At 44.5% G+C, this 121,896-nt stretch overlaps 1 protein-coding gene across 1 annotated transcript; it reads right to left on the bottom strand.

The window, feature by feature from the left end:
- Positions 1–8,121: 8,121 nt before the first annotated feature.
- On the bottom strand, positions 8,122–113,549 carry LOC147684427 (NACHT, LRR and PYD domains-containing protein 3-like). Its single transcript, XM_086940358.1, has 11 exons — positions 113,368–113,549; positions 97,387–97,676; positions 83,160–83,201; positions 61,547–63,287; positions 57,578–57,742; positions 55,737–55,907; positions 54,518–54,688; positions 43,067–43,237; positions 27,659–27,826; positions 22,232–22,279; positions 8,122–10,771 (listed from the first exon to the last, which is right to left on the bottom strand). The coding sequence occupies exons 2-11, from the start codon at positions 97,667–97,669 to the stop codon at positions 10,720–10,722; spliced, it is 3,012 nt and encodes a 1,003-aa protein (XP_086796484.1). The 5' UTR covers positions 97,670–97,676; positions 113,368–113,549; the 3' UTR covers positions 8,122–10,719.
- Positions 113,550–121,896: the final 8,347 nt, after the last annotated feature.

Here is a 121,896-nt window from a genome sequence, read left to right as displayed (position 1 = left end):
CAAAATGCAATGCATGAAGAAATCAATAAAAAAGAGCGATTTCTTAAAATTCCGTAATTGCGAGTCGCAAATTGCGAGTCGCAATTAAGGAATACCTGCCCATTCATTCCTATGGGCCTAGAGGCCCATAGGAATGAATGGGAAGACATTATCAATTTGCGAATCGCAATTAGCGAATCGCAAATTAAGAATGCGATTTCAATTGTGCAGGGGTGTCCAAAGGACACCCTGTTGCACCCCTGAAATTTATCTGTGCACATATGTTGCACACACACATGGCCTTAGGGCATGTGTGTGCGCAACATGACATTTTGAAAAATGCACTTTAATGCATTTTTCAAAGTTTTTGCAAATTACCATGAAGTTCAACTTCATGGTAATTTGTGAGCCCTAATAGCGAAATCGCTATTTTTTAAACTTTAATGCATTGCATTTAAGGAATCTCAATTTGAGATTCCTTAAATGCAAGTAATCACAATTTTGCGATTTCTTAATTTGAGATTTTTGCATTTGGGATGATGCATCCCATATGCAAAAATACCGGTCACAAAGGGGCAGATTCTGAGAATCTGCCCCTTTGCGAGTGGATTTTACCTTGATGAATCTATGCCTATATCCCTCAATGTACTTTGATGCCCTCTACTCAACTCCTGATCCCTGTTCCTAAAGTTTCACTTGCTCGGGTCAGAGGTCGTTCTTTCCAGGTGGTCACCTCCCATCTATGGAACGGCCTTCCCTGGCCCTCAGACAGGTCCAGAACCTGACCACCTTTAGGAAAAAGCTCAAGATATGGCTTTTCAAACTCTAATCCTTTATGTTGGTCTCTGCTTTTGACGCTCTCTTGTTCTGCGGCTGATATGTGTTTTTTGATTAGCGCTGGGGCTCTCCTGGGAGCAGCTGCGGGCTTTATAAATACCTAATTAATATAACATAACATAAATATATATATATATATATATATTTATGTCTTCTTCTATTCATAGTAATTAGATATTTATATTTATTGCTGTAGTCTGTTTTAGTATTTATACCATTTTGCGTATTTTGCACAATTATGACGTTTACATTTACATATTATCTGCTCAATTTTTTATGTTATTTAATTTTGATAATTATTCTATACTATTTATTGATTTTTAACCAAATCGATATAATTTTATCAAATGCATATATGTGCACAGTCAATATGTTTACATTTGCGATATATATTGCACGTTTGTTATATGTTTACATCTGCATTTTTTGCACAAATACAATTCAGACTACCTCGTTAATATCCTGCATTCATGCAGATATATTTTTCTTATGAAATTGTCAGTAGGGATGATTGTCTCTCAATCTGAATTTATTCAGTATATGAATTATTTGATGGGTTAGCGATATTACTCATTACCCTTCCATTACGAATCGGATAACCATAGACATGTTAAGTAGTATGTTTTCAATGTCTATGATCACATGGTGTTCACTATTGCATTTAAAAAAAATGGCACACATTAGCTAGACTATCTGTGAGCAAGGGCATCCCCCCGAAACGAGTCAGACCGGGGTGCTGTGATGAAATAAAACAACTTTTGCCTGAAAACTTGGGACTCGCCGTGGTTTCTGTTTGCCAGGTACGAGCTGGAGGTGCAGGGCCAGTATTCTTGTATATATATATATATATATCCTGGCTCCTTTTGCACTTGATTCACGCACTCGTACACAGGTGCTGTACTTACGGCAAGTGCTACCGTAAAATATCACGCTCCTCGTCCCCTCTCCCTTTTCAAAGAGACACAGCACTCGCGGGGGGAAAGTCGTAGATTTTATTCCGACTTTCAAACGCACCAGATGCGTTTCGGCATACGCCTTCCTCTGTGGTACAGGGGTATGGCGGACGCGGCCACATTAAATACAAACATGTGATCACTTTTTCAAATTCTTAACATAAACACTAACAAAGGACAAATACCATAGTGTTACACTCCATCATTTGAGCGCCATCTTGTCATGGTGTAGTACTGCAATTCATTCATGCACTTCATTACTAACGAAAGAAACATTTCTTCGATATAGTAAAGAACTCATGATTACGCCCTGTATGGGCACACCAGTGTCTTGCTATCTTGCCCTGTATGGGCTAGAGTGTATTGTATTTGCCCACATTTTCTTTTTTCAAAAACGTGCATCCCCAAATCATAATAATAAAAAATATAAAATATATATATACATACATAAATTTCAAGATCTCAATGAAAGTTTTTCAAAAATCACAGTAATAATTTCATATTTCCTTACAACCTACTAGTTTGCTAATGATCCTATATCCGTTACAGTAACACTTCCAGAATGTATCTTCTAGGATAAAGAGCCCTTTATTCTAAATGTACCGCTAATTCCTCATGACTATTGTGGCCATTCGGCTCTTGGTACAGAGATCTATTATATACCTCGATTCTAATCTGCGTAATTTCATTAATCTATCCCCTCCTCTTACGCTCATGGGAACTTGGTCTAGTGCAAAATAAGATATTAAATCAGTATTGCTCTCATGATACTTCTGAAAGTGTCTCGCCAATGGGTAATTCACATCCCCCTTGTTGATGGCCCTGAGATGTTCTAGTATGCGGATTTTGGTTTGGTGGATGGTGCTGCCTATATACCGCAGCCCGCATGGGCAGATTAAACAATAAACTGTATATGGTGTAGTACATGTTAGGAAATTTCTTATTTTCATGACCTTTTCCCCGATTTTGTATGTCAGCGTCTTTTTACTGTTCTTGCACGCCTTACACCTCCCACATGGGAAAAATCCAGCTGGTGGATCTCCAAAAGGTTTAACTACCGGTTTCACTGTATGGCTCTTGGTGAGGGTATCTTTTAACGCTCTCGCCCTCCTGTAAGTTATCATAGGGCGTGATGGTAGATCTGTTCCAATCACTGGATCAGTTTTCAATAGATTCCAATTTTTTCTCATAATTGCCCGGAGTCTATCCGCCCCCCTAGAATAAGTTGTTATCATTCTAAGAGCATTTATGTTGCTACCCTTCTCTTTGGTTTTCTCCTTTAGTAGGTCCTTTCTGGGTATGTTCCGCACTTTATGTAGGGCCATGTTCAAGATATTATCACCATAGCCCCTTGCCTTGAATCTGGCTACGCTGGCATATGGACTACTTTCAAAGTCTTCATTACTAGTACAGTTTCTTTTAATCCTTAGTAATTCCCTGTAGGGTATACTATGGATTAATCTCGGGGGATGACTGCTCGAGAAATGTAAAATCGAGTTCCCTGCTGTTATTTTTTGGTATAATCTTGTAATCAATTTCCCATCTCTCACCATCACTTCCAAATCCAAATAGTTCACTTTGGTGCAACTTATTTCCGCTGTAAATTTTAAGTTGTACTCATTAGCGTTTAACTTCTCCACATATTTGGTTGCTGTGTCTATTGATCCCCTCCAAATTAGGAAGAGATCATCAATATACCTATACCAGGCTACGATGTTCTGTGTCCATGCTCCATTGTCCTGTGCCCACGCCACATGCTCCTCCCACCATCCTACAAAGAGATTTGCAAAACTCGGAGAGTAACATGTGCCCATGGCCGCCCCAGTTAATTGCTGGTAATGCTGGTCCTCATACAGAAAGATGTTATTTCTTAGACTAAAAGATAACAGTTCTAGCAGCATTTCATTTTGTTCTGTAAATTTCGCTGATCTATTTCCCAAGAAACATTTTATGGCTGCCGTGGTTTCTGTTTGCCAGATACGAGCTGGAGGTGCAGGGCCAGTATTCTTATATATATATAAGGATATATTGGCAGCGTGACCAAGGGCTTTCCGCCCGAAACGCGTCGCTGGTTCTGTTTTTTATTCAATAAAATTCCATCTTGCTGACTTGGATGGTCCGGTCCTCGTTCTTTGCTGGCGTGGAGGCGGTGTCTGCGAGCGCAGAGCAAGCGGAGGAGGAACTGTGTTCATATATATATACATATATATATATATATATATATATATATATATATATATATATATATATAATATATATATATATATATATATATATATATATATATATATATATATATATATATATATATATATATATATATATATATATATATATATATATATATATTCATGCAATAATCAGAGTAAGTGCGCTCTCAGGATCAATAGACACACAATCCAAATACTGATGCAAAACCAAGTTTATTCCACTATGTTTTTCGACTGCATACACAGCCTTGCTCATTTGTACTGAGTGCCCAATAAAAGGAGTGTATATAACATCGGGTTGAAATTAAACAAAACAGAGACAAGGGATTGTAAGTGGCCTACATTGGCGGCCATACTTGAATTGTAAATCCAAATCCAACTTTTCTTTCTCCTGCTCTATTTTAATAACCTACAATGACAAGCAAATAGAATATGTTTATTTTGATCACTCCTTAGCTGAAGAAAAGCTAGAATCTTTCTGCAAGTTTATACACAAGCTGAGCTATTGCAGTTTTTTTTAAAACTGACTTGTATTGAATTGTTTCCAATATCTGTTTGCAACAAATATCTAACAGGTTTTTGATGTTTTTAATTTTGCACAAAAGATTTTATTTATATTTTTTATGTTTACAAACATGCTCGCTCTGTCATATGAAAGTGCTACACACCAAGGTTTTAAGTGGTTTGTGGGAAAGGTGAAAGTCTTATCATGTATTATATGGGATAGAGTACCCCCTGGCATACGTATTAAGGATATTGCAAGTCACCTCAGAGTTGCACAACCTTATAAAAGAACCCAGTCTTCTGCCTCTTTCTTCTATAGGGTTATGGAACTCCTTGGTGACATGCAGTATCCTTATAAAGTATTGCAGGTGGTACTTTATCTCTTATATTATTGTACAGAACTAAAATTCAAAGCAGGACGATGCGTCACATATATTTAAGCATTGATACATTACACCTTCTAGGAGACCAATATAATACATCATTTGCTCAATCACAACACTTTAGTTTAACAAAGTGGGCATGGCATGATGAGGCATTCTCCGGCGTGCGTGTGGAACAGGGGGAAGAGACTGATTCAGCTGTTTGGAGTCGTTAAAAAAGAAGATAGCGAATGTCGGAGATTGGACAATATGGGTCAGTACACAATTTGACTTAGGTGATTATTAATGGAGACTGCTGAACAGGCTGAGTCTCTTTCACTTGCAGAGTAGCTTTCTGGACAACCCTTCTCTTGTCCTGGTTTGATCACAAGGGGTATTGTTCAGAATGAGCTCTTGAGGGTTAGCAAAGACCTCTGTTCACTTTCATATGCTTCCCTCAGTTCCGTTGGCATGCTGGAGTTTTGTGCGAGAAACACATCATCAGCGCGGCCGCCAACATACCCGCACACAGCTCCTCTGCCTAGACCTAGTCCTGAGAGACGGGCAGCTCGCAGCTTCAACATTCAGGTTGAACCTTAGGGGCGCCACGCAGGCCTGATGGTTATGTAGCTCTTGCAAGTTTAGAATAAGGTCTCAAGAGATAATCTCAGTCCTAGGAAGTTCAGCATCCGCAATCCAGTCAACTAAACTGGAGGTGATCTGACCACTTCTTGCATCGAGAGCATGTGGCTGGGAAGTGCACGCTCGCCCTCCTCCCGGTGTGGCTTGTCGAGTCTGGTGGCAATGTGCCACCACAGAAGAAAGCGCTCCTGGAGGGCTACTCTGGTGGCAAACAATGTGTATCACCTTCTACCCATCTTAGCAGATCCTAGTGAAGATAAGCTTGAGGACAAGATTGATTTCCTGACACTATAGATTTCAATGGTCAGAATCCATCTTTTTTCACTTTTGTTTTATAACAGAAAGCGATTGCTGTGATTATCTAGGGGTGCTCATAATGCAGATGCCACACAGGTGATTACGATCACCCCGCTGGCATCCTCTGCAGTGGTCACTAGCAGCATTGAGCATAAATCATTGCACTGTTTGCAAACTATTTCCGCACAAAAAAAATAAACATAAAGGGGGTCGATTAGTGCATTCATTGGAATTGACAGTTAGGGTAAGTAGGTCTCCCGCCCTGCGTGCCCGCTCCTTCCCACGAACTACAAGCAGCCTGGCACTGCCAGGAGCTGGCATAATGAGGTTCTGTGGAGCCCCCACTGAGGCATATCTCATGGAAGACCCTCAAGATTTCCCTTGAGACCACTAGAGATTCTCTGTGGGGTCCCTTATATCATGCTCAAAACTCTAAAAAAAAATGCAGGAGACAAAAATTTAAAAATACTAGGATAGGACAGCATTTGTAATAGTTGCTGGCTTTCTTCCTTCAATCTTATTTATAAATGCCCCTATTTAAACAAGGTATGATAAATGCCCCTATTTAAACGAGGTATGATAAAAGCACTGCCTAGGGACCGTATATGTTAAAACTTAGCAGTGTTTCAGGGAAAAAAACTAAAAGTGGTAATAACAGCAACACTCTATGTAAAAAAGGCTGGATTTCAAAAACACTATGTAGGGCCGATTAAGGGGTTATGCTGGAGAAAGAGGTACAGCTGCAGAAAAGGCATGTGAAGGTTCAATGTGCCATTCAGATGCAAATATATTGGCTCTAAGAGCAGGGACAGATCTAAGTAGACAGACATACTGCCTGTGCACCAGGATAACCTAAACATTAACATTACAAGTGTAGTAGCAATAAATAAGTGTGGTTCAGTAAATAACTCAGTTTACAACTGCAAATGGTAATGGTGAATTATTTAAGTTACCTATCTCAAGTGCTCTTACATTATTAGACTTAAACACTTACCTTCTATAGCTAAGAACATCTATGGGAAAAGCCTCTCGACACAGAGTTTGCCAAGGCAGATGAGCAAGAGAAGAATAAAATATGACATTCCACTCTGTATTTCTGCATCTTATTTTTTCTCATTTTATCAGTATTCATTCACATTTCCTTTTAATTCACAGTATCTACTACTTTTACTATGTTCATGTATGTACATGGAAAAATAGTGACTAGCGCATGGATACCCGCCAGATTTTGTGCTTTATTCAATAGATTTATAATATACAAAATTATATTTGAATTACAGTTAAACAGACAATTGTGTTTTTTTACATTTCTTCAGCACTTTGTTGTACTCAATATCAGGTAGCTGAAGTGTCGTTTTTGATGAATTTATTTGTTTTAGTTGCAGATTAGAATATTCACAGTAGGCTCTTAGTTCAGTCCATAGTGCAACCCCACCAGGAGCAGCCTCCCTGCCGCCCATACTCCAGCCGACACGCCTCACCTCACTGGCACCCAAATGTTCCATTCACTATCACCACACCAACATTCCACGCAGCACGCTCACACTGGCTGAGCAGCTAGGGAGAAAGCAACCGGGAAGATACATAGATAAATATATAATATATAACACACTTGAACCCAAATGTCATCGGCGGTCATGCGCATCCGCGCTCACGCCCACCGTGACTCATGATGGCCGGGGGCCATCATTAGCACGGAAGAGGTTAATTTGTAAAAAAAAAGAAAAAGAAGACAACTGCTGATTGCACCACGCATTGCCCCTGCCACGCTGTCAATGATAGTAGCAACGCAAATAATAACCATCAATCTCCAACAAGTGTGACAATTCGGAATTTTCCAGGCAACGAAAGCTGTAAGAATGGCTTAGGCTGCAGGAAAAGTTAATTTTAATGCATAATCAATTAAGGATTAACTTTTGTTGTGTTCATCTCTAAATTAGCCAGACAGCACCACCTTGTGGCAGACTGTCACAAGTGTCGGTGTTGACAATTAAGTGCTGGTGCCGAGCACCAGACACCACCAGCTCAAATTAAGCACTGAGAGTGACGTCATTCATCGGACACTCCTTTCAGCTAGATCAGTTCCTCATGGAAATACATTTTTGTTAACCAAAAAGCTCTCAACTGACCCTCAAACAAAGTCTGTTTTCTGGACAACAGCAATGTGTTGTTGAGGTTCCTTAATAGGACGGTGTGTGGGGATCAGACGCGAGGAATCACTGTAGCGCCAGCACTTACACTCTCAATCTGTACATCTATTCCATGTGCAGTTTTCAAAATTGGCATTTACTAATTTTTGCATTTTTATAAATGAGTAAAAACACTAAAACAGATTGCTCCATTGGTTTCCATTCGTATTTATAGATTAAAATCAGTAAAGAAAGTGTGCATAATACAGAAAATGAAGATGCCATCAACTTGCAATACTTTGGGAAATCTGCTATTCCCAAAACATTTCTAGTTTATCACACCCAATAGTCATTCATAGTCTGTTCAATGTATCAACAAACCTTATGGAACTGAAGTATAGAAGATTTAAAGTGCTTCTAAAAGCGAGCGAAAGGATGTCACTTAGGGAAGACGGCCGCGTGGAAGACTGCACATTTGCTGCTAATCTGTCCGGGTCAAGTCTACAAATGCACAGTTTCATCCTGATTCTTGCAATTACACTTCCAATGTTGCAAAAATCATCAGCCTCTTCATTTGTGTGAATCATGTTTTTTAGAAAGTTTCCAAAAGCTCATGGAATACCATTTCAAACTAACTCAGATGGAGCTAAATAGATTCATTAGCAAGATGGTAGCAGCAGTGTCAAGGGGTGTCTTCTTGGGCACTAAGCATTTGACTTCAGGTTTCCCATTTTTTTTAGTCCTGGGAGGAGTTTGCAGAGTTTTGCTACGCGGAACTCCGCAAAGTTACAAAAAAATGCTGCGAAGTTCCGCGAGTGGCGGAGTGCAGTGCGAGCTGAAGTTTGTGCTGGTATTCCTACCGCTCTGGTAAAAATTCTACCCAAGCAGCAGCTCGCGCTCTCGAACTTACCATTCGCGATCGCGAACTTACCGTTCACGATCGCGAGCTGGGAAAAACCTCCGCTACTCAACGCGAAGCAAAGTTTTCTGCACTCCTCAAGCTCCGGAGTGCAGAAAACTTTGCAAACTCTGTGAATGGAGCGAAGTTCACCGCCCAGGCCTATTTTTGACTCCACTTCCTTCACTCTATGGAAGGATGACACTTACTCAGATCTCTAGTGCTTCAAACCCTTGCTGATTACTAACCCTGCCAGATGTAATCCCACTTTCCCAGGTGCCAAATAATACTGGCTCCATCAGCCGTTTCCTCCACTGACTCCTGACTCCACTCTGCCCACTCCACTTGAAGATTTGGGGGATATGACTGGCTGTTGAAATCATTCCTATCTTGTGTGTTATTCAACGATACATACAAGCAAGGTGATTGGCTTTTAAAGACTCATGATCAGCCGGGACACTCTTTTTGAGTAGCCGAGCGCTATATAAATAAATAAATAACATAACATAACATAACAGCCGCGGTCCATGCAGGTAACAGCGGTGTGGCAGTGTATGGGGGGATTCCGCGGGACGATACCGAAAGAAAACTAATTATTTATTTAATTTCCCCTCTGCATCGTCCCTTGGAATCCACCCTTCCACGGCCCCGCCGTTGTTTCCTGCACGGACCGCAGCTGCTCATGATTCAACGTGGTTTCCGAGGAAGAGATTTGCAAATCTCCACAGACTTTTAGCAAGATATTTGCTAAGCTTCCCTGTTCCAAAAGCAGGAGGCACTCACTTTACTTCTGGTACTCAGCCATTTGAATCAGAGCCATTCCAACATCAGACAAGATTTACTTTTTTGAAAAATATGTAATAACAACCAGGCCATGAATACCAATGTAGATGCTCAGCCTTGAGAAACAATGTCTTGTGGGATGCTATCAGTTTCACTGCATGTTTTGAATTTTATTGAATTGACTTACAGTGGTTCTAGCTTTTATTGCAGAAGGTCTGAGTAACATAGACATTTGTAGATGTGTGCCACTGAAGCCATTGACTTCTGTGGGTCAGCACCACTCCTTATATTTTTAGTTTAGGAAAAATAGCCCTTAGCTGCCTGGGGGTTAGCTGCCCAGTTGGTGGCAGCAATATGTACTTTTATGAGAACTAGATAAGGTACTCTAGGGAGATGCCTACTCACTGACCAATAACAAAAACATAGCGAACAAAAGTAATCAAGCCTGGTTCCAACAAGGCGTGCATAGGATGGGTTGTGCGTGAGGGAACGCCTCAAAGTCCACATTTTGGTGAGTATGTTACCTCAAAGAGTTCGCATCTTCTGAACCAGATTAGGGCAGGTTTTGGGATTCTTCGGAGGCAGGAGGTTGATATTTTACCACAGGCTTTTTCTCCAGGTGGAGCAACTCAATTGTATGAAATTGGACTGCTGATAAAAGATGTGTTATTTGTCCCTCTCAGCCAACTGTTCCTTCCTCCATTAAATCCTGGCATTGATGTCAAGCATAAGGGATCTCATTAGCAGAAGAGTACTTTGAAAGTGAAGATTGCAAGTTGAGAATTGGAACTTGGAAGACAACCCCCAGCCCCTTGTATGGACCACTTCCTGCGGTAAGCGAATTTACTGCTTTCATGTCATGCAGCAATCTAGTGACTGTCTACTGAGCTCCATGGGTCAGTGAAGCTCCACCGAAGGACAGAAGTAATCTTTAGGGATTACCTGCGGATGAATTTCAAATCTTTGAGGAGACAGTGTGGAGGTATTTTCCTGCTTTGAAAGTCCTTGATGATGCATCAGATACCTTTCCACCCCGGGGTCTATCGCATTTTACGATGAGAGTATTGTGACAGAAACCGCAAAGCAGTTGAGACGTCAGACATCCGGAACCCGGCATATGCCGCGCTATGAGGTCTCTTTCTGCTCCAAAGACCTCTTCCCTTTTGGATTGTAAAACCTGGATGGACAGAAAGAGAGAGATGGAATTTACACAGGTAGGACTTCTTTAGATTTTCCCAGGAAGGCTGCAAAATCATCAGCTCTTCTGCACAGTGAGGCTGTGGGAACTGCTGAGGATCTCAGGGGTGAGCAGTACAGTGTTCCCTTCTTAAACACTTCCAGGGTGTGTGTGTGGGTTGTGAGTACAAAACAATGTAGGGACATCTGGTCCCTGCCCACTATTTATCCCTGAGAACAGCCATGGTTAACACTTCCCTAGTAACATAAGAGACATACACTTTTGATGTAGTGCATTAGACACCTAATTGGTGGAACCAGTAGATGAGGTCTCCCTGTGACAAAAGTCGCCTGGTAAGTACGTATAATCATAAACCTATATGACCCATGGTAAACAATGGTATTATGATATTCCATATGTAAAGATCTGCGTTCTCTCAGTGTTTCCGCTTCACCTTTGCTTGGGTCAGCAGCGACTTCCACACTGGAACAACACTTTGTGTAAATACCACCGCCTACCTTATGAAAGTAGGAACCACGCGAGCACTTAAATGCTTTATGCACGAATGTGTATTAAGTGCTCACGTTTATGGGATCAGGGTAAAAAGAATTTGAATTAAATAAAGAAATTAATTTCAAAACTGTATATTTTCAGGTGAACTTACAACTAAAACAGATGTACATTAATATTTACAAAAGGCAAGTGGGGCGCCTATACTATGAGATCAAAGCTTATGTAAAAGTATAGACTCCAATAAATAAATGCTGCTTCAGGAAACCAGTCAAACTAATTGCTACAATCAATATATAATCAAAAGCATTCAGAGAGCCCATTAACTACATAGGGATAAATATGTACAATTCTACGCTATAAGTCATTTTTAAAAATAGAAAGATTTAGGGGCAGATGTATCAAGATACCTATTTGCGATTCTCAAATAGCGATTTTTTGAGAATCGCTATTTGAGAATTGCAAAATGGTATGTATGTAAAAATTCGCTCTTTTTTAGCGATTTCTTAAAATTCCTTAATTGCGATTAGCAATTTGCTAATCTCAATTAAGGAATAATTTCTCATTCATTTCTATGGGCCAGGAGGCCAATTGGAAGGAATGGAAAGTTATTCTCAATTTGCGATTCGCAATTTGCTAATCGCAAATTGAGAATAATTTCAAGGGTGCAGGGGTATCCAAAGGACACCCTGTTGCACCCCAGAAATTAGCATGGGTGCACATGTGGTGCATATACATGCCCTAAGGGCATGTATGAGCGCCACATGGCACCTTTACAAATGCCAAAAAGTGCTTTTGTAAAAGAATTCACAAATTACCACCAACTACAAGTTTGTGGTAGTTTGCGATTTCTTAAGAACAAATTGCTAATTTGAAATGCTTGATGCATAGCATTTAAGGAATCGCAATGTGCGATTCGTTAAATGCTTACGCAAAATTAAGGAATCACAAATTTTACGATTCCTTAATTTTGCTATGCATTTTGCTTCATACATTCCAAATTGCGAGTCTTTAGTCGCAAACGCTGCTTTTTTGCGAATCGCAGCGTTTGCTACTAAAAATTACCTTGTGTGTGTGTGTGTGTGTGTGTGTGTGTGTGTTACATGAAACTAAGAAACACAAGTTATCGCTTCCCTTTCCTTCTATATTTTAAGTTTAACTTCTGTTACTCTGTTTGCTTTAGAAAATGCAAGGCATTCTCCCCCTAAAGACTCAACGTATCATTTTTTTTTTGTAAATATTTGCAGTCACTTGTTAACAAACTGGTGTGGCCCTGAATGTCAAAGACAGAATATCGTGGTCTGTAAATATCGATAAGAAAATATTGAAACCAAAATATCGAAAGGTAAGGGGAGAGGAGTTGACCTAACAGCTAGGGTGGTCGACCTCAAATCTGGGGAACTGGGGTTCGAGTCTCGGCAATGACGCTGAACATCCTGTGATTCTAGGCAAATCACTTAATCTCCCCGTGCCTAACAAAATGAATGTGTCCTCATGTAATGCAACTGCTGCTATGTAAAGCACTCTAATACCCGGTTCGGGTCAAGTTTGCGCTATATAAAACTCTGTAAAAAAATTATAATAAAAAAAAGCAAAAAATAAAATACATAAAAAAGTATAGATTTTCTACACCTCACTATATATATATATATATAGATATATACACACAAACCCCTTGCTCCAGCAGGAAAAAATAAATTATATATATATATATATATATATATATATATATATATATATATATATATATATATATATATAAAACACTATCCGACTTGTTTCCAAAGTGCTTCGCTGCACTGACAGGTATGCAGACTGCAAAAATACGCCAGGGTCAGTCTTTAGGTTCCAATATTATTTATTTAATTGTGGTGCAAGCCATCAGACGCGTTTCGGACTTGACGTCCTTGCTCACTGATGGGGAGTGACTGAGCAACCGCTGTAATATATATATATATATATATATATATGTCCCTGAACGACAAATCTATAACTTCAAGGTATGTTGATGTGGAATTAGGAACCACAAATCTCTACTTCCCTATATGCACACACCTTTCGATGCTCTGTCCACCATATTCTTGAAGCATGATATTTCTATGTTCAACATTCAGTTGTACACTCGACAACCTGAATGCTACATACCTGGGTGTATGAGAATTTAATTGGTTTTAAATCATCTTTGTGAGGAGACACGTCTTTGAGAGAGTTTTCTTTTGCAACTGGTACCAACCTGCCTGATACCTCCTCAAATGCCTTCCCTCATCAGCAATTGTGCAAGATTAGTGCCAGCATCTTTCTAAATCTGATCTTCACAAAGGGTCTTCTTTTTCACCCAGACTTGTATCTCCAGTCCCACTCCAATAATGGGCAAAGCAGAAGGGGCCTGGATTCTGTCTGCTGAATACATATTTCAAATAATAACTTCTCACATTCAAAAGAAATGCTTTTATGTAAAAGGCGTCACTGTGCATAGTTCATAAAAATGCACAGTTACATGTAAATTTAGATATGTGTGAATTATATTTATAAAAATACATGTTTAAAGACATGTTAGATTTCAGCTGGTTGAGAGCAGGTGATTGCTGACTTTCAAACTAGCTGATTCTCTTCTTGAGAACCTAGTTTCCTTGTAAGAAAATGTCTCCATTTACAACCTTACCCTTGGCAAAAAATGTGAATTCCTTGCACACATGACCATTGAGTGTAGACGCAAGGCCAGCTTTGCATGGCTTAAGGAGTCATTTGCAGAAATTCATAAGAGGTATCTACAACAGCAACTGTCCCATGTGGAAGTCAGTAACATAGTCAGGAAATTTAAATGCAAGTGAAGTGAACATCCAAACAGTCAACGTTTGTGAGTGTGAATAAACACTCAGAGCACCATTCGCCCTTCGTCTGCCCTTCCAAACGTACAGCTGAATGACCCAAATGCACGTTGTGAAGGAAGTTGGCGAAAGCACCTCAGAAGTCTATCTTTTTACCAAAATGGTTTTATGGAAATAAATTCCCATGGAACAGCAAAAAAAGAACAAAGATGTTTTTAAATGTTTCTAATTTCCTAATACTAAACATGTATGTTCTCACCAAATCACAGACTTCTTAAGCATCAGTTTAGTGAATGCTGGTATATGCCTTTAATGTATGCAAGAAGCATACAGTTAATGTATTAGTTATGCAACTCTGAATGTGTGCATTTGATGGATAGGTCTGTGAGACAGTTGTAAATCTCCACAATGCATAAACATACACCAGGAGTGTACCTTCTAAAGGAGGGCCTCCCTGAGTATCTGCAGATGAATTCAGCCACCTGATTGGATGGCTGTATTCCACTGTGCCTGGCTATATGCAAGCTGACTTTAAAAAGAAAAACAAACAGCCATAGTGAAAGGAAGAAAAAATATGTAGGATCTGTCTGTGGTTGGCAAGATCTACTCTAGACCTTGCAAGGCTGGTTCACAGGCCAGAAACTAACACCGCACCTCCACTGCAAGAGCAGCCGCTTCTGGACCTTGAGGGGTACGCAAGGTTTCAGGGTCTGATCCACAAAAGACAGCCAGAAGTTTACTTTTGCGGGGTAAGACTTATATTTGGAATACACTTTCAATAATCTTGCAATTCTGTAGGATTTTAGGACTTCTCAGACTGTGCAAGTGTTATAGTTTCCCAGGAGTAGTTGGGGGATCCTCTGTAAACTCCATATTACTTGGGTGTGGAGCTGGCTGTCTCGACTCATTTTGGAGTATTCTTTTCCCCATTACCAACCTGGGTATGAATTGACGTGTCTAGAATAATACTCCAACTGAATCGAATGCTGATGTGCCTGGCACATGTTTGTGAATATATGTATATATATATATATTTTACGCTCCGTTTGCACCTCCTCACGGCGCACTTCAAGAACGGGTGCCTCAAACGCGGCGGTGCAGCCGCGAACATATCCCGCTCATTTGTCGCTGTCTGGAAACAAGAAAGGCACTCGCAGGACTTACTGCAAAATAGGGTTTTATTTTTAAAAGTTCATGGACGCAAGCATGAAAGACGCGTTTCGCCTATGGCTTAGTCTGATTTCATAAAAACCGCCATTGAAACTTACACTTTTAAACCATTGGTGCTTACAAGGTCACATGATGTAAATATGTCAACACAATCAAGGAGGGACTACGGCGTGTATTGTTGGCCGCCATCTTTACACTGTAAAAAACCCGCATGAACACAATTAATAGTTCTTCAGGTATACATTACTGAGGTTGTTCCTAATAATTACTAGATCACATAATCAAGTAACAATTATGATGCTGTGTATCGGCAAAATTACGAACTATAATTCAGCCGTGTATCGGCATGGCCCTCAGAATTGCGACAACAATGTTGCTACTATTCATATGACCCCAATAGTTCAAAAAACATGCAGCTTAAATGTTCTGCTTATTAATCCCCCAAGTGGACCAACATCTCCTCACACATGTTGAGTCCATTCGGAGTTTTCGTTCCCATATCAATTATGTACCTAGATTCCAGTCTTCTGAGCTTCCTGACTCTGTCTCCACCCCTGACTTGTGCTGGTACACAATCTAGACCAAAATAACGCAACAGGTCCCTGTTGCTATTATGCTTCTCAGCAAAATGTCTTGCTACTGAGTAATTTACATCACCTTTGGCAATTGCCCTCATATGCTCTAATATTCTCAATTTTACAGAATTAATTGTACTGCCTATATAGTATAGGCCACACGGGCATTGTAGACAGTACACAACATAATTCATCTGTGAGATATTTAGAGATAAGTCTTGGTCTAGAAGGACCAGCTACCTGATAAGTCAGTGTTCTTCTGCTGTTTATGCACGCTTTGCATTTGCTGCAGGGATAAAAACCCCTATGCTCCCTTAGGGTTCCAGATTTCTTACTTTCTGCATGCAAATGACTTTGTACCAGTACATCTTTTATCGAACGTGCCCTTCTAAAAGTAATGAGAGGAGCAGGTGGAATATCACCTCCAATTACACTGTCGGTCTTGAGGATGTGCCAATTGCGCTTCAATATGATTCTTAGATCTTTTGCATTATCAGAATAAGTAGTAATCATTCTGAAACTGTTATCACTCTCTTTTGACTTTTGTTGTCTTTTTTGACTTGTTAGAATGTTTTTCCTTTCTATTTTTCTCACTCTATTGAGAGTATCTAACAGAAATTTCTCATTATAACCTCTTTTGAGGAATCTGTTGGTACTAGCATTTGCGGCCCTTTCAAAATTCTCTACTGTTGTACTGTTACGTTTCATTCTGAGCAATTCCCCATAGGGGATGCTTCTCACCAGTCCTGGTGGATGATTGCTCGAGGCATGAAGGGTTGAATTACCTGCTGTAGGTTTACGAAAAAGTGACACATTTATGGAATTGTTTACTACTCTGATCTGGAGATCTAAGTAATTAACCGTATCTTTGCTGATGTCACCACTGAATTCCAAATTGATAACGTTCTTATTCATGCATCTGATAAAGTTGGATGCCTTCTCACTCGAACCATCCCAAACAATGCACAAATCGTCGATATACCTATACCAGGCAATGACTTTATCCATTTGCATCTCGCCTGGCGACCTGGACACCTGCTCCTCCCACCAGCCTACGAACAAGTTCGCATAGCTGGGGGCAAAGCAGGTGCCCATCGCCGTGCCAGATACCTGGTGGTAATAATCGTTATCAAACAAAAAAATGTTGTTTTTTAAACAAAATTCTGTAAACTGTAACAACATTTGATTATGTTCAGCACATTTCATCGGTTTCTTTTTCAAAAAGTGTGATACTGCCTCCAAACCATGTTCATGTTGTATCACTGTATATAGGCTGGTGATGTCTAATACTATCAGCCTATATTGAGGTTGCCACACAAGTTTCTCAATCCGCATCATAAAGTCTCTTACATATGCAGGTAAATTTTTCACCAAAGGAGACAGAAATGAGTCTATAAAAGTAGAGAGATTTTCAGTGAGACTCCTTTTAGGGGAAACAATTGGCCTGCCTGGTGGGGCTTCCCTGCTTTTGTGTATCTTAGGGATATGATAAAAAGTCGGTACTACTGGATTTAAACATCTGAGGAATAAGTACTCATTCATGTCCAGCATCAATTTGTCCAGCCACGTTTTAATCATCACATGGTACCTTTCAATGCTGTCCAAATAAATCTCCTTCGAAACTTTTTGATAGCAGTTGGGGTCTGACAGCTGCCTCAATGCCTCCATTCTGTAATTGGTTCTAGTTTGTAACACAATATTACCGACTTTATCTGACGGTTTGCAGATTAGAGTTTCATCACTACTCAAAGTTTTAAGTGCCTCACTCTGATCTTTAGTGAGGTTAGATGTAGTTTTTTTGAGTTGTGTCCTTAACTTCAATAAGTCTTTATTGACAGCCTCTGTGAAAACATCAATAGCATCATGCGGCATTTGGGGTAGGAATTGCGACTTAGGTTTAAAATTACTTTCATCCTTATCTTGACTTAAACCCAATCTTCGCGTTCTTTCTACTACATCTCCTGAGATAATGCCTAATGTATGGATGTCTTGATCTGTTTGTAATGCATGCATTAATTCTAAAGCTGCCAGATCCTTGCCAACTAAAGCATCAGTGCCATGCCTTGTTGATGATTGTTTCTTCAATTTCTGTGGAGATGGTTTCATTTTGAAGAACTTGTAAAGTTTAAACTTCCTTGTTAGTTTAAACAGGTCAATTTTCGTTTGTGTGTATTCCAGCATATTTGAGGGACAAAAAGTTAACCCTAATTTTAATATCTCCTCCTCAGCTTGTGTTAGGGTTCTTGTTGTTAGGTTGATAATCGTTAGACTATCTAATTCCACTTTTTGCCACGATTGTTGTGTTTAGTTCTGCTTGGAGCTTTTGTTCTTCTGCTTGAACCAGCCCCTCCTTGTTTTTCTTTTTCCTCGGGTGGCCGACTTTTGCCCCCCCGCAGCCATGTCTGCCTCATAATTTGAAATTCCTCTTGAAAAGGAGTTTTCTTTGTTCTTCGTGGGGCACCTTCATCTGCTGAGGAATTGTCTGGAGTAACTTCAGATTCGGAGGTTTCCACTCGTACTTGCGCGGGCTCTGCAGCTTGGGTACGAAATGCTTTACGTGTTCCTTCGAATTTCTTGGCAAATGTAAGCACTCTGCCCTGAGCATAGTCACGTTCATCGCGTTCAAATTTTTCTTGTTTCCTCGCTCTTATTTTTGCTTCATATTTTACAAGTCTTTTTTTCATTTGTTCTTTCAGTTCATCATTCCTCTTTTTGTCTGATTCCAGATCAATTTCAGCTTCCAATTTTTCAATTTCTTGTAGAGCTTTCTCTCGATCGCTCCACGCGAATTTGACCAGAATAAACAGCATTCCTTTGCTCGATTCAGCGGTATGTGCAGCCCACTCATCGAGTAATTGCGGGTCCGGATTTTCATAGGCTGGAATCGTGTAGATCCGTAGACCTCTTGGTACACGATCTACATCAATATAATTTTGCAGGGAAGTGACTTCCCACCATTTCCTCAATTCACGTTCGTACAGTCTTTCAAGAGCTGTGAATTTAACTGTGAGGTTACTTGTGGTGGGTGGCGTTCTTGTCCCCTCCTGCGTATTAACTGATGAAGATTTATTTTTAAACATTCCCAGCGCTGCTTCTTGGCGTTCGTTTACATTCAACATGTTGAGCGTCCTTATTTAATCCCTCTGCAGTGCCCCTCGTTCTGTCGTTTTTAAAGGACAGTGCGAGTTGAGTTACGATGAAAGAAAACACTCCCTTACCGGCTGTGCTTGCTACAGCTGAGGTCTCCCCGACTCCAATGCTGAGCTGTCGCGTAGCCGTCACTGCTCCTTCTCTCGACCGTGCCGCCATGCTTTTAATTTACGCTCCGTTTGCACCTCCTCACGGTGCACTTCAAGAACGGGTGCCTCAAACACGACGGTGCAGCCGCGAACATATCCCGCTCATTTGTCGCCGTCTGGAAACAAGAAAGGCACTCGCAGGGCTTACTGCAAAATAGGGTTTTATTTTTCAAAGTTCATGGACGCAAGCATGAAAAAAGTGTTTTGCCTTTGGCTTAGTCTGATTTCATAAAAACCGCCATTGAAACTTACACTTTTAAACCATTGGTGCTTACAAGGTCACATGATGTAAATATGTCAACACAATCAAGGAGGGACTACGGCGTGTATTGTTGGCCGCCATCTTTACACTGTAAAAAACCTGCATGAATTATAGTTCGTAATTTTGCCGATACACGGCATCATAATTGTTACTTGATTATGTGATCCAGTAATTATTAGGAACAACCTCAGTAATGTATACCTGAAGAACTATTAATTGTGTCTGCCATGACGCGTTTCGGCCGTCCCAGCGGCCTTGGTCACATGGCGTTACAATATGCTCAGCCCTATTTAAAGTGCAAAATGCAGTCACATGTCATTTTATGGATATAGAAGAAATACTATCAGTATAAATACATATGCTTTGTAATTATAGTTACATTACTAGCTGTATAAATACAAAAATACCTTTATATTCATTTTAGACATTTTTTATATATTATAACTAAAAATGTCTATAGAGTGTTTTGGAATAAAAATAGCATGTTGCAATCCCATAGCGCTATTACATAATACCTGCATGAATGCTGGTTCCAATCTCCAAAACATATCAAAGTTATTTTATCCTCATCCATCTGACACTACATATCTTAGAATCCAAACTAAAACACGTGCTCACCAATACGCGCTCAAAATCATAATTAAGTAAAAAACTAGTATATTCTATTGTTACATTAAAATAAATGAAATCATAAAGTGATCAACTAATATCATAGAACTATACAGAAGATATGTTCAATTATGAATTGTTATCCAGTCACTAGGTATACTTGACAATGCGTATTCTAAACGATCATCATTATCTCAACATCATATAACCGTATTTTGCTCATATACCTATTTTGCATATCATGCATTACCACGAGGATAGCATACATTGAGTAGCTTATAAAGTGACCTCGTGCTATAGTGCAATTTATTCAAAGTGACTGGTGCATAGAGATTTCAGAAACTTGACAGCGAGGGAAAATGAGGAGATGAACAAATAGGGGAGAAGGGAAAAAACATTTTCATAAGTGTCATTAGAATCTATTTCAAGACACATTTTATAAACTAAATTCATACAGTACTTAATGTGATAAACAGTATATTAAAATTCATTAGACCGGCATCCAATTAATCATGCCGTTAAAACGAATTACAACAACACTGCAAAATCGACCTAATATGAAAAGGATATCGGTGACATAACTAAAACCAGCAATCATAAAAGACACTTGGATAAAACTACCCTAATATTTAAAAGACGGCTAAAATCAATTATGTCTATTGTATACATCGCAATTGTAAATATGTTTTCAATAAAAACAATATGATTTACGCAATATAAATATGTATAAATACAAAGTGTGCAAATTGTGCAATGTATTAGTCCAATTCCTCTTTCCGGTCTGACTAAAGTGCTGTTAATATATATCTATTTACCATGTATCTCACTACAATGTGCCTGGCCTAATTCATAAGTAAGTATGGAGGTCCTCTGTGGTATTAAGGGCTCCAGGCCATTTGGAGTTGAACTCTAGAATGTATTTAGTCTCCAACCATGCATGCAAGCCTCTCTGTCACCCCCTCTTTTTGTGGCCGGGACAGATTCGATTGCATAATATTTTAAGCACTGAGGTCTACTATTATGACATGCCTCAAAGTGCCTTGCAACCGGATAGCTTTGATCTTTGTTCGTTATGGCGCGTAGGTGCTGCAAAATCCTCTTATGGATCTGCAGCTTACTTACTTCAGTTGACAATCACATTCCAAGATGTAAACACAATACTCAGTCCTACAGGTAAGATGTTAAATTTCCCTTGTGGTCTTTGGAATTACAGTAGTGTATTTCTTAGTGTTCACACTGTGTTGGCACGCCTTGCATGCCAGGCACTTGTAGAAACCCTACTAATTGGCCGCCATGGTTCTTTACCCAGATGTTCCTGGCTCTTTTTGGAAAGAATAGTGCCCATACTCAAGCCTTTACGATAGGTTATCAATGGGTTAGTGGGCATCAATTCTCCAATTAGTGGGTCATCTTGAACAAAATGCCAATTTCTCCTGACAATACTCCTGAGTTCATTTTCCTGCTTTGAGTACGTCATTATCAATCTTACTGGATTGGCATCTCCATTCTGTGTTATACTGGGTTTAGGGTTATATTTTAACAATTCTCCTCTTGCTTTCAGCCGTGATTTCCTTATGGCAGTTTGTATTATCTTTGTACTATAACCCCTGTCCACAAATCTCATTAGACTTTCTACTTGCTTAATGACCATATCTTCATTGTTGCTACAGATACGGCGGATGCGAAGCATCTCACCATATGGTATAGAGTTGATCAAATGCTGTGGATGGGCACTCGTTGCATGTAAAAGAGTGTTCCCCGCTGTTGGTTTTCTAAAAAGGGTAGTACTAAGAACATTATTTAATAAAAAAAACCTGCACATCTAAGAATGTCAATATATATATATATACACACACAAGTCCACAAGACTGTAGAGATTCACCACCTGGGGCCCTGGAACGCTCACAACCCACCCCGCGAGTAGATTTGCTCACAAATAAAACAGATGCTGGTGTGATTTTAAATGTAAGTAAATACATGTTTTGTCAACATCAAACTTGATTTAACGCTCCTAAACAGGGCCGGACTGGGAACCAAAACCGGCCCTGGCAAAGTGCTCAGCTGGCCCCCCCTGTCGGTTTTAGGCATTTAAACTTCTCAATGCTGCCTCCTGACGATTTGAGATCATAATAACAGCCATCAGGCCAGGGCACACCTCAGAAGTCAGGAAAGAATGGTACGCAGAGGTCTACGCAGATGCTACTTACATGTAGTATCGCTTATGGTCCAACTTGGAGAGGTTGTTATTAGTCACACTGAAAAAAGAGAAATGTCAGAATTAGTGGCAAACATCTGTAACATTTTAAACCATTCTGAGCCCCATTCATGTTTTGGAACACAGACCTGGAGGCATCTGGCGTTTGTGTGCTAAGTCATTTATTTGATATATTTTAAACTTTTTTATTTGATACAAAGTGAAATTAGCTACAAGAAGCACCTGTAGCACTACATACAGTACTTTTAGCATTTAAAGAAGTATCTAAAACCCGAGGTGATAATCATATGAGTGATATGCAAAAAACGTGGGGACCCATGATATACTGTGGGGGAACAGGCCTGTCCTTATGAGTGTGGTAGCAGCAGCACACTGGTTTTAGATACCCCAGGCCTAAGTCACCAAAATGTTTCCATGTGTAAATTCAACTTACACATCCGAATGGTCATTTTACGAATCTAAACCCACTTTTGACATACGCATAATTTGGTCTTCTACCTGAAAGACATTTACTCATACGTATATTTTCTTAGGAGTAAATCTATAATTGGCTAGGAGTGATTATTTCAGGGTGGGAATGCACAAGTACAAATGCGCTTGTTTGTCTACTCAAAAACTGATTCCGGACAACTCCCAATTAACTGCATCCAAGGGGGAAGCCACAGGAGAAGTACCATCAGTGGAGACGGTCTGTGAAACCACCAGGCACGTGTTCTCCACCCTATCTGTTGAACCCGAACATGCTGGACATGAAGATATATCCCCTAGGAGGGTCAAAAGAATCGCAAAACATATCAGGAAGGATGGGAGACCTGGCCCTACTGGTTTGCTAGCATCTCTGTTTAAAGAGACTCCAGACATCTGGGCAAGGACTATGACCACACTTTTCAGCAGTGGGTTCCAGATGTGGGTCAGTCCCAGACATGTGGTGAGGCTCAAGCCGCTGCTCCATATCTAAAAAGGCGGATCTGTCAATATTTGCTAACTACAGCTTAATCGCACTGCTTGACATGGAGGCCAAAATATATGCTTGCACTATGCTGGAACACCTGGAGGCTTGGGTAAGTGAACAACAACTCCTTCTGTTCTTTCAATCGGGCTTTATAGCCGAGGCATCAAAAGTGGACAACATCATAGCACTATCTTTCTGAAGGCACCAAGCCGCCAAACATAGCAGCTTACCCCTACTCAGTTGCTTTCTCGATTATATTGCGACATTGGACAGGTTGGATAGGGGAATCCTATGGAGAAAGCTGGATGCCTCAGCCATACCCGCAAAGCTGCCTAGTGCCATAATTTTGCTGCACTCAGAAACTTGGGTCTGTGTGACCACTAGCCCAGGCTCGGCCACCCGAAAAATCAAGACAAATAGAGGCCTAATTAGTGGTGCGTTCGGGCTCCCTTACTCTTTAATTTGTACACAGCTGACTTGGGGAAGAATTTGGAGACTAGTGGCCTGGCCCGGGGAACCTAGGTCCAACCAAGCTCCAAATAATACAATACGCTGACGACATGGTGATCATGGATCGCACAAAGGCCGGCTTACAGCGGGCGATGAATGCCCGAACACTTTTAACAAGGCTAACCAGCTCGTAGTTAACCAGGAAAAAACAAAGGTCCTGATATTTGGTCACTGCTGGAAAAAAAAGAATATCTCCTGGGATCTTAGCAGCCAGAGCATTAGCACAGCTAGGAATTATAACTACCTTGGTGTTTGGTTTACTGAAGGTAGCACAGCAATTGCACAAATAAATACAATTAAAAAATGGCACTGCAGTCACATATGGGGTCGGCCAGCCGATTCGACAATTAAGGAGTGCATTGGCAGCCCCAAGACTAAGGGTAGTGAAAAAGTTATTTCTGCCTGCCATACAATACGGCCACTGTGTGTATCCTGGAACTTTAGTCGGAGACCTAGAACAAGCCCACTGTAGAGCATTAGGCCTGGGCAGTGAACGTTGCTCCGTTCGTGGAGCTTGCGGAGTTTTCTGCACTCCACACTCCGCGGAGTGCAGAAAACTCCATCTTGCGATGTGCAGCGGAGTTTTTTCCCCGCTCGCGATCGCGAACGGTAAGTTTGCGATTGCGAACGGTAAGTTCACAAGCGCGAGCTGCCGCTCGGGAGAATTTCTACCCGAGCTGCAGGAAAACCAGCACAAATTTCAGTTCACACTGCACTCGCCATTCACGGAACTTCTCAGAGATTTTTAGTAACTTTGCGGAGGTCTGCGTAGCAAAACTCCACGAACTACACCTAGGCCTAAGAGAATACAAAAAAATCTACCAACAACCTCGCTTTTTTCACCACGCCAGGCTAAGGTTAAGACTTGGTCTGGTATCACAGGATTTAGACTGTCAAGCAGCCATGTAGGACTACAACAGGGTCAGGTTGGTAGACACCCAATCACTGACAAGCCATCTAAAATACAAGTTTGATACCCCAGGCAATCCTTGACATGACCACTGTGCTCACTCCACATGACAGACTCCACCAGGTGGGTGATGCCCCACTCACCACCTGGAAAAATGCAATCAACCGGCAATTATGGGTGACCCCGATGGACCAAGATCTGCTGCTCCTCAGGACCTCGGAAGCGGCTCCGGCTTAACGGCTCCTACCTAGCCGTGACTCTGCAACGACATCTACGCGAAGCCATAAATGCAGAAGCTCGCAGACAGATCTTCCAGATGAGGTCTTTAGCTCTGCCAATTAAAGATTTGAACCCCTCCTGGGTGTGCTTCAGAGGGAAGAGAGCTTGCAGGCTTTGTTCCTTTCAAAACGAGTCATGGTTACATCTGCTAAGTTGTTGTCCCTCCCTGGAGCTCCAGAGAAGGTAATTAATTAAACCAGTATGCCGGGACCCGAACATGCCAGGAGGCTTTCAACATCTGTTTTTCAAATTCTTCCCCATGGGCCTTGGCAAGATGTGCAAAATGTGTGGCCATGCTCAGGCGGTGTCAATCATCAAGCCCAGACACAGCCGACAAACAGATGCAAATGTAAACAAAATAGGCTGACCTTGCTCCACAGCCTGAGTGCTGGTGGAAGAACTCTGGAATGGACTGTCTGCCTTGGTAAGACTTGAGTCTATATGTTTTAAGCAGTAGAACTAAGGACCTATTTGCCCAACATGACCCTATTGATAACTGTGATAGATATCAGCTAATTTAAGCCACATCACATTGATCAACTGGTCACAATCACCTCATTTGCAGATATTTTATACACAGAAGTTTTAAGAATTTCATCTGATAATTGTTTGAATTCAATGTAAATCTTATTTATATATAAAGGTTTTAATTGACTACAGAATAAAGCTTAAAATTACATTTATACTGCCCCCAGAGCCCTTTACAGAGCAAGGATTGCCTCTAAAACTGCTGGGGGGTTTAAGGTGAAAGAGCTTGTCTATGCAGAAAAAAGTTATCAGGTACATGGCCTTATCACCTACAGGCCTTTCCCATCTTTGCACCGATGATCTATAAAAACATCCTTGTATCCATCAGGACCGCCCCAACCCTGCTCCACGCTAGGAAAGCGTTGGAGACACACCTCTGCAAAACCATTAATGAACACACCATCCCAATGCAGCAACAATCACACAAGCAGGTACCTGTCTCACCACTCATTGACTTAACACGTGTTTTTGATCCAGTAGAGAGCTCCTCTGCCTTTATAGCTAGATTTGTGCAACAAATACCATATACAATCATATATAATTGTACCTAACCTGGAATGTCAGCGAAGCAGCCCTACCTCGCACGAGGGTACGTGACTCTCACATGGGATGCTACTGAGCCGGATAGAAAGCTGGGCTTAACCAAACAAGGTGGGCCCGATTCACAAAAGTAATCTGAGACAAAATCCTAACTTTACGACTTTCAGTATTCACAGAAGGCATTTAGGAGTACTAACGTTAGGATTTTGTCTCAGATTACTTTTGTGAATCGGGCCCGGTATGATTATTTGCAGAATTTCCTCCCATCTTAGCAAAACTATTTTACCCCTAGGTTGAAAGGGAACTCATGACCCCCCTCTCCAATCTTTCCTAAAAGATGCAGAGTTCCACACTGGGGATGTTAATTTGCGATGAGCATAGTTTTTATTTCGCACGCAGATCTCAGTGTAGATTATTGGACTTCATGTAGATCTCGACTCCTTACGCCCAAAAGTATTTTTTTCTTTTGCGTGTGAGGCTGAAACGAGCTAACTTGTAAGCGTTTTGTAAGAAAGTCCATAGCTTTTCCTCCCGGGTGACTCAACATTCACAAGGGAATGGAACATGAAATTACACTTAAATACATAATGTTAAAATGGAGAGTATGCAATATTAAAGCACTGGGAAAGATGTGGCATCCACGCAAAAGCCCAAACCACCAGAAATGATGCATATTTCCCATACGTTCAGTGAGAAATGTACTAAATTCCTGAGAAAGAAACTACACAACTTTGTAGACCCTTTTTGTTATTTCACTTAAAGGGTACCATCCTGGCCCACATCTTTGCCACAAATCCTGAATGCTCTGCACTGGATAACAAGAGCAGTTAGTATAGAAACCCTCTGTTGAACCACTTGGCTGGCATTTTATCAGTCCACACAGATTATAATTCAAGAATATATGGACCTACGTCAGACTCCCTGGACCTGGGAGTCAGCAGAAGTCAGCTGCAGTACAGGCTTACACAACGCAGTGTCACAGAGGACCGACAACCTGCCACTTTTGAATTTTAGACTATGAGACTTTGCAATATTAGAATATTCCACTATGTGAGGTGAACCCTGCTTCCTGGTGAAAAGTGCAATATCGCTCACCACAGTACCAGATTTCACCTCTCCAGCCTAAAATATGGCACCCATGCAGAAGCGATAAAACAAAAAGTCCACGCAGAAGAACAGCGCACCTGATGCCAGACCAAAGGCTTGCTCACGCGAAAATAGACGCATGGCATAATTTAAATGCCATTACCTTTAATTATTCACAAAGGATCCCCTTAGTCATCATTAGCTGAATCTGGAGCAACAGGCAGCTGTTTGTAATTGTAATTGTTAATGTAAAATAATTACTTACAATTCGACACCTGGCACAAGGCATTATAATAATCCTAAACCCGAATGTTCATACTCCTAAACGTCAACATAGACAGAATATGTTCAGTATACTAATACGGCCTGCACTCAGTTACAGAAATATACTATTTTTGTAAATGTGATGCATGCACAGAAACAGGTAGACATGAAATGAGATTTCAGTCAAAAGGGGCGGTGCTAGGGCGGGGCTTCAGCCAGTAAGTGGGCGTGATGACCTGTCAGGTTTGACGAGTAACGTACCCCTTCTCTACTAACACATGCATTTGTGCCTAGACCTGAGAAGCCTGGCTGTAACATGGTAATTTTTCAAAATGTGTTGTCAGACTTGCTTGATCACTTTGATGGAGTTGCACTCTCTCCAGATGGTGTCCAAGTGCGGCAGGGACTGCGACGTCAGGGCGTTGCACGTCAGCAGGAGCAGTTCCAGGGTCTGGTTTGGCAGAAGCGACCGTGCCAGAGACGCAGTGCAGGCATCTGTGAGATGGTTGGCATCCATTCTGCGAAAGGGCACAGAGAGAGGGGGAGGGGGAGGGGGGAGAGAGAGAGAGAGGAGAAGAGGAGAGCGAGAACTTGTTACTATCGATCCTTCTGTCTGCACATATCCCCTGAGTTTCCTAGTTGGATCTGGCTAGACAGAGCAATAGCTCCCTCGGGCAGTGTGTTTGAAAGGTACAACAATAAAAAAATAAGGAGGCTGGCAGAAAGGGTATTATATCATCTGACAGGAAGCCCTAAAGGAAACATTCCAAACAACAGGAGAGTCTCAGAGGTAACACTCCTTTCAGCATTGTGGAGTGGTAAACAAGTGATACAGAGTGTAGTATTGATAGCCGCTGTGTCGGCCAGTGCTATACACAAGATGCACATCATTCAGGGTACGGTGCCTGCACGTTTGCTCGCTGTAAAGACACGATGAAGTCTGCGTTGACATTCAATTTAGCACTGAAAAGAGCTGGAAATGGGAATATACTAGTCCCACTGTCTCTGAATAACTGTTTGCTACTCAGAAACCCCAGTGCTCTCCCATTAAACGTACCGCACCCCTGCTGAGAAATACAGGCCCTCTCCCTTTCAAATGAAATAAGTTCAGGCACTCAGTATCCAACAGTGCCTGTCCACTTTTAAGCACCGGCGCCATGTCTTTATACTGTGCCGTTGCACTTAAGTTGTACATATAAACATTTAGCACTGGCATGCTGTCAGGTTACTGCTTCAGAGTGCTTCGAATAGCACAAAAATATAAAAAATATAAAGAAGGTATTAGAAACATACAAAGAGTATTAGTAAACAGATAGAGCACCAAAAACTAAAGGGTCTGAATGGGCAGTGGTGACAAGCCCTCCAAATTACAAAGATACAGAGAAGTGAGAGCAGCAGAGAGAGGGACAGGACCCAGCAGACAGGTGTGGCCCCTGGCCTCCTCACACTTTCTGACTTCTTTCCAGTACTGACACTCCTCTACCGCCTGGTCTGGAAGGCAGCAGTATAAACGATGGCCTCATTTCGATCTCGGCGGACGGGTCACTTTATCACAACGGTGACGGATATCCAATCTGCTGAAATATAAATCCCATAGGATATAATCGTATTTTTAATTTGGCGGAGGGGATACCCGTTACCGTTGAGATGCAGTAACCCAACCACCGAGATCTCAATCAGGACCTAAGACTAGATCGCTCTGGTGACCTGTCATGCTGTGCGCACCAGTCTGAAGTCAACCAGCCTTTGCAAACTAAGAGATCCTGAGATTCTCTAACTGCCTCCAAGTCCAGCAACTTTAGACTCCCAGAAGGCCTTGCAGCTGTTATGGGGACATGGGGTGAAATTAGTTTCTTTTCAAATGCTATCTCCTGCCATAAAGAAGGGACTGAGTGCATGATGTGAACTCACTGGTGACAACCTTTATGCGTGCATGTGCTTTGCACTCACTTGTGGCCACCTTGATGCGTACGTGTGCTTTGCACTCACTTGTGGCCACCTTGACACGTACGTGTGAAGGAAATGGCCCAATTTGGGCCACCCGGATCACTTGCGACCACCTCTCAGCCTTCCATACAAATGAAGAGTCAGTCAGACAGTAGACAAATCAAACTAAGTATATGTTTATTTCAGATACACTCAAGCGCAGTCCCGTCTGCCCAGTCGCTTGGAATGCTGCAGGGAGGACTGACATCCGAACACATGGTGATACATTATGTACAATTCAGGACCCACAAAACACGCCCAGAATGGGCTGCTGGGAGCAGGCTTCTACCTTGTCAGTAAGGTATCTACTAACAGGAAGAGTGTATTCATTAGTACAGCGAGGCCCAACCTTGAGAGAGGGAGAAAAAACACATCACGGCTGCTTCTAGCAAAGTCATAGAAAAGTTAGTTTCAATCATGGCACAACATGGCGGCTAAACGTAAAATGGTGCCATGAATGCTAACTTAAGCAAAGCAACTTGTACCAACACAACAAAGGCATTTTTTTATATTCCAAAAACTGTGCTGTTCTTCTGGACAGTGCAGCACAATGGGCCGGTGCAGGAGTGGAGACGAGGAGGCGGCTGGTCAGACCATGAGTATGTGCTGGGAGGGTGTTCCAGTGCAAAGCATCTTGAATCTGAAGAAAGCCTTTGTCAGACCCTCTGTATCTTACTGGGGTGATGGGGACTACAGGTGACACTTTTGCGTATGAGGTTACGAACTTATCAGGGTTTTGCCTCGCGTTTTCGTCAGGAGGTTGCTGTGCTTTAATTCAATGTTACACTTGGATTACACTAATAGTACCCTACCGTTCTGAAGCACTGCGGACGGTACTTTCGCAGCACAGGTCGTCCTATTTTGACATTTTGGAACGCATCATTGATTCGTGTTGCATATCACAGCTGTTGCTTTTGGACCATCGGGTCCCTTCTATAAATATTTTGGGCTTCGGAATACACTACCGGATGCACCATCTTGACAGCGCTTCATCGAATTACCTTGCTTCATTATTCCCATAATGCCTTGAAAAAGTCTGAGTACAGACGAAACACGTGTCGCCTAAAATAGTGTGCTGGGAATCTCTAAGAAATCAATAAAAAGAAAAGGATTTATCAACTGTTGACGCTTCTGGACTAATTCAAATGCTCCACACATTACTTGCCGAATTTGATTGTTAATATGTGCTCAGGAATATATTGATTTCCGAACTGTGTTTAGTATTTGTCCAATATTGTTCTTGGATTGGTATACATAGTAATGGGTGTGCTGTATCAGCTTCTTCTTTTTGTGTGGTGACTGCAATGATGGTGGCTGACTTTGGCTACCTGTGCGGATGGTTGGCCTGGGTAAGGTTTCCTGGAGCAGGGCCCGGGAGCACAGCGATGACCTGTTTCTGAAGCAGTCACAAGGGGTCCACATGTGATTTCTTGATGATCACCAGACAGGGTACGGGCTTCAAGGTACGGTTATTGTACTTGTGACACCTGTGTGAGATTGGTGCACGGCCTCTGGACCGGGGCGTCCCTGGATGTGGACAGACCATTTCTCAGCATCTGATATATTCTGCATGTCTGCACGACTGAGGGTAGGAGGTTCTTGCCCCTCACACAGGACATGTTGCATGTGAGCAGCGGACTGCGATCCTCCACCAAGATGCACACAGGTTTGCCTGAATGTGTGCACGAATAGATTGTACATGGACTGCATACAGTGCACTGAGGCAACACTAGAAGCTGCCCTGGGGCAGCACTGCAAACTGCACTGGGGCAGGAGTACAAACTACACTGGGGCAGGAGTACAAAATACACTGGGGCTGGAGTACAAACTACACGGGGGCAGGAGTACAAAATACACTGGGGCAAAACTACAAACTGCACTGGGGTAGGACTGAAAACTGCACTTGGGCAGGACTACAAACTGCACTGGAGAGGAACTATAATCTGTACACTGCAGCTACACTAAAACCTGCACTGGGTAGGACTGCAAACGGCACTGGGGCAGGAGTACAAACTGCACTGGAGAGGGACTATAATGTGTACACTGCAGCTACACTATAAACTGCACTGGGGTAGGACTAACAAACTCCCTGGGGCAGGAGTACAAACTACACTGGGGCAAGACTACAAACAGCACCGGGGCAGGACTGCAAACTCCCTGGGGCAGGACTATAAACTGCACTGAGGCAGGAGTACAAACTACACTGGGGCAAGACTACAAACAGGTCACTGGGACTGTGCAACAAACAGTGCACTGGGGCAGGACTACAACGTGTGCTCCGCAGCTACACTACAAACTGCTCTGGGCAGGATACAAACTGTGGGTGCTGGGACAGGGCAACAACGTGTGCATGGTGGCAGAAGTACACACAGCACTGGGGCAGGACCATCAACAGTGCACTGGGGCAGGACCATCAACAGGGCACTGGGGCAGGACCATCAACAGGGCACTGGGGCAGGACCATCAACAGTGCACTGGGGCACACCATCAACAGTGCACTGGGGCAGGACCATCAACAGGGCACTGGGGCAGGTGTCTGTGACACTGAAACGGCCACTATTGTCCTTCCCTGTCGCCCGAGCCCTCGGTTTGTGACCCTCATATTTATATAGCGCGAACTCGACCCGTAGGCATTGGACCGCTTTACATTAGCACCGTATTAACATTACACATTCAGGCACGGGGAGAAGTGATTTGCCCAGAATCACAGGATGTGGACGCGACCCCGGGGCTCGAACCCTGGTCTCCAGCACCACAGTCGGCAGTCTAACCACGGACCACATCTTCTCTCCCCCCACTCCCATTCCTCATTCCCGGCGCCTCGCCCTCTCGCCTGATCCTCGGCACTTGGGGCTGCCCCAGTCCTCACTGCCGCCCTCGGTTTGTGACCCTCATTCCCGGCTCCTCGCCCTCTCGCCCTGATCCTCGGCACCTCGGGCTGCCGCAGCCCCCCAGGAGCCGCCGTGAGGGGCTTCCAGTGTGAGGAGGAATTGCGGGGCAGCCTCTCCACAGCTGTAATGAAATAATTGCTTGTTTATTGTCTCCACGTGGCATCAACAGACAGGCTAATTACTTAAATAAAGTGCTCGGGGCCGCCCCCGCAGCGCCTGTTCGGCACGCGCAGCTGTATGCAGACTCGGACCAGAATCCTCTGCGGCAGCGCCCTGATGGGGGGACCTGTCCCCCCCACTGACAATGGCATGGAGTGTCCAGGCAGAGGGGAGACAGCCCCAGAGGGAAGAAACAACCAGCTGACGACACCCTGTGAGCAGTGTGGAAAGATAATTGACATTGTGCAAAGTTATTAAAAACATTTTCAACTTGAGGTTAACAGCACAAGCTTTGCAGGTCAATCTTAGAGGAATGTGTGTTGAAAACACACAATATGATTCTACAATTTGCAGCTTGAAAAGGGAGGGTATTTGCTGTATTGCTGCAGTGTCATCATTCAAACATGTATTCATGTGTATGTTATTCTTCATAGAAAACCTAGCAAAGAAAACATCTGCATACATTTTCCAACTAAGGGGCCTATTAGGATGGCGGGCGGACTTAGTCCGCCCGCCATCCTATCGGTGATGGGGACTGCCCGCCATAAGGGCGGGGTCCCGTGGGGGGTATTAGGATGCGCCCGCCACTGTGGCGGGCGCATCCTGCATTTTTAGCATTGTGGCGGGCATGTGACGCATTTGCATAAACATTTGCGCGGTGCCTGCCTCTTTGTTTATGCAAATGCTGGGGGGTACCACAGGTACCCCCCCCCCCGTGTGCACCCCCACCTCTCCTTCACTCTGGGGGCCAGCAGGGGGCCCCCAAAGTGAAGACCGCATGCCTTCCCGCCACGGAAAGGCATCTAAAACAGCCCATCCTAATATGGCTGGCGGTGTCTATTAGACACCGCCACCATATTAAACCTTTTCCACCCCGGTCGCAAGACGACTGGGGCGGAAAAGCGGCGGACAGTCTTTCCATCCGCCGTGGTCCCCCCCACCATACTAATATGTCGGGGGGTCATTTAGGTGCGGATGGCGGGCAGATTGCCCCCGCCATGCCGGCGGTGGCTACCGCCAGCCTGGCGGGGGAAATCCGCCCGCCATCCTAATGGGCCCCTAAGTGTGTTCGACAAGGCACAAGTCCTAAAAAAATAAGTGGGGGGAATGACCAAGTCGGGCAGTGTGCAAGTGACATCATGACGCGTGCTATCAAAGCACATGACGTCACGACGTGTGACATTCCACGAGGTATCACAGGAAGTGATGCTCTGCTATGTGTATGTTATAATATATGGCAACTAAAAATGCAAAAATATGTTTTTTTTTAAATGTCTCCTGCAAATCATATCAAGTAACATGCAGATCAGATATATTTATTTTATGTAGATAGGTAAGTGGATTACTGCTATGAACACGGAGATCCTTGTGTTACTTGCAGCTAGTAAATAGTAATACTTCTAGGAGGCCACAGTGAGCTATGAAGTGTATTTGACTCCTACACCTTGTAACCCTTACTGTCTGATGTAACACATCTTGTACATTAATTTACACACTTACATGATTTAATTGGAATGGATGAAGTGTTCTGTTATGTAAAGTGTTCTAACACTCCTCATTTCAATGAGTAGCACTAATAAAGAAATAAAATAGTGCTATTTAAATTGTTATTTGTGTAAATACTGGGAAAGACCAGCACACCTGACATCCTTACAGTGCAGGCACTTATATACAACAAAGTAAAAAGCTTGCATCTCGTAAGTACCTGTGAAGAGATAACAAGCTATGTGCTTTTGTTTTCTCGTCAGTGCATTTCCATTTGTGAGGTTCCAGGAGGGCTCCAGTCCCATACTCGATCAAGAGGAGGCCTGATGGCTCCTTGACTTTGGCCCAGCTGGAGGTAAAAAAAAAGCCCCCTCGCTGCCTGCATGTTGCTGCTGGGAATCGAAAGCAGACAACATGCAGGAGCTGATGAACGTGTCCTGGTGTTTCAAAATGACACTAGGACTAGTTCAACATATTTCTGTGGGCCCAACTTCTTAGCAGGGGGGGTAGTGTCCAGCCTGTGAAAAGAGTGGGTGGACGCTGTGTACCCGCGTGTACCCCCGACTCGTGCTCTGGTGCTCCATTACCATGAAAATGACCTCACCCGGCACTGAAATGTGTCTCTCAAAGAAGAAAAATCTTAGTTCAGGCAGAGACAACAGTAAACTAAACTTCACAGAGTGTGAGAAGAGGAGGATATCATCAAAGTTTGCAAGCACAAAAATATTTTGAACTTGCCTGTCTGCAACCACTAATTTGAAATCATTTCAAATGCTTTGCCACTAGGGGGCAGCCTGTGCATAAGTGGACCTGCATAAACTGAGCTGAGCTTCTGCATTGAAACAGTCTCCAGAGAGTAGATACTCACAGATAGCGTGCAGAGGAGTTAAAAATCCAGCCCACAGTTCTGCTACTCTGTGTGGGGTTATGTGGTACATTTTAGGGCTGGCTTTATGGCAACTCACCTTAACTTTGGGGACTGTGTGTTCTTTTGGCTTAGTTACTTGAAATCACATCTACTGCAAACCTTCAAACCTGGAAGCAGTACTATTTCTTCACAAAAATTAACAAGCATTTGCAATGCAATAGGTCTCGCATTTCATTGACGCGTGTTTAAGCCATTGACATTGTAAATTACAACGCCTTTTATTTATGTTTTAAAAACCAAAACATAAATAAAAGGCATTGTCATTTTAATGCCAATAGCTCAAACTCTCGTATATGCAAGAGCTATTGTATTGCAAATGCTTGTTTTACTTAGCCATGTTGCAGGGTTCAGTACCATATGTGCCCAAAGAGGTCCCATGGGCCCTCTTTTCGTCACATATAGTACTGCACCCTGCAAAGTTGGAGTTAATGGCATTATAAATTCCAATTATTTATGAAGGCCTTGCGCTGCCGATGCGTCACTTTTAACATGGGAAAAAGTGACGCACCGGTGGCGCAAGGCCTTCATAAGTGAGGCCCAATGTTTTTTTACCCAGCTGAGTTACATTGTGCAGTACCATATGTGGCCAAAAGGGGTCACATGGGCCCTCTTTTGGCCACATATAGTACTGCACCCTGCAAAGTTGGAGTTAATGGCATTATAAATTCCAGTGTTTTTTACCTCGCCATGTTGCAGTGTGCAGTACCATATGTGGCCAAAGGGGGTCCCAAGGGTCCTCTGTTGGCCACATATGGTACTGCACCATGCAGAAGATATGGTAAATACACCCTACCCATAATGCATTGCATGCAAGGCAGTACCACAAGTACATTCAACTAGCTATGTCCATATATAAAATTAGTAGCTTTGAAATGTGATAATAGAATTATTATATTAATTCCGGATTAGGTTCTACTCTGTGTGGAGCTGATGAAGGGAAATAAATAGAAGGTCTCATATAAATGTGAGATGTTCTTGTGAGTGATGTATGCACTGCTAGCCTAACTTAGTGCCAGGTGTGTGTGCTTCCTGAAGCCTTTTGAGAAAATAGTCCCTTGAGGTTGTAATTAAAACCTAGGGAGTAACAGCACATGCAAGAGGTGCACATGCAAGAGGTGGGGGGGCCTCATGGGAGGTTACAAGAAGAGACAGGGCGGTTACTAAGGAGGGACTACTAAGCCTATTGACAAATGAAAAGCCACCATTTACAAAGGACAGGGACAGGAGCCAATTAAAAAGATGGTCAGAAAGTGGGCGGAGCTTTATGCACATATCCTGAATACAGCATGTCTCAAAGAGACAGCTCAAGCGCTGCATAGGCGACACCGAAAAACCAACCAGGTGGTAGACAAATGGAGGCTCAGGTTTAAGACTTTAGGCCTCACCCAATTGTCTTTTTTCCAAGTCTGGAGCACCATAAGTGCCTGCCCAGACCAAATGTACATCCAGACCGTACATCTAAAATGAGCATAAACCTCAGACAATGAAGTCTCTTCGAGACAGGTGTGCTTGTGTCCTCAAACAATGAAGTCCCTTTGAGGCAGGTGTGCTTGTGTCTTCAGACAATGAAGTCCCTTCGAGGCAGGTGTGCTTGTGTCCTCAAACAATGAAGTCTCTTCGAGGCAGCTTCAGACTTCAGACAATGAAGTCTCTTCGAGACAGGCAATCGTGTGTCCTCAGACAACGAAGTCTCATAAAAGCTGGCGTGCTTATGTCCTCAGACAATGAAGCCTCTTCGAGACAGGCGTGCTTGTGTCTTCAGACAATGAAGTCTCTTCGAGACAGGCGTGCTTGTGTCTTCAGACAATGAAGTCTCTACGAGGCAGGCAATCTTGTGTCCTCAGACAATGAAGTCTCATAGAGGCAGGCATGCTCATGTCCTCAGACAATGAAGTCTCTTCAAGACAGGCGTGCTTGTGTCCTCAAACAATGAAGTCTCTTCGAGGCAGGCGTGCTTGTGTCTTCAGACAATGAAGTCTCTTCGAGACTGTCGTGCTTGTGTCCTCAAACAATGAAGTCTCTTCGAGGCAGGCATGCTTGTGTCCTCAGGCAATGAAGTCTCTTACAGACAGGCGTGCTTGTGTCCTCAAACAATGAAGTCTCTTCAAGACAGGCGGGCTTATGTCCTCAGACAATGAAGTCTCTTACAGACAGGCGTGCTTGTGTCTTCAGACAATGAAGTCTCTTCCAGACATGCAACCTTGTGTCTTTAGAAAATGAAGTCTCTTTGAGGCAGGCGTGCTTGTGTCCTCAAACAATGAAGTCTCTTCGAGGCAGGCGTGCTTGTGTCCTCAAACAATGAAGTCTCTTCAAGACAGGCGTGCTTATGTCCTCAGACAATGAAGTCTCTTACATACAGGCGTGCTTGTGTCTTCAGACAATGAAGTCTCTTCCAGACATGCAACCATGTGTCTTTAGACAATGAAGTTTCTTCGAGGCAGGCGTGCTTGTGTCCTCAAACAATGAAGTCACTTCAAGACAGGCGGGCTTATGTCCTCAGACAATGAAGTCTCTTACAGACAGGCGTGCTTGTGTCCTCAAACAATGAAGTCTCTTCGAGGCAGGAGTGCTTGTGTCCTCAAACAATGAAATCTCTTCAAGACAGGCATGCTTATGTCCTCAGACAATGAAGTCTCTTACAGACAGGCGTGCTTGTGTCCTCAAACAATGAAGTCTCTTCGAGGCAGGCGTGCTTGTGTCCTCAAACAATGAAGTCTCTTACAGACAGGCGTGCTTGTGTCTTCAGACAATGAAGTCTCTTCCAGACATGCAACCTTGTGTCTTTAGACAATGAAGTCTCTACGAGGCAGGCGTGCTTGTGTCCTCAAACAATGAAGTCTCTTACAGACAGGCGTGCTTGTGTCTTTAGACAATGAAGTCTCTTCAAGACAGGCGTGCTTATGTCCTCAGACAATGAAGTCTCTTCGAGGCAGGCGTACTTGTGTCCTCAAACAATGAAGTCTCTTACAGACAGGCGTGCTTGTGTCTTTAGACAATGAAGTTTTACAGACAGGCGTGCTTGTGTCCTCAAACAATGAAGTCTCTTCGAGGCAGGCGTGCTTGTGTCCTCAAACAATGAAGTCTCTTCGAGGCAGGCGTGCTTGTGTCCTCAAACAATGAAGTCTCTTCGAGACAGGTGTGCTTGTGTCTTCAGACAATGAAGTCTCTTCGAGGCAGGAATGCTTGTGTCTTCAGACAATGAAGTCTCTTCAAGACAGGCGTGCTTATGTCCTCAGACAATGAAGTCTCTTCGAGGCAGGCGTGCTTGTGTCCTCAAACAATGAAGTCTCTTACAGACAGGCGTGCTTGTGTCTTTAGACAATGAAGTCTTACAGACAGGCGTGCTTGTGTCCTCAAACAATGAAGTCTCTTCGAGGCAGGCGTGCTTGTGTCCTCAAACAATGAAGTCTCTTCGAGGCAGGCGTGCTTGTGTCTTCAGACAATGAAGTCTCTTCGAGACAGGTGTGCTTGTGTCTTCAGACAATGAAGTCTCTTCGAGACAGGTGTGCTTGTGTCTTCAGACAATGAAGTCTCTTCGAGGCAGGTGTGCTTGTGTCTTCAGACAATGAAGTCTCTTCGAGGCAGGCGTGCTTGTGTCCTCAAACAATGAAGTCTCTTCGAGGCAGGCGTGCTTGTGTCTTCAGACAATGAAGTCTCTTCGAGACAGGTGTGCTTGTGTCTTCAGACAATGAAGTCTCTTCGAGACAGGTGTGCTTGTGTCCTCAAACAATGAAGTCTCTTCGAGACAGGTGTGCTTGTGTCTTCAGACAATGAAGTCTCTTCGAGACAGGTGTGCTTGTGTCTTCAGACAATGAAGTCTCTTCGAGACAGGTGTGCTTGTGTCCTCAAACAATGAAGTCTCTTCGAGGCAGGCGTGCTTGTGTCCTCAAACAATGAAGTCTCTTCGAGGCAGGCGTGCTTGTGTCCTCAAACAATGAAGTCTCTTCGAGACAGGTGTGCTTGTGTCTTCAGACAATGAAGTCTCTTCGAGGCAGGAATGCTTGTGTCTTCAGACAATGAAGTCTCTTCGAGGCAGGCGTGCTTGTGTCCTCAAACAATGAAGTCTCTTCGAGACAGGTGTGCTTGTGTCTTCAGACAATGAAGTCTCTTCGAGGCAGGAATGCTTGTGTCTTCAGACAATGAAGTCTCTTCGAGGCAGGCGTGCTTGTGTCTAAGACAGTAAAGGCCCTTCTCTCTATTATAGCATCCTTCGTAAAGATCAACCTACCAGACTCTGCTTGGCCTGTTCCTGTAACGAGATAATGGCAAGGAACGGGCGAACACGTCTTTTGTGGTAGGATTGGGCCTGGTGCAAACACTCTCTAGCAGATTTGTTTAGGGGGCAATGTGTGACTAGGATGTTTGTTCAAATGTGTTGTGTTCCATTTTTTATGGTGGTGATGTGCTGTGGTGTTATTTGTGTTGTAGTGTTTTTTAGTTTAATTTTCGATTTTGTGTTGTGTTGTACTGTGGTTGTGTTGCATTCTACTTTGACCAGTTGTGTTGTTCCTTCACTGTTTTGTTTTTGTTGTGGTGTTATTTTCGTTTTGGGCAGGTCATTGTGCTGTGCTTTGTTTACTTTGGGGATTTCAGCAAATGCTGCTACATTTCAGGTTAAAATCAGAACATTCCTTTAATGTTCCAGTGACAAACAACAATTTACTGCTGTGCACAGTTTAAAACAGCTCTGAACAGAAGAGTAAAAATCAAATCCTTTGAATCTGATCACAGGGCATTTGCTAAAAAAGAACACACCGCCCTGGACCTCATCAGTTATGATAGAAAAGGTCCACAAATATATGCATTTATTTATTTTACAGAAAGAATGTAACTAAAAGTACTACAGTTCCCAGATTGCAAATAGCATAGATGTATCTATTCTGCACATAATGCTTAGATGTTTGAAGGAACCGTTCTCACCATATTATAAAATAAAATTCTTGCATTTCTGGATGGGCTACTTTTAGCACTATATGCACCTTTTGGTACCTTACCTTGTTTTCTTTTTGTAACCATTTGCACTTCTTTGCTCAAATGTTTTATTTAATTATTACTCATTTGCCTTTTTATCCCACTCTGTTTGTAAAGCGCTCTGATATCCGTAAGGATCTTGTGCGCGCTCTATAAAACTTTCAAAATAAATAAAATGAATAAATAAGGAGGCGTTCAAGGACATTATCATCTGCCGTAGCCAACTTATTGAATAAGGCGCAGCTGCAAGCGATCTTCAAACTTATAACATTTCAGGACATTACAGATAAACTGTTACGAAAAAAATCCAGAACCCTAAAAGAAGCAGCGGCCTAGTTGCAAACTTCTTCAGAGCCAACGATAAATTTCCCATAGCTATGAAATATGTGATACAGAGCCTATTTTACTCAAATCACATATATTTATTAATGCAGCACAAACAGAAATAACTAGCTTTTACATGGTCTAATTTTGAAGATTTTATTTTTATTTTAAACCAAATAGCCGTAATCTGAAAAGCGCAATAAAAATATGCAATGTCCGCATTACTAAGTCATAAGCTGCTTATCGATAAGTATTTTAAAATATTCACATTACTTGCATTGATCGAACCTGTCTGATTGTCAATTTGGTCTTTTGATTAATCATCTCCAAAATACTGCAAAAAAATGAGGTATCGATCATTCTTATAACTCTAGTTGGCGCCTTTGCACTTTAATGGACTTAATTGTCTAAATAAAGTATTTTTGAGTTGATTTGATTTTCTGTCTTAAGTGGCAAAATTCCGCTCCACTGCTCAAACTCCTCAGCTATTTAAGACACAATTCTGCCCGAAACGAAAAAAGAAACCAGCCTTTAATTAGCACCCTCGGTGCTCACTTTATATAGTAATTATCGCCCTACACATTTCAAATGCTCAAGCTGCATATGGAAATTGATGAGGTCTTTTTTTCACACAACGGAACTATTTTTGGTGGTTTGGATTTTAACCCATGTTTGATAACTTTTATAGGTTTATTTTTAATTCGATGGCTTCTATTTTTGCTCCTGGACTTTTAGCTGTACCTATCTACTTTATTATTTTAATGTCAGGTTTAGTTTTGGCCTTAAATATTTGTGGTTTAACTGTTTTACATTGTGAGCATTCATTTCTGCACCCCCACCATTCCTTGCAGAGGGAGGCCTTGAGTTTACCCTTCACTACTTACTTTTACCTAAATTTGAGTCTTGGGCATTTCAAGGAGGCTTTTGCTGTGATTGTGCATATCTAAAGTTTGGGTTTTGCAGAGGTTTAGTTGAATACTTTTATTTATATTTATTTGATTCCTCTATAGCATGATCCTGACCCTATCCAAGGGTGGCACTGCACTTACATCATTCTTGGCAACATTATTTCTAAGCATTAGAGGAGAAACCATAAAGCAGATATGGCAGTAAATATTGCATAGGATAAAATAACAGTTAAAGAGTTATACAATAGAAAATAAAGGTACCAAGTGCTAAGTAGGTAGATCTTCAGACTGTCTTAGAAGAATGATCATGAGGTTGCCATAGGGATCTCAGCTGGGAGAGAATTCCATCTCCCAGAAACATTGGTACAGGGTGTGTGTTTCAAGGCACAGCTTATCTTTAATTTAACTAATGTAAGGTGGTCCAGTCTTAAGAAGCCTTTCCTCTTAGGTTTATTTTCCCTCCTTCCACTGACTGTTTACTAGCCTGAAAGATTTGGTGTTCATATGAATTGACTTGCAGGTGATGCTGGAACCTTTGCTTATGCTGGGAGCCTCAAGGAAGACAAGGGTGACATGATCATCTTTCCTGGCTTCTTGAGATGGCTCAGGAAGCAGAACTCAGAACTCTTTTAAAGGGGCCAAATAGGCCTGGGCAACATTTTCGCCACACTGGCATAATCACATAAACATTACCAGCATTTTCCATGAATCTTGTTACTCAAAAATACAGAAATTTGGCCATTTCACCACGTTGTGCAATTCAAGCCCACTTGAGTAAACATCTTTTCATGGGAACAACATGAACAAACGGAACACGAGTGTCTGATGTTTGCAGCGCTTGTGTTTTTTTGCGCCATGTTTTAGCAGAAGTGTCGTCCTATCCAAAATGGACGTGAGTAAGAATTTTGCACTAAAATATAGCTCTAAAAGCCAGATTTGCATTTAAAATAATTTCACATAATTCTTCTGGAATTTTACATGTTTACCCACAAGGAAATTAGGACAATCGTTTACACCTCTAACTTCAAAGAGATCCATGTCTAGAGAGTTACAGTAGTCAGTTTTTCAGACAGCCATGGCTTCCAGCTAGGTTCTTCATGTCTGCTTTTGGTAGGAAGTTGTTTTGCTTTGGGGCAGCAGGTCAGTATGAGAGTCTCCAAACAAACCAATGTTGGAATCCATCTAAACACAGGTTTATCGTGTTCCTAATTGATTCCAGTCACATTATCTTGAGACCACACCACTTCCCCAGGGCTTGAACTCCTGCTCCAAGAAATGTCCTAATATTCTTAAAATGAGTTCAATCAAACAATCAATCAGGGGTTTATATAGCGCTCTACTCACCCCGTGAGGGTCTCAAGGCGCTGGAGTTTCCCATGTAAAGTTACATCATCGAGACCCTGAAACGCCCCGGTCAGGACAACACCTGCCCTTGTCACGGAGCCCAAATCTCCAGGTGAAAGTAACCCGGTCTGCGCTGTTCCTACAGATCCCATCATTCCAAGGGGCCTGGTGATTGCCCCTACTGGCCCATTTGAATCAAGTGGCCACTCATAATGAGAGCCTAATCAATATTTACCAGTAACGGCAGACATATGCCATCATGCTTATAAGTTTTGAGAACATAAATGGTAAAAAGACTGCAATGTTTTCAGATTTTTAAAAACCTTTAATGAAATGATGCATTAACTAGTACATGCCAGAGTAGTGTCACTCATTTGAATCAATGTTGTTGCCAATGTTTAACTTCATGGAATCCAGTGCATGAAAAATGTGCATAGTATCTGGATTGAGATGGTGTACACCCATCACATTAGACCCACAGGGGATTGGTCGCAACAAATGCAATAAGTGTCTTTGGTGGTACCGGTTGTTTTGGGAGTACTTTGATTTGATTTGATTTGATTGGGATTTATAGAGCGCGTAGCTACCCTAGGGCATCCCAGTCCTAGTGACCAAGCTCCAGCAAGGTGGGGAAACAGAGGAGGAGTGCTCAGGGGAAGAGCTTGCATTTTCATGATATTTCTCTTACATTTCTCCTTGCACACATCCACATGTGCTCACCTGTTACTGGTGCCAGAACCCACCAGCTTGCCTTCTACTCACCCTAGTTCCTCAAGCTGGCACAAGGGACTGCTCAGCATAGGCCAGAGAAGCTCTGCGCCCACATCTGTCAGCTCATTGAAGCCCAGTTTCAGGGTTTTCAGTGCTGGAACAGCAGCCACCAGCCCACAGATGGCAGGAACACATGCTTTGGAGAGCAGGTTTTCTTCTAAGCTGGAAAGCGTGAAGGGGACAATACAAGAGAGTGTCGGTGATGGACAGAACTGATCACACTCAGAACACACTTTACTGTGGAGACGAGCAGGGTACGAGAAATGACACTCAGACCAATGTATGTGTTTTATGAACATGGAAGTAACATATCAGAGTGCACGCACTCTCAGGTTGCTAACGCCCCTGAGCCGCTCATCAAAGAACAAGGGGGGTACAAGTGGGGTTCCAGGCATCTTTTAGCATGGTATGGAAATGTTTCATCACATTTACATTGTGGTGTTGCAGTGGTGTGATATCTTGCAGTATGGGAATATTTAATTCCCTCCACAATGTTTTCCTGTAGTGTTGTGATTTCTCAGTGAGTGAATGCTCTGGGTACTTACCGGTAATCTTCATTACTCCGAGTATTGTCTTCCTCGCAACATGATAAACAAAGTGGGCTTCAGCTTCATTCCAGAACCCTCCAAAGCAAAAAGTCAGCATCCCATGCCTCCCACCCCTGCCCAGTATATAAAGGGGTGGTCCCAGTATGTATAACATCAAAAAGTGATGACAGACAAGACAAATTATTGAACAAACATCTAAGAAAAGGAATCAAAACACAGTTTACACGTTCAGTGTTATTTAATCACACTGACACTGATCACTGGTTATTCAAACGGAGTAAACATTGAACATTAAATGCATCACTGGAAAAAATTGCAGTGCCCAGGGGAAGGGGTAGGAGTGGGAAAGGTTGTGATTCAGGTGAGGTAGTGGGATGGAAAAGAGTGCAAATCACACGTAGTACAGCCACATATTAATCGTGTGCCGAACGACACAAATCAAAAAAACTAATTAAAAATTAAAGTACATTAAATCTGAACTAGTCTGCCATGTAACATATAGTAGCTCAGTAATTCAAGTACTGTAGGCAAGACTGGCATTGGGCAGTTGGCAACGTTTTGAAACCCCCTTCGGAACGTAGGCCACCTTGGGAACCTTACAGTGGGGGTCTTCCTCAGGACAGTGTGTAGGAGGGGTCGGGTTTCGGGGCACAGTCAATGGGAAGCAAAAAGGTTCTCACACATCAATGGTGGGAACAGGCATGGGGTCGGCTCATGACATCGGAGGAGTGAGACAAGCACTCAGTATTGGGTTGTGTACGCTCCTATCCAAACGAGTCAAATGGACAGGTAGGTTGGAAAACAAATCCAGGATTCCAAAAACTTCAAACACCCGAATAAATCGGGGAACCTTCTCAGTTGAATTAACCTCCTGGAAATGTGCTTTGTGTAATCCCATCCCTTCCCAACATGGCCGACCCTTATCACCCTGACCTCTATAAGAAGTGATTCGGTCCATTCCACAGCCGGAAGTACTACCAAGCCCAAAGAACAATGAAGCCGATAGCACACCAGGGAGGGAGGGATGGGAACTCATGTGGCGAGGAAGACAATACTCAGATTAATGAAGATTACCGGCAAGTAACCAGGGCATTACCTCCTCGTAAGTCTTCCTCGCCACACGATAAACAAAGTGAGCACATACCCAAGCCAAGAGGCTTCATAGCAAACAAAAAAACCAATGAGAAGGAGTAGATGCAACAGGAACCGGTTTAATCCAAAGTAGTAAAACAAATGGATTAAACCACATAGGCCACATGACAAAACACAACAATCACAAGCTGGAGGATCCAGCCCTGAGAACACAAAACCCCCAGCAGGAGGACCACCCAAAACCACCCGGTAATGCTCCATGAACATGTGCGGGGAGGTTCAGGTCGCTGCCCAACAGATATCCTGAATAGAGACACCCTTGAACGATGCCTAAGACACAGAGAGACCCCTGGTGGAATGACCATGAACCCTGGAGGACAGCTCAGACCCCTGAGACTCGTAGGCAAGCAAGATAGCTTGTTTAATCCAATGGCTTAAATTGGATAGAGAATGCTTGTGACCAGTCCAGACCAACAGTCACAAACAAATTGACAACAACAGAAAGCGGCAGTCCAGTACAAATACACCATGACTGCCTGCCAAACACCCAGCAGAGATAGAGAGGAATCAGAGCCTGACACAGTCACCAGTGGGAAAGATGGCAAAATCACCTGACTGGACACATTGACCACCGAAGGGACCTTAGGAAGAAACCTCGGGTCAGGGCGCAAAACCAGAAGATCCGGGAGAACCCGCAAGAATGGAGGAGACAACAGAAAGGAGCCCAGGTCACCAATCCTACCAGCCGAGATGATTGCCACCAAGAACACCACTTTGAAGGAGAGAAACGTCAACTCCAATGAACCCAAGGGTTCAAAGGGAACACCCTGACGGGTCCTTAAAACCAATGGAAGATCCCAGGACAGAGCAAGGCAAACTGAATGGTGCCTCTGCAAAAAACAACTCCGAAGCAAGCGCGCTACAAGAGGATCGAGCCCGTCCAGTACCGGACTGCAAAACGCCCTCAAAGCCGCCCATTGAGCCTGCAGGGTGGAAGGAGCCAGCCCCAGGGAAAACCCCTCAACTAGAAGTTCGAGGACCCGCTAAGGATCCACAGGGTCAGCCCCCTTCAGCCCACACCAAGGAGAGAAGGAGGACCAATAGCGGTAATAAGAAAGCAGAGTAGAAGACCAGTGGGAACCTTGTAGCAAATCCACCACCTTCACCGAACAACCCAGCCCCAGCAAGTTCATCCTCCCAAGAGCCAGGTCTGAAGATGCAGCTGAAGCAACACCCTAACCGGGAGCAGGGGGCCCGTAAGGGGTAATGAAGATCCGGAATTGCCCAGCACTCCTGAACGGCCAGTTCGCTCAGAAGAGGAAACCAAGGACAGCAAACCCACCCAGAAACCACCAACAGGACAAACACCTTCTCCTTGCGAATCTTGCATAGGACGCCTGGAATCAAGGGAAATGAGGGAAATGTGTACAGGAGGGCGAATGGCCAAAGGAACGACAACGCATCCAACTGCCATGCCCCTGGGGACGGGGGGAGAGCGCAGAAGCGAAGTAGGAGAGCATTGAACTTGTCTGCGAACAAGTCTATCCCTGGATGCCCAAACCGGGCCAGAAGCTGCAGAAACACAGAGACCGTCAGAATGACGGCAGACATTGGCGAAACACCCGGCTCAGGCGATCCGCCATGACATTCTTCCTCCCCGGGAGATGCACCGCTCTGAGGGACAAGACTGAAGACTCCGCCCAGGACAGAAGCTCCCGGGTCAGCAGCCAAAGGGAGCGAACCCTGTAACCCCCCTGATAATTGACGTACCCATCACCACCTGATTGTCGGTCTGGACCAAAACATGTTGACTTCCGAGAGCAGGAGCAAACTCCAGGCCTGCCTGTCAGTAGAGTTTTAATATGAGGTGTTGAATGAAGTTGTGCTGAGTGGTATTATGTATAGTGTGATTATGCTATGTGTTTTTGAATTGTGTGGAGTAGAATAGTGTCTTCTACTTTGAAGCTGGAGCCTTACATATAAAATATGAGCGCCGATATTAATTCAAGCACAGAGTAAGAGCTTAAATAGGTGGCAACGGGTTTTAATAACTGAAATAGCATCTACTTCACAGAGATGACAGCACCTCCGGTCCCCGACTGCCTATATATTGTGAGAAAAGTTACCAACAAAAAGCTGCAGCAAAGGAGCATTGTATGTCACAAATGTCAATGCTGGCTGGACAATAGAGAAAAAGGTAGATTTCCAGGCAAGAGGATTTGTTTTGAATTCTGGTTGAGCTGGTACAGAGTCAGTCGCGTGTGCAGCTGGCTATGTAGACGTTATTGACACAATAGTATTATATAGATGGGTCTTTGAATTGACCCTTCCAGTTTATGTTATGAAGCAAAGATTTATTGAGGTACTGGCTGCAGTGTTTTAACCCTTTGGCTGCAGGGGTTATTCGCCCGCCATCCTGGGGCGGGGCGCGCACAGTGCCCCGGTGCTCATGACGAGCTCAGCTCATCATGAGCCACGGTGCTCGTGTGCTCATGACGAGCTGAGCTCGTCACGGCCACACCCGTTTCCTTAGAAAGCTCAGCACAGCAGGGGAATAAGCCCCACGTGTGAGCGTTCTAACAGCCATGACGAGCTCAGCTCGTCATGAGCACACGACAACCGTGGCTCATGACGAGCTGAGCTTGTCATGAGCATGGGAGGGGTTAAAATGCACTTTGCCACAGCAAAACACGGCGCAGCGCAGCTATCCAAAATGCTGCATTTTGAAGCTTCACTGTAGTGTTTTATTAAATTCATCACGGAGCAAATGAAGCACCGTTTTAATTTGGGAGAAACAAATATATATATTTAAAAAACTATTTCCCGGAACGTTTTTTCTAATTTTGTACGGGTGAACCATTTATCGAAGAAACAGACATAGAAAGAGGGATGGAGGTAGGAGCAATGCCGGTGTGGCGGCTACAAGTGCCGCAGTGTGGATTTTGGGAAGGGGCATTTTGCACGTATACTACTGGATAAGGTGGTTTATTGTGTAAAAGCAAGAACTGGTTTCCCGAGGCTCCACAACTTATTAGTGACAATTATTGGAGAAACACATTTTAATTAGGGACAACAGCATGGCTTTTACAGGGGTAAATCCAGGCTAAATAACCTGTTTTACTCGAGTCTTTTTATCTATATTTTAGGATACATAGCTGTCCAAGACTAAAAGCACTCTGTCCTCCCTAGCACACAAGCTTTCAAAATACATGGCGCTTTGCTGTTGGCATAAATCAATGTATAGCGGGGCACGCGATTAAAGTATGTTTTTTTGTGCTGGGTTGTAGCGTTAAGGGAAATACGGGCTTTCAGTGTATAATGCAAGCTCACTCGCCACGGGGTGAACTTATTGCGTTTGGCACATACATTATGGGGCTCGTCATGGAGTAGATGAAACGCGTTGTGCGTGTGGTGGAGGCGGTTTTTCTGTTTGTTAGAAATAGTCTGCTCGGTTGGCCTTGAACTGGCGGCTGCTGCAAGTTCAATAGAAGCGTTGCCCAAGCCGGAGTGACCCTTTGAGAGGGGTTTACGGAACACGGATGAGAACGGCTGGCTCAAGACTGCAAGATGCGCTTACCTCAGGCGGGTTCATGGTATCATATCGTGCTTGCTGGAGCACGGCTCGGGTAAGGAGCACATGAAGAGGGGAGAGGAGTTGACCTAACGGCTAGGGTGGTCTACCTCGAATCTGGGGAGCCGGTTTCGAGTCTCGGCAATGACGCTGAACATCCTGTGATTCTGGGAAAATCTCTTAACTCCTTAACCGCAGCACGAATTTCGCCACGGTGCCGAAGTTCAAAGAGTGTAAAAACTCAAATGGGGTGGCTCTAATCAGTATGGCTGAGCCAATATCTAGAAAAACAAAATGCGAATGCCAGTACTGATGCAAAAGAGTTAGTTAACAAATGTCAGAACCCTGGACCTGAAAAATTCATTCAAGGCTGGTCGCTCATTTGTAGCTTTGTTTATTTTCTTTGATTTTATCAAAACACATATATTAAAGGCAGTCATAGCCACCTTTGAGTCTGCATGGATGATAAGCTCATATGAATTGTCTTATTGTACATTACTTAGTATATGTTATTATTTTTGTTCAACTAAACCAGAGAATATTTAAAGCTGTTGAAGAAATGTACATGTGCTAAAAATAATTTTTCATGAATATCATCTAAAATATTTTGCAGACCGTGGCTTTTTCCAGAATTTTTGTGTTTGTTTGTCCACTGTAAATATTATCCACTGTAATATATTACACACTGTCTTTTTTGTTCTTGAATGGTTGATTGTTGTATGCCTGAGACATGTTTGTTTGGATGAAAGAACTCCCCCTTTTTCTACAATATTCTTTTTGCACCTAGCATGTAATATTGTTGACTGCCTTTAATATATGTGTTTTGATAAAATCAAAGAAAATAAACAAAGCTACAAATGAGCGACCAGCCTTGAATGAATGTTTCAGGTCCAGGGTTCTGACATTTGTTAACTAACTCTTTTGCATCAGTACTGGCATTCGCATTTTGTTTTTCTAGAAGTTCAAAGAGTGGGCAGGGCTGCGTTGGCCAACGGTCATGCGCAGCTCTGGCCCGGTAGTCGGAACAGGTTAATCTCCCCGTGCCTAAAAAAATGAATGTGTCCTGATGTAATGCAACTGGCGCTATGTAAAGCGCTCTGATACCCGATACTTCAGGTCAATTTTGCACTATATAAAACTCCATAAAATAAAAAAAAAAATAAAAAATGAACACTCTTTCCATGCAAAAGAAATACTGCGTTTTATCGGTTTGCCATATGGGTACATAGCAAAAACAACAAAACACAGACATACAAAATGAAGGCAATGTGGATTGAGGAAATATACAAGCATTTGGCAGAGTTTACAGAGAGTTGAAAAGTGACCCTGTTGCAGGAAAGCATGTCTGTGTGCAGTAGGAGAAAGCCAATTCCGAAAGTAGTGCTCACAGACTGTAAATAAAACATATGAGTAAGAATACACAGTAAAAGGACCAGTCCTCATGGGAAGTTACAAAATAGGAAAAGGCGGTACTAAGGAGGGACTACCAAACCTATTCACAAATCAAAAACAAGCATTTGGAAAGGACAGTAACAGGAGCCTTCAAGTACATACTCTAACACAGCATGCCTTGCAGAGCAGCGCATGCACTGCCCTGTCTCGACCTAAAAAACAGGCTGTGGAATGTACAGACTCGCCTCTTATAGAGGTCAGGGGTGATAAGGGTCGGCCATGTTGGGAAGGGATTGGAGGCATGGGATGCTGACTTTTTGCTTTGGAGGGTTCTGGTGTGGAGCTGAAACTCACTTTCCCCCACATGCATCAATCTAGGATTTTGCATTTCTTAAATCGCGAAAATTAAGGAATCGCTATTTAGGAAATGCAAAATGCTATGCATCAAGAAATCCTAAAAGTTTTTAGGATTTCTTAATTTTCGGAAATTGCGATTCCTTAATTGCGAAGTGCAATTAAGGAATGGCATTACATTGATTCCTATGGGCCTAGAGGCCCATAGGAATCAATGTAGTCAATTGGAAGGCAGTAGCAAATTGCGAGTGGCACTTAGAAAATTTCATGGGTGCAGGGGGGGGTCCAAAGGACCCCCCCCTGCACCCCTGAAATGCAATTGAAAGTGCATGTTTCACACACACATGTCCTAAGGACATGTGTGTCTGTAACTGGACAGTTTAAAAAATGCATTTTCAAGCATTTTTAAACATATTCGCAAATTACCACGAGGTTGAACCTCGTGGTAATTTGCACTTCCAATTTGAATAATCACAATTTTTTTTTTAATGATGCATTGCTTTTAAGGAATCGCAAATTTGCAATTCCTTAAAAGCAATCGCATTTTTGGAATTCGGTAAAAATACCGAATTACTCAAAAATGCTTCATGCATCCCAAAAAGCACTTTTGCATTCGCAAACGGCCGATTTTAAGGAATCGCACCATTTGCGAATGCAAAAGTGCTTGATGCATGTGGGCCTTTGTTTATCATGTGGAGAGGAAGATTTAGGAAGTAATGTGTAGCACACCCACACTGATTTCCAGAAGTGTTGTGAAATCTCAGACTGTACAAAGATAACCTGTAGTGGTGTACCATCTCAGAGTCTTGGAGTTCAAGCTCTGTCATGACATCTCTGAGCGCTGAAATGTTTAATACGTCCACAATGATTTCTTACAGTGTTATGACACATAAGAGTTAAAGAATCTTTAGTACATCCACAATGTACTGCATCATAGGATCTGAATTCTTCTCTTAAGGGCCGATTCCGATCTGGGTCGGAAAGCTCTCCAACCAAGCCGGATCCAAAGTGTTTTTCGACCGACCCGGAGTCCTGCAGTATGACTGAGCGAGTACGATGAGGCCGCATGATGAATGCTTCCGGACTCAGTTCGGTCGGACTCCCATAGAAGTCAATGGGAGCCGGTCGTACAATGCGTACATGGGCTCCCATTGACTGTATTGGTACCTCTCACACAAGGGAACCCCCTACTGTTGGTACGCGTCGGTGCCCCGCACCATACAGGCCTGTGTTGGGGAGACCGTTGGGTCTCCCCCTGTGTCCGACTCGTAAGGCTGCGGGTGACAGGGGGTCCGACGTGGATCCCCAAAGGCAACTTCTTGGACCGGCTGCCCGACGCGTGCATCGTACTGTCTCGGTCGTAAATCACATCCATTGCATGGAACAGTTTACTTACGGATGAGACGTACGGAGCGGTTCAGACATGGAAATGACTCGGTCGGTGAATTTCACGTTGCTTGCATCATACTTGCTCGCTCGTACAACTGTACGAGTCTGGCGGAAAACACGCGTACAGCTTGTACTTTTTCCGAGCTGGATCGTGTTCAATGCCCTTCCGAGCGAAAACGGAATCGGCCCCTAAGAGTCTTGGATGCCATAAAACACATCCACAATGTCTTTTGTTGTGACACCTAAACTTTTCGTAAGTTTATTGACGTTGGTACAACAATGATGTTTGAAAACCCTAACAACTCAAGACAACAAAATTACAACACAATACAATGCGAGTCTGCAATCAAGAATTTTAAATCCAGTTAATCACCACTTTTACAACCGGCACATAGCTGCTTCAAATGTTTAAACAAGTAATTCAGACCAAATCTAAAAGAATTATAGTCAATCTACAGATTTCATTTACTGTGCCTAGCGCCTACCATGCAAAGCTTCCTAGCACCTCCCACTGGGTGAAACTTGTTCAGTCTGTACATTTCTTACATAGGCAACTCTTGCGGCCAGATGTACCACCCACCAATTTGCCACTCGCAAATTGGGATATATAACAGTGCCTCAAACACTGTTTGCGATTCCTAACGGGGTCGCAAATTGCATGCCCCCAGGGATGGTGGCCTGCTGGGGTCAACAGACCATCATGTCTGGGACTGCTTTTAAATAAAGCAGTTTTTTTATTTTAAATGCAGCCCGTTTTCCTTAAAGGAAAACGGTATGCATTTAAAAAGTCAAATGAAACTTTTCAGTTTCAATTTTTTAACAGGCAGGCAGTGGTCCCTGGGACCGCTGCCTGCTCTTAAAAATATTTTCTCACATACTGGCAAAGGGGAAGGTGTTTTACCACCTACTTGAAGTAGGTGGTAAACCTCGAGTGTTTTGCGTCCTCAACTGCGGTCGCAAAACATTTGTACATGGAATGGTGACTCGCTATTAGGAAGGCACGCCCCTTACTAATAGCGGGAGTTGCAAATGCTATTTTGCGAGTCAGTGACTTGCAAAATAGCATTTGTACATGCCATTACCTGTTTTTTCCGTCGCAAACGGGAGGATCGCCCGTTTCTGGCCGCAAAAAAAGGGACGTACATCTGGCCCTCAATCTTTTTCAGTGTGCACAAGACAGAAAAAATATGTATGAATGTTTGTGTGTATGTATGCCTGTGTTATTAATATAGCACAACCCTTACCAAAAGGAAGCAAAGAGCTACACTGGGTCAAAGGCAAATATAAAAATCATAGTATGATTGGAGAGGTAGCTCGGTTCTGAAAGTGAAAGTCAACTATTCCTGCATTGCTTGACCACAAAGACAATGGGGCTCATTAGGATAATGGGCGGATCGCCACCCCCGGTATGGCGGTGGCGATCCGCCTGCCAAGTACCTCCACCCGCTTCAAATTTCCCCCACCACGTTACTATGGCGGGGGGATCCCGGCGGACGGGAAGACCGTCTGACAGTTTTCCGCCGGTATGCAATCCGCCCAATTGCCTACCGGGTGGAAAAGCATTTTACATGGTGGCGGTGTCTGGTAGACACCGCCATCCATATTAGTATGGAGGTGGGGACATGCTGCCACGGAAAAGCAGGCGTTTTTTGACATTAGGGGCCTGTAGTGGGCCCCCAGGGATTCTGGGGGTGGGGGGTGCACTTCCATGCACAACATGGTAGGCACCGCGCAGTGCCTGCCACGTTGTGCATGGAAGTACACGTCATGCCTTCTTGGGAGAGCACTGCCCGCCGTAATGTCAAGTATGCAGGATGCGCCCGCCAGTGTGGCAGGCGCATCCTAATACCACCAACGGGATGCCCGCACCAATGGCGGTCCCATTCCCCAGCAAGTACGACACGTGTAGGGGACGCACCATACAACCCTTTTTCTACGGGAGATGAAAACAGCCGTAAAAGCAGAGTTCGCGACGAAACAGATACGGAACGGCCCCCACCGGGTATGGCGTGTACCCCCCATGATCGCAGGGGTACGGCACGTACCCCTGCGATCATGGGGGGTGCGCACCGTACACCCAGCGTACATGGGGTACATACCGTACCCCATGTATGCTGGGTATACGGCGCGTACCCTATGTATGCTGGGTGTACGGTGCGTACCCCCATGATCGCAGGGGTACGCGCCGTACCTCCGCGATCATGGGGGGTACGCGCCGTACGTTGTGTATGTGATTGTGCGATGTTCCGTACGAATCGCCCTTACCTGACGTGGACCGTACGACTCCCGTCCTGATACCCCTGTCCAGATCGTGCTCGTCGGGTCGTCCGGCGTGTGTACGAGTCATACGAGACAGCCTCGGATGCGATTCGTACGGACGGTAATTTTACCGGATCGGAATCGGCCCCTTAAGAAACTTCAAATAGGCCAAAAAAAGCAGATACCTTCAAATAAAATGGGCAGAGTGCCAGGACGTGTCACTGTCAATATTTAAAAATATATTAAGACTTTTATAATTAGACAACCTTTTCAGATGTAGCAGCAGAAATACGCATCTCATAACCAGGCCAACATCTTCATGAAAAACAGAACTCTTTAAATAATATTCAATGAATTTTCATAAACACTCAGAAAAGTGTATTTGTAACATAAAGTTGTGTAATTCACCAATTTAAAATATCACTCACCAGTTTACCAGAGAGTACAACTAGCATGCAATTGAAAATGGGTGGTTTGCAGTTGAATGGGCATTAAAGTGCCTTAGGTTAATATTGTCTGTAACCCAATCTACAGTCCTGATGGGCAACACCACATCATCACGTCCATCCCAAGAACATGGAATACTTATTTAAGCTTGGGGCTCTCGCCATCATGGACATCGGCTACTTTAGTCACGTGGCTGGTGTGCATTATGGTGAGAAGAACCCCAAGCTTCCTGCAGGGTTCCACTTTCTTGGAACGGTAATGAAAAGCTGAAGGCTGGGTGCAGCTAGAATTTGGAAGGATGCACTGCTGATGTGACTACCCTCTTAGACGCGATTCCCACAATCCCCCCTTCTCCCTCCCCGCACCAATGCTAGGATTATGTTGACTCACTTGAGATACTGGAGTTGTGACGCAACGACCTGCAGCTCAGAACACAGGAGAGTCACAGCTTCGTCCCCCAAGTTGTTGCTGCCGAGGTCCAAGTAGCTCAACAGTGGGTTTCTGGCCACCATGGAGGAGAGGTCTTGGATGCACACTTTGGAGAGGCTGTTGCCGGAAATCCTTGAGGAAGAAAAACAAAGTATTCGCTGGCACTGAAGTCAAGGTGGAGCACCCTGTTGCCACCTTGGCTTTCAGAGAGGGATGTATGGGGCTCTACATGACGTGTGTTGCCGGGGAGTGGTGATAACCACTTCTGGAGAACACCTGATCAACAGGTGCTAATCAACCCATATTCAAGAACATGGTGGCAGTGCTACTAGTTAAGAAACATAATTGAAAGATTGAATCGCTTCATGCTCTGCTCAGTTTCGAATGGTCATTGAGTGAAAACATAACCCGCCACTTACTAAGTAGCGCTCAATATTCGGCATACCTCTTAGATGCTCCTGAGTACTAATTTAGAAAGATTAGAAAAATTCCAGGGGCATAGGAAGTAAACCCTTTGACCCCCTGATGACATCATAGTGTTGCCTTATTATTACACCCTTAGGCTCTCAGCAGAGGAAGTAAACCCTTTGACCCCCTGATAACATCCTAGTGTTACCTCCTATTACACCCTTAGCCTCTCAGCAGAGGAAGTAAACCCTTTGACCCCCTGGTGACATCATAGTGTTGCCTTCTTATAACACCCGTTGCCTCTCAGCAGAGGAAGTAAACCCTTTGACCCCCTGATGATATCATAGTGTTGCCTCTTTATTCCACCCTTAGCCTCATAGCAACCTCCTACTTGCTGCTGAGGAGTTAGGGGAAGAGTTCTGTTTACTTCTGTGTGCTAACGTTGCCTTCACGACCCCCGAGACGAGTGGTATACATGGGCAGTCCCAAGAGTACTACAGGTCGCATACACTTCACCCAATGCCCCCAGTTAACATCCATGTACGAGCTGTACCACAAAGCCAACCATCAATATGTAGGGCATGGCATGAAAGTCTGGTTAATGTCCACTTAATAAAATTGTTGTCGGACCCAGTGACAGCAAAGTGCAGACCTGATCTAGTAGGAGCTATTAGATCCCAGTCTACAGAAGACCCTCTACAAGGAAACCAACACATCATGGTGCTACCTAACGGGTTCAAAACTCATGGTGCCTTCACCTTGAGAAACTCACCTCAAGGTCTGGAGATGATTCTTGGCAGAGCGTAGAGCTGTGCAGATCTGCTGCAGGCCGCCGTCTGAGAGCTGGGTCTTCAACAGAGTAATCGTGGTGGGATGGTGTTGAGGAATCGTCCATGAGCAGAATTGAACAGTCTCATCACTCCGGACATAGCGAATCACCAGGCTAAAAAAATAAGACACAAATGTAAAGGGACTGGGCTCATACATGGTCATGGAAGGTGCCAGGCAAAGCTAGGGTTTATCTAGCAATAATATTTGCAAAATGTGGAGACAGACAACCTCATTTGAAGTTTTATGGTAATGGGACATCTGCACAAATGTGGTGGGGGTCCCTTTAGCCAATCCAGTGTTTCTTCTGCTTCATTTAGAGAAGGAGTCTCCGGAGAACGTACGCTGTCTTGCCTGTTGGAAAACGCTAGCCTGTGGCCCGACTGCTACATGGCCCCCCTTCCATAAAGACCAGGCGGTCCAGGTTCGTCTCACAGGTTGCCGCTCTAGTGGGTTGGGGTACCCTCCACCAGGTCATAAATGAGGCCCTAAATATTTTATCCCTCAATAATATAGATAGTCTAGAGAGAGAATTATCTGTCTTATCCTTACACTAAATTTGATGTAATGGGAGGGAAATTCTTTCTCTAGAAACTATGTTTAATTTATGGAACATTCATTCTTTGTTGCTGATGAACAATTTCCACTCCTTGAAATGCAATGTGCTGCCATGACTGAAGAACGGACACCCCAGAGGGTAGTTATCCAAGCAAGGAACTGCAGTTATTGGCCTAGTTACAATTAAATCATCATTCCTTCTTTTAGCAAAAAGTTTTATTATTAACTGGCCTTTTCCACTTGACATTATGGGGTGGTACCAATCTGCTCACCGCAGGTGCCTGTTGCCTGCATGTTAGTTGTAGTTTGGCTACACTAGATGTCAACATTTTTAACCTCTTCTAACGATAACTGTTCGAGTGCAACTGAACTTTAAAATGGAAGTCTCGGATTGGTCTAAATGGGCTGACGCTCCAGGGCTATGTTCGAAATACTTATAACGCTAATTCTCCGCTGTCTTTCGTAGATGAGGCACCAGCATCTGTTGCTGTCTGCCAGACCAGGAATATCTCAGACTCATCTGTTGCCATCTGCCAGACCAGGAATATCCCAGACTCATCTGTTGCTGTCTGCCAGACCAGGAATATCCCAGACTCATCTGTTGCTATCTGCCAGACCAGGAATATCCCAGACTCATCTGTTGCCGTCTGCCAGACCAGGAATATCCCAGACTCATCTGTTGCCATCTGCCAGACCAGGAATATCCCAGAATCATCTGTTGCCATCTGCCAGCCCAGGAATATCCCAGAATCATCTGTTGCTGTCTCCCTGACCAGGAATATCCCAGGCTCATCTGTTGCCATCTGCCAGTCCAGGAATATCCCAGACTCATCTGTTGCCATCTGCCAGACCAGGAATATCCCAGACTCATCTGTTGCCATCTGCCAGACCAGGAATATCCCAGACTCATCTGTTGCCATCTGCCAGACCAGGAATATCCCAGACTCATCTGTTGCCATCTGCCAGACCAGGAATATCCCAGACTCATCTGTTGCCATCTGCCAGTCCAGGAATATCCCAGACTCATCTGTTGCCATCTGCCAGACCAGGAATATCCCATACTCATCTGTTGCCATCTGCCAGACCAGGAATATCCCAGACTCATCTGTTGCCATCTGCCAGACCAGGAATATCCCAGACACATATGTTGCCATCTGCCAGACCAGGAATATCCCAGACTCATCTGTTGCATCTGTCAATCTTCTGGAGGGAGGGTAGAACACTTACCTGCACTCCCCGGGACCCTCTATCGCTTTGCACCTGAAGATGCTCTCCTTCACACCAGCAGGATTGATGAGGCTCGTAAGGAGGATGCTCGTCATTGTCTGTCGGTCAGAAAGGCTGGAGCTGACGTCTTTCCGGGCAGCGTCAGGGAGGTCACTAAACTCCAGTCTGTGAGAGAGAAGAAGGAAAAGTGAATCACATACAGAAGAGATTGAAAGTGTTACAGTACGGAAATCTTTATTTAATCTTTATTTAATCCTAATCATCCATGGGCTACTGGTTGCATGGCATTGATTGACAGGGGCTACAGACCATTCCCCCATGAAAGTTCTGAGGCACAGTCCTTCTCTTTCAGGGGTGCTTGATGGATCAAAGGACTGACATAGTGTATAGAGACTTTCACTTCAAGTCCTTCAGGAAGGGGTCTGGATTGGATTGTGGAGAGAGAATGTTTACTAAAGTGGACTTTGGTACATATGTTTTCCTTCTAGAGTTTTGCTTTCAGGCCATCTGGGTATATAATCATTGTGGTCCCTTATACATGAGACGATAAAGGCAATGAACAACATTCTTTATTTAACGAAACATATATATGGATATAGATATACGAAGGGTGCAAGAGACAAAAACGTGCTTGCTACTCTATTTAGCACAAGTGTATAAAGTGATCAACATGTGTATCATGGAAATAAGAACACGGCCCGTTTGATTCAAATACAATAATGTAAACGCGATCTGTGTAATAAGTCAACAGCATTTTGATCCCTTAGCGCAATGTGGGATCATCATCAAGCCTCTGAGAATGCTGAGCCGAAGGGGGAAGCACTCAGATCATTGAACCCCAATAAAAAGAGAGAGGAGAAATACTCCCCATGCAACAGAAAGCATCATGAATAATGCCTGTACGTGATGGAGAAATCCACCGTAAAATTGGATAAGGCAGGTGGGTAGCTTAGGAAAAATAAAAATCACACAGATAGCTTAGCAAAGAGATCTTGCCCCATTGGCTCCAATGTGTACGCCATGCGGGCCACTCTTCCTCCGGAACTCCGATTCTCAAGGTCCTGGCAGCAAGACATTCTCTGAGTCCTGATGATGATCCCACATAGCGTTAAGGGACCGAAACACCATTGATTTATAACATCTACCCTATTTACATTGTGCAATTTGAATCAAACAGGCAGTGCTATTGTTTAGTGTGTATCGCACTTAAAAAGAGCATCAAGCACTTTATATCACTGTAACCCAATAAGAGCCTTGTTACTTTTGTCATCTAACGTATTAGGGACCATTGTGTTTATAAATACTTTAATACCCTGGGTCCCTAGTGATACTCTGGTTCCCTATGCTTCTTTTACCTTCAGGGTAGCTGGGGGCAATGAATCAAGAATCAACACAGGAATACAGAGCCTTTCTCTTCTACGATGCAGAGACCTTTCTTTGCAGGGTGTCCTGGATTGGACCTGTTGAGTTTTGGGTGGCATTCAGTAGCATCACAGGAAGAATGCGGTCAGGACATCCCAAGAACATGGTCCTCTGCACCTCAAGTCTGCAGAGATGCATTGTGAGGTAGATCAGTAGTTTTGCTGAGGCATACACTCTAGCACTTCTGGACTGCTTCTTTGGGGCAATGGCAAGCCTGGCTGGCATTGCATCACAGACCATGCTGGACAAAGAGGAGTAGGGCTAAGGCAGAATCTAGATCTGAGTTGGAATCATTTTCAGGTGGGTGCAAAGACTTTCTTTGCAAACTTTCAAAACTTGCAAAGTTATTTGAACAAAGATAATGCTTTCAATATCCGGAGGCAAAGCAGGAGAACCATCCTGCTGCTGGTCAGGCATGTGAGCGGTGTTGGGTGAAGTGCTTTGCATCCTGCACTTGCAGGCCCTTCCACTGTAACCCGGTCTATGGGGTGGGGTTTGCAGTAATGGGGAGTTGCCAGCGCGCGGCTGCCAAAAAAATGGTTGTTTCCTGCCGCTGTTTGGGAATATGGGCAGCCCTAAGTTTCAGCCGGTAGATTGCCTGTGCTCAGTGGTCAACATTGTCCCCATTGAGCATGGCTGGAGCTGTGCACCATGGTTTTAACATATGTCACCAGTCTCTGCATATTTGATTTTTTATTGTATATTAATTTGCATAAAAAACACTGTCAGACTGTAAATTATCAACTATATTGAATTACAAATCATGTAAGTTGAACCAGGGAAGGTTTATGTCCATTGCATTGAATTTATGAAGAACACACGTATTTATAGTCCAAATCATTTGTACTGACTGTTTGGATACAGATGTGCATGTGGTTCTAATTCGTATTATATCATTCTGATTGTATATCTACTTTTCGATTTGTGAGTTCTACATGTGAAATATCATTTTTTTATCGTAAAGCATAAAGAAAATAATATCAAATACAAACATTTTTCTAAAGTACACAATTGCCATGATCTGTATAATGTGAATGTTTGTCTAGAGTTGACATGCCCTTCTGCAGTAAATAGCACTGTGCCCGGCGCGTGTTGCTTTTCCAAATGGAGCTGTGCACCAGGCAATACCTGCAAAGAGTTGCATTTTTTTTGCACAGCTATAGCCATGCCCAAATGGGCTGCAAGGAGGCCAGGCACCCTATCTCCTCAGTTTGCTGTGGTTTAAGTCGGACTTTGACTATGAAGGAAAAGTTCAACATTTTGTCCATCTCTGTTCATAAGATTTGCTCCCAGGAGCTTTTGGAGAAAACATATTTCAATGAAGAGTTTCATTATAAAACAAAATTAGAGAAATAATAAACAGAAACATGAACATCATTGAAACTGAGATAATAAGGTGAAGGACAAAGTCAACATTTTGGTTGGGGATGGGCATAGGTTCAGGTTTAGAATCAAGGCGAATGTCATGTTTAAGTTTGAGGTTAAGGTAAGGAAAGGGTAAGGCTTAGGCACACATGACTAGGGTCAGGGCTTAAGAATGTGCCAAGTTTCAGGAATGAGTTGAGGTCAGGGTAAACAGCAAAGAAATGTCTTTTCAATGAAAATTTACAGTTTTAAGTTTTATTTCTCTGAAGAGATCAAAGAACATGTATTTGTCAGATGAACCCTCACTATACCTGCAACTTGCAGAGGCACATTGTGCTTGAAATGGGCAGTAGACTAGGTGACTTCTGATGCATAGAGTCAAAGGCGGTAATATCACTGACTCTGTTGGCAAAAACGAGACAAAGCCATCGTGTGGGGAGCTGCTAGATCTTCATTTTGAAATTGCGACTTTCCACTTACTCTAGCACTTGGAGACGTTCCACTTACTCTAGCACTTGGCGACGTTCCACTTACTCTAGCACTTGGCGACGTTCCACTTACTCTAGCACTTGGAGACGTTCCACTTACTCTAGCACTTGGCGACGTTCCACTTACTCTAGCACTTGGCGACGTTCCACTTACTCTAGCACTTGGAGACGTTCCACTTACTCTAGCACTTGGCGACGTTCCACTTACTCTAGCACTTGGAGACGTTCCACTTACTCTAGCACTTGGCGACGTTCCACTTACTCTAGCACTTGGCGACGTTCCACTTACTCTAGCACTTGGAGACGTTCCACTTACTCTAGCACTTGGCGACGTTCTACTTACTCTAGCACTTGGCGACATTCCACTTACTCTAGCACTTGGCGACTTTCCACTTACTCTAGCACTTGGCGACGTTCCACTTACTCTAGCACTTGGCGATGTTCCACTTACTCTAGCACTTGGCGACATTCCACTTACTCTAGCACTTGGCGACGTTCCACTTACTCTAGCACTTGGAGACGTTCCACTTACTCTAGCACTTGGAGACGTTCCACTTACTCTAGCACTTGGCGATGTTCCACTTACTCTAGCACTTGGCGATGTTCCACTTACTCTAGCACTTGGCGACGTTCCACTTACTCTAGCACTTGGCGACGTTCCACTTACTCTAGCACTTGGAGACGTTCCACTTACTCTAGCACTTGGCATTTCTTCAACGCAGGTTGCAGCAGCTTCACCTCTTCCGCCCCCAGTCTGCAGCAGAAGAGGTACAGGTTCTGCACGGTGTTGCAGCACTGCATGCAGTAGGCCAAGGCCATGCAGTCATTCCTTTTCAGGGGGAAGACCATGAAGCGGATGTTGTCGAGCTCAGCCATGGCGTGCCGCACTAAGTCCTCCTGGTGAGCCTCATAGAGGCAATGCAGAAGCTCGAGGTGGAAGTTGGGGTCACTGAGTCTCGGGGAGCGGGCCGCCCTTTGAATCCAGCTGAGCAGCGGGGCATGAAGAATGGACGGCACGAACCGCGAGGAGGATGACTTATCTCGGGTGAGCTGGGACAACATTTGCCAGGACTGGTGGTTGCTCAAGCCGAACAGGAAGCGGATGGTGAGAATCAAGTGGCCATTTTCTGCTTTCAGTCCTTCTTCAAGCAAATTGCTGATGTCTTTCTCCCACTGCTCCTTCTGGCTGGCGAAAAAATAAAAAAGGGCTGCGAAAAACTCCTGAAGAGTCACATGCCCAAAGCTGTAGACGGCTTCTACAGTGACGGTCTGCCGAAGCAAAGCATTTAAGAAGGTTGATGGGATCTCAGAGGCCTCCAGGTCATGCGCCACCAGATCTTCAGCCTCGAAAATAACCTGCTGTCTTAGTATGCCACTGAGGGCCAAGGATCCAACCTTTTCCAGAAGATCCTGCATGGATGTCCTCTCTGCACTGCCCCTAGGAAGTCCACTATGGTGGTGCCTCAGCATGATCTGAGTAAAGTGTAGAAAGATGTGCGTTGTGGTCTGGATGTTGACCAGGCCATGACCCATCTCCATCTGCTTTTTCAGAACCGTACAGACAATCCAGCACACCATGGGCACAAAGCACATGGTGGAGATGGTGTCATTCTCTTGGATGGCTTGGTACGCCTCCAAGGCCAAGTGGTTATCTTGAAAGTAGGTATAGAAGAAAGCCCTTCTCTCTTCCTCCAGGAAACCCAGGACCTCAAGGTAACAGTCTGCACTGAGATAGACCTCAAGTTTCTCCAAGGCTGATGGCCTTGTGGTGATCAGAAGACTGCATTCTGGGAGGAGTTGCCTTGTAAGGAGTAGGGCCACAGTGACAGGAGCAGGGTAAGGGGTTTGCGTGTTTGCAGACACGATCTCCTCAGCATGGTCGTAGAGGTGCTTCACCTCATCAAAACCATCCATAAGAAAAAGGATCTTCTCCGGTCTGGAGAGTATTTGTTGAAGGGATGGCTGAAGGCCTTTGAAGTTGGCCAATATTAGGTCCTCCAGGCTGACGGGTCGCTTCTCAATGCTAAGCTCCTTGAGGTTGAGGTGGAAGACATATTCAAACTTTTCCGGATATAGGCGGCCGCATGCCCAGTCCAGCATCATCTTACTCAGAGTGTAGCTTTTGCCGATGCCTGCCGCCCCCTGCAGGATCAGGGTCAGCGGTGCTTGCCCATTCTGGATTTTATCCAGAATTGTTTCCAGGTGCACTCTGGCTGCTCCGCCATCTTGGAACCCTTTGAGTACTTCGAGGTGGGTACTGCCGCGGGATACTATGGCCTGCTCTCTCTGGGTGGTGTTGCAGTGTTTTTTTATGATAAGTAGCCTTATGTAGCGTTGTTCCAGGTCCACCCACTCTCCAGGTAGGGAGTTGTAATCCTTCACTTTTGAAAATTTCTGTCTTATAGCAGCTTTGTACAGCACCTGGCAGTCTGCCCCTAAACAAAAATAGATAATCTTGTTACAGATTCTTAAAGGTTTCATTTACTATAAATACAGAGTTTGGCAATTTAACAATACATTTTTAGTGCAAGTATCCTACAAATACAAACTTCAAGCTGAGTTGCAATGCAAGCTTTCTACACACACAATTCAGATACACACCAGGTGGCAGCAGTGCAGCCTTCACTCATGTTAGATTTGGGGGGTCTCTAGTTGGCAGAGATAGGTACCTTTGACCAAATAGGGACCCTTGCGTCTAGTCAGGATATCCTGGGGGGTACACTCCTAAAATAACCCCTGCTCACCCCCTTGGTAGCTTGGCACGAGCAGACAGGCGTATCTCAGAGGTAGTGTGTAAAGCATTTGTGAACACATACAGTAACCTGTGACAACACTACAGACTGACACCACACAAGTTGTAGTATAAAAATAAGTATTTTTATATAGACTTAACACAAGACCACAAACAACAAAAATCCACAATACTGTACTTTAAAAATGGTAGAAATAGCTTAGTCCTCTTTAGATGTAAAATGCAACATTTTGAGTTCAATGTACCTGTGGATACGTAACGCTATACAATGAAAGTGTTGCGGGGAAGGTGATGCGTTGGTTCCTTACACGCAAGAACGGTGATGCATCAGGTCCCTACTGCTGCGTAGGGGATGCGTTGGTTATTCTCCGCTTGGGGAGGTGACGTGTCGGTTTCATACTGCGCTTCCGTGGTGATGCGACCAGCAGCGCGTGAAGCGATGAAGATCCGGTGTAATGAAACAAAATGGTGTCTTCCTCTTGTTGCGACAATTATGCATGCACGCCCGACAGCCGTGCGGCGACTCAACAATTCTTCTGAGCCACGACAGGCCCTGCAAGATGCTTCTCCAGTGATGCGACGGCGTCTCCTGCGACTGGGACACTCTTCTCCGGTGATGCGAGGCGCTTCGGGTGATGCAATGGCACAGCAGCAGCGGTGGTACGCTTCTCCGGTGATGCGACGGCGTCCGCTGTGACAGCGACACCCTTCTTCAGGGATGCGATGACAACAGCTGTGGTGGCAACACTCTACTTCGTCTTGAAGCGAGCTTCCAGCTTTCAGCGACACACAGTCTCTCAGAAGGCCCATCGCAACAGAAGGCACTTCAATTCCCAGCAAGGGAAGGCAGGGAAGCTGCCTGGTGAAGTCTGTTGTCCCTGAGACTTCAGCAGGAGGCAAGCTCTATCTCAAGCCCTTGGAGATCCTTTACAAGTTGATTTGAAAGTAGCACAAAGTCCTTTGTCCTTTCTTTGGCAGTTAGGCAACCACTGCAGGCCAATCCCCCAAACACTACTCAGCTTAGGGATAGTCTCCTCCTCAATTTCTCTGGTTACTCTCCTCAGCAAAGGTTCTTCTTGTTTCCCAAAAGTGATCTAAAGTTGTTAGGTCTGGGTCCCAATATTTATACTAGCAAATCCTTTGTCCTTTGAAGGCAGAGGGTCCTGTACCCAGTCTAAACCAGTTCTGTGCAGCCCTGGAGCACTTTGTTGGCAAGGCTCCTTCTTTCCTTTGACAGTGTGGGCCTGGGACATCAGAGCACCACAGGAGGTGGAGCCAGCATTGTGGAAGGCAGGCCCAGCCCTTTTCAGGTACCAGGGGCAACTTCTCCCACCCATTTACATGCAGATAGCTCTATTCAGCCCTGCTCTATTCAGCCCTGTGCTGACTCACCCTGTCTCCTGGAATCCCCCAGCCCCTGTCACTCAAACTCCAGACAAGGAATATACAACCTAGCAGAGGCAGGCTTGGATAGTTAGGCAAGAAAATACCCATTTTCTAAAAGTGGTATTTTCAAACACAGAATGTTAAAACCAACTTCACTAAAATATGTATTTTATCAATCTGAGTTCAGGCATACTAAACTCAATTTTCTACCTAGTTCCCTGAGTCAGTTAGGATTATAAGATGATATAATCAAACTACCCATTCTGGCCTATGGGGAACAAGTAGTCTTGCAATAGTAAAAAACGAAAATGACTGTAATTCACTATTAGGACATACCACACACACCAGGGCATGTCCTACCCTTAACCTACAATGCACCCTGCCCTTGGGCCTACCATAGGGGTGACTAATATGCAGAAAAGGAAAGGTTTAGGGGCTGGCAAATGGTGCACTTGCCAATCAACATGGCAGTACCAGAGTGCACATAGGCTCTGCAATGGCAGACCTGAGACACACGTTACAAGCTGCTTCTGTGGGTGCACAACCAGTGCTGCAAGCCCAACAGCAGTATTTGATTTACAAGCCCTGGGCACATGCAGTGCACTGTACTAGGGTCTAACAAGTAAACCAAAAAGCCAATCATGGAGTCACAAATCCATACATCAATTTACAATAGGGAGAGCATATGAATTTTAGCACTGATCAGCAGTGGTAGAGTGCCCAGAGTCCTAAAATCAACAAAAACAGGTCAGAGGATGGCACAAAGTGCAGGGATAAACCTGCAAAAAGGACCAAGTCCAACAACTCACATGAAGAATAGTTGGAGAAAGAGCAGTTGACCTGAAATCTGCATGAACAGGTTGTTCAGAGAGTCACTCAACATGTTTCAGACACAAAACAGCAACAACATGGACTGCATCAGAAGATATAAAGCATTGGAAAATGAGAGAGCAAGCTTCCAAAGCCTGTCTCAATCAGGTTGCCCATTGTATAAAAAATAGTTGCCTGAAACTGAATTCATATAAAACAGATATTTTGGTACCTGGTGGCTCTCATTCAACAAGGTTGTCAATCTGGTGGAAGGAGGAATTAGGAGACACCTCTGGCCCCACTGGTACAGCAAGAAACTTGGGATAAAGTTTAACTCCAACCGAACTTTTGGTTCCCATAGATCTGCAGGCACTAGCTCTTGCTTTTCTCTTCTGCACCCTCTAAAAATATTTATGTCCCACCTGTTTCAGTATGTAAGACAGTGGTACATGATCTCATTTACACTTAGAATGATCTGCTTATCATTCAGTAATGTGTGGTCTCTTACTTATGCAGCCCCCTGTGAGACTGCATAAGTAGGGAACATACCATAAAAGTCAATTAATTAATTCATTCAACGGTTCCTGTGCACAGCTAGAATGGGTATAAGAGGCTGCAGTGATGGGAATGTGTGCAAGCAGTCCAGGTACAAAATATACTATATGAGAGGAAGAACAGAAGATGTATCTTCTCTGCCTGTGCAGAGTGGATGCTGAACAGGCAGGGCAAGCTTCTTTGACACACACAGTGTAGATACCATAGAGGCAGTGGCAGTAAAAGCTTCACTATCCCTCAGCAATGACACATCATGGGTAGCATCAATGCAAGATTCCCTCACACATAGAGTAGGCACATAGCAGGCAGCAGTGCTGGCTATCCTCAAACACAGAGAACAGGCACAGGTCAGGCCACCACACATCTGGCTACGCTCACACATAGAGCAGGCACAGACCAGGCCATAGCGGTGCTTGCTATCCTCAGACACACAAGAGACTCAGACCAGGCAGCAGTGCTGGCTATCTTCAAACACAGAGAACAGGCACAGGTCAGGCCACCACACATCTGGCTACGCTCACACATAGAGCAGGCACAGACCAGGCCATAGCGGTGCTTGCTATCCTCAGACACACAAGAGACTCAGACCAGGCAGCAGTGCTGGCTAGCCTCACACACAGAGAACAGGCACAGGTCAGGCCACCACGGCACTGGCTACGCTCACACATAGAGCAGGCACAGACCAGGCCATAGCGGTGCTTGCTATCCTCAGACACACAAGAGACTCAGACCAGGCAGCAGTGCTGGCTAGCCTCACACACAGAGAACAGGCACAGGTCAGGCCAAAACGGCACTGGCTACGCTCACACATAGAGCAGGCACGGACCAGGCCATTGCGGCACTGGCTATCCTCAGACACACAAGAAACACAGACCAGGCAGCAGTGCATGCTAGCCTCACACATTGAGCAGGCACAGGCCAGGAAGTAGAGGGAGATATCCTCGACTACAACTAAGAAGGAGTCATGCCTAGAAAGGATTACTGTGGTCGGAGAAGAAAAAGTATTACTTTTTTTTAATAAAAGAACCCTCCCCCATCAACCTAGTTGGTGGCCTGCTTCATCATTGGGTTTCCACCCGAGGGGCCGAGTGCCACTCGGGTGTGCTACGACGCCTGAATTACAGAAGAGCGTTTTTTTTTTTACATGAATGAAAAAGTGCAAGTGAATTTTTAAAATTGCCTCTGTGACTCCTCAAAGAAGTTTTAATAATGGGGTCATAGGGCAAAGTTAAAAGTAAAACTAGTGGATGTCAGTTGTGACTTTCTTGGTCACAGACGTCCGTTTATAAGAAAAAGTGAAAAGGTCTACATGTTTCAGCCATGTGATGCATAGTAGCAAGGCTTTCTTCAGGACCGGTGAGAAGAGTGCACTCGCTAGGGTGCACTTAAAGAGTGATTTTGTTGACCACCAAACTTACGATTAGTTCACCAACATTTTGTTCTGAAAGAGAAAACAACATGATATCAAGCATACTAGATTCAGGCTAATCATGCACTCCACAGTAGTAAACATATCGTTAAGTTTATCAGGTGTGGTGAAGAAATCCACATGCTAGGATTTAGCAAAAATACACAGTCAGATGTTGACTGTAGTGCCTATATATAATCATATTCATGGAAATGATTGTGTGATTCCAAACAACTGGAGTGATAGTACCAATTTCTCACTTCTTTGACAGACAAAATTGTAAAAAAGAGAGCTGTGCGTGGCCTTTGATTTATCCCCGCAATCTTATTTAAGGTGAAGCTAACTCTAACACGTATCATTGACAGCGGAACTATCCTCGCACATAGAGCAGACGCAGGCCAGACAGCAGGGGCACTAGCCACCCTCACACAGAGAAGAAGCACAGGCCAGGCAGCAGCGGTGCTAGGTATCCTCACACATAAAACATACTCAGGCCAGGCCACTGGCTATCTCTATTAGGAAGGCACAGGCAGCAGTGGCACTAGTCATCCTCACACACAGAGCAGGCACAGGTCAGGCGGAAGTGGCACTAGTCATCCTCACACACATAGCCGGCACAGGTCAGGTAGCAGTGGCATTAGTCATCCTCACACACAGAGCCGGCACAGGTCAGGCAGCAGTGACATTAATCATCCTCACACACAGAGCAGGCACAGGTCAGGCAGCAGTGACACTAGTCATCCTCAAACACAGAGCAGGCACAGGTCAGGCAGCAGTGGCACTAGTCATCCTCACACACAGAGCAGGCACAGGTCAGACAGCAGTGGCACTAGTCATCCTCACACACAGAGCAGGCACAGGTCAGGCGGAAGTGGCACTAGTCATCCTCACACACATAGCCGGCACAGGTCAGGTAGCAGTGGCATTAGTCATCCTCACACACAGAGCCGGCACAGGTCAGGCAGCAGTGACATTAATCATCCTCACACACAGAGCAGACACAGGTCAGGCAGCAGTGACACTAGTCATCCTCACACACAGAGCAGGCACAGGCCAGGCCATGCAGTGGCATTAGTCATCCTCACACACAGAGCAGGCACAGGTCAGGCAGCAGTGGCATTAGTCATCTTCACACACAGAGCAGGCACAGGTCAGGCAGCAGTGGCACTAGTCATCCTCACACACAGAGCAGGCACAGGTCAGGCAGCAGTGACACTAGTTATCCTCACACACAGAGCAGGCACAGGCCAGGCCAGGAAGTGGCATTAGTCATCCTCACACACAGAGCAGGCACAGGTCAGGCAGCAGTGGCATTAGTCATCCTCACACACAGAGCAGGCACAGGCCAGGCAGCAGTGGCATTAGCCATCCTCACACACAGAACAGGCATAGGTCAGGCAGAAGTGGCATTAGTCATCCTCACACACAGAGCAGGCACAGGTCAGGCAGCAGTGACAATAGTCATCCTCACACACAGAGCAGGCACAGGTCAGGCAGCAGTGGCATTAGTCATCCTCACACACAGAGCAGGCACAGGGCAGGCAGCAGTGGCATTAGTCATCCTCACACACAGAGCAGGCACAGGTCAGGCAGCAGTGACAATTATCATCCTCACACACAGAGCAGGCACAGGGCAGGCAGCAGTGGCATTAGTCATCCTCACACACAGAGCAGGCACAGGTCAGGCCAGGCTGCAGCGGCATTAGTCATCCTCACACACAGAGCAGGCACAGGGCAGGCAGCAGTGGCATTAGTCATCCTCACACACAGAGCAGGCACAGGTCAGGCAGCAGTGGCATTAGCCATCTTCATACACAGAGCAGGCACAGACCAGGCCAGGCAGTTGCATTAGTCATCCTCACACACAGAGCAGGCACAGGTCAGGCCAGGCTGCAGTGGCATTAGTCATCCTCACACACAGAGCAGGCACAGGTCAGGCAGCAGTGACACTAGTCATTCTCACACACAGAGCAGGCACAGGTCAGGCAGCAGTGACACTAGTTATCCTCACACACAGAGCAGGCACAGGCCAGGCCAGGCAGTGGCATTAGTCATCCTCACACACAGCAGGCACAGGTCAGGCAGCAATGGCATTAGTCATCTTCACACACAGAGCAGGCACAGGTCAGGCAGAAGTGACCATAGTCATCCTCACACACAGAGCAGGCACAGGTCAGGCAGCAGTGGCATTAGTCATCCTCACACACAGAGCAGGCACAAGTCAGGCAGCAGTGGCATTAGTCATCCTCACACACAGAGCAGGCACAGGGCAGGCAGCAGTGGCATTAGTCATCCTCACACACAGAGCAGGCACAGGGCAGGCAGCAGTGGCATTAGTCATCCTCACACACAGAGCAGGCACAGGTCAGGCCAGGCTGCAGCGGCATTAGTCATCCTCACACACAGAGCAGGCACAGGGCAGGCAGCAGTGGCATTAGTCATCCTCACACACAGAGCAGGCACAGGTCAGGCAGCAGTGGTATTAGCCATCTTCACACACAGAGCAGGCACAGACCAGGCCAGGCAGTTGCATTAGTCATCCTCACACACAGAGCAGGCACAGGTCAGGCCAGGCTGCAGTGGCATTAGTCATCCTCACCACAGAGCAGGCACAGGTCAGGCAGCAGTGACACTAGTTATCCCCACACACAGAGCAGGCACAGGCCAGGCCAGGCAGTGGCATTAGTCATCCTCACACACAGAACAGGCACAGGTCAGGCAGCAGTGGCATTAGTCATCTTCACACACAGAGCAGGCACAGGTCAGGCAGCAGTGGCCTTAGTCATCCTTACACACAGAGCAGGCACAGGCCAGGCAGCAGTGGCATTAGCCATCCTCACAAACAGAACAGGCATAGGTCAGGCAGAAGTGGCATTAGTCAACCTTACACACAGAGCAGGCACAGGTCAGGCAGCAGTGACAATAGTCATCCTCACACACAGAGCAGGCACAGGTCAGGCAGCAGTGGCATTAGTCATCCTCACACACAGAGCAGGCACAAGTCAGGCAGCAGTGGCATTAGTCATCCTCACACACAGAGCAGGCACAGGGCAGGCAGCAGTGGCATTAGTCATCCTCACACACAGAGCAGGCACAGGTCAGGCAGCAGTGACAATAGTCATCCTCACACACAGAGCAGGCACAGGGCAGGCAGCAGTGGCATTAGTCATCCTCACACACAGAGCAGGCACAGGTCAAGCCAGGCTGCAGCGGCATTAGTCATCCTCACACACAGAGCAGGCACAGGGCAGGCAGCAGTGGCATTAGTCATCCTCACACACAGAGCAGGCACAGGTCAGGCAGCAGTGGCATTAGCCATCTTCACACACAGAGAAGGCACAGACCAGGCCAGGCAGTTGCATTAGTCATCCTCACACACAGAGCAGGCACAGGTCAGGCCAGGCTGCAGTGGCATTAGTCATCTTCACACACAGAGCAGGCACAGACCAGGCCAGGCAGTTGCATTAGTCATCCTCACACACAGAACAGGCACAGGTCAGGCCAGGCTGCAGTGGCCTATCCTCACCGCTAGCATCCACTGATATCCCAGTACTGAGGCATTCAAAGGGCTCTCACATATTGCCCCTATAGCCTGACCTGCAGCATTTACTGATATCCCAGTAATGAGGCTTTGACAATACTCACAAACTGCACCTCCTCTGATCTGCACAATTCACCAATATTCCACTACTGAGAGAGTTGCAGAGCTCTCACAATACCCCTTTCTCATATTATAGTACTCTTTATTATAGCTGAGCTCCAACAATGTGCTATTATTACTAACAGTTCGAAGACATTCACAGAACTTCCACCATCCCCTGTATCCTAGCATAGTACCCTCCATGCACGACAAGTACTGCTAAGGCAGTCACTGAACTTTCACAATACTCACACAGTGCACTGTTGCAAGTTGTGCTAAGACATTCGCAGAGGTCTCACAATATCTCTTTATCATAGTATAGTACTCACTATGCACTATGTTAATAGAGCCAAGACATTCACTGAGCTCTCAGAATACCCTTTAATGTACCATAGCACCCACTATGCACTACTAAAAATAGTTCTGAGACATCCACAGAGCTAACTTCATGATCATCACAGCACTTTTAGGTCCTCCCTGGTATAACGAGACTCATACAGAGCTCCCTTAATGCACCTCTGTCCTGATTGTCATCTTGCACAAGTGGTGCACACTCCAGGCACCACAAAAAGAACTTTCTTCCTTATCTGAAGTTTGCACGGGTACCCAGGAGAGCTCTGAAACTGCAGCCTAACCTGACCTCCACCATCACCAATGTGGTATCTCAGCTCACAACAGCCTGCACATCTAACGCAATGCACTCCTCTCCTGGCCTGGAATGTGCACTGATGTGTCCACACTGATATATCAACCATCCTCTCAGAAAGAACTTCTACCCTGGCCTACACCAAGCGCTGCTTACGCAGTATTCAGACATTGAGACATCAATATAGTTCTCACAATGAACTTCTATCCTAATTTGTAGTGTGCATAAGCATCTCTGCACGGAGGACCAGCTCTCAGGAAGGACTAGATGTTCTGCAATGCAATAAATACTCATCAAAGGAAATCCAGAAGTTGCTGTGTCCTGGAAAAGTAGTCCACCAGCACATAAAGTCACATCACTGGATTTCCCATCATCCATCTGCCCAGGAAGTGACATCTCTGGTTTCCAACCAAAACCACCTTTAAAAGAATACAAGCAAAGGGACTTCATTTCCCATTAAACATCTTGCAGAAGAAGTGACATCACTTGTTTCCCGCCAAAACCATCTTTAAAAGAATACAAGCAAGGGGACTTCATTTCCCATGAAACATCTTGCAGAAGACGTGACATCACTGGTTTCCCGCCCATGCCACCCTGGCTCTTCCCCCCTCCCCAGGACCTATCTAATAACAGCTGCAGCGCGGACATGAAGAGGATGTGTGCAGCAGGCACGCCACTGGTGCTCGGTGTGCCAAAGGAAGGTTTTTCTGCACCTGAACTTTGTCCAGTGCTGCGACCCTTGGCTGTCCTTTTATCTACCTCTAACTTGCCATGCTCCTCCATGCTTTCAACCTCGGTCGCTGCTCACCGCACTGCTGCCCTACTGCAGCATATAATACAGTAGGAGCATTCACATATGCCTCCTGAAAGTTCTCATGCACTTTCCCACACCCTGCACCCACCACGCTCACACCAACAGCACTAAAAACCTCACTCACACATACCAGCCATCCTCTCACACAGTCCAAACACCACCCAGACAACACGCCATGCTTAAATGCATGCTCCTCAACACCCACTCACTCACCAAACAAGCCACGGACCGACTGCTCGACATGTTCGGGACAGGCTCATCCTCATGGCTAACCGAGATGTCTGCACCAGGCATCTCTGTAGCCATCCCCACCAGCTGCAACATTGTCAGGCAAGACTGTCAGCACAAGCCTGGAGGTGGAGTCACCATCATGTTGAGATACCATCAGCTCCACCACCTACACAGACTCCCCCACCAGTTATATAGAACACCTCACATTCAAGATATGTAGCACAGCCAAATTCTCCATGGGCGGAACCCTAATATAGAGTCCACCAGGACCCCACACCAATTTTGCCAGCAGCATCACAGACTTCGTCACATCCTCCTTCATCAATGCCAGCATTTTCATCCTCCCAACGGAGCCGCATTTTTAGCTAGAAGAGAACACCGACCCAAACTCTACGCCTGTTCTAGAAAACCTCGAAACCTTGGCCTTACCCAGCACATTACCGAACCCAGACCCACCGCCACAGATCTACTGAACACAATTTTCACTTTAATCAGCAACATAACATTGCAGTTGACAAGCCATCAACTATGACCTGGACAGACCATTGTGACTTTTTAGCATAACTATCCTGCACCACCACTGACCTACCACAACCAGAACGACCCACTGCCGCTGGAAAAGCATCACAGTGATGTAATGACTATAAGGCCCGACTCACTTTTAAGTACGCAAAGGCTTCATTTTCTGTATTTTTGCAGAATCATCAACATGTCAGCCTTTGACACAGATGTCATCTATCCTTATCAGTCCCAGACCCTGTGAAAGTGTCAAATCACTCATGTATAGACATCAATAAGACTTTAGCATACAAGAACTGGGTATGAGGCAATGGTGACCGCACCTAACTCCTTAGTTGGATCAAATAGTCAATTTGGGTGCCTAGGACCTGAGACGCAAAACCCTTCCGTCTCCTATGGAATAATCCACAAAATAATAATTTAGCATACAGTGATCCGGCACTCCATTCAGTGATTTAGAGCATATAAAAATACATACTTTTTCAAGAAAACAGAAAAAAGCAGGTCATGGTATGACTTCTTTATTCAAAAAAAAGTTTTTCTTTTTTTTCTTTTTGTCTCTTTTTGTATCTTGTGTAACAAACGAAGTAGCCAAACACGAGGTAGCCAACGCGTTTCGTCCTAACAGGACTTCTTCAGGGCAAATTTGATTTTGCTAATGTATTTCCTTTAAATTGTACAGAGCGCAAAAGTCCATACCATTGTGATAAACGTGCACAAATGTTCAGTGATGACCTCAATAAAATACAAAGCAAATTTCGTAAGGGCTGGTAGTAGATACCGAGGTCATAATTCAATACAAGATCACGACGTAGTGATGGTATATTTCAACCTTGAAATGAAGCAACCTTGAAGTCAAGCCGTCCGGGGTCACGATGACATCTTTTTCGCTATAACACCTGATGCGCCATCAGTCTAGAACAAGTGCCTTGTTATCTCAATTTGGAGGTCAAACAAGATCAATAGCCAAAACGGTAGTCTAAATTGTCATATTTGTTTGAAAGAATGCATCTTAGACTAGCATCTTGATGCTATTTGGTTATAACAAGCATTACTAGGAAAATGTTGGAAATTCCATCTTAGATAAGATATAGCATAAAAGGACCGCCACTTGTCAGGAGAGGTCCTTGGCTAAAGATTATCACACAAGATTCTGCGAGAGAAGATCTTGACTGCCTGAGATGCTGCCGTATCGCACTTTCTTCTGAAAGCTGAAATCTAACCCGCGTCCGGGAGAAGCTGATGCTGATGCAACCTGTGTTTGTCTTTCACAGAGAACACAGCAACCACGACTACTGTTAATTACAGAGTGTGACTGTAAACAGGTTTGCAGTGTGCTGATTCTCCCTAAGAAAATCTAGAAGCAAGTTATACTCCCTAGCATAGCGCATAGAAGTAGGTTTTAGGGTGTTAGATTTTCAGATGACATTTTAACCATGGTAGAAATGTTCATTTTATTTTTGCTGTTCCCAACATGCATTTGCGGTGTTTTAATTGTAGTCTGTGTGGTTATTTTAGATGTGCTGGGCAACAGGGTCTAATTGGTGAAATAAACATGCCTTATATTTAAAGTGTCTTTTTCTTAGTGCAGTTTGTGTCTTTGGTGTTGAAGAGAACAAAATAGGTTTGTTTCCATTATCCACTGTGTCTCTGGATCCCTGTTTAGGGACTGTTAGTAACCCAAAAACATTAACGCCCCTTCAACTATGTATTCGGTGGGGCTCTGTGAAGCTACAAAACCTGTCTTTCACATTCAAGTGTTGGTACATTAAATTAACCTTATTCATGTTACCTGTGGGTGTGAAAACAAACCTTGTAGACCTGAGCCAGCGACTCAGTTTACTCAACAACAGAGACAAGTGGCATTCCGCCTTCTCAAAGCACCAGCCCCAGCACACCAGCAACTTGCCCAAAGCCATCAAGAATATGAACAGCTGGTTAACCGCGTGCGCCCAACACTCTGGTTCTGCAAGTCAACGGCAAGAGCCCAACCACAGGCCTGCTGGTACCCAGAGGAGCTCAGACAAAACGCTGCTGCAAGCAAATGGAGCAGAAAGGAATATCTATCAAGACACCACAGATAAAGATCTCTTCAGATCAGTCCTAAGTCACTGCTTCCAGCAGTTAAGGAACACCAAGTGCACAGCTCTTGCAGGTTGCACTGACGCTGGCCCTAACAGCAGCAAAGAAATCTGCACCATCATCAAAGATTTCACTGCACCTCTTGTCGCCTCTAACAGCATCACCCCCTCACAAGACCTTTGCACCAAGCTCACACATTTCTGCAACAAAATCACAAATCCTATCTACCTACTTACCTTCATGATTTTTGTCCTCAATATTCTTGACACCATATTTTGTCCAAACAATATTTCTTTCCTTCTATTTTGTCTAATCACCGATTAGAACTACTTAACCATTTATGAAAGCACTCACTTGCAAGCAAACATAAGCAGGCACACATACAATTACATGCTCTAGTACAATAACACCCACATTCATACACACTAGTACAATCACGTGCACACACCATCATATGCACAGACACTCACAAGCGCAAGCACACTCTCATACATGCACAGAAGCACACCCACAAGCACACATACAGAAACATCCACACGCACAATCTCAAGCACATATAGAATCACATGCACTAGTATAAAAATACCCAAGTGCATGCACACACCATCACATGCACAGACACACACACATGTGCATACACAAACACACATACAAGCACAAACACACAAGCACACATACAGAAACATCCACATGCACAAACTCAAGCTCAAATAGAATCTCATGCAGTAGTACAAAAACAGCAAAATAAATACACACAAGTATATTCACACACCAACACACGCACAAACATGCACACACACATGCATGCACTCACTCATACTTGCACAGACACACACAAGCAAACATACAGAAACATTCACATGCACAATCTCAAGCACATAAAGAATCACATGCACTAGTAGAAAAACACCCAAGTGCCTACACACCAGTACATGCACACACCATCATATGTGCACACATGTGCATGCACACACTCATTCACACAAGCACACATACAGAGAAATCATCCCACACAAACTCAAGCACATATAGAATCACAGGCACAAGTACAAAACCACCCAAGTGTATACACCAAGTGCATGCACACATCACATGCACAGCACAAGCACAGATGCACACACGCAAGCACACATACAGGCACATCCACATGCAGAAACTCAAACACACATAGAATCACATGCACTAGTACAAAAACATCCAAGTACATGCTCACAAGTATATGCATTACACCATCACATGTACAGACATGCACACACATGTTGATGCACACATTCTCATAGACGCACAGATGCACACATAAGCACACATACAAAAACATCCACATGCACAAACTCAAGCACACATAGAATCACATGCACTAATAAAAAACACCCAAGTACATACACACAAGTACATTCACACACCAACACATGCACACACACATGCTTGCACGCACTCTCATACATGCACAGATGCACACACAAGCACACATACAGAAACATCCACACGCAAAAACTCAAGCATACATAGAATCACATGCACTTATAAAAAAACAGATACATACACACAAGTACATTCACACACCATCAGACACACAGACACACACACACACGTGCATGCACACATTCTCATACATGCGCAGACACACACACAAGCACACATACAGAAACATCCGAAAAAACTCAAGCATACATAGAATTACATGCACTAATAAAAAAACACCCAAGTACATACACACAGTACATTCACACACTAACACACATACAAACATGCACACACATGTGCTTGCACACACTCTCATACATGCACAGAAGCACACACAAGCACACATACGGAAAATCCACATGCACAAACTCAAGCACATATAGCATCACATAGGGAATACACCGAAGTACATGTGCATGCACATGCACACAATCACATGCACAGACATGCCTAGCACAATCACAGACACACACACAAGTTAACATACAGAAACATCCACATGCACAAACTCAAACACACATAGACTCACATGCAGTAATAATTAAAAAAACAAGTACATACACACAAGTGCATGCTCACACCATCACAAGCAGAGACACGCACACATGTGTATGCATACATTCTCATACACACATAGACACACACACACAAGCACACATACAGAAACATCTACACGCACATACTCAAGCACACATAAAATCACATGCACTAGTACAAAAACACCCAAGTACAGACACACAAGTGCATGCACACACCATCACACGCACAGACACGAACACACACACATGCATACACAAAGTCTTATACATGCACAGACACACACACACAAGCACACATACAGAAACATCTACATGCATAAACCCAAGCACACATAGAATCACATGTACTAGTACAAAAACACCTGAGTACATACACACAAGTTTATGCACACACCATCAGACACACCGACACACACACATGCATGCACACATTCTCATACATGCACAGACACACACACACACAGAAAAATCCACACGCACAAACTCAAGCACACAGAATCACATGTACTTATACAAAAACAACCAAGTGCATACACACAAGTACATGCACACACCGTCACAAGCACAGACACGCAAACACATGTGCATGCACACATTGTCATACACGCACAGACGGACATATACATGCACACATACAAGCACACACACGACACATTTCTCGATGACTGCAGCAGCATTGATGGCATACATGGCAGGTTTGGACAGATTAATGAAAGACATCTGCTGCTGGTTCCGAAAGTGAAAAGAGTTCTGGGATTATTACCAGACAGAGGGGGCGCGGGGTCACGAGCAGCGACAGGAGAGAGGGAAGATGAAAGACGCGAGGCAATAATGCACTCCCGCCTGCTCTCATCAGAGGACATTTCCTAGAACAGGCCCGCTGCAGTGGCGGCTGGGGGTCACTGCTGTTGTTTAGCACCATCAGGGGTTCACTCTAAGCGCAGCCCGGAGAGGTTCTCTAGCTCCGCAGGCTACTTCAAGGCGCTTCCCGCACCTTCTCTCATTTTGCTTTCATCTTTTATAAATCCTGATCCACATCCCTGTAACGGACCCTTCTGTGCATTCCGAACTCTGGCCATCAAATGATATTTTTCATTCAGCCGTGATGGAATTTTGTTGCGCGTGGTTTTTGTATCTAACATAATCCCTCCTTGCTGCGGATATAATCTTTTACAACTCCAGGAGCAGCGCCGGTTCGCTTCTTCTAACTTCTGCTGCCCTCCAGTGGCTGTTTGTAAACATCACACATGAAATTGTACTGAATGCAGAGGTACTAACATAAGTACTAAGTGGAGGTGGCGAGTAAACAAATAAACAGGAAGGGGCCGATTCACAGAACTAATCTGAGACAAAATCCTAAACTTACTACTTTTGGTATTCTCAGAAGGCATTTAGTAGTTGTAAAGTTAGTATGTTGTCTTAAGTTAGGATTTTGTCTTATGTTAGGATTGAGTCTTAAATTAGTATTTTGTCTTAAGTTAGGATTTTCTCGATCGGCTCTCCTGGGCCGATTCACAGATCTAATCTGAGACAAAATCCTAAACTTACTACTGGCCATATTACCAAGAACGGCGATAACATTATTGCCGCTTTAGCATACAATGGTTTTTGCATGCGCAGACGGGTTTGCAAACCCGTTTGCACATGCAAAAATCAATAGGGGTATGGACCATTCCAAAACAGCGAGTCGTAATTTATTTGCAAACCGCTGTTTTGGAATTGCGAATCGCTATTAGGAAGGGCCTTGTACACATGTTTTGCGACTAAAACACTTGCAAATTATCTCCCAAGGGGGTGGTAATAGGGTCGCAAAAGGGAAGGAGTCCCCAGGGGATCCCTTCATCTTTGCAAATGCAGGGGAAAATATTTTTTAAGGGCAGGCAATGGTTCCAGGGACCACTGCCACTGCCTGCCCTTAAAAAAGTTAACAAAAACAACACATTTTTTCTTTTTTTTAATGCATCCCATTTTCCTTTAAGTAAAACGAGCAGCATTTAAAAAAAAATACTGCTTTATTTAAAAGCAGTCCCAGACATGGTGGTCTACTGAGCCCAGCAGGCCACCATACTTGGGAGGCCCTGTCATTCCCAATGGGGTCGCAAATTGTGAGAGGTTCATTAATATTCATGAGCCTCTTTATTTGCGACCCCATTGGGAATCGCTAACAGTGTGTTACACACTGTTATACATCCAAAATAGTGCCTCGCAAATTGCGAGTTCTAAAAAACTCGCAATTTGCGCGGTGCCATTTTGGGCATTGTACATCTGGCCCCTGGTTTCCAAGTACCAAAGTCAGCAGCTCCGGACGGAACACCACATCCTGGGTAGAGGGAGGGTGGCAGGCAGAAGCCACTTAAAAGCTTGGCTCGTTATGGGCTCGAGGTTCCAACAGGACCCTGAGCTGAGCCAGAGCCTGGCTTGAGTTTTCAGTGCCTCAAACACCTCTTCAAAGATGACCTACATTAGTTTTGAAACCACTTAGATCACTGTATGCATGTAAATTTTGGTATTTGTAGAGCTATGCCCCAGCTCAAGAGCAATAGATTGAATTTTCCTGGGGACATTCCCCAGTACAGCAATCTTTGAACTATAGCTCCTTGAAGAGGTGTGCGACCGTGCTAAATTTGAGCCGGTGCATGCAGGTGGGGCCCACCGGCACTCATTTTTGAGGACGGGCACTTACTATTCCTCATTAGACTTACAAGAGAGGGAAAGCACAAAGAGGAAGAGAGACTAAAAAACCTCGACAAACGTAGAAAGCAGGAATCTGAAAGAGTACCGTGAAGAGGAAGGGAGTACTGTCTTGGGGTGCATTCATCTTGGGGTGCATTAAAGAGGCATGAGGTGGAATCAAGACATGCAGCCATGGTATTCGGCACGCCAATGCTCTGAGCTACACTTGCCACCACAGCACGTATTCTTTTACAAATTAAGGCCTTTCGTCTGCTCTGTAGTAGAGTTGGAATCTACCCGATGGCGATAGGGATCACTTATTCATTGTTACACAGCGGAAGAAAAACAAAAAACAAAAAAACGAAGGGTGGAATGCTTGAATTTATCACAAGACACTAGTGATTACTCTGGGACAAATTCCAGCCCATTATGTTTCTGTTTACTGTGCCCCTGCTGACAGGACCCAACCACATCAATTTGTAACAAATTACATCAAAGTCTTGCTCATGTCATTTTTGACACAGTTGTAGACAACATACCAAAGAGGACATATCACACAAGATGCTCACTTGGGATTACTCGCACTGAAACAAGGTTAACAAGAGCCAAGGACCTACATTACGACTTCTAACACCAGCAGTCTGAAATAAATTAGATAAATGGAGCTGCATCCGCAGCCTTTTATTAAGGATTTCACAATGATTTAAAAGATTATTTGTAACTAGTCGTTAATAGACTTAATACTACAGCTTCCCATATCTATCTAATGCTTCAACTACATCATCATATACGAAACAATGGCTCCTAGTGGGACTGGGAAAAATCAACATGTTATTCATTATTTAAAACAAAGAATTGATCAACAGCACATAACCAAATTAGCCTTAAAAATTATTTATGGACATAAAATGAATACTCATAAAGAGTGCCTGGTGCTTACATGTGAGAGAAAAAGTGCCAAAATAATCAAAAAGTACAATCCATTTGTCAGAATGGCCTCAATGACGTTTCGGCCCTTTATAAATGAAAGGGTCATCATCAGGACAACGTTCACAGCAGTGTTTCTGTAATGAAAGGGGATACATCAAGAGACCCGTTAATTAATCTGTTGGTTGAATGGCCGTGTTAGAAAAGTGTATAGATGTATATGCTCACACGCTGTGCCTATCTATTGCGAAGGAGAGAAATAAGGGATGGTGTATCAATGTAAATATGTAATAAGTGGTGCAACCAAAGGGCCATCACCAAAGGAAAGAAAGCTGTTCTTACGGTTATTGAAAAGACAGACACTTGGCTAATAAAAGGAGAAAAAGTGACCGAATGTTTCTGGTAAAATCGACATGTAGTTAGAAAAATGGGGGTTATTTTTACCAGTAGAAAATTGGAATTTTGGGAGCTCCACTGAAGACAAGGGAAAGCTCTTGAACTCCCTGTTCTATGTACACAAGGGAGCATTTCACTACTGTTGCCCCTGGTATACTTGTTTCATGCAAGGAACCTTGCAGAGGCTACGTGGGCACTCTTTTCTTCAGATCTTGCACCTCTGCCCTCTCATGGAAGCTGAATGTTTGATTGCAAATTGGGAGAGGAGCGAGTTTGGAAGTTGGATAGAATGGAATGCTGTAGGAGAAACTAGCAGTATTGGTTCAGATCATTGAGGTAAAATCCAAAGGTTTCTGTTCTCACTTAACCAATGTCCTTGAGTTGGTTGACTAAGCTTCACTCTCAAAAACTTGATAGAAAAAGCTGAAATCAAGAAGTGAAGATGAAGTCTGATCATGACTGGCTCTAATTGGGAAGGTAGTTGTAAAATCACGCGTAGTCACTGTAAGAGAAAATGTGTTAGTAGCATTTATCTTAGGTTAAGAGCTGGTTGAGGCAGCAGGTGTACTATCTAGTAGCGCAACTAGTATTAGGGCCAGTGGTAGGATTGTTTTGTTTTTAAATATATTTTTATTAGTTTCATTGATAACATAAACTAAAAACTCGGCATATCACTTGTAGAGACACAAAAATTCTGGTTCATATGGCAGTTGGTTTTGGGAACATAGGCGATTTCAAGAATACATCACAGGGGTTGGAAAGCGCATCAGGGGGACACAGATTCGTCTTCAATGGGGGCTGTGGGTGCAACACATACATCTCCCCTGTAGGAGGTCGATTTGGCCCACACAAGGGACTATTTTTTGGGGCAACCTCTTGCTACAATCACCGTTTCTCCCTAATCATACACCAGTCAAGATTTAGTTTCCCTGTATGGCGTGTCAAGGATGACACCCCCCACCCCCCATTGCTGAGCTATGTCTCTCTTGGCCAGTGGTAGGATTGTTGATGTAGTCATGATCACACTAGCTCCTGTGGAGCAGTGTCAGTAGATCTTGGTGCACTACTCTTCTGGTAAGACCTGGAGAAGTTCTACACCTTGTGATGTTAGCAACAGCTATGAAGCAACAGAAAACAGAGTACAGTGTGAACTGTTGATAACACCAACAGTACTGGTGCCGTGTGTATCTTCGATGACAAGGAAGCAGATTCAATTTACTCCATGATTTTACTTGTAGTTGACTTTGGACTCAGTGAACTGACCTGGATCCTAGGGCAGGGGTACTGGTCTGGCTGGTGGTGGAATGGGTTTATTATCTCATGGTTGAACTACCATCAGTAATAACACATCCGTGTCGTCGCCCCCCCCCCTCCTTTACCGCTGGATCCTCTGTAACATTTACTCTTAGAACATTTTCTGAGAATATCGCTTGAAGCAGGAAGCTGCTTTGAAGAGTTGACTTACCACTGTCTTGGCTCCTGGGGATGTAGTCGCGGCGTACAGATGCTGCAAGAGAAAACAGGAGAAATTGTGGAAGAAGCCATAGAGGAGCAGGCAGGTGGTATTTAAGGTCCAATCCCTAATCTCCCTTCCCACTTCTTCACACTGGCCTTTTCCTGAAGGGTTACCTCACCTCTTAACAGCTGGGGGGACAGAAGTTGCATTATCCTACAGATCAGGGGGCACTGCTTTCTCTCATTTTAGGGTGTATATTGCTACCTCAAAGTCAACCACTTCAAGATATACCTGCATGTATGGTTCTACAGCGACAGCCACCACGTTCCTAGAGTATCTTTTTGATGCATTTAACACTGTGTTATTCAGCTACATCTACCCTAAAACAATATTGTTACAAATAAAAAATGAAAGTTCTATTAACTTATATTTAATGAAGCATGTATACCTAACCATAGCACAAACTACATTTCAATAAATGTACTTACTAAACATAGGGGTTGATTTATTTGTCTGCGATCAGCCCGTCCTCCGCCAGGGCGATAGAGTAAACAATTCAGTCGCCCTGACAGGTATCAACGGTTAAATTTAGAAATGTCCCCAGGCCCAGAAGCTCTGGCAGGAACCCGTCATGGCGGTTCCTGTCAATTCATAGGAACTTTGACATGCGGCTCTATAAACATGACAGAGCCATATGACAAACTTACTAAGTTCCTCTTATTTCCAAAAAGAAAATCCCACCGGGTGATTTTCTTTTTGGAATAAAAAAAAAACAATGCCACTGCATCATGGGGATTTTCTCCCATGGTGATGGGGGGCATTGAGCCCTTTTCAATGCCCATTGCTGCAGGAGTTTTCCTGGCAGTGACAGGCATTGAAAAATGGCTTTATGTCCACCCATCTAAATTAGGTAGGTTGACACACAGCCAAACCTCCGACGGTCCTTACTCTATCAGGCCATCAGAAAAGCTTGAAAGCAGTGGAGTAGCTTGTGCCATCCTCAAACTATGGTCTGCACGCATTTAAATTGGACGATCGGATCATAGCCTTGGCAGGGAGGGAACTCTGTTGGTTTGCGAAGGAGTTCCCGCTTTGCCAAGAAATAAATCGGCCCCTTAGAATACAGCTGTTTTTCTAACCATTATTGAAGAAGAATTAAATAAAATAGTTGTCCTTATCCTAACTCTATCACTTACACTACATTTTAATTAGTCTAAAATGTATCAATAAAATAATTACCTTGAATCCTTATTTAATTCAAATTACATGAAATTAATTGAATGCTGATGTTTAACCAAACCATATTACTAATAATAATCTGTTCCATAATATATTTAATTACATTCCGTTAGGATAAATGAATTAAATTAGGTTATAACATACCAAAATAACTTAATCTACCTTAGCTATTAACTTTTTTTTTTGATAATCAATTATTTATTAGCATTCTGGAAGGCAAACAAACAAAATGACAGCACGTAGCATATAGGGTAAAGCAAATTCTGTCCCTAACAGGCAATAAAAAGCTATGAACTTATTTAGAACAAAGTACAAACTATAACCCTTTCCATATTTTCATTAATTGTTTTAAATTAATTTACCATATGTATAACTATTAATTTAAATTCAAATTTGATCTACAAAATAACATTATGTACTTGGACAATTTGTTTATTTTCAGTAAAGCATTTTAATTTACATTAAACAAAGTTTCTAACCATTGTCCTTTTAATCATTTATATTAAATTAGCCTTTAGCTTGAAATTACAATAAATACTATTCTACTTACCCTAATGGTGTTGTAGCCTCATCTGTAGTAGAAGCTCACAGTGCATGGTGCATGGTATTTAAAAAGTAGGACATGCATGTTTAAGTGTTGCATAGCTTGACAGTGGAAAAACTCCTAAAGTCAGTCAGTCAAAGATCTTTATTTGGCTTAATGACAGCCATCAAAGAAACTCCTAAAGTCATGTGTCACTGTTGTAAGGCTATCTCTCCCATAGACTAACACTGGGTTATGTAATTACACTTAATAAGTGCTAACTTCAGTTTGGGACCAGATAAAGAAATGCTGCTTACACTCAAATTAATTGCAATTTGAATTCTTCTTTAGTGGTAACATTTAATTTTAACTTACTATTCTGAAAATGCCAGTACATGCCAATATTAGGAAGTTGATATTTTCTGCCTACCCCAAATCTGCCTTTCTCCCAGGTTCCTGAGTCTCAGGAGTGTGAATGGCTCTGCTGTTGTGGGTTCTATATATTGCTTCCGGACATGGGAACAAAGAAGGCCCAGGTGAGAGGGGAGTGGGTCTTCCTGACAGGTGTCCCGAGTCATATAACTGGGAATGGCTCTGCTGATGTAGGTGGCATGTTGCTTCCAGACTCTAAGACAAAGGAAGCCTAGGTGTGAGGGGGGTGGGTCTTCCTGAGCGGATGGCTGAGGAAGAACTGACCTCTGCCCTGTTTGTACTTCAAATGACCCTGCCTGCAGCACTTACAAATGCTGCTGAGACCAGGTCTGACCTTGCCTTTATTTCTGACCTTGATTTTGTCACCCTAGACAGTTTGAATCCAAGACCAGGGAAAGAACCGCTCAGAATACGTTTTGGGGGGTAGGACAGGAAATTCCCCCAAACCAAGGTTGGCACCATGTATAATAGTGGCACCTTCAGAATCTCTTCAGAACACCTCTGGACCGGCGGAGGATTCGGATGGATAGCCCTGCTGTCTCAAGAAGGAACATTGGAGCTGCCTCCCTTGAAACCAGGCTCCCCAGACATGACTCCAAAGGTCCGTTGGCTGACCGCCTGTTTGAGCTACATGGACACACTTCAAGAGGCTTATCCACCTTTCCAGCTAACCAGACACATCCGTACCTGACCTGGTCCCCTCTAGTGGCCTCTGTGGGAGTGAGAGCTGACCTCCCAAGTGCTGTCCTCGGGTTCCTGGACCCTTGATGGAGCGAGAGTGTACTCCTCCCTGTGCATGTGAAGGTTGCACCTGATCCAAATCAGAGCAACGCAGATAGATGCAAAGCCTTGCATCGCAGCACCTCGCAGCACCTCGCAGCTCCTGATCAGTGGCTTCACAGGATCCCGTGCAGTTCAGACCTCTGCACCACAGACCTTCACATCTCATGATTGGCATCTTCAATCGAACTGGCGCAGTGCGGCATAGACCGATGCAGAACCTCACATCGCAGCACCCCACAGCTCCTGAATGGTGGATTCAACGGAACAGACACAGCTCAATGCAAACCAGTGCAGGGCCTCGCATCTCAGCAGCATGAAGCTCCTGATCGCGGCTTGACTGGATAAGATGCAACATATAGATTCTCATCGCAGTATTATGCAGACCTTGCATTAAGGATGTAAGGTGCAACCTTGAGCGGACACAACTCGGTCTTATACCATGCCTGCGATCCATCGCGGTCGGCATGACTTTGTCCTGATTCAGGACAGCTAGATACCAACAATTGGGGCCGGATGTATCAAGATATCGTTTTGCAATTTCTAAATAGTGATTTTTTGCGAATTGCTATTTAGAAATCGCAAAACGGTATGTATGTACAAAATCGCTATTTTTTAGCGATTCCTTATCATTCTTTATTTGCGAATATGCAATTTGCAAAATCGCAAATAAAGAATGATTTCCAATGCATTCCTATGGGCCAGGAGGCCTATAGGAATGATGGTGCAATAATTCTCAAATTGCGAATTTGCAATTTGCTAATCGCAATTTGAGAATTATTACAATGGTGCAGGGGTGTCTCAAAGACACCCTGCTGCACCCCTCAAATCTACATGTGTGTGCATGTGGCACACATACATGCCCTATGGGCATGTATGTGTGTCACATACCACCCTCACCAATGCCAAATAGGGCATTATTATGAGAAATCGCAAATTACCACCAACTACAAGTTGGTGGTAAAATGCGATTCCTTAACACAAATTTGCACTTCAACAATGTATCATACATATCATGTAAGGAATCGCAAAATTTGCGATTCCTTAAATGCTATGGCAAAATAAGGAATCGCAAATTGTTGCAATTCCTTAAATTGCGATTGTATGATACATTGAAAATAATGCAAAAAGGCCATTTGCGAATCGCAAAGGCCAAAATTCTGCGAATTTCGGCCTTTGCGATTAAAAAACGGCTTTATACATATGGCCCTTGGTGTTTCGTGATCTCAGTGTTATTTTTACCTACAACTTTAAAAACGAAAAACTCTGGTTCTACTGACTGGATTTTATAATATTTTGATGTCATTTTATGTATTACATTATACTCTATTTTTCTAAATTATTTTAAGATTTTTATTGCATTTTCATTCAACTTATCACTATTGGAATGCTGCATAAATACTTTACACATTTCCTCTAAGTTAAGTCAGACTACTTGGTGACAAGCTACCAAAGGGTTAAGTACTGGTTTACTTAATGACTTCTGTGGTTCACCTTGACAAGGATTGCTACTTGAGTGGGGCACTCACACCCCTCAACCAATAACCCAATTTCTTACATAGTCTATTCAATGTAGTGGTGGTAAAACATTCCTTGCCATGAGCCCTATCATGTGGCTATGAGAGTCATTTTAACTCGCTCATACAACACATTGTAGTCTAACTGTAGGAGTCATGACTATCATAGTCAGATCCCCAATGGAAGTGGATATGTGCCGAGCCTGTTGGTGAATAAGACCTCCCCTACCGGTGGGAAGGAGAACATTGAGAGCCCTTCAAGAATGGCTTATGGATCTGACAAACACAATTATAACCTTTGAGAATGGAATGAGTGACGTCCAGGTTTCCAAAAGTAATCTCAGCAGTAGAAACTTGAGCCACAAGGAGCAAAATGTGGCAAAAGCAAAACCCCCAAGAAAGAACAGGCCCTGCAAATAAATTAAAATAAAATCAGAATCTTCAAAAGAGGAAATAAAACAATCGGGCTGTGTTCACTGTTTCTTATCTCGACCTCTTCCTTCAGCTCCTCAGGGATGTTTTTTCCCTTACCTTGTCCTCCTCCATGCAGCTTTTAGGGCAATTGCAGTCTCTCTGGCGTTTCTCTCTTCCGGCTAGATCTTAGACAAGGTCCATCCTCTCCTCTTTATGTCTTCCTCACACCTCCATAGCATGCTTGATCTCTTTCATCCTCTCTTTTACCTGGTACTCCTCCTTGCACTTCTCCTTGAAGATCTTATATTATGTTCACACTCTTATCTTCTCTCCTCCTTCCAGCTCTTAGATGATGTTCAACCTCTCATCTTCTTTCCTCCTTCAAGTTCTTAGATTATCTTCACTTATCTTCTCTCCTCCTTCCAGCTCTTAGATGATGTTCAACCTCTTATCTCCTCTCCTCCTTCCAGCTCTTAGATGATGTTCAACCTCTCATCTTCTTTCCTCCTTCAAGTTCTCAGATTATGTTCACTTGTCTTCTCTCCTCCTTCCAGCTCTTAGATGATGTTCAACCTCTCATCTTCCTTCCTCCTTCAAGTTCTTAGATTATGTTCACCCTCTTATCTTCCCCCCTCTTTCAACCTCTAGACAATATTCAGCCTCTCTTTATCCCTTTCTTCCACCTCTCGAACAGACTTGCTCTCTATTGTCGTCCTACCGTGCACTCCTCCTTGCAGTACTTATACTGTGTTCGGCCATTCTGTTTTCACTCTCTTTACCCCCCTCTCAGGCCACAGTGGTTTCTCTTATCCTGCTTTTCTTTGAGCAGCTCTTACCACAAGTTTAGTTTGTATTATATTACTCACTTCCTTCTGGCTGTTAAGAAGAAATAGTGCCATATCTTAATCAGTATGGCACTTTTTTTTCGGTCTCTCTTTGTCGCAACGCAGCACAAATAATTTGGTTGCTTTGCTGCATTGGAAAATAGCCTTTACAACGCGGCCATAAGCAAGCGTGACGTTTCCCCGTAAGCTGAACAATGCAAGCCTTAACCACTCAAATGCCTTAACCACGCAAATGCCTTAACCACGTATATTCCTTAACCACACATATGCAGTCCGCGTTCAGGCAGGGAGACGAACTGCAAGGATCGATGCAGGAAGGACCGTGACTTGTCGAGGTAAGTTGGTCTGGGGCCCGGTAGGTTTTAGGGGAGGGGGCCAGTTTTAGGGATCACAGCAGGGGGGAAGGTCTGGTTTTTAGGGCAGGAGATAGTTTTTCGGGCTCAGGATGGGGGTTTATTTAATGGGGGGCAGGGTTTTAGGCCTGACGGCAGTGGAAAGGGTAGTGATGGTTTTAAGGACAGCACAGGGGTAAGATTTAGGGCTCACAGCGGGGGGCTGGGGTCAGGATAATTTTGGGGAGGGGGCAGGGTAATCTTTAACATGCATATCCCTTTACCAATCATACCTTTACCACGAAATTGCTTGTTAAAAACCTACGTGGTAAAGGAATGCATGGTTTAAACACGTTCATGGTTAGGATGGCGTTGTAGAGGCATGCGTGGTTCAGCCATAAGTGTCTCTGTAATAGAACCAGCTGCGTTGCTCCAGAAGTTAGTATATTTAGTCCCACCTTTCATCCCCCTTGCTTGTATACAGTGATCACATCTCCTCACTTGCTTCATTCCTTTTGGCTCTTGCACCGTGTATGATCTCTTAAACCTTGTTGTCTTCCTCCCAGCATTGGAGTCATGCTAGGCTTTACTTTGTACCTTGGGAGAGAATTACAAAAAACAATTTGATGGACAGAATGTAGATCAATGTCTTACATTCACCCCAGTACAAGGATCTGGGCCTAAATCCATCGTTTTTTGCACTCCACACCACCCTGGGTCAGATAATGGCTTTATGCAAATCAGCTCTGACCCTGTGCCCCATGGGAACAGTCCAGTCCGAACTACAACAGCCATATCTTTCCCAGACCGGAATCAAGCATCCGAGGACCAGACCGGTTTCGAGGTAACACCTCTCATCAGCCCGGCTAGCTTGACTCCAGTGGTGTGGAGGCTCTGGGACCCACGTCTGAGCTACCCCAGTACACCCAGGGAGAAAATTACAAAAAACAATTTGATGGACAGAATGTAGATCAATGTCTTACATTCACCCCAGTACAAGGATCTGGGCCTAAATCCATCGTTTTTTGCACTCCACACCACCCTGGGTCAGATAATGGCTTTATGCAAATCAGCTCTGACCCTGTGCCCCATGGGAACAGTCCAGTCCGAACTACAACAGCCATATCTTTCCCAGACCGGAATCAAGCATCCGAGGACCAGACCGGTTTCGAGGTAACACCTCTCATCAGCCCGGCTAGCTTGACTCCAGTGGTGTGGAGGCTCTGGGACCCACGTCTGAGCTACCCCAGTACACTCAGGGAGAAAATTACAAAAAACAATTTGATGGACAGAATGTAGATCAATGTCTTACATTCACCCCAGTACAAGGATCTGGGCCTAAATCCATCGTTTTTTGCACTCCACACCACCCTGGGTCAGATAATGGCTTTATGCAAATCAGCTCTGACCCTGTGCCTCATGGGAACAGTCCAGTCCGAACTACAACAGCCATATCTTTCCCAGACCGGAATCAAGCATCCGAGGACCAGACCATTGTCTAACCCAGGGTGGTGTGGAGTGCAAAAAAACGATGGATTTGGGCCCAGATCTTTGGACTGGGGTGAATGTGTGACATTGATCCACATTCGGTCCATCACCTGTTTTGTTTGCAATTGCCGCCATAAGTGCGCTGGGGATGCCCAGACGTGGGTCCCAGGCACTCCACACCACTGGAGTCAAGCTAGCCGGGCTGATGAGAGGTGTTACCTCGAAACCGGTCCGGTCCTCGGATGCTTGATTCCGTTCTGGGAAGGACATGGCTTTTGTAGTTCGGACTGGACTGTTCCCATGGGGCACAGGGTCAGAGCTGATTTGCATATCGCCATTGTCTAACCCAGGGTGGTGTGGAGTGCAAAAAAACGATGGATTTGGGCCCAGATCTTTGGACTGGGGTGAATGTGTGACATTGATCCACATTCGGTCCATCACCTGTTTTGTTTGCAATTGCTGCCATAAGTGCGCTGGGGATGCCCAGACGTGGGTCCCAGGCACTCCACACCACTGCAGTCAAGCTAGCCGGGCTGATGAGAGGTGTTACCTCGAAACCGGTCCGGTCCTCGGATGCTTGATTCCGTTCTGGGAAGGACATGGCTTTTGTAGTTCGGACTGGACTGTTCCCATGGGGCACAGGGTCAGAGCTGATTTGCATATCGCCATTGTCTAACCCAGGGTGGTGTGGAGTGCAAAAAAACGATGGATTTGGGCCCAGATCTTTGGACTGGGGTGAATGTGTGACATTGATCCACATTCGGTCCATCACCTGTTTTGTTTACTTTGTACCTTGAGCATCTTATGAGCATCTTATGTTTTACCAGAGAATTAAGCTCCTGGGTCATTTTGAAATTCTTGTTCTTTGCCACAGCCCTTACTATGCCTGATAGCCATGTATATTTTACACAGAACTGAGTAGGAGTAAACATATATTTTCTATAAACTTTTTCTGTTCCGGATTTCCGCCTTTTAATAGATTGCCCATGATTTTTTAGCTTCACTCCTCTCTTTCATGTAACCTTTATTCTTAAAACATTGTATTTGTTTACATTTAATTAGATATTCAATTAAATCAACAATTTTAACTGTATTTTGTGATCATCTAAATATATGTTTATTGCTGCGGCTATTGTCTTATTTTTAATTTATTGTAACTGTGTTTGCAGGTCTGGCTAATAGAATCATAAAACACCTTCCCTTCCACCTCCCCTTTTCCCTTCCCCCTTCCTCATGCCCTTCTCTCCCTCCCATCACATTTGCATCATTTATGCAGCTCTCTGAGACTGAAAGGGCATTGTTTGGATTCATACTCAGTGCTCCCTTGTGTCTGGACAAAGCTTTGTGTCGCTGATGAGCTCTAATTATAGGAAAACATGTGTCAGGAGATGTTTGTGTTCATTCGAGGTTGGCTTGGATGGTATTTTACCAATCTAAAGCTGTAATACTGTGCCCTGAACGGCAAAATGCTTTTGTCACTTATTGGCTTGGCGTGTATAGCAGTTGCTAATCCTGTGCTTAAAGACATTGCTTAAAAAAATTGCAAAAGGCTTTGTCACTTTTCTAGTTCAGCATGGGTGGCTTTGGGCTTATCCTATGCTTTCACATTCTGCTGGACAATCAAGCATTTGAGGTTAGCAGAGTTAGGGCCATATTTAGACTTTGGTCGAGAGGGTACTCTGTTGCAACAGCGACAGAGTACCCTCTCTGCCAAAGCGAAGTTCCATCCCCTCTCATTTAGAGTTAGGCGTAACTTCAGTATGTAGACGGTAGAGGGTACTCCGTCTCCGCCACTGACATACAACAAATGGCCCAATGGAGTAACGGGCATCAGAGATTTGGCCATGTGTTCGATCACCCTATTTAGAGTGGGCTAACACATGGCCAGTTTTCACTGTCCATACCGGGCAGTAACGGGCAGAGGAAACTGCAAAATGACCCCCATGCCATGGGAGGAATCTCCCATGGTGAGGGAGTGGGGGGGGTGTCACTGTTTTTCTTCAAAAACGAAAATTCAGTTTTGGGATTTTCATTTTGAAAATAAAAAAAATATTGAATATTTGACATACGGCTCCATCATGTTGACATAGCCATCCTTCAAAGTTTCAATGCTTTTATAGTAACCGCCAAGGCGGCTGTTCCTGGAAATGCCAGAGATGAACGCTGGGCTTGGTTGTAATGGCACAGCACAGAACACCTGGCTGATGAGCCGTAATAAGAGCGAAACAGTCCTGGGTTGCTTGTGTCCCATGTACCAGTTAGCCGGTCTATGGTAGGTAGTTGCATAGTCCCATCTTCGCTGATCGTGATTTTCGGGGCAGGGGGGAGAGTTAGGGTTGGTTGCCCTCTACTTGGGTTGTCCAGATGGTCCACAGGTGTGTGTCTCCCATGTCCAAGGCTGGCGCCCAATAGAGAGTCTGCAGTTTCACCTCTAATCTCAATCCATTCTAAGACATCCTCTGGTCAATCAAAGAAGTGGGCCATCCCTTGGTGTAGGGCTTTAAGCTTTGCTGGGTATTGGAGTATCTGCCTAATGTTGAGAGCCCTCAACTTCTGCTTGACACTGAGATATGATTTACTTCTCTCCTGCACTTGCTTTGTGTAGTCTGGGTAGTTGGCTATTTTTGCACTACCAAATTGGAAGACCGACCACTTCCTTGCCGCTTAAAGGATACAGTCTAAGTCTCTGTCACTGTAGTTCAGTATCTTGGTAATGAGAGTCATAGGAGGCGCCCCCCGGTGCGAGGACGGCACAGGGCCCTGTGCTCTCTTTCTATTACAACCAGTTGGTAGAGGTCTTCTGGTCTAAGTTCTGTCCTCACCCTGTTCTCCAGGGAGAGTACTTCCTATTTCTCGGGGAAGCCCAATAGTCTTATGTTACTTCAGCGAGAGCAGCCTTCTGCGTCTTCAGTCGAAGCTCCAGGTCTACCATGATGGTGTTCATTTGAGCAACTTGCCGCTTCAGTGACTTGACCTCCCCCTGTGTTTCGGTGATATTAGCTTCCACTGATTTGACTTTATCTGCTACCTTCCGTAGGTCTGCACAAAGGAGGTTAACGTCGATAGAGACGGTTTTGATTTTATGTTCAAGGGCTGTGCAAGATCCCTGTATGACTGCCAAAAGTTCTTCTCTAGTTGGTTCAGAATCACCATCTGGTTCATCAGCAGCATTTTTCGTGTCAGACTACTTTGTGTAGGTTGGTGCGGGTGGTGTATATGGTGTTGATCGCTTGAGTTCTCGCCGCCTTGTCCTTCCCCTTGACTGCAGGCGCCCTCTGGGCCCGTGCAACAGGGCACTAGGTTGCTATCTGTAGATTTGGTGCCATCCCACCACCTCAAGTCCTTATGTCAGGCCCAAGAACCCCCACACACTGGCCCCCGGCAAGCAGATGAGTGGTGGTGAAGATGAAGTCCACAGGCCGACCTCAAGAATCTGCATGGGACCACACATATCCAAACGCCAAGGCCAGAGTACAGTCAGGGGCCACCACGACCGAATCCAACCTCAGAGATGAGGCAGTGCGTAGAGTGGGATCAGCCCTCTGCAGGGCAAGCACTGCAGGCCCAGGATGATGTATAGCAAGTTATTGCAGGTCCATTCACTCCCTATACCAGCTGAATCAGTAGTTCTGGTCTGAGGTGTCTGAGGGAGCAAGCACTCACCATGTACCCTCTGTGGTCACCAGACACACAGCGAGGCCAAGGGTTATAGTCAAACACTCCTGGTATGCCCGCTGCTCTGGCTGATGTGAAATGTGTCCGTAGGCCGGTTCCTAGGCTGGCCCCTTACTTAACTTAATTATTAGGTCCTTCTGGAGGGCCCCGTGGCCAGGCTCATCAGCTCTGTGCAGATTCTCTGCTTTTCACCTGAGGGTCCCCTCCCGGGAGCCCCAGGTTTGAGCACTCGTCTGATGTGGGCTGGGGCTTGACCACTAAACAGGATCCGAGTTGGGCGAATCCCACGCTGAGCCATCTCACCTCCTCCCCAGGCTCATGCCAGTTACAGGGACAGTCCTCAGAGTCTACAGGGAAACAGGCATCCAACAGGTTCCTGCCCAGTGTTGGCATCTGCAGCCCAAGGCCCCACCGGTCGTCCCTGATTACTTGAGACCGCGGCTTCACCTCTCGCTGCTGGCCTCACCATGCAGCCACTCATTCCACTTTGGTTGAACAGCTCAGGACTACCTCTGAGGATTGCTGCCCAACACCCGGCTGGGCTTGGGTATCGCCAGACGTCCACTGCAGCGAGAGAGCCACAACATGTTGATGTGAGACAGGATTTTGCAAGATATTCATAGGATTCTTATGTAAGACTGGCCGGAAGTTCTAGGGCTCATGTACTACCGCCCATGTTGCTTGGCCACGCCCCTATCCATCTCTTTTTTTATAGGCTTCAGTGTGATGCCCTAAGTAGGATGGGTATGCCCAGACATGAGTCTTGTGCACACTGCGCCACTGGAACCAAGCTATACCAGGCTGATGAGACCTAATAAAGATTAAACCGGTCCTCGATGCTTGTGTTCCAACTGCGGGAGGGAGTGTCCTGACAGCTTGAACAGGACTGTTCCCGTTGGAGAGCGGTCAAGACTGATTTGCACATGGCTGGGTCCACACTGAGTTGGCGTGGTATGCAAAACTGGGATGCTGTCCGAGTAACTTCTAGTGGCTAAGATTAATTCAAGCATGCCATCCATTACTTTTTTGCTACTTCAGTGTAATGCCATAAGTGGGAAGGTATGCCCAGACGTTGGTCCCGTCACACTGTACCACTGGAACCAAGCTATACCCAACTGATGGGCCCAAATAAGAGCAAAATCAGTACTGGGTTGCTTGTCTTCCAATTCAGGGAGGATCTAGCCTGGCAGTTTGGGTAGGACTGGTCCCACTAAAGCAGGGTCAAGGCTGATTTGCATTTGGCTGGGCCCAAACTGAGGTGGGATATTGTGAACAATAACAATGGACTGGGATGGAGCCCCGAGTAATTGCCATTGGCTTAGATTAATTCCATCGCTATTTTATATGCACTTTTTAGGTCGAGCCTCTGCAGCACATGCGCTGCTCTGCAAGGCATTCTGGATTGTTGTATGGACGTAAAGCTCCGTCTATATTTTTCATTAGTTTGTTTGATTGTCCTTATGAAACTGTGGCTTTTCATTGGTCAGTAGGCTTAGTAGTCCCTCCTTAGTACTGCCTTGTCTCAATTTGCGACCTCCCATGATGATACTCCCTGTTACATGTGTTGTTACTTGGTAGGCTTTAATTACAGCCTCCGGGCACAATTTTGCTTAATGGTTTTCTGCTCTTGCAGGCAGGACAAGCTCTCTTGCAACACTTTCTCTTTTTTAATTTTAAAATTGGGGCCATGCCCCTTTCTTTAGATGCAGCTCTGTAAAGAACTGGAAGTGGCCGACATTATCGTGAAAGCGCGTCATGGGGTGCTTTTACTAAAAAAGCATTTCTTTGTCAACTTGAGAAACAATTGCTTTTTTGGTGCACCCATTCAAAAAAGGGAGCCCAGATAAAGTAATGAAAATATAAGGAAAACTTTACTGATGCTCTTCCCAGCTCATCGGGAGAGCCAATACTATATTATTCACTGCACTAGGGAAACTCGCCCCATAATGTTTTGCAGGGCCCTTTCTTCAAAATAGATTTGTGCCCGTAATTCAGCCTGTGGTGGTCCTAGAACGATGGGACCACCACAAAATCATTCCTTTACAGGTCATCATCTGGGTTCTCACCTTAAGTTGTGGGGACCCAAATATAATCACCTTTCCCACTGTGAGATGAATTTTAAATCTGCTCTCCCATAGTTGGAGCTAATGCTCTACAGCTGGGAGGATGTGTTTCAGGTAACTTTTTGGAAGTCTAACAAGGCCTAAGTGAAGTGTAAAGCCTTATTAATGAGATTCTGTTTTCTAGGGGGTAATTTATAGTTCTGGAGTATTGCTTTTTATTAGCTGGTGAAATAAAATTAATGTGTTCAGTTGCTGCAGGTGACAAATAATGGAAGACAGATTGCATTTCTAATGCTTGTTTATACTCAGGAGCCTGTAAGACTTTTTTGTGTGTTTCTCCAGCATTCCACATGATACCCTCACAAAGGGTTATTCATAGTTCAAAGGATTTCATTTGTTCTTGGCATCAGAGTTGAATATCACACAAGGTTGCTTCCTGAGGGATCACAAAGGTCAAAGTTTACAATTGATCATTTCCTGGATTGCGCAATGACATTTCAGCTACCGCTGCCTGTTTCATGAATCTCCATCTTTTCTTCCCTTACTCTCATTTGGTCATAGTTACCTTTTAGTGCCTCTCATTCTCACATTTATTTGCTGAGCTTGGTTGTTCTTGCATTTTGTCCTAGAGGTTTTACTTTACTTTGCATTTTGACCTCCAATTCACTCTTTCTTTAATTCTACTTCAGTTCAGGCTCTACAGCTTTTGTCTCTCTCTTGCCTTGTACTTTGTCCTGCTGGTCTTGGGTCAAGCTGGCTCTTTCTTGCCTTCACTTTAGGTATGTCTATATAGTTTTGAAGACCTCCCTAACCTTGAACTGTAAACCATGTCATGTTATACATCATGCCCCAGTTTTGGCTCAAGTTGCCCTGTTCCTTTACCTTGCATATGGCTTCCATTCATCTCATCCGGTACAGTCGTGCTTACCTTGTAGCTTCCGCTCCAGGTCTGAAGCCAGCTCCCTTTTGTTGATGAGCTCTAGCACCACGCTTGTGGTCCTGGTGGCCTGGCCTTCCCCAAAGTAGTCAAGTAGTAAGTCAGCTGTACCCAGGGGATCTGCCTTTTCCAGAAGGCTCAGGGGTATGTGCCTCCTACTGTCGCTCGACTGGGTCTCTTGCAGCTTCCGCTTGAACCGTTTAAACTCCACCTCAAGCAGATCTTCGAGAATCTGGGTTAGGAGCTCCCGGGAGGTCATCGCCATAATGACCATCCATCAGCTGTGAGAGAGATAGAGTGGGAAGAGAGAGCGAGGAAGAAAGAGACAGAGAAAGAGATAAATTCAATACTTTTTAATCATTCCTAAAGGCTACTGTAACAAAGGCCTAAGTTACTAGTATCAGTTGCTCCGCTCTACACACCCGTCAGTAGCGTATGGTCAGTCAGCTGGCTGCTGATTCACCAACAAACCTTTAAATGTTAGAGGCATGAGATAGAGTGGGAAGAGAGAAAGAGATAAATTCATTCCCAAAGGCTAGTGTAACAAAGGCCTATGCTACTAGTATCAGTTGCTTCGCTCTACACATCCGTCAGTAGCGTATGGTCAGTCTGCTTGCAGCTTATTCACCAACAAACCTTTAAATGTTAGAGGCATGAGATAGAGTGGGAAGAGAGAAAGAGACAGAGAAAGAGATACGTTCATGCCCAAAGGCTAGTGTGACAAAGGCCTATGCTACTAGTATCAGTTGCTTCGCTCTACACATCCGTCAGTAGCGTATGGTCAGTCTGCTTGCAGCTTATTCACCAACAAACCTTTAAATGTTAGAGGCATGAGATAGAGTGGGAAGAGAGAAAGAGACAGAGAAAGAGATACGTTCATGCCCAAAGGCTAGTGTGACAAAGGCCTATGCTACTAGTATCAGTTGCTTCGCTCTACACATCCGTCAGTAGCGTATGGTCAGTCTGCTTGCAGCTTATTCACCAACAAACCTTTAAATGTTAGAGGCATGAGATAGAGTGGGAAGAGAGAAAGAGACAGAGAAAGAGATACGTTCATGCCCAAAGGCTAGTGTAACAAAGGCCTATGCTACTAGTATCAGTTGCTTCGCTCTACACATCCGTCAGTAGCGTATGGTCAGTCTGCTTGCAGCTTATTCACCAACAAACCTTTAAATGTTAGAGGCATGAGATAGAGTGGGAAGAGAGAAAGAGACAGAGAAAGAGATACATTCATTCCCAAAGGCTAGTGTAACAAAGGCCTATGCTACTAGTATCAGTTGCTCCGCTCTACACACCCGTCAGTAGCGTATGGTCAGTCTGCTTGCAGCTTATTCACCAACAAACCTTTAAATGTTAGAGGCATGAGATAGAGTGGGAAGAGAGAAAGAGACAGAGAAAGAGATACATTCATCCCCAAAGGCTAGTGTAACAAAGGCCTCCGCTACTAATATCAATTGCTCCGCTCTACACACCCGTCAGTAGCGTATGGTCAGTCAGCTTTTAGCTGATTCACCAACAAACCTTTAAATGTTAAAGGCAGGAGGCAGAGCTTCTGATATTCAGGGCCCCAGGATCTGGAATGTTTAGAACTTCAGCATTAAAGCCTAACCCAAACCCTTGCATTCAGGAAACTCTTTAAACCCGAGCTCTTTAGGGAAATGTCAGCACAGGGAATCAAGAATACTGTATTTTTGAATTGACAAGAACCGAGGCATTCATTGTCCGATTAGGGGTCACCTGCCCCAATCACAGGGCTCCCTCACCTAACGTCAGGTCTGTGGAGATCTAGCGCACATCACCCCTGTCCCCCCGATGTACATTCCCCCCATCTGTGTCCGAGCAACTTTGCGGCCCTTTACTTCGCCCGGTTGGAGTCCCTGTTTAGTTGTTTCACCGGTTCTACCTGCTTTCCCTTCTGCCATGGCTCCTTTAGATTGGCCGGACACCCTCTTTCAACCCCTCTGTTGGATATTGCTGCTTGCTTTTTGTCGCATTTTGAGTCACAAACTAGTTAAGCTGGTATATGCTTCCTCTCACTGTGTGTTACCGGTTACCCTGCGAGTGCCTGCCTTGGTTATCACTGTGATTGCACCACATTTACAAGAAATGCTAAGAAAGTTTGTTAAAGAAAATGCGGAATTTTGGAATACACCTCACATTTGATTGGATTCTTCAGTGCCCTCCCCTCGGATAGCATTTTTCAGGCTTTATCGTCTTGACCAATGCCTGCAGTGCTTACAGGGCAATATGTGGTACTTTAAAACAGCTACCAAAAAAGTGTGAGGAAAAGAGTGAGAGGGAACAGTCGGGAGAGTGAACAGACCCTAGGCTATGGGGGGGGGGGGGGGGGGGGGGCAGAGAGGCAGACCTAGTGTCAATGTCGGTTTCTCCTGGCCCCTTCCTTTTCCAGTGATTGTTAGTCACAGCTTGTGACCACAACAACATGGTGGCATTTTGATGCCTCCACTTTGTTCTAGTGCTCACTTCCTCCATCTCCTATTTCCAGTGGCCACAGACATCTAGCTGAGTTTCAGCCGCATGTATCGAGGCTTGGAGGACTGCTTCGGGCTGTAGCTGACAGCACACTCCTCAGACCCAGGAAGCTGGAAAGAGCTGGCAAAAAGTGTCATCTTAAGGATTTTGAGGGCCTCTGTCCTGAACAAATGTGAATTTCATCACCCATTCCCTGCTAATACCGAACAATACTAAATGATACGTTAAACCCCAGCAGGGTCATCCCACAACAGCTGTAATGTCTTTCCCTGGACCCCAAAATACTTAAAAGGACATAGGGTAGCAAGCCAGAGCCAGTGGTAGCAGTGGGCAGACAAGGAGTGGAATTTTGAAATAGAATAGACACATCAATTAGAGAGAAAGTTCACTTTCCTAGGGGGCCCCTTCGAAGGGGGGGGGGGGGCCTGAGCAATTGCCCACTTTGCCATGCCTTAAAAAGTATTTTCTGGTTCATTCATCAAGGTGAACAACTCTGCACATTGTATAAGGGAGTAAGGGAACCCCCTAGGTTCATTCTTGGCCTGGATCTGGCATTTCTGCTTTGCAAGGGGGCGCGTTACTAGGGTGTGGGAAAGGGTGCGGAGTAGGGTCCTGTCATTAACTCCAACAGGCTTCCTTATATAACAGGGTGCAAAATGTGAATTTACTATTCATGCATTAACTGGGGCAAATCCTGTCTATACCCAGTAGCGGGGGGCAGCCCACTGAGGGCTGGAAATGTCCAATAGCTAGGGAGGAAAGGGGCTTCACATAGACAGGGGTCTATGCAATCACCAATCAGAAGCTATTCGATGACCGAAAACTAGGGAAGTCCTGGAAGGCTACAGAGAAGACGCGGGTCACTGGTACCGGCTGACAGGGTCCTTAATGGGCAGGGCAGTTCTTTATAGGGTGGTACACCTGCCTAAGTTCCTCCATGCCCTGCAAAACTCCTGCTTTCAAGTTCCTGATCATCTCTTTGGGGTGGTGGAGGCCAAAACCAGGCTACAGCTGTGGGATGGGGGAGCGTCGCGAATAGCACAGTCGACACAAAGAATCCTTTCGATGGGGGCGTAGCTCTCCTGGACCTGCGCGTATGCCATTGGGTGACCCGATTGGTAGTGGTTAATGAGCTACTTCTGGAGTGAAAGCCTGCAGCTACCATGCAAGACTGGTCACAGAGCACAGTTACAGCTGCAGTTTAAGCAAGGAAAAGCAAAACTACCTGTATGATCTTTCTAAAAGTAATCTGAGAGCAGATTAGGCCACCAGCCAGTTGCCTCCCCTCTAATGATCTTTACATAGCTCTAGTTACTAACTTTCTCTTTTTCATTCCAAATTAATTCTGAAATCCTCCCAAAAACAAGTATAGACGTTTAGGCCCAGTTGAGGCTGCGAGTACCCGAATGTGGAGTCTGCTAATTCCCAGTGCTAACTCAGACAGCGACCCCCTTGTTCTGAGATATGATGCACCCCTCTTATCTTTTGACCATGAGACTAGAGAGACTCCCCACACCTCAGTCTGTGACTCCCCACACCTCAGCCTGCGCCTGTGAGCTACCACCCCCTCCCCACCCTGAGCCTGTGAACTTCTCCCAACTCCTCACCTTGAGCCTGTGAGCTACGCCCCCTCCCCATCCTGAGCCTGTGATCTCCTCCCAACCCCTCACCTTGAGCCTGTGAGCTTCCACCCCCTCCCCACCCTGAGCCTGTGAACTTCTCCCAACTCCTCACCTTGAGCCTGTGAGCTACTTTCCACGTCTCACCTTCAGGCTCTGCGCTACAAACCATTCAAGAGCTGTGATCTCTGTACCTCATTCCCTTCTCTTAAGGCCTGACTACAACTATGGTGATCCATGCGACTGTTGAGCATGGTCATTTTGGTGCTCTGACCACCGCCACACATGGGACCGCTCGCAGTATTATAAGTGTGGCGGTTGTTGGGCTCCCGCCCGACCCACACACTGCAGGAATGAGGTATGTCCCAATCCACTTCCCCGACTCACGGGCCACTCACTAGATGTAACTTATGAGTAAGCCAATGACCCAGAAAAGGGGGTGGAATATATAGGTACCAATCTTCCACCCCTGTAGAGCGTAGTCCAAACAACACCCTCCTCCTCGCTTCCGCACCTGCATAAATAGGGAAACAAAACACCTCACAATGATATCTCAGTCCCCAATCCTTCTTTATCCACGATGACCATATCCAGCCAATAAACACACATGCACTTACCAAAGACAAATGCAGGTTTTGCTTCGAGGGGGGCGTCAGTCCAAGGAACAAATAACTCCAAGATAACTTCTCTTGGGCAGGAAATAAAACGGGACTGATCTTTCAGGTGCTTGGCTTGGGCTCTAATTTATGTACAGGGTAAAAAGCATGCCTATATGACCGGCATGGACAAAAAACCCCTGCGACTTCAAACACGCTTCTGATTAGAAGGGAATCTGTAACGGATGTCAACTCCGTTCTAAGGATAACAGAGTGTAATACCCGGCTGGGTTTACACTCGCGGAATGACCGCAAACGTCATTTCTGCCCACAATGAGAGGGAGCGGTTACTGAAGGGCGTGTGTACAGCGCCAAAACGGCGCATAAATCAGTATCACCTCACCGCACCTCGGGGAAAAAAAGAAACCAACACCAGCGAGTTGAAAGGTAAACAGGAGCCCCTGAATGCCCGCAACACATAAAAATTCAAAGGGAACTAAAACGGGAATGATATAAACAGGACGGACACTGAACTAACTAACTCACTACCTAAGAGGGAGAAACACGAAGGAAGGGGGAAGGTGAACAGCCAAAAAGGAAACTCGGGAGTCCGGGACAAGGGAGGAGGGACAAAAAGGGACACACCAACAGTTCTCACGAGCCCGTGAGAATCAGCAATAGCAAACAGGATACACAGGAACCAGGATACCAGGAACCCACAGGTTAGCAATAACAAGCACCAACACTATGGGAGGACTAACCTTTATGTGTAACTGGCGAGTCATGTGACAGCAAAACATGGTCATCAAAAGAGGACTGGGGACCGAATCTTAACAGCGGTCGGACTGGCAGCGGTTTGAAGCCAAAATATGCTGCGGCACCGTCGAGCATATTTTGAGGTGCTTCTCCACCTCCCTTTTGATGGTGGTCGCACTGCCATGAAAAGGATGGCGGTGAGGCAACAAAGTGTGGGGCCCCCTCTTGCCTCTGTGCACAGAGGTGCATGCAGAGTGGCACATGTTGTGGCCCCCTGTAGTTTTGCACCCTCAGTTCCTGCAAGGGAAGGAATGTACAACATGGCGCATTCCTTCCCGTGCAGTAACATGCACTGGCGGTCCCGCATCGGTGCTGTTTAAGGCTCACAATGAGCCTATGAACTGCACCTCCACCGGACCACCACACCACCCGCCCGCCAGACCACAAAACTCATTGTAATATGGCGGACGGGCAGTGATATCGGCGGTCCTAGAGCTAGATCTGCGCTTCTCTGTTTTTCTGCACCAGAGCATTTTATACACGGGTGAGGCTTGAAAAGCAACAGTGGCAATGTGGTAGACCAAACAACAACCAGCACCTCTGTTTCAATGTAAGCAATAAAGTAGTTTTGGACTATATTTTTTTAGAGCGTGCTCTATGTCTGATACAGTGCAACTCACCGTATCACCTAATACAATCGGAAACTTTGAATGTCTTAACAATTCCAAAACATAGACAGAGCACAGCAACCAGACAAGTACATAGCTGATTGAGCCCAACCAGCAAATGTATTTAATGTGAAAATTGCAACAAGTAAAATCTGTTCAGCAAATCAATCTTCTTTTACAGTTCTTAGTTTACAACGTTTGTACAAGGACAGCCGACACGTGTTTCGTCGCCGTAAGATAGTTTTTTTGCGACTTTTTCAAGGCTTTCTCAACGTTCAACATGTGACTCCTGGAATTTCAGTATAAGCCAGAAGGATCCATATAGTTAGCAACCGTATAAAATAGTTCAGATGAACAGACAACAAAGTGACTTGAATGTGTAGGTCACTTTACAGACGGCCAACGAATCCTTTCATTCTAAAGAGGGTGCATGGAAAATGGTGGTCGTCTCTTACCACAGCAGTACCTTCAAACTGCAAAAGAAGATTGATTTGCTGAACAGATTTTACTTGTTGCAATTTTCACATTAAATACATTTGCTGGTTGGGCTCAATCAGCTATTTACTTGTGTGGTTGCTGTGCTCTGTCTATGTTTTGGGACACGGGTGAGGCTCTCAGTAGGAAATAATTTTTCAGTCCAGGACATACATGTGCAACAGGTATTCTCGTGTAGGCCAGCGTCCGTCTTGCCCCTTGGAGATGCTTGGTTAGCACCTGTCTCCAGTGATAACGTGAGGTGTGCTGCCTTCGGATTCCTGGATCATTGCACAATCTGTCTAATTGTGCTTCAGTCAGCGTAAAGTGTTTAATAAAATCAAAATGAATCGAGAGGCGCGAAAAGTGGTGTGTAGAGAGAGCAGGGGAAAAGAGAGAATAAGGGGGAAAAGAGACAGCGAGCAGAGATGAGAGTTGTGGGCAGAGAGCAAGCGAGAGAGAACAGGAAATAATGCGAGAAACAGAGGTGCCAAGAGAGGTGTGGACGAAAAGAACAAAGGAAGAGCAAGGGAAGAAAAAAGTGAAAGAGGACACAAAAGAAGCAAAAAGAAAGACAAAAGATAAAGGTTGGGACAGTGAGGAAGATGTGTAAGAGAAGAGAAAGAAACTGATAGATGAGAGAAATTAAAAAGTTGGTGTAGGAAACTGGCTCTGTATATGCTATACCAAAGTGAGGTGTAATGTGCACAGAGTCAGGTGGATCCTCAAAGGTAGACAGAGGTGAAAGTAGATAGCCGTACTCTCTATTTGGGTGAGTGTGGTCGAGCAGTAAGACAGTATCAGAGGACAGTGTTAAGCATTTGTTGTACGCACTCAGTCAGCAAATGAATTCACACACTCAAAAAATGAACTTCAGACCAATTGTTTTTGTAGAAAAATATTCTTTTAGTTATTTTATTTCCTAGAACCAAGCAAGCCTGGCACAGGTAAGTGATAAGCATTTTGCAGTAAACATACAGCTGAAATACAGATTGTAATGGTATAGGCACTTTGTTTTGACTTACAGTATTGTTGCAGAGAAATGCAATGCTTTGTAAATACAGGACAGAGAATTGAATGGGCTTTCCAGTAAAATACCAGGTAAGTTACTTTTTAGATTACTTTTCTTACCCAATGTAGTATACCTGGATACTACACTGGGACATTTCCTGTAAACAGGTTAGTAAACGCGTTTTTGTTAAATAGTACAATTTTAAAGAATTTCTTTAGGTTTTCAAACTCCATACTCAAAAAACTTTCCCAAGAAAAACTGTCAATGTTTCCTATTGAGGAAAATAGTTTTATTGGTTTTAGGGTAAGTATTCGGTAGTGGGAGTTGAGGTTCTGGGATTGGACTCAAGAGTCCCCCAGGGTCAGGGAACACCCTCAGCGGCACTAGGACGTCGGGTGCAGAGTGCTGAGGCCCAATCTTATCCAATGGGGACAGGGGGCCTCCGATTGGTGGCTGCTGACGAGCAGGCCACTTGTTTGTGGAAGCAAAGCTCCTGGACTTTAGCTCAGGGCAAATAGGGAAACAAAGTAGCACCAAAGGTGCACCCTCAGCTGCACTAGGGAGGCGGGTGCAGAGTGCTATTTCGCCGTCGGCGCCCTGTTGTTTGCAATGGGGAACATCCGGTTTGCAAAGGCACCGCAGGCTTCGAGAGGTAAGCTGGGATGTTGGGGGTTGGTTAGGCACCGTTGGTTTGGCCACCCAAAGCCGTGGGGCGTCGGATGCAGGGGTGCCTTTTAGGGTAGGATCATTTTACCAGCTCGTGGTCGCGCGTGGGGGGACCTTCCGGATTTAGGCTGCAGGCGTTGGCTGGAGGTTTGAGGCAGGTCATGGGTCACTGGATCTCGGGTCAGGATTGCCGGGGGGACCTCCTTGTGGTGTTTGCCCACTCAAGCTCGGGCCGTGGATGGCGGGTGCAGAGTGGTGTGGAATCGCGGCGTCCGTCCGGAACCAGAGGTTGGAGATGAACAAAACCGGCAGGTCCTCTGGGGTTTTCAAGGTTGCTGCCTGCAGGACACACCAGGATTTCGGAAGAGCAGCTTCGAGGTGGAGACAGGCCTGTAGGGCTGGTGCTAAGTCAGTGCGTGTCTTCCTCTTGTTAACTTCGGCACAGCTGTTCGGTCCTTCTGCTTTTCTTGCAGTTTCTTCTGGTCTGCTTTCTTGGTTCAGGGCTGCACCCTAAATACTTTATTTAGGAGGCATTTTATGGGTCTCGAGGTCAGTAGCACATGGGCTACTGACCTTAGGGTGACTACACCCTTAGTGTGCTCACCCCATGTGGGGGAGTGAGCACAATACCTAATCCTGATTGGGCAGGCATGGAAGAGTGGGCTTCACCTCGCCTCCCCCACCTGAGGGGTGGGTTTGGCAGAGGTGGGCACCCCTTTTGGGCTCGCAAATTTTTTCCGCCTGTCTTTCTGCCGAAAAGGAGGGAAGACCGGAAGGGGGACTGCTCCTGATAGCAGGAGAGGCTGGGGGACGCATTACAAAGGCTGCCAGGCCTTTGAAGCTCCCCTGCCACAGATGGCTCTTCCTGGCCTGGGAAAGGTGTGAACATCTCCGCCCAGGAATGGCTTTGTTTCTGGGCACAGGGAGTGAAGGCTCCCACCCTAGGGGTCCAGAAATATGTCTCATGGGGGCAGGCTGGTGTGTACCAGTCAAGGAACCCACCAGAGGCTGGTCGTTTTTCAGGGGGCATCTCTAAGATGCCCTCTGAGTGCATTTTTCATTAAATCCCACACTGGCATCAGTTTTGTTTTAAAGTGCTGAGAATTTTGATACCAAACTTCTCAGTTTTCAGTGCAGCCATTATGGTGCGGTGGAGTTCGTAATGACAAACTCCCAGCACCGTATACTCTTAATGGCAGTACTGCACTTACATGTCTAAGAATGGACTTAGACACTGTAGAGTTACAGGGCTCATGCACCTGTACCCTCACCACTGGTATAGTGTACCCAGCTAGAGGGGTGACTGATCTATGCCAGGGCAGTGGGTTGTAGGCATGGCACACAGAGCTGTGTGCCATGTCGACTCTTCACTTTGTTCTGCACCAAAACACGCAGCCTACAAAAGCAGTGTGTGAGTGTAATGGTACAGGGCCTCTAAGGGTGGCACAATAAGTTTAGCCTGAGTGGTAAATTCCGTTCCGCTCGCGGAATTTGCAGAATTGGATAATTTCGTGTTCCACGAAGAACGCGGTATTGCCAAAAATTTCACGATCTGCAGCTTCGTGGACTTTATTACTTGTTCACGCTTTCAAAATGCGTGTTTGCAAGATATTTCCCCCGAGCATGCAAACAGCGTTCGCGAACAGGAAAAGAGCATGACGAACGGGCGGAACAAGCAATTTTACGTGTTTGCAGAGATTTTTTACTGTTTTGCAGAGCTTTGCGTAGAGCAACTATGCAAATTAAGCCCACCCCTACAATAAGTGCTGCCACCCTTGAGGTCTTCCCTGGTCACAGTGCCCTGGGTACCTGTGGTACCATTTACCAGGGGCTGACCTTTGGCGAGAGATGCCAATTGGGTTTGGGTTTGTTTTGGGAAAGAACACAGGCCCTGGGAATCTGATTGGCAGGGACCCACAGCACATCAAGTCAAAATTGCATCAGTAATCTGGCAAAAAGTGGAGGGGTTACTGCAACAGACACCCAGTTTCTCACAGTTGGAGGTAGAGTGAGAGAGAGGAGAAAGATAATGTCTGGTAAAGTGGATTGCAGAGAGATAAAATAGATAACAGGTATGGAAAGGGGAATGGGAGGGAAAAGGGAGAGAAAATGGATAGTGGAGTGAGAAGAAGACAGACAGAGAGAGAGAGATGGAATAAAAGAGAAAACGAGCAATAGAATAAACTATAGAGAGGTAGAGACAGAGCGAGAGAAACATAAATCGAGAGAGAGGACCTGAGGGAGAAAAGCACAACCAGAAATGGAAAAATTCTACATCAATGCAACGCTAAATGGAAAAAATACTGCATCAATGCAACCCGTAATGAAAAAATACAGCATCAATGCACCCTGAAATGGCATGAAATACTGCATCAATGTAACCTGTAATGGAAAAAATACTGAATCAATGCAACCCTGAATGGAATGAAATACTGCTTCAATGCAACACGAATTAGAAAATATACTGCATCAATGCAACCCGAAATGGAATGAAATTCTGCATCAATGTAACACGTAATGGAAAAAATACTGAATCAATGCAACCCTGAATGGAGTGAAATACTGCATCAATGCAACACGAAATAGAAAATATACTACATCAATGCAACCCGAAATGGAATGAAATGCTGCATCAATGCAACCCGTAATGGAAAAAATACGGAATCAATGCAACCCTAATGGAAAAAATACAAAATCAATGCAACCCTGAATGGAATGAAATATAGCATCAATGCAACACGAAATAGAAAAAATACTGCATCAATGCAACCCGAAATGGAATGAAATACTGCATCAATGTAACCCGTAATGGAAAAAATACTGAATCAATGCAACCCTGAATGGAATGAAATACTGCTTCAATGCAACACGAATTAGAAAATATACTGCATCAATGCAACCCGAAATGGAATGAAATTCTGCATCAATGTAACACGTAATGGAAAAAATACTGAATCAATGCAACCCTGAATGGAGTGAAATACTGCATCAATGCAACACGAAATAGAAAATATACTACATCAATGCAACCCGAAATGGAATGAAATGCTGCATCAATGCAACCCGTAATGGAAAAAATACGGAATCAATGCAACCCTAATGGAAAAAATACAAAATCAATGCAACCCTGAATGGAATGAAATACAGCATCAATGCAACACGAAATAGAAAAAATACTGCATCAATGCAACCCGAAATGGAATGAAATACTGCATCAATGTAACCCGTAATGGAATGAAATACTGCATCAATGTAACCCGTAATGGAAAAAATATTGCAGCAACGCAAACACTGGAATATATATTGCTAATGGTAAAACAAAGGGGCGAGTTTCTCGAATAATCACTTGTAGCTACCACTTTGACAGTAATGTGATATACTTTGACTTTACCAACAACATACAAGTAAACATTATAAAGACATTCATTATTAGCTATAACTCAACCTTCAGAATCAGAATAATACAATCCGGTAACTGGACTCATCCGCAGGAGCTAAACTAGAATTCACATTACTAAAAACAATACAAACTTCCAGTGAAGTCAAAAGGGGAGCCCAGAACAGTTGACAAAAAAAACAAAAAAAAAACAAACAAGTGAGAACAGTTAGCACAAAAAAGACAACGGGGCGCTTTCAGCAGGCAGAAGTCACACGTGATGCAGGAAACCACTAGAATGCACAGGCGTCCTGAAGAAGGCCCGTAGCCCAGGAATAAATACAGCACCGCCACTGAGAGGAAACATCAGAAACCACAGAAAACTTGGTTTGACTCAATTGCAAACTCTGCACGCTGACCTACGTATGCAGCTTCAGCAGAAAAAGAGAAGGCAACCAGGACTTACAAAATGAAGAGAAACAACTTCCATCAGCCACATTCTAGAGTAAATGGAGACTAGAGAAAGAAAGGAGTGGGGGAGGGGTGGGGTGTCACAGACAGGAACGTGGCGGTCAGGACATTTTCTAAAATACTAACAAAGCCTAGAAAATAGAAAATAACAGCTAGGACAGTGGCCACATGAACACAGTAACGAAAGGGGCCCCCAGTGAGAAGTAGAGAGCTTGCCCACTTACCCAAACTTACATCATCAATCACCAGCAATAAGTAAGGACCCTTTTTATGGCATTTGGTTGGATGTAAAACCTATTGTGACATCAGCACTAGATGGCCCCTGTATTATACATTGAGTGATGAAAGATTTTACTAGTGTATGAAAAGGTGTATGTGATTGTCACGTGGATGATGTCATCAGTGATGTCATCAGTGATGTCATTTGAGATGTCATCAGTGATGTCACTGACCATGTCATAAATGATCTAATATGTGGCATCATCAGCAGTGCATTGTGGGTGCGCGAAATATAGTTAGTCCAACTACCTATATAGGAGCAATTTCAATGGTTTTGTATGAGTGAAATGTCCAGCAAACTATAACACCCCTAAAACTTTTTTGAGTGAATATATATATATATATATATATATATATGAGAGGTGGTGAGTTCTCAATAAGACTTAGAAACCTCATGGTGACTTACTCAAGCTTTCTGCCGTGAAGCTTTATTCTGACCCAGAAAGGCTGTGTCTGGCATAGACTATGGGCTTGGCCCCTGTCCCATTAGGGACAGGGACAGTTAAGCGCCCTCTACATAACACCCCATCAAGCTGTTATATGATATGATAAAATGAAAATCATAAAAAAATATTTATGGATATCACAGTTAAATAATTACACAGACACAAACGCTCTTGGAATCACCAACAATGCTTTTCCCAAAAATTGTGACGTGCTTTCCCCAAACAATGTTAAAACACTGGTAAAAAAAAAGAAATTAGAATTACTTTAAAAAGCTTTTCAGTCCATAAATACTAGCAGATTGTGGATTAAACATTAAAATTAACGCCTCGTCATATGGGAGAATTTTTTCCAAATTGGTACAGATATTTGGATCTCAAAATTTCTAGACCTGAACAAGAAAACAACACATATGCTAAATCTTGTAAAATGGCGGTACAGAATTGGCAACACTGCAGCCCCATAGGCGCCCCTTTTTTAGCCCATGGACTTATGCTTAATTAGAACAGGCCAAATTTAAACCTCATGTAAATAGACATCACATGAGGGTTGAAATTTGCTCTTTAAAAAAATTGCATTGCACCATAAGTAACAAAGAAACATTTCAATTATAATCTTGGAATTTGTTGACAGTATGCTACATCAGCTTGATTGCTTTTAAGTTTTGTCAATTTTTGAAATTTTGCTGAAAGGATATTAATCGAGTAAGACCTAGAAATGTCTTCCCTTGAAAGGTCTAATTGAGCCACTGAATGCAAAAGAAATTCTGGGAAGGTAAATGTCCTTTCAAAATCATGCACAAATACAGCCCAAATGATTTTTTAATAACATCTTCATGAGTGCTAATAAGCCTATATGCGTAGTGGAGATTTTGACCTGTGGGAGTTAGACTATGGGATTGGCATCTGGTATGGTGATGGATGATTGGTACTTTGTCCCCTTGGGAGTTAGACTATGAGGTTGGCATCTGGTATGGTGATGGATGATTGGTACCTTGTCCCCTTGGGAGTTAGACTATGAGATTGGCATCTGGTATGGTGATGGATGATTGGTACCTTGTCCCCTTGGGAGTTAGACTATGAGGTTGGCATCTGGTATGGTGATGGATGATTGTTACCTTGTCCCCGTGGGAGTTAGACTATGAGATTGGCATCTGGTATGGTGATGGATGATTGGTACCTTGTCCCCTTGGGAGTTAGACTATGAGATTGGCATCTGGTATGGTGATGGATGATTGGTACCTTGTCCCCTTGGGAGTTAGACTATGAGGTTGGCATCTGGTATGGTGATGGATGATTGGTACCTTGTCCCCGTGGGAGTTAGACTATGAGATTGGCATCTGGTATGGTGATGGATGATTGGTACCTTGTCCCTTGGGAGTTAGTCTATGAGATTGGCATCTGGTACGGTGATGGATGATTGGTACCTAGTCCCCATGGGAGTTAGACTATGGGATTGGCATCTGGTATGGTGATGGATGATTGGTACCTTGTCCCCTTGGGAGTTAGACTATGAGATTGGCATCTGGTATGGTGATGGATGATTGGTACCTTGTCCCCTTTGGAGTTAGACTATGAGATTGGCATCTGGTATGGTGATGGATGATTGGTACCTTGTCCCCATGGGAGTTAGACTATGAGATTGGCATCTGGTATGGTGATGGATGATTGGTACCTTGTCCCCATGGGAGTTAGACTATGAGATTGGCATCTGGTATGGTGATGGATGATTGGTACCTTGTCCCCATGGGAGTTAGAATATGAGAGTGGCATCTGGTATGGTGATGGATGATTGGTACCTTGTCCCCATGGGAGTTAGACTATGGGATTGGCATCTGGTATGGTGATGGATGATTGGTACCTTGTCCCCTTGGGAGTTAGACTATGAGATTGGCATCTGGTATGGTGATGGATGATTGGTACCTTGTCCCCTTTGGAGTTAGACTATGAGATTGGCATCTGGTATGGTGATGGATGATTGGTACCTTGTCCCCATGGGAGTTAGACTATGAGATTGGCATCTGGTATGGTGATGGATGATTGGTACCTTGTCCCCTTTGGAGTTAGACTATGAGATTGGCATCTGGTATGGTGATGGATGATTGGTACCTTGTCCCCATGGGAGTTAGACTATGAGATTGGCATCTGGTATGGTGATGGATGATTGGTACCTTGTCCCCATGGGAGTTAGACTATGAGATTGGCATCTGGTATGGTGATGGATGATTGGTACCTTGTCCCCATGGGAGTTAGAATATGAGAGTGGCATCTGGTATGGTGATGGATGATTGGTACCTTGTCCCCATGGGAGTTAGACTATGAGAGTGGCATCTGGTATGGTGATGGATGATTGGAACCTTGTTAGACGCTGCTTCACCATGTGTCTCATAGCACAAAACCTCCTCCTTGAACTTCCATCAGGACTAGGGTCTTGCAGGTGACCTTCTGCACAGATATGTCTTCTTTTAGGACCAGTGATTGGCTTTCTTCCAAGCAGGGAAACTTCAGCCTTGATCCTGGCTCTTGAGCCTACCACTCTGCTTCTCTCCAGTGAGGCATGCTTGCAGGAACACGGGATGCATCTCCGGGCTGTGGGTGTAATCAGGCACCGCTCACATCGCACCAGATGTTAGCGAATGCCATAAATATGGCAAAGGTGGTCCAGACAGCACACTTTGATCTCTCTACATGGCCAGTAAGTGAGAAGACTGTGAATTGGTTGGTCAATTCTTGATTGTCTCATGAAGTTTCATTAGGAGCCAGATGCTGAGATTTAAATGTGCCAACTATGGGCAGGATACCTCTCCCATGCCAAAATGAACCAGTCCCTTCAAGGGTTCCAGTTATCGGTGGCTCAGGTAGCCATGGGACAAGTGTTTGCATAGGATGGTGATCTGGGAGCCACCGTTAATCCGGGCCAGGGAGAGGTGTCCTCCTCTTTCACTCAAATATCCACTATGGGGTGGGCAACGAACTTGGAGTACTGTTGAGAATGTGCATCTGAAGGACACCCAAAAGGGGAACGCTGTTGCAATAACCCTCCCAGGACCTTCAAGTTTACTGTTCTCCTATTTTTACAGTTTCCCCAATCGACAAAAGTTGACAAAAGTCTCACCTACCTGAAGGAAGACGCCTTCAAGAAACAGGACCGCCTGACCCTTGAGACGTGGGCGAAGGAGTCAGTCACACCATGAAAGCCAGAGCTAACTTCTAGAAAGAGACCCACGTCTTATTTAGTTTGTAAACCAAGAAAAGGAAGGTGATTTTGCTCAGCCTTGTGAAGCCTCTCCGGAAGGATGAAGCAACAAACCACAGAAGAGGAACTAGGAGAGGCGAAAGATTGTCTCTCTTAGTTGGGGGAAACTTATCAGAGAATCTGATTGATTCTTATTCACCTCTTGTATCTCAGTTTCTGTTGCCTGTTCCCTCTAGCAGATAGACACCAGGCAGGCTGGATGAGTTCCTAGGCCAAAAGCCATACGTAGATGACTTCTCAAACATACTTTAATCTGCAAGCCCATTGTGCAAAGCTGCCTACTGATTATGGGTGCAAGAAAAGAATATTCAAGGAAGCTTTGAATACTGATCCGTGAAGGAGTGTATGCGTCTCTAAAAGCACGGCTGCTATCCGGTGAAAGATTGTCTGGGTCGCCATAAGCTATACAGAGTGATGCTGTGTACTGGAGGACACAGTGAGAAATGCTTAGATCTTCCTAAACCGCACCTGTGCTCTTTAGTATTATATATCTGACCCATATGCAAATCTCTATGCCTTTGAGGTCTTTAAAGATGGTAGTCTGACAGCCCAAATGCATTTTCTTTACTGGTCTAACAAGCCCTTGCTTTATGTTGACGGTTTTAGCTGCTCTAACAGCATCAATTACATCTGGGTATCAGGCATGTAGCCAATATATGGTTGTCAGTGATAGTGCCACGCAGCTATTTTGTATGTAGCACTTTATAAGAAAAAAATAACATTGCATAGCATAACACAATGATTGGGCAATGCTGATATAACCCCTTTGGGGATACAGGGAAAAAAACGGATGCCATTCAAAATGTTTGTTACCATAAAAAAACTAAAAAAATTGACATAGATAAAACAAAAAACACCATTGCTTGTTAAGGAAAAGATTTGATCTTCATGGTGGCCTTAGGCAATTTTTTTTATCATTATCAATATCTAAATATCATGCCCACTAGGTCACGCTAGGTAAGCTGCCCAACCATGGTCAGTGACCCATATGTTGAACTGTCCATACTCCCGCTGATTAAGGCGATTTGCTGCTGGATCGATCCATAGGCACTATATGGCAGGGGGTTATGAAATCTGGATGGATCTATTCTTTTCCAGACTTGAAGCTGAGATCTTGAAAACAGTCCTACACATCTCCAGTTCAGCAATCACTATGGGGGTCAGACTTAAACTGAGGCTATTAACTAAAAAATGATCATGAAGTTTTTGAAAGACCTAAATGAATCCTCTGGCAACAGGTTGCCCACACTGTGCAAGAATGCAAATTGAAAATGTCAACATGTATTTAAGAAGATTCTAGCCTGAGGTATTTGGCTTACTGAATATTTGCTGTTTTTCCTTAGGGTGTTCGAGTTTCATTTAGCAAGGCAATTCTATTAATAGAAATGAGCCACACCAGCTTTAGTCGACACTGGAGGTTGTATTTAACTAGCGAACTCTTGAGAGTAGTGAGTGTTCATTAACACCAATTAGTAAAAAAAATTATGCTATAATGTGAAAACGAACCAGACACAGGCTGGCAACTGGAAGGTTGTATGGAATCAATTAGGATCAGGGAAGATGGATATAATCAGGCTGGTAAAGAAGAACTGGATGATAAACAACTACATGCTTCATAGTCCAGGGCAAGACTAGAAACAAAGAAAGGACTATTCAAGCCACAAACTGTTCCTGTAAGTGTTTTGCTGGCCTGGTGGTGTGCCTGCCCTACTCTGTCGCTTTTGGATTTTTGGGATTCTCTATTGTTGCATCTTAGTTCCAAAAGGTGGCTGCGCACGGGGGGGGGGGGGGGGGGGGGGATGGGGGGCAGGATTTCCCTCTGCGGGGAAGCTGTTATTGAACAGGTACTTTGTATTTTGTGAAGAAATTAGATACATTTAAAACCATTTGTGTTATGAGGAGCTCCAAAAAGAGCAAAATATATACAGGGAATTACACTCAATATATGTGTTGTACTACAAAGACCCTAAGGCACCGGCATGGGCCATTGGACCAAAAGAGTGGATTTAAGAAGTTGGGAAAGATGAGCTGCATGATACAGAACTACACGTCCCATGATGCAGAGCTAGACAGAAACAAAGGAACGTTCTCTTTAAGCCATGAACTGCACCTGTGATTGGTCTCCGGCCTGACGGCGTGCGCACCTCAGTCTATTGTTTTAGGACTATGGATGGGTAATGTAGTTCGTAATAAATTAGAATTGTTTTATGTAGCATTTTCTTCTTGATTGCCCATTGTTTTACCTGCTTATATTTACCATGTTATATTCTTAGGGTTTCTGAGACCTTTGTATTCTTGGCCAGATGGGAATTTTAGAAATCGTATCTCATGCTGATTCAAACTATAAACTCGGCCAAATTGTGCCTGAATGAAAATGTCTGTTTTTGCATGAGCATCAAAAACTTTTGGACTGATGCTGCTCGTTTCACCCCTGAGACTGCATTGAGGCCTGCTTACCAGACCTCAGGGTCAGTTCTCCGGCCTTTAAAAGTGTATGTTTAATTGGCTTATACACAATTGAAATAAGTTAACTTACTTAGAAGTCCCTAGTTTATGGGGCCAGGTGTATCCAGGCCCTCTAAGTTAAAGTGTACCTTGTGGGCTGCAGCACTTATAGTGCCACCTCGAGTGTGACAAAGTAAAAGATGTCTCCCAGCCTGCCATTGCAGAATGGTAGAGCAGGTTTAAACTGCTAACTCAACATTGTCATTTAAACTAATGACAAAGTCCAGATCTTCCTTTTTAGGTCTCGTGGCGATTACCGTGCGAAAGCGCGGTCTCGCCAGAGACCTATAGTCACCGGCTCAGCTTCCCAGGAGACAAGAGATGGCCACGCGCATAATTGGAGCGAGCCGCGCGCGCGTGTGCACATCTCCTGACTCCTGGGAAGCTCCAACACACACAGCCACACTTCCCCCAGCTTTCGCACACGCATGCGCGCACACACACACACACACACAAGCGCACACACAGAGACACACACACTGGCGCACATACACACACGCACGCACACATACAGAGCCCCCGCCGCCGCACACTGAATGCCCCTGGTTCTGCAGAAAACGTATAAGGACTCACAGACTCTGAGCTCTGCGTGTCTTTGTCGGTGATCCTCAGCTTGCTTGCGTGCATGCTCACTGAGACGGCGACGGCGTCTCGTGCGCTACCACTGCGGTTTCAGTTTCGCTTGTTCTTAAGTGGCATGGTTATCCCTTTCTCGGCAGCCCAGAACGGCAGTAATACAGGTTTGTAGGTTTCGTGCACAAAACAATGAGCTTGACCAAAATACCCTCAGGGCGTTCAATTCTTGGATTACATGGACTCTTGTGCTTCATCACCTAGTCTGCAATGGTTGTTGGTTTCTCCCTTCTTACGGTAATACCAATACGATCTCATTGGGATCAGGCAAAAATGGGAGTCTCATAAGCTTGTTTTTAGATTGATTTGGGGTGGCTGTCTCGGGTATTAGCTCGGTAGGTTTACAGGCATGTTTTTGTGCTGCTTTAAAGGCGTCTCACAGGGAAGCACACCACTTTGTGTTCTGCTCTTTCCTGACCGGGGTGGGACTAGAACAGAGAATATTCCTGGGCACCAAAATAAAAGCAGCCCCCATTAGTGAATCAGATAACTTTAAAAAAAAAAGAAGTTCCCCTTGTTTGCGAAACGGGCCATTTTTATAAACCTTTATAGAGACCGTCGAACCATGAACAAGCCCACAACTAACTGGCCCACACTCTGGATTGCCAGCCCAGCCCTTCTGGCACGGCAAGGTTGCCATAGGCGAGTCCAACGCCTCTGGCATGACTGGAGAGCCGGTGTCTAGGGCTGCTGTCAGGCATGGCCCTGCTTGTCTCTGGAATGGCGAGCAGAGCCTCTCTGGCCCTGGGCCCAGTTTCCGCTCACTCTGCTGTATTTAGTGTGATATGTGAGCGGTGCCAAGAGGCAGCTGGCAGGGACGCGGCAGTGGGAGGGGTCATTGGAAAGCAAGTAAGTGCTTTTGTGGCAGGCTGGATAGTCTGTGCGAATATAACCTTAGCAGGGAGCGCTCTCTTCGAAGCCCAGCCATCCTGCCTCTGACCTCTTTTTCAACAATGGAAAGTTTCACGCTTTTCTCTCATAGTTTGCCAAGTCCATCCCATAATGCAGCCCCGTCATAATACAATTGCATGGGCAAGCGTGTACCAGTCGTGGGTGGGCCTCTGATGTGACTCTGCAAGCGACTGCCACGGGCCTGACTGACTGGCTGTCTGCGTGAAGCTGCACTGTAACAGCATGCTTGACCCTGCTTTATTAAAATGTGCATAAATGCGGCGCCAGAGCGGTCTGCACAGTGCTGACACAGAAGAGGCTGCCTAAATATTGATGGGTTACTAGAACTGTGCACGGAGCTGCATAGAGCGCCAGATTGGCAGCCGTCTGTTTTTCCGCCATAACTGCACTAGAATTGACTGTACGTGACTACATCTGAGGGTCCACACCGTGCCGGTTTGTGCACCCACGCTCACTGTCCATGCTCCAGCCCCCTGGCAGATCTTCGACTTCCTTCACTCTGGGAGCCCACAGGGGGCCACCAGAGTGAAGACCGCATGCCTTTCCGGGGCGGCATCGCGGCCGCGGAAAGGCATCTAAACAAGCCCATCATATTATGGCTGGCGGTGTCTATTAGACACCGCCACCATATGAAACCTTTTCCGCCCTGGTCGCAAGGCGACCGGGCGGAAAAGCGGCGGACGGTCTTTCCGTCCATCCTAATATGCCGGGGGAATTTAGGTGCGGATGGCGGGCAGATTGCCCCCGCCAGGCTGGTGGTGGCTACCGCCAGCCTGGCGGGGGCAGTCCGCCCGCCATCCTAATGGGCCCCTTTGTGTTGAGTTTCACTTGAACTGGAAGCACTGCTAGAAGTTCATGAATCCTTCTTGTGTACCTTCAGAAGACCCCACCCCACACATCACAGGGCAGGGGGAATAAAGGGAGCAAGGTACAGGCATTGAGGCCTGGAGGTACCTTACATACCTGACCCCAGGGACTTATTGCATGGTAAACCCTGCTTCTCGCGCTTACTACACAGAGAAGTGCTTTGTTGTTCAGCTACTTGGAGGGCGGCTCCATGCAAAATGTCAACTTTTTTTCTTAGATGGGAAAATGGGGAGGAGGGGGGAAGCCAGTGGTACCCTGTCTAACAGCTCTTCTCTTTCTCTTTGTGTGAGGGGAGGGACATAGAGTGTTAGAGCAGGACGAAAGTGCACACCATCCTTCCTTGCAATGTCATGCTTTAGTAAAAAGATATAGGGAATGTACTCACTGACCCCCTCCTTAAGCAAGCCAGGCCTAACTTTTACCCCGACATTTGACAGTTCTGTATATCTTTAACTTCTGTTTCTTCTAAAACATCCATCCACAACATTTTAAAGGCACATTCTTGGAGAGGTGGAAGAAGACGGTAACCTCTGACTTAACGTCATCATGAAGAGTCATTCCAGCCCTGAGCTTTCAGCTGACAATTCAATGCATTCTGGGAGTTGTAGTTTTGTTGTGTTAACATGATTGATGGCAGTGACTTGCAGTCTGGAAGCACAGGACTGCAAACAGTATTCACCATTACATGGACTAAGGTGGCAACCCTAAGGTGTACTTTAATTATTCTTAGGATACTTAAACTCTACACTCTTAATTACAGCAACAGCATTTTTATTACCATATTCAAAAATAGCTTTTTTTATTACCATATTCAAAAATAGCTTTTTTATTACCATATTCAAAAATAGCTTTTTTATTACCATATTCAAAAATAGCTTTTTTATTACCATATTCAAAAGTACTTGTTTTTATCTTGGAACTCTCAAACCTCCTTTCTAATCCCAGTTTTTGCATGTGATAATGAGCAAATCATTATATGTCTGGGTACCTCAAACTGTAAATGTGTGCATAATAAAGTCAAAAGCTGTACGCTGATGCCCCTAGAGTTCGCAAATGCCCTACCCGGGTCCTTTTGTATGCGGATGGCGCAATTTTGCTTTCTCTAAATCCTGATTGGAAATTTTGTTAATTTTATGAATGGAAATGACTTAAAACGTAATCTTAAAAAAACATTTGCGATGACATGCGGAAAAGGGAAACCAAAAAGTCGAATTCATCATGTTGGTGGTGTGCCAATTGCTAAGACCCATTCTTCTTCGTTCCTGGGCCTACTTTTTAAAGCAGAAGGGACATATACTGACCTTTGTAAACTAAAACGTTCACGGTAAATTGAAGCCATCTTCAGATTCCTTAAAAAAATGGGGAACAAGCCAATTAGGGAAATTCTGACCCTATATAAGAATAAATGTCTCACAAGAACCTGCTATGGCACAGTATTATGGGGGATGTCTAATCACTGCATTACAGACTCAGGAAATATATTTTTAAGGGATTTATTAGCAGTCCTCAATTCAACCCCTTCATACATTGTTCACAAGGAATTGTCAGTCTCTTCCATTACCGATTATATTAGTACAACAGCTCTTACTGCTTAGTATGGGATCTGGAGCATGGCTGGTACCAAATTTACCTTGGAATTCTTAAAGGATTGCCTTGCTCTCGTACATTATAAAAAGATTCATTGGTTGCAGTATATTTACAAACATTTAAAAGAGTGTGGCGTGAATGTTGATTCTAAAGATCCTATGACTATCCAACACTATCATAAAAGGGACCTAAAACGTCAGCTGGTAGGAGCAAGAGACGCATCAAGAGATATTGCAGTAAGTTCAAAGCTGATGACTAAGACATACTGTGAAGGACCACTCATGTTCGGTACATTACAATATTTACTGCGGGCAGTGCTTAATTTGTAAAGAACGTAGTGCCGGGGCCCTCGACAGCAGGACACTAGATCTTGCACCATCCGTTGCCCCTGCCAGCACTACCAGTGACAGCGCCAATACACTAATAGTCATCACACGCTTAAAAGTGTTTCAATTCATACTTTCACAATACTTGGAAATCTAAATGGAAACAATAAACAGAAGTTGTTGTACTCGTACCTAAATTGGCAGACACCACTACCATGTAGGAGACAGTCATAAGTCCCGGTGCTGGCAATTAAGTGCCGGTGCTTAGCACAGAAAGCACCAGCACAAATTAAGCACTGACTGCGGGTAACAAATTTACAACACAGGCTTTATCTCACGAGGCTAAGAATGGGTACTCTTCATCATTTAATTGCATTTCCCTATATCGGCAAAGAGAATCGCAATATTCCAAACTGCCCTTGTGACGGAAAGTCACCACAGTTGACATTGCACTTTATTCTCTCCTGTAATATTTACAGAGATATCAGTAAAACGCGTTTTACGACCTCTATTTATTGATAGTAAATTTTATTTTTATCAACCCACTTTTAATTATATACGTAGTTTAGAAAACGAAAAGGTATGGAATGCAATAGTGTTTTTTGAACAAATGGCGATGAAAAGAAGAAAAGATAATTCACATCTTAAGGCCCTAATGTATGGAAAAATATAGGTCCTAGTACAGTAATGTATGAAGAAATATAGGACAAAGTATAGTCCGATGCACTTTACTGTAAATACTCATAGGTCATAACATATATATTCAAACACTGCTTAGTTATTAAGATTTGTAAATGAATCTAGTAATTCTTAGTGGTCCCCACCAAAGACGTCTACGAAAATGCACTAGAGCCTATCCCATGCACTGTATAATTAATGCACTATTGATTTACAAATTACTTTTATGATAAATCTCTTGTTATGTATATGTATTATTCAATGATATTGACTATTTTAGTTCTTAAGTGATAACTGTGTTTTTTAATGGTTTGAAGGTTGTAATTTTTAAACCGAATAAAGATGAATTGAATTGAATTGAAGTGTGCAGTATAACAACGAACAAGGTCAGTTAGAGCCTGCTGAATGGCAGCCTCCAGGTCAGTGGGACCCAGGACTCCAACCCAGGGGGATGAACATTCTCCAGATGTGGAAATCGTCTTCTACTTGGCGGGAATCTCGATGCCGTAGTGCTCCGCCAGTGCATTCTGTTTTTTCCACAATCTTCTAAACTAAGTGTTTGTTTGTGAAAAACAGACTAACAGTGTCCCTGACCACGGTTCCCACATCCCACTAAACTCTTAATAGACACAAGTGTTTTGATACCATTACACTTAAGTGGTTGTAATCCACCTAACTAGACTCAGTAACTTTCAGGCGATGTCTTGAGTTTAATAGTCCTTCTTCTCTTTCTGAACTCCGAGGACAGTTCTATATTTTGCAGTTATTTCACAACTGCATCCCATTCTTGGCCTAGAAGCCTTGTTGCTCAATTTCCACCTAATTATCGTGATTGGAGTTTTTAATGTAATATTACACTTCCTCCCATTTTGCTCCACTGCAGC

Source organism: Lissotriton vulgaris, chromosome 10, assembly GCF_964263255.1.
Source record: "Lissotriton vulgaris chromosome 10, aLisVul1.2, whole genome shotgun sequence".
Classification (NCBI taxonomy): Eukaryota; Metazoa; Chordata; class Amphibia; order Caudata; family Salamandridae; genus Lissotriton; species Lissotriton vulgaris.
Note: the sequence above shows the minus strand (reverse complement) of the source record. Positions and strands in the feature narration are given on the sequence as shown.

Bases quoted from the DNA above. Each gene is read 5' to 3' on its own strand.
- LOC147684427 (XM_086940358.1), bottom strand. From the start codon at position 97,669: ATGGTCATTATGGCGATGACCTCCCGGGAGCTCCTAACCCAGATTCTC. The intron at 63,288-83,159 runs GTAAGTCAACTC...ATTTTTGTTTAG, and splicing joins CCCCAGGAGCCAAGACAGTG to GGGCAGACTGCCAGGTGCTG. The intron at 57,743-61,546 runs GTAAGTGGAACG...TCTCTCTCACAG, and splicing joins AAGAAATGCCAAGTGCTAGA to ACTGGAGTTTAGTGACCTCC.